At 50.0% G+C, this 143,676-nt stretch overlaps 3 protein-coding genes across 4 annotated transcripts in view; all 3 read right to left on the bottom strand.

Moving 5' to 3' along the window:
* Positions 1-31,935: 31,935 nt before the first annotated feature.
* Positions 31,936-108,912, bottom strand: TEDC1 (tubulin epsilon and delta complex 1; the record flags this gene model as incomplete). The annotated part of the gene is made up of 8 exons (XM_082002740.1): positions 31,936-32,295; positions 55,779-55,991; positions 58,905-58,991; positions 80,553-80,651; positions 86,909-87,079; positions 100,550-100,752; positions 107,710-107,788; positions 108,757-108,912. 8 exons carry the CDS (start codon positions 108,910-108,912, stop codon positions 31,936-31,938), a joined length of 1,368 nt encoding a protein of 455 aa, XP_081858866.1.
* A 9,788-nt stretch (positions 108,913-118,700) lies between these two features.
* CRIP1 (cysteine rich protein 1) lies at positions 118,701-121,991 on the bottom strand (the record flags this gene model as incomplete). The annotated part of the gene is made up of 4 exons (XM_082003198.1): positions 118,701-118,741; positions 118,874-118,931; positions 119,064-119,158; positions 121,952-121,991. 4 exons carry the CDS (start codon positions 121,989-121,991, stop codon positions 118,701-118,703), a joined length of 234 nt encoding a protein of 77 aa, XP_081859324.1.
* Positions 121,992-132,268: 10,277 nt separating this feature from the next.
* The window catches only part of CRIP2 (cysteine rich protein 2), a gene marked incomplete at both ends in the record, with an annotated part of 12,705 nt that continues 1,297 nt past the window's right edge, over positions 132,269-143,676 (bottom strand). Inside the window, 7 exons of one of the 2 annotated variants that reach the window (XM_082003196.1) lie at positions 132,269-132,336; positions 132,488-132,545; positions 132,833-132,927; positions 133,354-133,422; positions 133,600-133,740; positions 134,192-134,249; positions 135,258-135,352. In XM_082003196.1, the coding sequence (XP_081859322.1) occupies positions 132,269-132,336; positions 132,488-132,545; positions 132,833-132,927; positions 133,354-133,422; positions 133,600-133,740; positions 134,192-134,249; positions 135,258-135,352 (584 nt within the window). The remainder of the gene's footprint in view (positions 132,337-132,487; positions 132,546-132,832; positions 132,928-133,353; positions 133,423-133,599; positions 133,741-134,191; positions 134,250-135,257; positions 135,353-143,676) is intronic. The other variant, XM_082003197.1, reaches the window with a different exon arrangement.

Genomic DNA, 143,676 nt, shown 5'->3' with positions numbered 1-143,676 from the left:
AGCGGCGGTCGCGGGCGGGCTCCCAGGAAAGCTTTCATCTCTGACCCGGGCCTGGCCACGAGGCTCAGTGAGGAGGAAGACCACCCTTTCTGCCCTAGACGCGCAAGAGAAGGCTGCGGATACACGGGAGTGGGTCCGGTGGAGGCCACCAAGACGTTGAGGTGGACGGAGCACAGGGCAGGTGAGGAGAGGCCGAGAGCGCCGGGTCTGCGCCGAAGAGAAAGCTCGTGGGGCTGAGGCTGCCGTCCGCAGCCGCCTGCTAGCGGCCTTGTTGAGAGGAGAGGCGAACGCAACACGAAGAAACCCGGAGTAAAGCTTCCCGAGGAGCAGAGCCTGAAGGAAATGCAATCCCACCTTCCCCAGGTCTCTGCTCCCGTTCCCCTGCCCCTCCTGAACTAGCAGAGTGCCTCGCGTGCGTGTTTGCTTCCTCCGGGTGCAACCTCTTCCTCGTCACACCGCTCCCGGCAGCCACGAGATGGAGAGATGAGTTATGTCCGGCTTATGAAGTTGCCAGCTGGAGTTACAATGAACTGTACTTGTACCGTAGTCACGTGCCCGACCCCTTTTCCAACCGTGGCTCGGCTACAACTTCGCTAACGCAAAAACCGCTCGAAGGGTGGAAGCGGCGCTCCGTCCTGGTCAGGAATAAGAAGCTCACAGCTTCCAGCTGGTACTTGGGTGAGGTTAGTCCCAAAACCTCTCTTGGAGGACTATCCTTCTAAAAATATCACAGTCATGATTCAATGGGGCACCGATCATGCGGGCTTTTATTAATGATGGAGGACTGTGATGATCAGCCAGGTAGCGAATACAGCGTAATTCTTCCCAAGTGCAGCGCAGTTGTGGATGAAGACACTGTCAGGACGCAGAGGAATTATGAGTGCTCATGAGGAGTTTAATGCTGTGCACAAATGGACTGATGAGATCCTTGGACGAATAAAAAGGCAAAAGGTAAGCAGAGATACGGGCTGGTGTTGGCACTTACTGACTTGCCTACACATCTAAAAGCACACGTAAGAAAACCAGGAGAGCTCAGAGCAGGGTCATCTCTAAAAGCCACTTTACAGGGAGAAGCCTAATGGTCTCAATCCATTTAGTTTGTCCAAAGATTGAGATGGTTTGAACACAATTCTGTAAGAATCTATGTGAGGAGATTATACTTCCAGGCCTATTTATTTAAGGGCTTGTTTATGTACAGAGCTCTTAAATCTAGCAGGCAAAGCCATAAAAAAGATTAAGGACAGGATGCCCTAATGTTTTTATGCAGGGAGCGTAATTGACCCTCAGATGCCCCACCACAACTCCAGGCAAGCTGTTCCATCATGCAGCGTTTCAAAGCCGGGTTTCAATGGCTCTTTAAAGAGCCAGGGTGTAGCTGGAGGTAAAACCTCCCGCTAAGCCGGCTGGAGAAAGCAACGATGCTCTGTGGGGTCTGAGCAACGCCCGGCGCTGGGGGTCTCGGAGAAGGTGCCCTCCCAGGGAGCGAGCAGCGCCCAGGGACGGCTGGGGATGGGCAGCTCTGCCGGTGTCCCCGCGCCTTGCCGAGCCGAAGGAGCCCCCAGCCGAAGCGCTGGGGAGGAGGACAGTGGCCGGCCCGGCGGCAGCTGGTGGCCCGGGAGATGCAGCAGTTCGGGCCGCCCGCCCCTGCGTCCGCACGCAGCGCCGAGGGGGAGCGGGCTCGGCTCCTCTCCCCCTTCGCCGCCCGTTCCCTTTATTTTTCCCTGCCTTGTTGCTGGGTAACTCTGCCCAGCAGGAAGGACTCTGTTTTCAGAAGAACTCAGACCCAAAGCGTTTCTTCTTCAGATGTAAGAAATGATTAATCAGAAAATCTGCTTGCTCTTTTTTTGTTTAGATTTTTGAAATAACTGTAGCTGGTAGAGGGTAAAAAAAAAAGGCAATAGGCTTAAAAACTTTCAACTATAAACACGACCAGATCTTTTTGCTGCTCTTGGCTAACCTCACCTTAAAATTAAATCTGACTTTGAGGTTTCAAGGCTGTCACAAACGTGTACCGCTTTAGACAAGCAGAGCGTGAGCTGTTGATGTGCCATGCGGGGGGAGAGTCCTTGCCCTGTGTCGATGCACCGTCTCCCAGGCCACGGGCTGATTTTCCTCTCGAGGACAACCCGCTTCTGCTGCTACATCTGCAGTGTTTGCAAATGGCCAGAGGTTTCTCTACGTTGAGCACCAAGCCCTCCGCAAAGCCAGGGAAAGCTTCGATTTCTCGCTTCTTTCATGGCACAGAGCCTGCTCACAGGGGTTATCGCAGGCTTAAAGATAGCTCGAAAAATGGCTGTCAGGTAAGACCCCCCCCAAATACCTCCCAGTGCTTTCTTCTGAGAACAGGTCACCTCTCTGCAGGGATGGGTATGGGAGCCAGCAGCGCCTCTGCCTCGCATGCTGCCTTCGGGGACCTGGACCTTTCCTGGCAGATTTTTCTTTCCCAAGTGCAGATCAGATTAAAATGTTATCTCAATCTAAAATGCAATGGATTTCTCTTCTGGCTGCCACAGCCCACATCAGAAGTAGATATTATAGCACAACACAGCCTGCAAAACGCTAATCAGACACCTAACGGGAAATGCTTAGAATAATGAGCTGGAAAAAAAGATCTGAAATTCATTCCTGCTGGCAAAGGGGAAGCTGGAGGGAAGACAATTTGCTGTGGTCCAGGAAAGTGCTGTATTTCTCAAAAAGAGAGATGTGGAACAGTCCTAAGCCTATCATCTGAAAATTACTTAGCAGGCACTAAATCAGCTAAAATGCGCACGATGGGATTTTTCATAAAACAGTGCCTAGCTTTTATTTGTGTGTATAAATAAGAGTGTGTAGGGAAGACTGTATAAGTAAGAGCAAAGAATTCAGAAGTCACAGGGAAGCAGCTCTGCTCCTTAACCTGGGGAAGAGATGCCATGTCCGGGCTGTGATGGATTCACAGCGGTGGCTGCCCGGAGCTTTGGGGCAGGTCCTCCTCCTCTTTCTTCTGCCCTTAAGCTGCGCCCTGCCCTGACCGGCGCTCCTGCTGCCAGTCGTTGCCGTTGCGCTCGGGCTTCACCGTGGCGCTCATCGAAGAGCAGGCTGTTGATGGATTCCATCTCACTGATCTCATGCAGACTCTGGTGAGAAATACATAATACATGATCCTGGATTTAAACGTGGTGAGCTGAATTGCTGTTTCTTCCCCAGGACATTTTAAAACCCCTTTTTGGATCTGCGGGACCTTGGGTTGGATCAGGCATGGATGGATTTGCTGGCTTCCACCAGCTGCAGATAAATGTTTTCCCTGATGTCTGTAGGAGTACCTGCATTTTCCTGCCCACGTGATGCTCGGGCTTCGTCTTCTGCCTCCAAGGCCAGGCAGCATGGGAGTTATTGCACCTCCCCGCAGGAGGGAGAAACAGCGAAGGGGAACATGAATGACATCAATGCACATAACTCACCAAACCGTTTCATCTTGGTGCTGGTATTAGTGGCTCCCTGGTCGCAAACTCTGCTCAGAGGCTTTCCATGGGATGACTTCTCCTATGTATGCCAAACCTGGACTGCAACTGGCTCCAACAAATAAATGGATAAAAACTGGGTAAAATGAGAGGCAGCCTTTTTCTCAGTACTTAATGCTTAAAAGTGCTGAGTTTAGTCAGTGCCCACTGGCGGAGGAAGGATGGAGGCCAGGGGAGCCGGCGTTCCCTCTCCATCCACCCCGCTCCCCGGGCTGGGCTGGGGCAGGCGTGGGCTCCGGGCAGCACGGCTCAGTCCTCCCTTGGGATTTACTCCTCTGAGCAGCTGCCCTGGCTTTTTGCTGCCGTGCAATCATGCTTGATTAGTTCCTGGAAATATGGAGCAATATTTCCACTGCAATTTATTGCAGTCACCAAGACGTAAATTCAGGAGGAAGGGAACAACAGGATGCTGCAGGAAAAAGGTTATCAGAAGGCAGGGAAAAGAAAAAGAAACCCCTCTGTTTATTAGCTCAGAAAAGCTTATTGTAACTTAATGCTGCCGAGGAGCCGCGCCTGCCTGGAGAGTGTGCAAGGATGCTGCTGGGAGGCAGTCCTGAAGAAAAGAAACTGGATGGCAGAGCAGAAAATAGGGGAGCAGGACCGGCGGGGCGGAGCGGGCAGTGCTGAGAAAGGGCTGGCAGGAGAAGAGCTAATTGCACTTGGACTGGATTCAGCTCTTGCAGGACGCGTGGCCCCTTGCGCTCCCTCGGAGGGGGATCGAGAGGAGACGTACGTCTGAATATTGAAAAAATCAATGCTGCTGTTGGTCTTTAGAGAATTACTCCCCGGTGCTACGCGTCAGTATTGCATCAGAAAACGGAGCAAAACAGGGCAGGAGCTGAGGTTTGCTGCTGCGGCTCAGGGGTACGCAGCTGGGAGCGCGTGCCTCACCCCGAGGCGGCATCCCACCCAGGCAGCAGCGCGCTTCTCGTCGCAGAGCGGCGAGAGCAGCCCTTCAGCATGAGGAGGCGGCACTTCACCGGCGCTCGGTTATGATTCAAACCGAAACCAGCCTGTGGGTGGTTGCTGGGATCCTTGCCACTGGGAAAGAAGGTGGGGGGGAAGAAATTATTTCTTTACAAATGACCTTTTTCTCTTGAGTTTATCTTGATTCTCTTGTTCTTGATCAGCCAAAGAAGGCAAAACGAAAGGAAAATTCATTTAATTAAAACATGGCTGAAAAAAGAAAAGATAGTGGTCGGAAACAATGATATCCTAGTGTAAACATCCAACGCGTCTCACTTTGCAAGGCCAGGAGGTGATCGGTCCCCCTGCAATCCCTGTAAAAGCCCGAAAATGGAGAGTCATCTGAACGAGGGAACCCCAGGAACAGGCGAGCTTTGTGGGTGAGTCACGTCTGTGTGAGAGCCGAAAGCTGCTCGGGACGTCACGGGCACTTCATAGCTGTGCGTTTCCCCTGTGCCGGCCATCCCGCTGGGGGCCAGAAGAGCATTTCCATGTTCCAAACTCACCTTCTCCACGGGATCCAGCCAGGCAAGGCAAGGGCTGAGGTGTGTAGATTGCTTTGTGTCAACAGGCTTACACAATGAAAAACCATGGGGGCTTTGCTCTATAACATGCGCATGGGGGGGAAAAAAAACCCCTATGAATTTAAAGTTATTTGTAATTGAAGCCTTGAGGTCCTTCTGCCAGGCTGGATCTTTGGGCAGGTACAAGTGTGATGGACACGTTCCCTTGCTACTTCAGCCCCAGCAAAGGCCAGGGATGAGGAGTGCCGGGCAGGAGGGACGTGTCTGCGAGCAGCTCAGCAGTGTCCGTTCTCGGTGCAGGGTTGCAGTCGGATAAGGCGTGCAGGGGGAGAGGGATGTGAGGACGGAAACTGCTCCAGCCACCGAGGATACCTTCACGGAGCCTGCGGTAGCCTCCGGCGAGGCTCCCCGGCGCTGGGTGCGCAAAGCGGTAATCGCCCGGGGCGTGGGGTTTCTGATGGAGGCAGAATCTTTTCAGCCAACCGTCTTGATCGGCGAGGGGAGCGTACGGGGTCACACAGACCCTGCCGTAGAACTGAGCCTGGTGTTGCCGAGTCGGCAACTGGGGATGATTTTAACGGCGTGCTCGAGCCCTGCAAGAAGCTGCTCTGCTTCAGCCATGACGAGCCTTGATGTGGGTTTCTAACCCGGCCAGGCAGAACACCGCAGTGAGAAATGCGGTCTCGCCGGGAAGACGGCGTCAGAAGGAACAGGGCTGCCAGGCTGAGGAAGCCCGGGTGCTTCTGGTGCTGGGGTGGCTGGGCAGGGAAGGCGGCATGGCCGGCTTCCCCTGGGTTCGCCCTCGGCAGCGCGGGTGGCTCTGTGGCTGCAGCCAGAACTCCTTTATTGAGAGCTGAGCCCAGACCCTCTCTGAGAACGACCCAGCCTGCAGATAAGCCTCGTGCCGCGGTGAAGGGCCGAGGCTGATTTGCTAGCTTCCTCATAAATTTAGTAACTTAGAGTTAACAGGAGCAAATGGAGGCTCAAACCATAAACACGGGCATGCGGATGATGGGTCTCTCCTCCCTCTGCAGAAGCAGAAGTCTCTTGTGGCTGCAATGTTGCCTGAAATGAGGGGTTTTTTTCCATGTTTTAAAGGATTTGCATTTGGGGATGCTGCACTTGAGGAACCCTAAAACCAGCTCGGAGCCGCCCGTGCTGCCCCTCTGGCCCTCGGGGAGCTCGCAGGAAGCAAGGTCCGGCTCGGGCAGTGCCGGGAGGGTGCCCGGGGAGGGCTCCAGGGGTGTTCTCTGCTAAGGAACACACCAGCCCTGAAGTTAAGCGCACGCCAAATAATTCATAAGAAGAAATGCATTATTAAATAACTTCTTGTTATTACCATTCTAATTACACACCATTAGTTTCACATCTAAATGGTGCTGTAATATTCTTGCTGGTCTCAAATTTGAGGGTTTCAGCATGCCTGTGGGGTTGGAAAATAAAAGCAAAGCTGGGGGGATCCAGGGCAAGCATTTCAGGGGCAGGTCTGCAATTTCACCATTTGCTTTGCAGCAAAACAAAATAATTTCCAAAATCCCCTTTCCCCAAAGCCCAGGCAATTTCCAACCCCCCCATGACTGTGCTGCTTTCCTCTTACTGTACACAACTAAAATATATTTTGACAGGAGGGTCAGGCTGTAGGACAAGGATCTGTTTGTAGGAAACCAAACCTTGTCCAAAGAGTCTCGCGATGCCCGGGTGCTCGTCCAGAGCCCCGGGACTGTCTGCGATGCTTCGCCAGGCCCCGGGAGCTGTGTTTGCTGGGAGAGCTGCTTCGCTGGGACCTCTCCGGGCGGCTCCCTGTGGCGGGCTGTGGGCTTTGGCAGGTCTCCCAGCATCGCCGGGGTCTCCAAGGAGCGCTGCTAACGGGCTCCGCGCACATCCCTGTTGCTGAGAGAAGAAAGGATCATTCCAGGGAAATGGCAGTTTTGCCTGATTTGTGGGAGTTTCCGTGCGCTTTTATGGCAGCCTGTAAAATGGATCCTCTGTCTTAAAAGAAGTGGGCAGGTAACCTCAAGCTCAGCTGAGGTTTGCCTTGCACACCGGTGCCTGCTGGGGACCGCGGGAGGACCTGGGGGGAGGCTCCAAGCCATCAGCCCCATCCGGAGCATGTCACTGCTGCATTTGGACCAGCAGACTGAGCTATCTGGGGACTTTCCGGAAAAAGTGCCTGGGCAGGGTGGGGATGCTCCGTTCTCCTTAGGAGAGCGGGAGACAGCGACAACTCTATTTTCAGTTGAAGTTTCCAAGGCACTTGTTTACCAGCACTGCCAACAAAATCCGTTATCACATCAGCACGGCTGACAGCTCTGGCTGGAGCTGACTTTTCAGGGGAAGCACCTCAAGAGCGCTGGAGGCAGCGCCGGGGCGTTGCTGGAAGGATGCAGCGGCCGCGCGCACTCGCCCACCCCTGAAACCCATTAACCAGCACCAGAGCTCAGGGACCACGTTCTCAGGGACCCTCACTGGGACGAAACTGATCCCCACTGACTGGTGCCAGGGGGTCAGTGTGTCCCCTTGGGGTGCTGCCTGCGCTGGGAGCGGGACCCGGGCTCTCCCCACTGGAGAGCAGTCCCTGGCAGCTGGGTCCGTGCCAGCTAGTGGTGGGTTCTGTGTCTGGGGGCGGCTGGTGCCACGGGGGTACCAGCATCCCGGGTCAGCATCGCCCTCTGAGCCTGTCTTCATCAGCCAGAGCCAAACCTGCCGTGTTCGTACCTGACCTTTTCGCCACGCCTGGGATGTGCAAGGATGCAGGAGAGGCCGTCGCGGAGGCTGTGGTGGTACGTCTGCTGTGCTCCTCTCGGCTAGCTGTCGGGTACTGACCTTCCAGGTCGGGTTTGCCTGGGTGAATTTATTTATTGCACGCCCATCCTGCCGATTTCTCCCAGGCCCACGAGCCATTAATTGCTTCTCCCAAGCAGTGGCACAAGTGGCCGGTGTCCTCAGGAGGCACTGACCTGCTCTCGCGGAGCCCATTTGCAGCCACGTACGGTCTTGTCCTGTGCTCCAGCTGCCGGGACCCCCATCCTACACACCCCGTCTTTCCGCTGCTGTACCAAGGCCAGCCTGGGAGCCGGCGTGCTGCTGCCCCGGCAGCAGCCTGGGGCTTCCAGCCCTGGTCCGGCCGTGGGCTCCATCACGGCAGAGCTGCTGCGGATGCGCAGGGAGCCGGGGCACGTTTCTCCCTGCAGACCGGGAGATGAGCCAGGGGGGCTGCAAGGCCCCATCCAGTCCCATTTCAACAGCCCTTGGAGCGGCGTGAGGGAGGCAATTTGGGGATCGTCATGTGAAGTTTCCAGCCTCACCTCAGTCTCCCATCAATTTCCTGAAGTAATGAAGAGGTAATTAAATTTTGCACGGGAAGGGAAGCTTCACTGATGGCAATAGCATATTGACGCTCCCAATCTCATCAGGGGAAATGCTAGGCTCCAAATTAAATGCATTTACTGTTTCATGTACCCTTGCTTACAATCGTTGTAATGAATCTGGGAATTAATTGTTTGCCCATTTAAAACAAGTCCCCTCTTGCACTGTGCCATGCTCCCCTCCTCCCAGCCCCCCGTAATTTGATATTTCGGTTAGAAAACAAATTGGCATTCATTGGAAAATCAATCTTTTCATTGTTTAACTCTCATTTCTCTGGGGAATCTGTGGGAACGGAATTACATCCTCTGATATGAACCCTCTCTGAATGCCTAATTGCAGCTGGGGAGCAGAGAGGCTGCCCGCATCCCAGGAGCCGCCGGGACCCCGCGCCGGCAGCATCCGTGGTGCTGCCTAAGGAGGAGCGCGGCATCGATCCACGCCGGCAACATGCTCGCCAGGGACTTACACGTCCTCTTGCCAGAGGGTCCTTGGATCATCCCTTCTGCTCTTCTGACTAGCACAAGCTGGAGAATATCAACCCAATGAGCCCAGTAATAGAGTCTGTCATTTATTAGCTGGGATGAAATGGAAAGCGCTCGTTAAGGCAGGGGAGATGACAACGAGCAGTGCGAAGAAAAGCCTGAAGACACACCGTATTGTGTTTATTCAGGCTGCAGAGAGGAAGAACAAACAAAACATGTCTTTTCGCAGCAGTTTGAGAAGAGCCCGGATCCTGCGCTTCTGCGTCCCAACGTGCTCCTGCTGTGCTCGGCCTCGGGCCACCACAGTCCCCAGGGACGGGGGCTGGCGGGTCCCCAAGGTGCTGGCACAGCCTATGCCAGCTGTCCCCTCTGCTCAACCACAGAGCAGTACCCACCCTGGGGTACGTTTTCCTTGTAAAAGGGCACTTTCTAACCACGCCAGGCAGCTGGCCTGGCAATGATGCTTTTGCTTCCCGTGAAGACACTTGCTCCTGCAATAAACTGCTATTTTTGTGGGTAACATTGGTTGTCTTTTGCACTTACTGCAGGAAAATGAATAGCCACTTTTATGCAAAAAGGTTTTACTGTGATATCAGAAAGCGCTAATGAATATACCGAACGAAATTATATGATATCCCATGAGTCAAAACTCCCAGACAGAGATTTACAGCAAAATGAGTAGCAGGCAAAGATAAAAGCCCGCAACCAAAGCGGCTCATATAATTAATCAGGGACAATAAATTTCGGGAAAATTGAGCTGTCGGTCCTTTCCATCCAGACACCCAGCTCTATTTCAAAGCTAAATAACTTGCAGTTGCAAAGAGTTAACGCAGCAGATGACAGATAAAGCAACACGGCAAAAGCAGCCTGTGCATTTGCAAGGGAGCAGGTTCCCCCGGGCCAGCCGGTGCCGGCCAGCGAGCCCCCGGAGCATCCCCCGGGGGTCGGAGGGGCTCGCTGCCCACCTGCCAGAGGTGCAGACTCTGCCAGCAGCCTTCCCCCCGCAAAGGAAAGGTCCCATCGCTTGGGACAGCACGGCGTTTGTCCGTGAGCCGGGGGCACACCTTTGTCCCCCGGCTGGGCTGTCACTCCCTCGTGCGCTTTTCCTCCTCCCTTCCGTCTCCCTGTGCACAAATTAGCAACAAACACGTTCCAGGTTGTACTAATTAGTTGTCTGGAAGATTTCAAGGGACCGTTTGGGCGAGCACGTGCCGCCGCCGGGAGCTGGCTCTGGCAGGCTGCCTGCCCACCGACGCCTGGCAGCCGCCCCACAGCCACCCCGGGGGCACCCGCTGCCCACTGGTGTCCCCCGTGGGGCACCTGCCCAACACAGCGGGTCCAGCCCCTCTTCCTTACAGCCCCGGCAGGCCTCGAGGGAAAATTTAAGGTCCCCAAAATGGGGCGTACAAGGTGCGGTCGCGCTGCCAGCATCCTTCGGCACGGGGGGAGCGCCGGCTCCCCGTTGCCAGCCCACCCCTCGCCCGCTGCAGCTGCGGCGTGCGTTTGGCACGGGGGGCATCAGCGGCAGCGCCGGGGAAGACGGCGTGTTGCTCTCTGCGGCACCGTAATCGCATTCCCTCCCTTTTCTTATATTCTCACTTAGCAATACTATATGAGCCTCTTTGTCAGGCACATATTAGGAAACATTCTTCATTAAAAATTAAGGGCTATGGAAATAAAGTGACCTCTCCGAGGGCTTCAATTACCCCTTCAATTAAGGTAATCGTGTCTTCCTCAGGCCTCCATCACAGTGTTTGGGACTCTTCAGCAAAAATTTATGTATTTGTTACAGTTTAAGTATCCTTAGCCCTCAGCTCTTTCCAGTAATGAAAATATATAGCGCAAAACCCAGCAAATACAGAGTGAGCTGTGTGTAAAATATGTCGGCAATCCTCCCGGCCACCACAGCTCGGGGAGAAGTGGCAGCAACCCCCCTGCACCCTTGCAGGGCTGCAAAGCTGGTCCCGCGTTCGTTCCAGGCTCCGCGAGACCTCCGCAGGGCACGTACCGGTGGCAAGGATGCGGGCGACCACGGCAAAGAGTTGGGGCTAAAACTGGCTGAACTGGAACTGGTACCAGAGCAAGGCAGAAAGCCTTTCCTGGGAAAAAAATTACAGATTTATTATTATCACTGGCATTAAAGGTTGCTCGGAATTGGGGCAGAAAGGCAAAGACAGACTTTCTTTTTTTTTTTTCCCCCTGAAAAGTCTTCTTTTGTGTGCAAACTTTTTTTGGCAGGGAAGGGCTGCAGAGGCTGGAGACAGGCTCGGCTCGTTACATGTCAGGGGAGCCATCCCCAGCTATAAAGGGAGCGAGGCTGGGCCTGGGGCTCTCTCTGCCCCGGGGTTTGCCCAAGGCAGAGCCGGGACAGCGAGGCTTTACTTCACCTCTCGAGGTGCCATGGATGGGATGCAGGTGAACCCCAGCCCTCGTGGCCATGCCCCAGCGCCGCCGTGCGTTTCCATGTCAGCTGGTGGACCCAGCCAGGGCAGCCACTGTCAAAGGAGAGGAAACGATGTAAAAAAAGGAGGTAATTTGAGTCCTTCCTGCCCATCGCCAGCCTTGAAAGGGGCTAAGCATGTAGGCAGAGAAAAGCAGTCCGAAGGGACCAGGCTTGCTCTCCCCCTCGGCGCTGAGGAGCAGGTCCTTCCCGGGCTGCTCAGCACCGCAGAAGTCTGTACTGAAGATGCAATAGGAAAAAGAGCCTTGTAAGATGCCATTGGAATAAAGACAGACAAAAAGCAAATTTTTTTCTTGTCGGAAAGACACCAAGTCCTACACCTTGGGTGAGAAAGGGATGATTTAACAAGAAAAAGATGTCACTAAATCCCTGAGCTACAAATCACACTTCATGCAATCTTGCAGCAAAAATACTTAACATCCATCCTGCGCAGTATCAGTGCAGGAGCTCGTGTTGGGAATTGCAGCTGATCTAGGGTAAACGGGCAAACAGGGCCCGGCCGCTTGTTTTACAGTTCTAGGAGAATTATACAGCAGCCGGGAAATATTTCCTGCCCTGCTGTGTTAGTGGTTGGTGCCATGAAGACGGTGCAATTGGCATTAGATGAGCCTGAAAGCCTCAAGGATCATCTGCTGGGGGCACGCTGGGAGAAGGGTGTGGTAATAAAAACCTTTCGATTATTCATTCACACGGCATCAACAGGCAATTTAAGATTTTTTTTTTTTTTTTTTTTAATAGAAAAGTTCTGCTGAATTAAAGCAGAGATCAGCACCCGCTCCCAGCATCCTCCCTCCCGCGGGGTCTGGGCGGTGATGCTCTGGGGAAACCTCCACCGGGGATGTGGGTGACCACGGTGAGTGTCGGGCGAGTTTCCCAAAGGCTCAGGCGGCCGTTTCCTGATATAGAAACTGTTCAGCTGGTTGCAAGAGGATGCTGCAACGATTTATTCGCTGAAGAAGTGGTAATTGCTCAGGGAGTAGCGACCACAAGCTGCTGACAGCCCGTGCGAGCACACGGAGGGCAGCCCCAGCCAGGAATTCAGCTACGGGTGTTTCAGAAGGGCTCACATGCACCAGGGGAAATTACCAGCAACACCGACTGGGTGGAAAAACCAATAATTAAATGATTGTGAATGGAAAGCTTAAGAGCTCTTTAAGAAGCGTTAAAGAAACAGCGAAGGAAACAAATTTGCCAGAAGTTTAGCCTAACAGCTGTTAAAAATAGGAAAACAATAGGAAAACAAGGAAGGGAAAGATGTCTGTGCAGCAGGCGCTGCGAGAAGCACAGGAAATTGAGATGAGAGGCTAAAAGTGGTAAGAACATTTTCAGTGCTGGTAGAGATGCCACTGCGCCAAGGAGGAGAATTTAAACAGTTAGAAAAGAGAAAGCGGATCCTCCTGTGGGCTCGCAGTTCGGAAGGGGCAGGCAGGTGTGACTGGAAGAAGGAGCGCATGCATTTATACCGGCTGAAGGTGATGGATGCTCTCTCTTCTATTTGCACGAGAGAGGCATATTTTAAAATCGGCTGACCTACCTAGCTGCCTCCCCAGAGCCTGCACCCTGCCTGGGTGACCCCTGCCCCGCGCTTAGCGGCTGAACCGGACGGGAGCCGCCTTCCCCCGGCTGGAGAGCGGGAAAACGGGTAGAAACCGTGGGGCTGCAGACACCACGCAGGGACGGATGGCAATGGGGACTGTGCCCGAGCCACGGCGACGGCACCACGCTCCCGCTCCCTGCTGCCCACGGCGTTAGCAGGGCTGGCCTCCCGGCGGCACAGATGGCCGTGGTGGGAGCAGACGTGCGCCCGCCGCTCCCCGGTGCCCGCAGACCGGGCGGGAAGCGGCCAAAAGCGGCGCGTCCGGCCGGGAGCTGGGCAGACCGCCCCAGTGCCGGCTATGGCCTTGGCGTTGACTTGCTGGCCCGGAGCTCAACTTCTGCCTCAGGGGTAAGCGAGCGGAGGAGGCGCCGAGGTCTGCCGTGCCCTGCCGACGTCGGGCGCCGTAGCCCGCGTCCCCTGGGAAAGGGCAGCCGGCCGAGCGGAGCAGCAGCAGCCCTGCCTGGAGAGGAGCTGGTTTTCGGGGCGCTGCTCATCCGAGGGACGCCGCTGTTCCGGCGAGTGGCTGCTCAGTATTTCACTGCCCTTTTCCCCCGTGGAAGCTTCCTGGAAGAAAGTCTGTACTCGCACAGACACGCTCTGCCCTGCTCGAGGAGCGGACCCGCTGCCTAGCCGGGGCGCGGTTTGGAGAGCTGAGGACGTCGCCTCCTGACCGCAGCAGGGCCACCTCTTGGGTTGCCCGCTCTGCTGCTGGGCCAAAACGGCTCCATCGCGCCTTACTTTTGGTTTAAATCTGATCCCAAGGAGAGCAGCCGGGAGTTAACGAGTGGTGCTCGTTTCCCAAGCCCTGCCAGGGCCACAGCGGTGAAGGTGTAATTATCTCGAGCTGGACATTAACCTACATACAAGCCTGGTCTCGCTCCTTTTCATTCCCTTGTTTTTATTGATCCATTTTTTTGATTTGTTCTTGCTTCCCCTCTTTAAAGACTTCTAAATTTATGGCCAGCTCAAAGGGAGCACTGCTGGTGTAATGAAGAAATATAGCTGTTTGGTGCTGTAACTTTCCGGCTATTTTCTCGGGCCCTCATTACGTTTGTTTTCATCTGAACACCATTTCCGCGTAACTGTTGCAAACAATATTGTATTAGCCTTAATTTTGACCTTGCCACAATTTCTACCAGAAAATTGTTTTGGCTCGGAAACGGCCAGATTTACTCTTCAGGCCAATGGAAATAAGTCTGCAAGGCTGAAAAGAAGATGTCAAAAGCAGGCACTAAAGATCACTTTAAATGATAACAGTTGTACTTGAAGCAAAAATAATACACAAAGCTCTCATCTAGCAATTTTCATCCTTGGACAGCAAAGTGCTTTACAGCCGAGTTGACTGTCAGCAGCCCTGTTTTTAAAGGGGAGCAGAAATACGGCTTTTGCTTTCTTTGCCGTGTTTCGCTACCCAAGACCAGAATCTGAGACTCGCCAGCTCTCCAGGACGTGCCCGTGCCTGCCTGGCTGAGCAAAGACATTGGCAGCGACTGCCCCACAGGACCTGTGGGGCCGGTACCAAGGCCAGAAAGAGGTTTGCTCTTTCCCGATGAGCTGAAGCCTCCTTTTTCTTTTTTTTTTTTCTTCCTATTGAATGTAGAGAGTTGGCTCTAGTCTGAGGGGAGGTAACACAGCCGGTTGCCTTTTGTGCCCTCTCGGCTTGTCCTCATGCCGTGGAGGTGGCTGGAGCCAAGGTCTCCGTACCCCACCGAAACATCCTGGGTTATGTGGCCGTAGCTGGGGGGCTGAGCACCACGGCACGGTCTGAGCCAAACCTTGGCCTGGGACAGGGCACACCCAGGTGATGGTGCAAACACATCCTGCACGTCCCCAAACTCAGCAGAGCAGCTCTATGCGTAAAGAAGGTACAACCTGCACCGGCAAGTACCAGGACCGGCACGGACACCTGAGGCTGGTTGACCCCCGGGTTGGGCATCTCTCAGCTGCCATCATGTCTGAAGGCAAAACACTTCTCCCCGTACCGAACAGGGCAGCGGCAACCCGCTGAGGGGGGCTGAAGTACGAGTCAAAAAGGCAACCTCCCGCTCGCTGGGGCTTTGTTTTGCAGGGGCATGGGGCACTGTGGGGCATCCCGGCAGCTCCCCATGCAACACCCCAAGCAACACCCCAGAACCTTTCATGTCTGTGGGTGAATGTGGTTTGTCAATCAAGCCTTGGTGGCTCACATTAATAGTTCTGGAGAGCCTGTTTCTTGTCTCTTTGTCCCCGAGGATGAGGACTAATTGGGATAAAGCACTCACTGTGCAGGCTGAGATGAAGGAGCCGCTGCCGGGAGGTCTCCATTGCCCCAGGAGCGGCTGTTCTTCACCCCAGAAACGCCGGAGGCAAAACGCAGGTGCCTCTGAAGGTCCGATGCCTGGGGAAACGCTCTGAAGGTCTGATGCTGCCCGCTGGCTCCAGCTTCTGCATGTAAGTGCAGGGTCCCGTGGGGGTGGTGGGGACCCTCCTCACCCCACGGCTTGGCGAGGCGTGTAAAGCACCGACACCAAACGCCTGGCTGCCGGCTGGGGAGGCAAAGCTTGCGGTCTGCTGCGGGCCCCGCGGCTGCCGGGCACTTGCTGCCCGTTTCTGAGCTGAACTGTGTGCTCTTTTTAACCGAGTGGTTTTCCTAAGTGCTGCTGAAAGCTGGGTGGGTTTTTTCCTGAGCTGTCCGCCTGCGCCCTGCCACCCACCCACTGTTTGGTTTTTTTCACACCAGCCTTACACCCTTTCTACAGAGACAAAATACCCGCGCAAGCCCTGAGAGGCACCAGAAATTCCCACTGAAATAGCTGCAAAGGGTCTTCGTTTAATGCTGTCAGCTGGCCGAGAGGCGATGGTCCCACCTCTGGGCAGGCTCGTGCTGGGCTTTGCCTTTGCACCTCCCCACTGCCAGGGAAATGGCACCGCGGAGTTTGCTGCCGGGGGAAGCTCAGCCCGGAGATCGTTCCTGCAGGACGTTTAGCTGCAGCCATTAAGCCTTTAACATAACCACGGTTTGTACCTCTAAATGGCGATGCCGTCCCTGACCTACAGGCACGCACCCACCTGCCAGCTCACTGCTTGTTTAGCATTGAGGCTACAGCTGAACCACAAGCAGGCAGTTACACACTTGTTTGGCCATAAAATTCACTTAAGAAAAAAAAAAAAGCCCTACCCACAAGCAAAGCTATCCATCCTCGAAAAATAACCCCCCAGCTCGCGGTTTTCCCGCAACCCTGAGAGCCGTTCGTGGCTGGCTGCCTCTGCCCCGTTTTCTGCCGTCGAGGCCCCGTCGCCCGAGCCCACGGGGGACACAGAGACCCCCCACCCCACCGGCTCGGCCCCCTCCCTGCCGCTGCAGCAGAGTCCTGGCCCCGGCCCGCAGCCACGCCGCAGGGGGCACGGGGATGCGGAGGTGGGAGGCAAAAGCCCGTCGGCGCGCGGCGCTCTGCTCTCTCCGACGAGCAGAGAGCAGCCTGCCCAAACCGCTCCCCTTCCGACGCTTGCGACCGAGCTGCCGCACCAGGCTGCGCGCGGTCCCTCCGGCACGCTCGCAGGTGCTCACAGCGAGCATCAACCCTAGAGCTCGGCATGGACACGTGCTCCAGACCTTAACAGTGACGGGAGGCGTTGGACGGTGATAAAAAAGAGGAGGGCCAGCGTGGCTCACCTGCTGGGGAAGAAGATGATGGCGACCAGCATGGGCTCGTTTGCCAATGGAGGCTGCTGGCACGACTGCGCTGCAAGTCCCTTCCTCTGGCTCCTTGGGGTCTTCACCAGCAAGGAAAAGCCCAGGGGATGCCAGCAGAGCCCTTTGGAGCTGTGTGGTGGGCACGACGCCTCCCCAGGGGATGTACGGCTGCGGAGACCAGCCAGCTTCGCACCCCGTCTTACAACCAGGGTTCAGGACTCTCAGCTGTAAAGCAGAAAGAGCTTTTATTTTTGCCCAGCCAAGTTTAAACGAGCTGTCCTGCAGGGAAACAGATGCTTAGAAGTTACAGACAAACGCGGACAAAGTGGGATAGCCCCCAAAAGGCTGCTTTAAATAGAGACTTCATTTCATCCGGATGTCTTGTTCCAGAAAAATCTTATCTGCAAGTTTCAGGCCTGCCTGGGAAATCTTGCTGCCTCCCCAGGGAAAAGGATATTTAAAAAGGATTAAATCTGACAGTCTTATACCAAACGTGGATTTTTAAGACATAAGCAAAGATTCAAGAGGAAAAGGTTAGTGGGCTGTTGAAAATGCAACTGCATTTAGGCTAATAAAGCTTAATTTCTGGTCAGATATTAACAGACTGAATGCAATGAGCCGTGCTGACTGCCGGGCTCAGGTACCGGCGAAGGCAGGAAGATGCCGCGGTGGTGCCGGGGAGGGAGGGGAGCCCCAGCCCCCCTCAGCACAGGCTCCCGCCGGCCGCGTGTCCCCACCGGGCCACTCACCCCCGAACGCTTCTGAGGTCCTGGGTGAGCAGCAAGCATGTTTCAGGGGTGAACAACAGCAGGCTCACGAAAGCAGGCGTTAAGGACTTCCCAGAGTCGAGAAAAGTTTTCACCTGGATTTAAAGTGTATTAGACACCAAAGAGCCCACTTCTCCTAGGCAGGAGGTCTCACTCTTTCCCCCACCCCACCGGAAAATTCTTGCATCAGTTAGGGCTCAGATCACCCTACAGCTATGGAAGAACTCAAATCAATATCAAACACATCGGCTCCTTGGCCATTAAGGCTTGCTCCGATTAGATTCAGCTTCAAAATAGAGCAAGTAAAGTATAAAATCTGTTTCGCAAGCTCCCGTCTATATTTCTCCACAAATATTAAAATGACATTTCTGCCCACTGAAAACAGGACCTTGGAAAAGACTCTCCGGGTAGTTCATTTGCTGGAAAATTGACAGCCCAATTAATCTCGCAGCCTGTGACTTTTAAGCCAGGGCTGTCAGCGTAGGTGCTCTGGGATGCGAGCAAGAGAGTGGGTAAATATCACAAGATGCTCTGTCCCAGAGCAGAGACGTCAAGCCGCTCCGCGCTGCCTTGCGCCGTGCCCCGAGGACGGCGTCACCGCCCGGGCGCCCGAGGGCCGCCCCGAGCTCGGCTCCGCGCCCCTTACCCGGCCCTCCGCCGGCTGCCACCACCGAGCCCCTCGCAGAACGGCCCCGCGAGCGCTCGCGGCGGGCAGCCCCCCCGCGGCTCAGCCCTGCCGAACAAGCCCACCGAGCTGCCGGCCACGGCCCCCGCAGCCCTCCGAGGCCGGGTCTCCATCAGACGGCTGCCCCCGGCACGGAGCAGGCGCTGCGCCCGGTGCCGTGCCGGCCGGGCTTTAGGGAGCCGCGGGCAGGGGCGGGCGGGACGGCTTTGCAGGCAGCCGGACGCGTCTGCGCCCTCCCCGGGTACCAGCCACCCCGGCACTCCCCACGCAAACGGTCGGATCAGCCTTCCGGTCCATTTTAGAGCATTAATCACCTCGTTCCTATTATTATTGTTATTATTATCATCATCATCTTCTCTCCAGGTACAGAAACACCTCAGGCTATCAGGAGCTGTTGTGGCAACAGCTTAAATCCTGCACTTAGTCTTTGCCGGGCCAAAGGCCTCAGCTGGGTATCGGCTTCCTTGGCCCCGTCTCTGACGCGCCAAAAGACACAGCGGCGCTTTCATGCCGTTTTGTTCTTGCTGCTATCTCCTGATCTGCAGACTGAATGCATCACGCTGTCTCCTCCTAGCCTTCGTCCCGAGGCCGGATTAACGGGATTAACCTCCAGCTTGCCTTACGACGTTTCTCCCGAGAGCTGGCTTCAGCAACGCGCGGTGACGTCCCTCAGCATCCCGTGCTGCACCCCGACGGGCACCAGCATCCCCTCGCATCCCTCCCTGGCAGCCGTTTCCAGGCCAGAAGATGCCCCAGGAGGACGGGACGGTCCAAACCCCAAATATCCGCCCCCTCAACGGCACAAACACAGCCGAGGCAGGATTGCTGTGACCGGGGCCGTCTCAAGTGCCATCCAGAGCCTGGCAACCGGTGGGAGATGCCCGCTGCCCCCCTCCCCGCCCGCAGCCTGCTTCTAAATTCACCGGGAAACAGCGCAGCTCATTCCACTGCGGACCGAAAATTCCCACCGTGGCCCACGCCGCAAACGAGTTAGACCTCTGCGCTGCCCCTGACGCAGAGGGAAATTGCTTTTTGACTCTGCGCTAGCAAAAAGCAGCCGTGCATCACTTACCACTATCGAGTCCGTTTATAAAAACAAGCTTTTGCTCTGCTCTAATTGCTTCAAATGAAGCAATTGCATTATGCTCCCCCCCTTCATTGTACCTCGCCGACAGACGCTCTCCACCAGCTCGCTAAGGTTGCCCTCAACACGAATTAGATCTCAATGCCCAGGCGGTGGAAAAGGGGCTGCGCTGCCCGTCATCCCGTGCTGGGATGCGAACAGGCTCTCGCAGGCTTCCCGAAGCCCTAACGCAGGCTGGCAGCGCAGGACCAGGCTGGGCAGAGGCTTCCAGCTTCACCGGGGCGTTAATTTAGGAAAGAGAGAGCCCAGGCAGACCTTCTCTGGGAAGCAGGGATGCAGCCGTGCTCCTTTGCTCACTCTCGGCTCCTAACCCGGGCTTTTGATGCTGTTGCTGCAGCCTGAGGCTCAGCCTGGCTTTGCTCCCGTCCCAGAAGGTTTCCGGCTACCCAGGGGACACCCGCAGCCTTGCGTGGTGTCTGTGCTACCCCGGCACTTAGGGTGAAAAGCAGAATAAATAGCCTTATGTCGGCGGCACACTTTAAATATGGTACAGGTTAGGCCATAACTCGCCTGACCTTGTATTTCACGTCACTTCTAATGGCATTTGTCATTAACAAGCAGCTTGTCACGTCCCTCCGCTCCCGGGCTGCCTCCTGCAGGCATTGCCCCGCTTCCGTGGGCAATGTCACGGCTCTGGGTTCGTTCCCTCTCCTGCCACAATCCTCCCATGCCGCAGTCAGCAGCCAGCAAGGGACGCAGGACCGAAGGGACCGGGACCCTTCTGCGTCGGGACGGCCCTGCGCCACCACGTCCGAGCCAAGGAGCAGAGGGACTCGCAGCTTCTCCAGGGACAGCACCACGGGCGACGGAGCGGGAACGCCGCCTCCGAGCCGCCCCGGGCTTTGCTGCCGAAGAGCCGGGGCGCGGGGCCGCGGCACCGGCAGGGTCGGCACCGCTGGCGTGATGGCTCCCCATGCCACAGCTCCCCATGTGTGCACACGCGCACGCGCACACGCGCACACTCCTCCTGCCTGCCTCAGGAATCTGCCCATTGCCATGGAAACAGCGGTGACATCAGGCACCGCCAACGTTACTCCAATAACTAATTGCGTTGCGAACAGCGAGCCAAATGACTGAAACAACTCCCAGGCCCCGGAGATCCGTCCTTAACGTCCTCGGCAGGCGCCGAAACGTGCCCTTCGCCTGCAGGGATGCCGGGCCGGGCTGGACGGGGACAGCTGGGGACCCCCACCCCGGCTCAAACGCGGGGCACAGAGAGGCGGTTTGGGCTCCGACGCGCTTTCACTTTGAATCCTGATGTGCTGGGGCTCCTCGCAGCTGCCTCGCACCTCTGCAGGCCGCCGGGGCGGCACCTCGGGGCGGCCCTCGCAGCTGCAGCAAGGCTGGCGGCCCCAGCGCCGCAGGGCGCGCGGGAGGAGACGCTGCACGGCCGGCGCGGGAGCCCGCACACCCCGAGAGGGCGACCGCGGACGGGCGGCAACTGCCTCTGCAAAAACAGAGCCAGGCTGCCCCTGAAAAAACAGCCAGCCACCCCCCGACTTTGTTAAATTTAGCAATTTTCCCAAAACCTTTGAGGGCAGCCTGGGCACCCGCTACCCTGTCGGCGCAGCAGGGAGGAGCATCGTACCCGGAGCCATCCTGCGGCGCAGCGAGTGTCGGGGCCGCGGGACGCTGCTTATCCCTCGGTACGTAACGTCGGAGGTTTCATCAGACTTCAGAACAAGGGAAAACTCTGGGGAGAAAGCGCTGTGCCACAGCAGCTGATGTGAAAGGCAGTCAGGGGGTGAGATATTCAACTATTGTCCTTTTAAATCTCAGATACCATCAAAAGGGCCCCAGCCAGAGGCAACTCACGGGACAGGACGATGAAACCCTTGCTCTCAGCAGGCAGCGGCCGTGTGCAGGGCTGACTGCTTGCGGGCTCCTTTTCTCGGTAATCCGCCGCATCCTGGAGCCATCTGAAAAAAAACAGGCCAGCTCTGTTTCGTCTCTATAGTCGTTTATATATTTTAAATCCCTTCCTTAAGATAATACGATCACTTACTGCATCAGTGATTTATAACTCCTGGCTCCTTACAGCATCTTAGCTGTTTACAGCTCTGTATTATTTACTGCCTGACAGTGAAATAAGAAACGTTATGAAAATATGTTAAGGAATTATTTGGATGCCCCGGACGTGTTCACATCCCTCTAACGTATTTAACCCTCCATTGCCCAACCTGCAGGCAGGGCAGTGGAGGTCCCTTCCTGCCTGCAGCCCCCACCCACCGCACCCTCCCTCCAGGCCCTTGAGGACAGCAGGAGCAGCCGCTGCCTGTGCACAATCAAGTTAATTAGTGAAAGACACCGATTTCACCCTTGCGCCACTCTAGGAGGCACTAATTACAGCAGGAGGTAGATAGCACTAAGGCAGAGGCATTTCGCCCTGTGCCCGAGACCTCGGTGACATCCAGCCACTGGGGAGGATGGGTGGTGCGCCAGGATTTAGGAATTATCACAGCACATTCTCACAGGGCTCTGCGAACACCTTTGACAGAGCAGCTCTTACGCCGAAATCCCCATCCGACACAAAATGTTGGTCCCTCCTGGAATGAAGTCCTTTAAGCTAAGGACAGACCAGTCATTTTTTTCACTAACAAATAAAAATATATTCTTTCTCCTTCTTTTTTTTTTTTTTTTCTTTTCTACACAAAAGTGCGCTTTCCCACGCCGGACTGGTTTCCCCACGGGCTGCCGGGCGCTCGGGCTGCAGCCCAGGCGAACGGTTCTGCTACAGCCGAGGGTGGCGGGGAGCCTGCGTCAGCTCTTCCCCGTTAATAGACTCATTTAGGCAGCCGTCCCCCGCAGCGCCCATTAACACACATGAGAGAGTGCCCGGAGGTGAGAGCTTCACTAATCAAATGTGCTATTAAGATCCTAATCCATTTCATTAGCCTGTTTCATTTGACACTTAGTGAGGCTCAGAGGTGCTCTGTGCAATGGGGACGACCGCGCGTGGCCTGTCCTGTGGAAAAATAATCCTTTTCATTAGACTCGTCATTTCCTTTTACTCCTTTATTAGTTTATTTCTAAAGCCAAAGGGCACGGGGGACATGCGGCTCTGGCAGAGATGCCATGGATTTTCCCTTCGCGTGTGTGTCACCAGACCAGGAAGGATGCACAGACACCAGCAATATCCCCAAAAAATAATTAAAAAAAAAAAAAAAAGCCCTGAAAAATAGCCCACTCCATTATTTGATTACAGATTACTGGACCATATTTTGGGGATGTTAACTAGAAGTCCTGCCGCTGAGTGTTTTGGATGCTGACATGATTAAATACCTGAGCCCCATCTGAAATAATTTCTAATTCCTTTCTTCCTTTGATTGGTAGCCACGTGAGATGGTCTCAAAGGTCAGCAGAGAGATGGGGTGCGGAATTCCATACAGATACTTCAGGAGGCTGATAAACCACCAAGCTAAACTTGCACCAATGCAGTAGGCAGACAGGCTGACACCACTTCATTTTCAGTACAGATTCGGTATCATCTCTTCAAAACAAAGGAACATGACGATGCGTGACTCTGCCTGGGAACCGTACGCGACCGCGGGCATTTTGCACATAGGAAAAGGTCTTAAGTTACCAGGTAAGTGGGTCTTAAGTTATCAGATAAGCATTCCTAAATATGTGGGCTTCCCGCACCAAGACACACTTGAAACTGCATTAAATCTTCATACTATTAAAGACATATTTTATAAAATAATAACTTTGTGAATATAATATTAATCTCAAGGACTAGGTCGTGGCAGTTCTTCAGAAGGAGCGGAGGAGAATACCTACATCTCACCGCAATGCTCCCACCGAGCAGAGCTGAATGTTTCAACCGCAGGTTTAGCAGGCTCCTACCCGAAGGTAACCCTCTCCCTGGGTGCCTGAGGTTATTTGGGAGCAGCCCCACGTGCCAGCAAGCCTTCCAGGCCGTGCGCTGGCACCGAAACCTCCCGAGCTCAGCCCAGAGGCTCGCTGCCGTCCTCGCTGGGTCGGGCTGGTGGGGCAGAAGCAGGTGGATGCAGCCCTGGGGCACCCCGTACCACCCTCCCCTGGCCACGTAGCCCCACTGGCAGAGCCCCCAGGTCTGCCCGGCTTCACCCGGCTCAAGAACATATCCCCACCCTCGGTCCGGCACAGCGGCACGCGCCTCGGTTTCCATCCCCGAGCAACGCGCGAGAGGAGAGGAGCTACGGCCCGTCGGCCACCTTCGCTGGGGCTGCTCCTTGAGACGGGGAAGCGGGGAGAGCCCCCGACCCCCACCCAGAGGTGGCAGCGGAGGGAACGAGCGGCAGACGGAGCGTCTCTTACAGCAGGGCTCTTAGGGAGACCGAGGCCCTTTTGATAATTCATTAGCATACAGAGTCCCTGCAGCCAAAACAGCAAAATCCCTGTTTCTTCCTCTGTTCCTACCCATTTCTTTTGAAACAGACGAGTTCTGTGCAATTGATGCAAAAAAATTTTTAAAAAAACATCTTTGCCCTTAGAAATTCAATCCCATCTGCTCCCTCAGCACTGCCCGGGGCATTCGCCTCCCCTCCAAGCAGCCGGTGGAGGAAAGCCGGCTCCCACCCGTGCCCACCGGGACCCCCGGACTGCCGCGTCAGAGCGCTCCTGGGGGGACCCCCGGGAAGGCGGCTCCGCCGCAGGCACCGCGGCGCTCCGTAGGGTCCCTGCCGGCAAAACGGAGCTGAAAGCCGAGTGCCACGTTGCTCTGCTTGGGAAAATGGTGCGGAGGGAGGGGAGCAATGCGCAGCACTGCTGGCCAGTGGGGTGGCCGGGAGCGATGCACCCCAGGGCCAAGCACGTGTCCAAGCCGGGGCTCGTGTTTGAGAGCGGCAGCAGCACAGGCAGTGATGCTGAGCCACAGCTGAAACGGGAGGGAATACCCCACCAGCTCCTCAGGGCAGACTCTGCGCACCCCACGTTCATACTCACGGCACAACTGTGCCGAGCAGCGCCAGGGCAGCACCGGGAAACTTCAGCCCCAGGTTTTTTCTTTGAGTGTATGAGAGAGAGGTGTTTTTTTTAAAATGCACCATCATCTCCAAACGAAATTAAACACAGGGAAGCGAAAAATCCCCACTGAGCAATGAGACCATAAATCACCCTCTCCCACCTCCGCCGGCCGCAGAGGCTGGAGTGTGGCTGGTGGGCAGAGGCACGCTCTTGCAGAAAGCATGCTCTCCAACCCCCCGGGCTCTGCAATTGCCTCCCTGGGGAGTTTCAGACCCTGTGAGCCCACCCCGTTCCCATCCCCGTGGCGGCTCCCAGGGGAGCGGCGGAGCTGTGCACCCCGGCGGCTGCTACATCCCTGCAGCACCTTGGCAAGGATGGCAGCTTGGGGTGACGCCATCCCTCCCTGCTGCAGTCCTGCTCCCTCCTTCCCCACAGCACTTACAGCCTAAATTTTGGCCGTCCGACCTTCTGCGGCAATGCCGGTTTGCGGCTGTCCTGTGCCATGAGCCGCCGTCCCCCTGCCCGGCCACGGCGCCGGGAGGTGCAGACCCTGAGCGCGTCAATGAAAAGCTCTTCTGACTTAATGATATGAATTACAGCACGATATAAAGGCTTATTAAAAGCTGCTTCCTAGAACAAATGCTGCCCCCGTGGCTAATCAGCAGAATATTCCCTTCACTGAGAGGCAAAATTAATATCGTTGTTTGGCAGACGCAACGATGCCAAGTAAATAACTTGCAATTGAGCTTTATTGTTATGCTGCCTTTTGTTGCTGGTCTTGGCCTTGAGAGGGTGGCAATGAAAGAGGGAGAACACAAATGGAAACCTGAAAGAGCCTGAAATAAATGCGTGCCCTGAAACTGCGGAGAGCCGGGGATCAATAGGGGACGTCGCCACGCAGGGCGACAGTGCCCTGTCCCCCGTGGTGGTACCCAGCAGGCAGGGGCACGGGCAGCCTCGGCCAGGGCATCTCCCCCAGCCCCGCAGGCAGCCCGGACCCTCAGCTGTGGGCTTTACAGCGTATTTTCATTTTTCAAAGGGGTTTGTACAGAGAGAAGACACTGTATCAGCACCATGAAAGCTGCTGTTAATCGAGGGCGATAGCGTGGTCTCCTCGTGGGTGGTTAGCATTATAAAATACATATTAGCATTTTTAATATTAATCAGTATAAGCAAGAAAAATCCTTTAAAAAAAAAGCTAATTAGAAAGCCCATTTACTTAGAGGACCAGAATGAATTACTACTATGTCTGGGGCCACGAAGGGTTTGCACAGAGTGAATTTCCCCAGGCTCACAGCTCGTCCACACCTCACACGTCCGGGCTCTTCCCGCAGCCCACCCAGGACCCTCTCCTCCCAGCTCCGATCCGGGGCTAATCCCCTTCCAGGAGTCACAAGCCACCTCGTACCACAGGCAGGATGAGCTGCACTTCAGAGCTCACCGGCCGCTGCACGGCATGAACGGCGCAACCTGGAGAAGCCAAGTCCTTACGGGGGCCTGACGCTGTCGAGCGGTGGGGCTGGGCGCGCGCAAGGGGCAGCGGTGCCTGTGCCTACCGAAAACGCACGGGCTTTCCCCCGCCCTTCGCCCCGTGCCAGCCGGGGACGCAAGGGGACTGCAGCAGCAGGAGAATGGGGGCTGGGGGACCCCAACCTGGGTCAACAGGGATCCCTCATGTAAAAACATCCCAAGAAAATCTCTGCTTGCCCCCGTTCATGGCCAGACCCGCCATGCCCTGCATCCTCCCCCCAGGGCCGGGACCCGGCTGTTAGCACAGCCCTGGCACCCGCCGGTGGACAGCCCGGGGAAGCTGCAAATCCCACGCGAAAGACAAAAAGCAGGCGCAATTAAGCAAAATCTTGCTTCCTCGAGTGCCGGGGAAGATTTTGCCAGCTGAGCCATCGGAACAGGCGCAAATACCAACTTTTTACCTTGGATTTGCATTTGTAAGACAAAGGGCGTTCGGTGGCTCCTACAAGACAAGCCCAAGGGTAGGCAGGGTCCTGCCGCACCGGTTCACCCCCATATCCCGCTCCCTCCCGGCGCTCCGGTCGTGCTCCCCTGAGCCATTCAGCCCTTCCAGAGGTGCCGGAGCGGCCGTGGGCTGCTGCGAGGAAGAGGAGGCATCTTGCAGAACAACCGGGCTGCAGTAGTAAGGTCGGATGGGAGAAGGAGCGCGTTAGCGGGGGCTGAGCGCCCGCTTTGACAGCTACCCCCGCGAACTCCTTGTTTGTCTTTGAGGCAGCCAGCCACGCTAGAAAGCTAACGCTCAAACGTTTCTTAGCCCTCCTTAATGCTAAATGAAGGCACCAGCCGCCAAGAGAGCACAAGCTGTCGCCCAGCCCGGGCTGGGGCCGTGCCGCTCCTCTCCCTGCCTGCTGCCCCTCTCAGCCTCCGGAGCGCAGGGGGGTCCTTTCCCTGGTCAGCCGGGGGAGAGAGGTCAGCCCTCCGCCTCCCGCTTCAAAAGGGTGAAATAAGTGAGAGCCAAGGGGCAAGGAAAGGTGAAACTCGGGGTAACTTCGAGGCTTGCAGAGTGCCTGCGCTCCCTTTATCCGTGTTCAGTGTCTAGCTGGACCTGCACAAGGAGCGTTTCTTGGCGAGTAAAGGGCTCTCCAGGCCCGCAGAAGAAAGCAAGCCAGAAGGACTGGATGCAGACCCTAAGATTCATGCTGGGAAATAAGGTGGCACAGTTAACAGTGAAGGCACGCGGCCGCTACAGCCCCTGGGCTCAGCGGGGCACGGCCGCCTCGTCGCTGGGGTGATGGTGCGGGAGCGGCAGAGCGCTTCGGCTGCGCAAAGCTCGTCGGACGCAGGGGCCCGGGCCACGGGATGCCTGCCCAGACCCCGTGGGCCGCCTGCCCCCGTTTGCCTTGTCACCCCCTTCCCAGCAGCTGGGGAGCAAAACCCCTTGGAAAGGGATCTGGCCACGGCCCGGCGGCTGGGGCGCAGCCGGTACCGAGGGGCCGGGAGGATGGGAGGCTTTCCAGCCCGGAGGCTACAGGAGACCCGCCACAGGAGCGGCGGTACCGCAGGCTGCTTCGCGCAAGCCGTCAGCTCCCGGGGGCAGGTGAAAGACCGGAGGGTCTCGCTGCAAGCGGCTGAGGGGCAGAGCAGAGGCAGCGCGGCCGCCGGGCACGCGTTAACTCCCGGGGAGCCAACATGCGGCACGCTGCCGCACGCACCCGCTGCTACCAGCTCATCCTCCTGCTGCAGCTGGTGGAGGAATCCCACCGGGCACCCGAAACGCTCCAGGCTGGAAAGCACCACTCCCGGCAGCTCTTGTTTTTGAACACCGGTTGCAGCCCGTACTTACCAGCAGGCACAATGCTGTCAGGAGCGGTGACTGCAGATGCTTCGCTGGCTTTTGCAAAGTAAACCTCCTGTTTTGACTGCAAGCCGATTGATGCTCAGTTATTTGGGGAGGAATGTTTCTAGCTACGCAGTGCGAGTTACCAGAGTTATCAGCCAATCAAGTTTATGGCCAATTCCCTTTTCTTAGCGAGGTGTTTGGAAAGCCATCACAGTTACATCAGAGAAACGGGTTAACTGTGCTCTTCTGTAAACACCTCTGTGCCGGCCTGCCAGAAACTACACACACAGAAGTCCTGTTAAAGCTTCTCTTAAAGCTACGCTCGGAAGCAATCCATCACCAGAGAGACTGTGTGGTTTAAACACTGCAGCAGTAACCCAGCCTGTCTTCGGTGAAGCATTACCAGAGCATGAAGCAAAAGGCCACGTGCTCCCAGTGCCGCAAGAGCAGGGTTAGCTGCTACCGGGGCTTCCTATGGACAGGCTTTGCTGTGAGCTATCTCCAGGTGAACATCTGGGACAGTTCTTTCCTGCCTGACCCTTGCCAGGTGTGCCGCACAACCAGCTGCAGCATCTCTGGAGGGTGCTGATTTCACCTTGGTTTCCAGCTTTTCCAGCATGGACCATCACCTCTAATATGCTCCTGTCTTCCTGAGATCACTCAGAAACCCTGGATCCAAACCCAAATGAAACTAAGTCGCTTTAGGATGGACCAACAGGGAGAACTGCTGTAGCTGCTTGAAAAAAACCCCACAAAACAAAAAAAACCTTCCCTGTTGCCTAGTCCAGACATTAGGGCAGCATCACCACCAGCCTTCCCCCACCACTTGAGTTTAGCAACCAGTGGCACACAACATGCGACACCCTCTCTGCCAACTTCTCCAGCTGATACCCACCCTTCTCCCTTCAACTCCATCAACAATTTCAGGGCAGATTCCTGCTTTCACAAGGAAATGTACAGCCAGCGTGGTGATATGGCAAAGGACAAACCGCTTCACAGCTTGTATCTTTGCTTTTCAGCCTGTACTGGTTGTTTACAACACTCTCCAATTTCTGTGAAGTAATACTTAACATTTTCCGAGCATGCTTGAGCCCATGGATGAAATGTATCGCTTGAGTCATCTTCCGCCTGTCACGGCATCTGCCAGAGACCAACCACTCATTTGGTTGCCACGTGTCTCCCAGAGCAGCCATTCCCCCTTCTACAGCATCTTCGATTGCTGATGCGGGGCCAAGCCCAGTGACCCAAGAAAGTCATTGCAGCCTTTAAAACCAGTGGGCTATAACGGTGGGCGAGAGAAGCCAGCCTCAACAAGGAAAGGAGAACGCTTCAAATGCCACGGCAATGGTGTGAGGTGACAAACACCTATTTGTTCCTCTGTTATATTACATTAAGTGTGACTGTGGCTACCCAGTTCACTTTCCTGCCCTCACTGCGGCTTGTGTTAATCCAGGGATGATTTTCTTAAGCTTTTAAGTGGCGTCCATCATACAGCATCTCCCAGCAGTACTGGAGAGACAGCTGATGCCTCACCAAGGTCACAAGGACCAGAAAGCATCTGTATTTCAGACGCATCAGTATGCCTCAAAAGCAATCAAAAGCTGTGACCAGGCACCGAGGCATGACCACAGCTCAGTCCCTTTGCATCCAACTCCTGTGGAGGTGCTTTGATTTTTAAAAGGCAGCCTTCACAGGAAAACCACCCTCCAAAATTCGGTGCATGAGAGTGCCAAGCTCTTAAAGTACCTCCTGCATTGTGTTCTCTGCGCTGGTGCTGAGACGAGGGGCAAAGGAAAGAGGGGGGTGCGGGTATTGGTTTTAAAACCACTGCCAGCTCAAAATGCCCTGCTCACCTTCAACGGGGACCGCAGGATATCTGCTCTGGTTTAAACTGCTAATTGGTACCTGAAACAAAAGGCAGTAGGAAATCGGTGCCAGAAAATACGAACTGTACTTACCTGTGTACTTTGCACGAGGTGTCTGAAGCACGCAACGCCAGCGCGGCACTGCGGCTGGAAAGGCGATTTCTTTTAAGCTGCTTTCAGCTGTAGCCCCTCTCGACGTACACCAGGACAAGCAGCTCCAGCTCCAACCCACTGGCTCTCCTGACAGCTCCCCGAACGGCCCACCTCGGCACGGTGATTTGTGCCGTGCAGTAAATGCAGCTGCCGGCCATTCACTGTAGGCACTTTTACACTTCGCGCACACACACACACAGACACACTGTCTCTGACACACAGATGTCATTTTTACATTTCAGCGGACAGAAAAATAATTCTTCAGGGTCAAGCAGAGGAAGGGTGCTGCCAGTCATGGTCTCTGCTGAAACAGGATCCTTGGATGAACACTGAAGCACACTGCGCTAAGCGCTGCATGCTGGCAAATATTTGGTACTAGGAAATAAGTCATCCCATCAGTGGCTACTGCCAGTTTGAGCGGATGGCAGCATAATACATCGTGGCATTCAGCATTAAGCCAACCCTGATAAGCCACAGCAAGGCATGAGCTAGACCCGCACTTGAATCTGAGTGTTCTCACCATGCTCAAGAATATTTGTCTGTTCTTCTTTGTGGAAAATCTCAGGAGAACAAAGGATCTTTTGAGGGCAATGTTTTAAACCTAAATGCAATGCAATATGAAGAGTCCCTTGTATAAAAGCTGAAGGAGTATATAAAACCCTCAGAGACAGACTGGTGCTGCTACTCTCATTAGTTCTAGGATATACTGTTTCTTTCCCATTCATGAATAATTTTCTGTGAAACCTGTGTCTGAGTAAGTCCTCCTGTGCACTGAATTTCAGTAGCCCTGGAGCCAACACCCTCCCCAGGTTGTACCAGCCTGAAACACTTCAGTGCTTGCTACTCTGCACTTACTGAGGTGGTTTGAAAAGCAGAACAATGTGGATTGGCTTTTTAAGGCCAGGGCTACTCTTCCAGGAGCAGCAGCCTGGGGGCACCTGCCCCACAGATGGATCTTTCTAACCCACTGGGGTTTTCTGGTCCAGGACTATGTGTCAACCCTGGTGCCAGGTGCCAGCCGGCACGCTGGTTGGGACCGACAGCCTCAATTCTCCCGAGGGCTGTCCCGTCTGTGTAGGGCTGCCTGGAGTTGAGGTCTCTGCCTGAGAATTGCACTTCCCACCAGCCTTGCTCAAGCTTGGTCCTTAGAGAAGCCACTGGGTCCACACAGGGGAAAGGCTGTCTGAAACTTGGCCCATATTAAATGAGCTTGTATACTCCTGGCCTACCAGCAACGCTGCGTTCAACTGGGTGAAACCAGGGCAAACCAGCCCTCCACCTGTGGCTCTCCACCGACGTTTGCACTGCCACTGGCTCCTGCACAAACTGCATGAGCGCCAGTACGGGTGGTGCAGATGAGCATAAGAAGTTTGCTTGGTGCAGCAGAAACCAGGAGACCTGAATCTTGTCCGCCCACTCCCACCTGCACACTGACACCCTGCAGAGCAGTGACCGTACTGATGCCCGCAAAGAAGTCCTTAAAGGTTCCTCACGTTTGGCGGCTCAGTGAGCCAAGAGCGACTGGTAATCAGTGACGCCGTCAAGCTGGGGTAGTAGACAGAAATCCAGATTGAGGAAAGCTCATAGCAATTCACAAATGAAAAACAACCTGTTTTTTTTTTACATTTATTTATTCCTGAAAGTGTACAACTAGAATATAAAAATAATCCTTGGTGAAAGCAAAACAGAAAAGGGTAGGAAATGAATGCCAAGTGAAAAACATTTGCATGTTCATGGGGAAGAAGCCTGCAGAGACAGAGCCTGGAGAGTCCTCAAGCTTGGAACTTAAGGTCATATTTCTATTTTACAGAAATTTCCTATAGCAGATCCATAAGTTACCTCACTGTGACTCATAACTCGATGGAATGGGTTTCTAGTTTGTTCTCTTTGAGAACCCAATTACTTCAAGTGCATCACACCAGTAAATGAAATCAGTGTGCTGCTTTATTTATTATTAGGTGTTTGTTTTTCCTTATGGTGACTGCATTATAGCTGCCACAAATATGCAAATTAAAACAGCACACTGTCTTGAACATTTCCACTCAGATCTAAGCCTTGGTACTTTCCATGTTCTCCAATACCTGGATTTTTTCTAACGAACTTCCATTTGCTTGAAAATATTGAATGCAATTAGTACTTCAACACGCAGCCTCAGAGTATGCCATGCCTAGCAGCTGAGCACTGTAAAAGAGCCCAGTGCTTGGCAGAAGAACTAGAAATTTGAAAGATAAAAGGGAGATTTACATACACTCCCACCAAGGCCTGCTGCAGAATTTAATTGGCCAGGTTAGCAGTAAAGGGGCTGCAGAGCAAACCAGCAAGATTATGGCCCCAGTGCAAGCCACAAAGCAGTAACAAGTCATGATTCCCGGGATTAAAAATTAGAAATTACGTTTGGTTCCTCACCTCGCGCTCCCCCATGCCAAGCTGCACAATGTGTTCTGATCAAGTCAGTCTAGACATTCCTTTGCTCTTCTCAGGCCAGCTTTATCTCTTCAAGGGGAGACACAAATCACTCCATCCAACCCTGCTGCAATTTCATCCAGCCTCTGCCTGCACTCTTCCTGCAGCTGCTTCAGCTCTCTCTCCAGGCTGGCCTCTCTCATCTGCAGTTCTCTGATCACCTCTGTGGCACTGACAGCTGAAACAGGCTCCTTGGATGCAGACCTACCGAAGCCCATTTTGCTGGCAGGATGTTTGCTTCTAAACACCAGTCTGCACGAACCGTGCATTTTTTTGGGGGGGGAGGCACAAAGGTGTGTAAGATCTAGCAGTTTTAGTTCAACATCTTCCTGTATCTTTCTAGCAGTGGTGGAGAAACCCTCTGCCTGTAGTTGTTCCTCTCTCGTTTTCACCTGTAGAGAAAAGACAAAAAAAGGGAAAAAACCCCAAGAGTTTGGTAGATGTCTGTGAAAAAATCCTCATGCCAGGAAACAACAAAAAATGTCATGTTTGGACTAGGATGTACCAAAGAGAAGAGAGCCAACTGTGAGTGTAGACCTAAGCACGTGGCAGTGAAAACTGAATTAAGCTACCCCGTGCTTTCTATCAGGTAGCAGCTCAAGTGACCAAAAAGCTGCCTGTAGTAACTTGTTTGCAGATTCACAGCCTACCAGCCCCTCCACTGATGACTAATACACAATGCATGCTTCCCTCTCACCGAGGAGCAGGTGGTTTGACTTCAGAGCAAAACACAAGGAGCAAAAAGGGAGACTCAGCAGAGTGACCTTCATCACTATCATGCTTTAAGCCACCACGTTGTCATAACTGATTAATTGCCTCATGACTAACAGTATTAATTCCGTATTCATTCCATTTGCAAATGCTTTCTGTACTTGGCAATGCTAAAAAGTAGGGATGACAACTGTAAGCTAGAAATTCCTCAATTCTCATTATGGAATAACAAATAGGAAAAGGAAAATAATGGAGCAGAGACAAAAAAGTAGAGGCTAAGACCAAAACGAACACCAGGCAGCACACTTTCACTGAAGATAGGCCCAATAAAACAAAGGTTTTCTTGTGACAGAATCACAGTCTGGATGATAAAAGCAATTGTATATACTGGGATTTCTCCAAAGTATTTGATTTAATGTTCTCTAACAATTTGATTTGAAGAACTTGCAAAATGGTAATTGCCTTGCCAATTTTACTAGTGAATTAAACATGAATTTAGTGACTCATCTCAAAATGCAGTTGTCAGTGGGGAAACAACCATAAGAAGAGGTACCCTGCTACAGCCTTCATGGGAACAGTTCTTGGTCCTACAGCATTTTTCTGCTTCTGCTACAGCAACAAGCTGCCAGATCAACTCAGCCAAAAACCAGCAAAGTTTCAGAAAAGCGATGCAGCCTCTGCAACCTGCACAAATCCCAGAGCTCTCCTGGAACTTGTGTGCAGTTCTGCAGTTCATGCTTCAAAAAAAAAACACAGGGAAACAGACAGTAGGATTCAAAGGCAGGTCACAGCCCAGAAACAAGCCGTATAGTATGAAACTTCAAGAGCCCAAATTATTCCATTCATGGACACAGATACATAATTTGGTTTAGATCCTAAAAGAAGGTGGAAAAGTGGTGACAGACCAGACTTTGCTGACAAAGCTGTAAGAAGATCAAATGGATGAAAATTTGAGTTAGATATTCAGCATCAGAGTAAGACATTGTTTCCTACTGTGAGGATAATGAACCGTGAAATGCTTCATTGCAGCTCCCGCAATGAATCCTTTGGCCAAAGATCAGCTCAGGTCAAGCTCAGTGCTAATGATACCCCCTTCCAGCCTTGAAACTGCTCTGCAACGCCTCCCTTCCCTGCCCACGGGTGAAGCCGAACAACTCCTTGGGGTTTTAAATCTGCAGATCTGCATTAAGTTACTGGTATCTCACATACTAGGGCTTTGACAAGTTCCCTGTAAAGTCAGGGATATTTTGGCATCTCTCTGAAGCACCAGAGATCAGTCAGAACTCAAAGCAGCACCAGCTGCAAGGACAAGAGTCCTAAGCCCCCCCCAGCTTTGCCACTGTCAAGCTACAGCTGCTCAGCATCAAACCAGCTGCCATATCTGGAGGAAAAAAAATGGTTTTTCCGTAGATCAGTAGGGAGGGTTTCACTACTGAAACAAATTCAGAGGCTTATGACATAGAGGGGATCAGGTTATGTTCTATTATGGTGTAAAACACTGCAGGCATAAGGGCTGCAGTCACAGTTAAATTTCGCCACTGACACCAACTTTACCAGTGCTTCACTCACTTATCCCATGTCTTTCATCAGAGTATCTTCATGAGTTTTGCAGGCAAATAATTAATCCTCTTCATAGTCTCCTGATGCATTATTCTCCCTCCTCTGCCCCCACTCAAAAAAGATTAAGAAAATCAATCAAATCAGAAAAGGGGTAAATTTCTCTGACTTTTTCCTAACACGTTAAAGGCTTTATTGATGCAGAACCACCTGTTAAAGGAGACCTCTGTTAATTAAGGCATTTGAATAGAGGGTTGAAGTCAAGAGAAGTCTATCTTTGCCCTTGGTCCAAGAACCAAGGGTCCCTCTTCATCATAATCCCCAAGGAATCCCAGGACATCTCTTGCTGTTGGCTAAAAGAGTATCTGAGGTCCAGTTCTCTAACATCACTTTAGAAGAAACAAAACTGAAACAATAAATTCAATGTTATCTGGTCTCCTCACTGCCAATGAATAAATGGAAAATGATGTTTGCACAAAATGGATTCGACACTGGAATCCAGGATGGGAAAAATTTCCCATTACTTACAAAGAACAAAATCACTCGGCAAACAGAGCCCACAAAATGTTATTTATTTTTTGCATTAAACTCAGGCAGAATACTAGTAGGGCTGTATAAAAGCATTCCTAATGAAACATAGGTTTTCATACTCTCGACCAGCTAAAATTGGAGAATTTTATTATCCATTTTGCAAGGCACATGATGGAAGAGCATGCTCCTCTCAGCACTAAGTGCATTGAGTTCTAACTCATAGCAAGCAGGAATAGGAATTACTATACTGAGGCAGGAGCAGATGTAAAGACAACAGCCTTACAGTTAGGCAGTCAGGGAAGCAGAAGTATAACAAATTCTGACATCTGAGTATCAGAAGGGCACTGCAGATGTTATCTTCTGTAAAGAGGACGAATATTTCCTGGGACAGCATTAGATAAATTTAACAGGAGAAATTTCCAAAATAATGAATATGAAATAAGAGAACAAGTTTAGCAAAGCTCTATTTATGCTGTATCAGCACAATCTAGAGTTGGAATGCTAACTCGAGTTCTTTTTTGCACTGTTCTTCCGGGTAAGCTCTGCAACCATATGTACGTCCGCAAATACTCTTGTTGCTGTTTGTAGATTTCTATAGCTAAAAATCTCTGAGGTTACCTTCAAGTAAATTCTTTACTCTTCACATCCTGAATGCCTGTGAAATACTCAATAACCTCCTCCTCTATGGTTAATTGATGCTCTTTAACAGCTTGCTGTCTCCCATTAGTCAGCACACAATGATTATTCTACACTGCAAAACAATCTCAGCAGACCACTTTGTATTAAACAAACATATTGTAAAAGATTAAGAGCCTCAGCAATTTGTGCCTGCCCGTCCCTATCCCACAGCTCTGCCTTTCAGTCTCAATCTACCAGCTGGAAGCTGAATTCTCAATTAGGTATGTAGTGCTGTCTGACAACTGCTGCACATCCTCTCTGAATAAATACAACAACATGATAATCATCGTTTCCACTTCTACAGAACAAACTTCATCCCACAGGACCCGGTGCATTTTGAGAAAAGCAGTGTCAAACATAGAGGGAATCAGCTGATGAGGAATCAGCATCTTCAAACTGATGCACATCCCGCTCTGGGGCGAGTACTAACCTGGTTAGCTGTTCACAGCAGCACAACAGAGCAGTCACTCACAGACACGGTAACTGAGCCCACGAAGTGTGCTCTCCCTCTGCGCATTCCAGGGTCAACATACAGATTTCACAGTCCCAAGACCAAGTCCCATAAGCTAGCAGGAACCTCCCATGGCACCAAGTGTCCTCACCAGCCCTACGACGGCTGCAGATGGACAGATGCCATGAATGTACACCAAGGCAAGTACTCCTGATAGGTTCCTTCTAGCCCGTTGCCTCACCATGTCAGTGACCACTGTCTGGGACAGGATAGTGGCCAAACTGCCCTGAGGGCTCCTAGGTGGTTTCCTTTGAAATAACTTAAGTCTTCCAAAAGGCCACCATAGGTTTTCAAAAGGTATTAAAAACTAAAAGCTAAAAACTATTATAATTTTCATATTCTAAGGAGAAGCCAGCAAGCTAGGGTAGTTGCAGATAGGAGTATTGCATTTTACATCACAGACTGAAAAGGGACTGAAGTAACAGCCTGCCTGTGCTGCCCCTCCCAAGCCTGGCACAGTGCAAAGGGCTACGGTGTGCACAGACACTGCTGCCAGATTCACACGCAGCAATATGCAAAGGAATAAGCACTAGAACAAAACAGATCTCCTCAACATCAGCTGGAGGGTGGGCAGAGACAGGTGGCCTCTAGGTGCTGACATGGTGGAATTAAGCCAGGCAGGATATCCATCAGGTGTGGAAAGGATTTCCCATCTCCCCAGGGATAGCGCCATGACTGATGCTGTTTCCAAAACTGTTCAGGCAGAGGTCTGATTGAGGAAAATGGCCAAGCCAAAACAGAAAAGGGTGGGCCCAGTCCAGAGTGGGAAAGGGGCAGTGAGGGGAGGCACATCCAAAAAACAGGCTGAGCAGGCAGCTCAGCTCGGTCCCTGCCGTGGTGTATTAACTTAGGCACTGATGCACAGGAGAGACTTGAAGCCTGCAAACACCTACACACACGATTAACCTCCCCGGCACTTCCTCATCCCTACCTCCTCCAAAATGTCTTCCAGCCTAAGATACTGTCCTTTTCATTCAGACAGCTATCCCAGCTATTGTCAGTCCTGGGAATCTTCTAGCTTTGAATAAAATTTTACAGGGATGAGTTCAGTGGGCAAATCATGGAAAAGGTAACGTGTCACACATTTTAAATAAGCTGCCTTCCAGTTTCTTTGCATGCTCCACTGTTTTGAGGCCAGAACAGTAACATCCAGATTCACCTCCTCTGGAGGCATTTTAATTTGTCATGTGGACAGTCCCAATCTTTCAGTTGTGGAGGTCTACTTCTGTCAACTGCTTAGAAAACCTACACATGTAGCTCATTTGATCTCTCCTCGAAGAGGAGACCTTCCCGCCTGTTCTGGCTTAACCCGGCAGGCAGCCAAATACCACGCAGCCAAATACCACACAGCCATTCGCTGACTGCCCCCACAGTGGCATGGGGGAGAGAATAGTGGGGGAAAAAAAAGGACAGAAAAGGAAGGTAAAATGATGATTGATGAAGAAGAAAGAATATACAAAACAAGTGATGCACAATGCAGTTGTTCACCACCCCCTGACTGATACCCAGCCAGTCCCCGAGCAGGGGCCATCAGCCCTCAGCCAACTCCTCTCAATTTTATTCTTCAGCGTAACATCATAATATCCCTCGGGCCAGTTTGGGTCAGCTGTCCTGGCTGTGCCCCCTCCCACCTCCCTGTGCCCCCCAGCCTCCCCACGGCCAGGGCAGTATGAGAAGCTGGAAAGTCCCTGACATAGTGTAAGCACTGCTCAGCAGCAACTAAACCAGTAGTGTGTTATCAACATTATTCTCATCCTAAATCCAAAACGCAGCACTGTACCAGCTGCTAGGAAAACAATTAACTCTATCCCAGCCAAAACCAGGACACAGCCCTTCACAATTACTGCTGTGGTTTCCTCAGCTCCCCCACATTTGCCTGCATCTTGCTGGTAATGAGCTTCCCAGAGCTGTGTGTCTCATTCCATATGCGTCAGAAACATCCCTAAGAGGCTGATCTGTCTCAGAGTTTTAACAGCTCCCTAATGAAAAATGCAATAAAAATGATGCACATAATGGTTCTTTTTCTGCTGAAAAGCAAGCTGGATGTGAATTTACTCGGAGAGAATTTTACCGACAGGCAAGACATCCCAAAGAGATGCTAAGAGATCTAGATAACCACATCACATTATTTAAATGATTTTCAGTAATGACCTAACAAAAGTGACAATCTAATGCTGGAAGTCAACATTTTAGCTCATTAAAACTTCACATGGCAACCTGAAAGCCTCAGAAAGCAAACGAACGCTCTGCCTCTCAGTTACATATTTGAACGAAGCCACTAGCTAGAGATGAAGTTTAAAATGCAACAGCAATGAAAGGTCCAAACATCTACTTTGATGAGGGAGAGGAAGGGAGGCATAGGAGCATTCCCATTTTATGATCACGTTGTTGCCAGCTTCGAGGAAGGAAGAGCAAACCCAATTGTTGGCGCTCCTTTTAAAGTGGATGATAAAGACCAGAATCAGGTCATTATTTTTAAATCGCAATCTCTTCAAATTATTCTAGGAGTTTTGCAGAAATGGCTATAACAACAGTATTGTTCAAAAAAAAAAAAAAAACCAAATTGCCTGAGCATAAAAATGGCACATTTTCTGCCTCCAGTCCTATCTGTCCACTCCTCCTCTCTCATATTTCTCTTAAAAATAGGGAGAAGACCCCATATGCATACAGCATGAAATACAAATTATTCTTGCCATTCTGTACAGATACTACAAACTGCAATGACTGCCTTTGCCAGAAAACACAGTGTAACCTGCTTCTTTGTGCTCCAAGTCAAAGGAACAAACAGAAAAATCTCAGATCTTGTCTTTTCACGTTGGAGAGTGAAAGGAAATTAGGAAATATGTATGGATGCAATATCCAAGCCACTAAGTCATACTTTGTGTCACTTTGCTGTCAGGGCATAATCACCCAACACCTTTCATAAACTCTCTGAAAACACCAAACAGGATTTCACTTGCAGAATTTTTTATTCCTAAAGAAAGCTTATTTCCAAGCTTTATTTTAAAGCTATCACAGCTAAGATGGGCCCCTGTACCTGGGGAGTTAAAAAGGGTGAAGTGAAATGTTACACGCTTAGAGATATATGATTAATGAGGGGCCAGACTGCAGAAATAGAAAAGACCTGCCAGGCCAGCCAGTGCACTCACCTGCCTGGCTCCGAACGGCTCCCCAGCACATCACAATATCCCAAGTGTTCCCCTGGCTAGAAGAGCTGCCCACAGCTCTCAGTCTCCATGTATACTGAGCAGACTCTCATTCAACAGACAAGCATCAATTATAGATAAAGATCTATAAGTAAAAAATGAAAGTGCGATAAGCACGGAGGTACTGGCATCACTCAGAGGCTGCCGGCATGGACGCCGCGCAGAAGTCCTGGCAGCTGAGTGCTGGAAACCAGGCGTGGCACATTAAGACTAGTTTAGGAGTTTTCAATTTCCAGACTGGAATCCAGATCAGTCATGGGGCTGAACCTTGCAAAAACTTGTCTTTAATCAGTACAAGCCTGAATAACACTTTATAAATGATCATTATTTATACCTTTTGCTGTCTTACAGTTTACATCTAGTGTTTATTTCACCACCACCCCCTCCCACCCCCTGAGAAAAACCTTGCAGAACTACAATCCCAGATGCCGGTCTATCTGGGAAACAGAAGATAGAGAAGGATTTACAGACCACTTTTAAGAAAGTCCTCCTTGTCAGCACTGAAAAAACAGCACCAAGTACAAAAGGAAAGAGCGCAAAAGGAAATAATAAGCAAAAGTATCAATAACAATGAAGGGGGAAGAGCAGAGTCCACTAAAGCATAGCAGAAAGATCTGTAAGTATTAAATAAAAGTGGAATATAATAAAAATAGTCCCAGGGATCCCACAATTCCCACCCACAACCTCTTTGTGCTCCTACACAAGAATTTCCTGTCTATACAATAGGTATTCTGCACCTTACCGCACACAGAGCATCGCTGAAAAACATGCACCATGGTCTGTCTGTGAAAGAAGATGTGCAAGCAGAGTTCATCTCAAACATCCTCAGAGGTAGCAAGAACTGAACAAGCCAACACCATGTTTGTCACTGCTTTCTATACAGGACAGTTATGAATAACCCAAGTGTTTTGTGTGCTTGTGTGTTCCCAAAGGCATAAAAATAAAACCTTTTTCACACATAAGCAGGGTGAGGGCTTCACACTTCTTGAACAACAAACAAATAATAATTTGGCTAGGAGGCCAGTTCCTTTTAACAAAAATGTTTGGTTTTTTTTTTTCTGGAACCACCACAGTTAAGCATGTGACAAATGCTTTCCTTCCTTAGCTGTAGACAGTGACCCATTCAGCCTCAGAGAAGCAGAGAAAGGCATCATTTCAAGGGATGCTGTGAATGCGTAAGTGATGGAAAATGAAATCCTGCATCTCCTACTTCGGGGAAAAATTACAGATCCAGGGGGACAGGACCCTGCAGACCCTATGAAGTTCAAACATTTGCTGAACAGTGACTTCCAAGAAAACCAGACCCCCAACCTTCAGAAAAACATCTAAAGTCATTTGCGGCTTATACAAAAAAAACCCAACCATGAGTTAAAGCACAAGCAGTAACTGCAATCAGCTGTTCTGGAAACACTACAACACTGAGTAAGCAGGTGTTTACTATTAAAAAACCACCCTTACTCTAATTTCAAATTCATATCTTACAGTAACCTGCCCAAATGTAATTTCAAATCTCTAAGAAAGTCATAGAATTAGTACTGCAGCTCTATAAAACTTGTCTCATCGAATCAAGCTTCTTTGCTGTAAGCTTTCAAGGTTTTTAATTTTCTGCAGCAATTTCTACACACTGAAGAGTAACCAGTTAAAAACGCTGGAAACCATCATTTTCTATTTTAATAGCCGAACACTTCCCACACTGTCCTGCCTAAATGATGTTTCTTTCTTCTTGTGAGATCCTTGATTGTACACAAAAGAGACTTGATGTTCTTCTGAAATAGCCCATTTAATACCAATGCTCATGCATTTATGGATTTAAAGTCATAATAAACCATTTGATTAGTCTAACCTACCACAAAGCACAGGCTCCAGTATCTCACCTAGTAATTTCTGCAATGTTCTACTACATTTTGGTAAGCTACAAGGTCTCTTCTAGAAGCATATACTTCGGGTTTTTAAACACAGGCTCCAGCAGATCAAGAAACTACCCTATCACTGTGTTATCTCAGCAGTGAAATACATTTATGGTTAAAAATATGCCCCTTTTCAGCGAGTTCTGCCTCAGCCACTGGGTCGTCTTATACCATCTTTCATCTAAAGTCCTATACCCTCAAAACTCCGCTTCTGTCCAAGAACTTGGAGAACATGATCCAGCTATAACTTTGCCTTGGTTAAATTACACTTTCCTCACCTCTCAAAAAGACAGACTAAATAATTCCTTTATTACCCCTCCTTTAATCCTTTCCAACCTTTCGACCGTTTTCCAATTGTGATGGTGGTATAAGTGGGGCCAACACGTTTCATTAAGCTCTGAATTGTGTTCTGTAACGTATCTGTCATTTAATGACCAGCAGAAGATAGCAACACTTAGTTGCCAATAACCAAACACCTTTTCCATGACCCGTTACCATTACCTTCTATTCCATAAGGCCATGAAATGGAAAGGTTTGCACATATCCAAAACCTGATGCTGTAAGGCAAATCAAACTGGTTAGAGGTACGTGCATGGGTATTTCTTACTAAACCGAAACCCCAGCAACAGTAAGAAACGTGATTTCTTTTGACTTAACAATAATAACAGCTAAAGCAAAATTTCACCTTAATATAATCACTAATTTCTAACACTCCTTATTAGTTCAGCAAGAGGAAAAATTTTGGGCCTTTGGAATTGGTGGCGAATAAATGAAAGGGGTGATCCCAAAGTAATATTAATGGGGGCATTATTTGTACCATAAACTGTGAAGACATTTTAGAAGGGTTGTAAAGCTGAGCTATAGCAACTCACAGAAGATGTAATCGTACAAGCAGCTGCATTCCAAATTTTGCCCGGATTTGCAATTTCCTGCAATTAGAGAGGAATGCACGCATCTCCATCTTCTGCATTTTAAGCAAGACATTCACTATTCAAATGCTAGCTCCCAGCAAGCATTGTCATTCCAAATCAAACTGACAGGGAAGCCACAGAGAGGCAATGTACCTATTTTATCTAGGAATAGAAGGCCATCTTTTTATGGGGAGAGGAGTCCTCTGAGGAGAAACTAAAAATATAGTTTTAATACCAGGAACTCACATAGCTGCATCCAACGAGAACAGCTACCATGGTTTGGCATGGCACTGCTGCTGTGTGTCTTTTTTTTTTAATTATATACTGAATACTGTAAAGCGCTTTGTAAGCCTTCAGAAGAGAATTCATGCTGTTCTCCAGTGCTTTTAGGTAGTGAGGAAGCACAGTACTGGCAAGTTAGAAGTTAATTAAAGCATTTGAATGAGATAATTTCATAAAGAGAAGTGACCTGATCTTGTCTGAATGGATACCGTATTTTTGTTGGTTTTGTTTGGTTTGTTTGTTTGTTTTGCTTGGGGGGGCAGGGGGGAGAGGTTGCTTTGGGGTTTTTTTAAGATAATCAAATGGGTCTGTATTTAGACTTAGGTATCTAAATATCACATTGATAGGAGTCAGAAAAGTCCGTTTAGCTTAAGATAAAGGAAAAGGATAACAGATTAAGAAAATATGAAAAGAACATCATTAAGATTTTTCAGGGTCTTTACCAGTGTCGTGGTTTAGCCCCAGCTGGCAACTAAGCACCACGCAGCCGCTCACTCACTCCCCCTCCCGCAGTGGGATGGGGGAGAGAATTAGAAAAATACTCGTGGGTTGAGATAAACACAGTTTAATAGGACACAAAGAGAGAAAGAAACAACAATGATAACAACAATAATACCACCAACAAAGGAATGTACAAGAACTAGTGATGCCCAATACAGCAATTGCTCACCACCCGGCAATCAATAGCCCGTCCCCGAGCAGTGATTCCTGCCCCCCGGCCAACTCCAGTTTATGTACTGGGCATGACGTCGGATGGTAGGGAATATCCCTTTGGCCAGCCTGGGTCACTGTCCTGGCTGTGTCCCCTCCCAGCTCCCCGTGCCTCCCCAGCCTCCTTGCTAGCAGGCCAGCACAAGAAGCTGGACTGTCCTTGACTGCTCAGCAACAACCCAAAACATCAGCACATTATCAACAGTTTCTCATCCCGAATCCAAAACACAGCCTCACACTAGCTTCTGTGAAGAAAACCAGCTCTATCCCGGCTGAAACCAGGACAACCAGAAAAACGCAAAGTATACCTCCAAATACCAATACAAAACACAAAAGCACACGAGTGATAAGAGCATCACCTGTTTGCTGAGTCTACAAGTACCTACCACGCAGGAAAAGCAAAAGGGAAGTTAATACCCTTAGGCCTAAAAGCAACCAAACTCTGTGACTGCCGTGCAGGGAGCTTCTGTGAGCAAGCTTGCTTACAGTAAGGTCTTCACCCAGCTCTCCTCCTGCGATGGAGATGCACTGGATCCCTTGAAGAGATGCACAAAGAGGCAGTTGCTTCAAGGACAGCCTTTGGGTTGGATTGTTAAAGGACACACCTGAGGCAAAGAGCCCAGAACTAAGGTAGCTATGCTGAAAGCCCCATGAGAGACATCCCTCTTCCACAAAGCTACAAAAAAGTTTCCTGTTGTATGGATATTTTCTGAACTCTCTGTTCCAGAGTTTCTGGCATGAGTAGTTCGCTTTTGCAGTGGTTATCGTTGGAGGAGAACAACTGAACTCAAAAAAGAAAAAAAAAAGATGCGGGTAAAAAAATGTAATGTGATTATTCTATTATAGCAACTCTGCGGGCAGAACCAGCCAGGGACCAATCTTAAAACAACAAATGGTCTTTAAAGAAATCAGCAATTTCTGCATCAGCTCTGTTCAGCCTAAGAGGACGCCAGCAACACCAGCACAAGCATACAACAAGATGGCCAGAATCACTGTGCTCTGGAGCCAGGAGCTCATCTAAATCTCTTCAGCTACTTCCCAAGAAGATATGCAAGCTCACCACCTGGTTATGGTCTCAATGCTCTTGGGAAGGTGGGACAGCTTCAGGCAGGAGCATCAAACTTGCACATTCTTTACCATCGACTACAGGGAGACACAGCTCAGACTTCCCAAAGTTCCATATGCCACACAATTTTGAATGTGCACCACAGGGAATAAGAGATAAGCATCTATTTCTTTCTCCAAATTATAAATCTTCATCATTTTACAGTAATAAGAAAAAAAAATCCATTCTAACAGCTTGGCCTTTTATAATGCCTTTTATAACTACAGTTTTATCTCTAGACTTTGAAAAATCCTTGAATTCAATTAGAAGATCACACAAATTAATGTAGTAATAGGCACATACTGAAAATATATGATATGAAAACCAGAGTACATCAGTCTAAGTAACTTAGACACTTGCAAAAAGGCTGCAGTGCTACTTTGAAAAAGACCCTGACAACTACAAATTAGAAAAGAAGGCAACAGACAAGTATTGCTTCGTATAATAAATTGCTCAGTTATTTTTCAATTTGTTCTTCCAAACTTTTATCTTGGGCAGCAGAGACAAACACTGATGATATATCATCTCAGATCTAAGAGGCTTGGAGGGCCGCACTTCGTTTTAAGCAGGGCTTTATTGCTGTGCAACATGAAAGTAGCCACTAGAAACAGTCTTGCTTGTAACTTGCACTTCACTATATTATCCTGTGGTGGGAGAACAGGATGTGAAACAAATTCAAGCAATGTAGTCCCTGTATATAGAGCCAAAAAGAGGAACGATTATACAAACCACTCCTAAGTACACAGAAAGGTATTACCACCTAGTCTTTCAGATTTTCAGAAAAGGGTCTTTCTTATGCAAAAGTTACAAGGGGAAAAAATTAATGCTTTTAGGCAGTTTCTTCACTCCCAAACAAGAAACGTTTCATTCTGAAAACACTCCCTTGTCTCCTCCAGCAGCTTTGCATGATCGCTGCAGAACCTCCACCAGCACCTAGCTCTGCAGCTCTCCTCTGCTTTTGGGGTAGGCAGAAGCAGTGTATCCAGGGCAGCAAAGGTCCCTCCAGCAACCCAGCCTAACCGCAACGATGGCATGAGGCAAATGAACTTTAACTCCCATGTGGAGATTTGTCTACATCAAACATTTTCAGAGTTTCAGTGGAAAAGCAGACATTTCCTAAAGCCACTAACCTTAAAAGCCAGTTAGCAGTTTCTCTTACTAGCTCGGTTTTGCTGGTGAACAGCAGCTGTAGGTGAACGCGAAGCTGCTTAAACGGCCATCGTGACTCTCACGGCAGTCAGCGGCAGCCCTATGGCTAGCCTGGCAAAGGGAAAAACCAAACAGCTCGCAGGGTCTTGAGAGAGCTGATAAGATGAAGAGTTAAAAAGTAGTGAGTTCTGAGCTCAGAAGTGTACTAAAGCTTTATTTAGATGCATTTCTGGCTGGGAAGAAGCAGCTGTGACAATATTAAATTACAGATTTATGTCAGCTCTTCTACAAACATAAGGGACAGAGACACAGGAATGAGTTGGATACTTTTTTTCTCTTATGATCAAGTACCCTCAATTTCATGGCAGACGGCTGAGAGAGCAAGGCCAAGGTTTTAACAAAAAAAGAAACTTAGAAGTTAAGCTTTGAATGCAGGAATGCAAACAGTCCTTCCAAAAGCACTTCTATTAACTCACCTAAAAAGCAAGCAGTACTGAAAAGTATGCAACACTTGTAACTCCTGCTGGCAGAGGAGGAACCCATCCCGATGGTCTGCCCGAGCTGTAAAGCAAGGCAGAATCCTCCTAGAAGTTACTGTCCCCAAAATCACTCTCAAAGGTTCAGTAAAACACACTAGTACTGTTTCAGGTAGAGCTGCTCTAAAATACAGCCACTGGCTATGGTGTTTAATACAGCCTCTGTCAGCCTGAATTAGCCACGTCCCCAAGATACTGCCCTTGTGGAGGACAACATTTGTTGCAGGCTCATCACTTGCAGGAGTCTTGAAATCCAGCAACCCTGTGGTCACAGGTACCTCAAATCCCACCCATCAGCCTCCAAGCCTTCCACATTCAAAAGATAAAGGTGGTACTGGGACCTGCAATCTTCCACACCTTGCGCATCTGAGCCCTACAGGCATTCCTAGTCTTTGTCCATGTTTTATTGTGTGTTTTAAGTGTAGTACTTATGTTCTCACAGTTATTTCTTAAAAATGCACTAAAACATTTACAGTGGCTACAAAACACATTCTCTCATTTGAATGGATTTTTTTACAGTTTATTGTTAAATAAAGCTCATCTAAAATTTATTGGAGTATAATTCTTCAGCTGCATTTACTACATGTTTCATTGCCTTGGTCGGTATCCAACATCTTAGCAAATAATGCGAGTAAAATATTAACACTGGTTATTGATTATACTTTAACTGATCCTGTCACCTGAGCAAATGTTCTGCATTTTGGCAAAGGAAAGGCAAACAGCATCTTTTGGGAAGCAAAAACAACTTTCACCCATGTTTACTTCAAACCTCAGAGGTCTACACACAAAACAGGAGACAGCACTCCAGTTTTTAATGTTTCTCTCTTCCCCAAGGAGCTGGAGTCTTTTGGAATACATAAGCCCCATGAAAAATGTCAGTCTGGGTAATTTATTTCCAGTTACAGTTTTTGTGTGTTTGAAATCAGTTTGCTGATTTAGCAACTGGTACATAGAGACTCTGCCTCTCACACTTCAGCACTCATTCAGCAATCTGCACAGCAAGTTACATCTGCAGACGAAGAATAAATACTTATCTTTTTCATCTCTTTGTATGCTGCAAGCTTAACATTGACTATTCAAGTCTGACCACCTTGCCTGAGTTCTCAGAAGCGAGCAAGATTCTTTCAAAAATCTCCCAGCTCTACTTATCTGCAGTAACTTTCTGTGTGCATGCCAGCCTTAAACCAGGCTAACTAAGCAGCTTCAGGTCTAATGCAAATGTTAGATCCTGCTGTTAAGAAGAGAACCAATGCACAGAGATGGCTTCATTCCCCCCTCCAACACAAGAGAGCACACTGCCCTCCAGGAACAATCACTTGGATCTCCACTGCAGTCTCCACGGGCACTTCCCAAAAGCAAGCAGCCTCAGATCTCCTGCTAGGAATATTGATGAGTGACAAATAAACCAATGCAAGAAAATACATGAGCAAAAAGTGAATACAAACATTAGGATCTTACTTCCTACCGTTTACAGCAGCTCCATGCTTTCTAATAACCTAAATCTGCTAATACCATGGCAATTTCATCAGCAGCAAATTTAATCCTACATTTAACTAAATAAGAACTACACATAAACGCCATTAGCCTTGTCCCTTCTTGCCATCCTCCTGTCCATGTCCTCCACTGCTCCCTTTGATGGATGTTTCTGTTGATGTTTCTGGTTTTCCTCCTCCTACCCAGGCATCTGGGCCCAGCCAACCATACACTTCCAAAAGCTGCTCTTGTGGCCTTGCTAGATTTCTCTTTGCGTTAAAAACTCCACTGACAGCTGCTCAGTGCCCCAGATGGAGGTTTGCAAATACAAAGTGGAACACAGAAATGCTCTGGGACCGGGGAAAGGAATGTACTGACTGAGGATATAATGTCAGCACTGAACCATCCCCTACTACTGCTCCACTCCCTGCACCCCAGACAGCCTGGATAATGACTCGCTACACCAACATCCTCATATTAGCAGGAAGTCCAGAGAACTAGAATAAACAGCAGAAATAGCAAAGATGAAATCTGAACATGTTTGCTTTAAAAAAAAGATATTTTGACAAGCCTTCAGAGAGTTCTTCAGCAAGAGCTCAGCTGTCCCTTTGCCACAAGCCCTGAGTTTAAGGCAGCAGAAACATAAACCAGCCTCACATCGGTGAAGGAGGGAACACAGCAGGCCAGGAGCCAGTCCACTCACACAGTGGATAAAATAATGAGACTTCGTATTTCCCTCATCCGCATACATACAATGCATGTGCCTTTATTTTCACGCAGGTTACCTGCACACGCAGCACAGCCACCAAGCACTGGCAGTGGCTACTACGGTACGCACAGCCCCTCATCCCCACCTCCGATTCATTGTGAGGCTTACAGAAAAACTTTGGAAGTGCGCTTGTTTGAGTAGATAAAATTCAACTCAGTCTCAGTAAGAAAAAACAAACAAACAAACCCCAACCAAAACCAGAAGGATGTAGGACTATGTTTCAGCATCAACCTCTGGAGCTGCTTCCCTACTTCAAATAGTGAAGCCTTAAATCAAAGTGCATCAAAACCCAGTATTTGATAAATGTAAGATCCTTGGAAAAAAAAAATAACCTCCTTTTATTAGACTCTACAAAGTCTCCAGCAGTGTGCTGTGATGAGCTGGCGGTGACAAAAAGTCTGAGTGAATTCACAGGACTCTTCGTATAGAGGAAAAGCCTCTCTGCGTTTCAGTGCCTGCCATTCCCAGTTGATGGAGTATCCCAGGTCAATTCTGCCACCACCACTGACCACCCCTCTCCCCAGCAAGAAAAAACAAAACATTCCTCTCCCATACAGCCCCTCCCCAACATACTATGAATTCAAAGGGCATCTCTTCCAAAACAGGCAGCCGTGCATTCTCCTACCCCTACCAAAGCTGTGAGTGCAACTGTTTGGGGAGGTTGGGGGTTACTGAATGGAAGAGGAGGCGACTGATCAGGAGAAAAATACAGAAACAAAGACGAAATGCAGGTTTCAGTGTGCTCTTCCACTGTTGTTACGGAAGTCTGATATGGGCCAGGGATGACAACCTCTTAAGTCTTAACTCTTAGTACTTGGGCACAAACATGAGCCAAGCATGCAAGCACAGCCACCGGTATTTCTGGAGAGGACTCTAATATGGAGGGAGCATGTTCAAGCTCAGATTAATGGCTCTAAGTCTTTCCAGGCCGTGTGTCAGAGGCGTATGCATGAGCAAGCTCCATCCCATCATACTGCCATCTCAAAGAATTCTGGTTTGCTTTTAAATGCTAGCGAACACAGAGAATCCCAAGACACAATATCCCAAGTTTCAACAAAAGCTCAGTATGGTGTGAGCATTTATGTGATTAAAACTGAAATGATCATAATTCAGAGTCGAAATACTCTGCGTTCCAGCTTGTGGAAGCCAAATGTTTAAAACTGCCTGAAATCAAATCCCCCCCCCTCAAATAGAGGAGTAGAAAACATGAAATATTCAGAAATTAAAAAGCAAACAAACAGGTTCTCTTCCGGAATTACCAGTTTTCAGCTTTTACAGTTAAGTTTGTTTCCAAGAGGAAAAATATTTTTAAAGCTTAACCATTTCACCCAACTTTTTCCATCATTTACAAATCCCCAAAATGTCACCAAAGAAGTAATGATTATTTGCCCAGTACTGCATGGAGAACAGCAAATCTAGCAGTAAGAAAGCCCCGCATTCTGATCACACCTGTGTCGTAAGACTCTTCTCCTCCAAGATACTAAACACATTACTGCCTAGAGATGGATATCAGTTAAAAATGTCATATTAATCAGGGTTTCACAAACAGCCCACATCCCACAGCAACACTCAGATGTCTTCTAGTGAATGTCCCTGGAAGGGGAAATGGCTTCAGGGTCATTCCAAGCACATAACCAAAGAGCTGGGGGCAGGCAGAAACAAACAAAAGAACACAAGGAAACAGAGACAAACAAAAGAAAATAAGGAAAATAAAACTATTGATCTTAATTAACTACCAGAATCACAGTGCGCAAATGACCAAACTTGCAACAAATTGACACATTGTCCCTGAAATCACATCCTGAATAATAAGCAGTTGTGTTTAGTGGTACAAACCAGATATTGTGGCATAGCAATGACTTTAACACATCTGAAGTACCTCTACCTAGTTTTAAATAAATAAATTACAGATTTTCATATGCAAAACAGACTTCAACAGGTTTTCAAGCCCACTCCATGGTCTTAGAGCAGGTTCAACTCCTCTTCAGCCATCTCTGACTGGTATTTGCATAACCTGGTTTGTGCAAGATCTAAGGATAGAGACTTCACAGCTCACCAGAAAACCTACTCTAATGTTTCTCTGCCCTGAGCATTAGGAATTTTTTCCCTTAGTATCTAAATAGAATGTTATGATTAGCACACATTCCTGTCCCATTCACTGAGCACATGGGGGGAAAAAAAAAAAAGTAAAGATCTTTCCTCCACAGAAAACTCCTCCATATTCAAAGACTCCTATACCTCACCTTAGTCTTTCTGTTTTTAACATAAAGACCTTACATTCCAGACTTCTGATGATTCATTTTGCTTTTCTGTCTCTCCCCAATTTCTATCCTGAAACGTGATGCTCAAACTGGATGTAAAGAAAGAGCAACTGTACCTTGTTATATCAAAGCTCCATCTAACCCAGCACTGACTCCAATAGTCATCAATAGTAAACAGCTAGGGAATAAGTTTAGGAATAGACAAATATATATAACACAATACATCACTGGAAGATACAATTTCCTAAACTCCAGTAATTTGCAGCTGAAGGACTTTCTGACCAGAGAATATTTTTCATATTTCTCGCTTAACAATTATTTTTTTCCTCATTAATTTGTCCAGTAATTCCCTCTAGGTTCACCCATCATGAGAACCAGGGAGCATCAGAACAGTATAACACGTCTCCTCCGGCTCCTACCCCTCTTCACTCGCCTCTGCCAGGAGCTCTAAACTAGGTAAATTTCCTTTGCAGAGAAGCACTTTCACAACTTGGGCCATCATCACTTCCCCTCCCAGCTCACGCACATCTTTTTTCAGTTAGGTCTGCGACCAGAACTGCACACAACATTCCAGGAATATTTTAAGTTTTGCTTTCTTCTCCTTTCCTAACAATTCTTGGGATTCAGTTTTTGCCTTTTTGACCACCGACATTGCCACAGAACTATTGTTATAACCCTAAGAACTCATTCACTTGACAGAACACACACATGTAAAATTATGATTCTCCCTTCAGCTGCTTTTTGTTAGATTTACCTCCATCCACTTTTATCTGACATTTTACCACTTCACTACTCAGTACAAGGGCCCTCCACAAGCCTTTGCTGTTGTCCTTCAGATGTGCTGTCAGGGATTTAGTCTCATCTCAACCTGGACACCTCGCTATCCACCTCCTTTCGCAGAGCAGTCATTCACATGCTGAGCAGCAACGGGCCCGTGCGGCTCCACCGGTGACCGCCTCCGCAAACCGATCACAGCCGCCTCCTCTCTGCTTCCTGCTCTGCTGTTTGCTCAAGGGCAAGAGGAAAGACAGCCACGTGGGAGGTTTATTTTTGTTGCGAATCTTTTCAGGGACTTTATCAAATGCCATTTGTAAATGCAATTAAATAACGTCAATCCAACCTCCCTTGCCCACACGCTCCCTGGTCCCTTCAAAGAGCTCCAACAGATTTTAGATTCATGATTCTTCTCTGCAAAAACTGTGCTGTCTCTTCCCCAGTACAACACATTTCATCATGTGCCCTCAATTCTTCAGAACAGTTTCTACTCAGTTGCCTGGCACAGACATCAGGCTTACTGCTAACAACAGACATAATTACTCTGTGGATTATCGCATTTTTTGTGAAGTACAAGGTAGTGGACGAGAGCTATAATAAACTGTACTGTCCCTCAGCCGGGGATGCTTGTGGGAGCCAAGATAATTTCCAGATGTCTCAGTATCGCAAGATACAAAGTTAGAGATAATGACCACTTTAGCTACTGCTGTATCTTCTCTTTGTTTGACTAAAAAAGTAATACAGAAGGAAAGTTTTGATAAGCTTCTTTCTCCAGGGAAAAGACTGAAGGGGGCAGAAACATACAATTGATAGAGGAGCCTGCATTCAGCAAGCATCCTGACTGTGGGGAAGACAAGGCAGACTACAGGCAAAGTGTCACATAAGCAGCATGGGAAGGGCTGATATAAAGAGAATTGATGGAGAATCATCTGACCCCCAGCATTCCAAAAAATGCTGTCGTGTAGCATTACAAAACAATTCTGTTCCAGGGCATGTAGAAGAGAAGGCACTTGTGATAAACCACCCTTTTAACAACACACCAAGATGCACTCCATTTGTTTCCCACAGTCATAAACTCACATGACATTCACTGAATCTCAGAAACACTGGAACTTGACCAACTGTCATTCAAATCCAATTTGAATATTTCAAATTAAGAACTCATCAGTTAATCTTTTTGGACTTCATTTCCAAATTTAAGCATAAAAAATGCAGTGTAATTATTATATAACATTTATTGTATTTAACATAAGAAACAGGAAAAAAAAGGAGAGTTTATGACTTTTGGAAGAAGGGGCTCGGAAGGACTACAAGGATGTCGTAAGGTTATGCAGGGAGAAAATTAGAAGGGCCAAAGCCCAACTAGAACTTAATCTGGCTACTGCCATAAAAGACAATTAAAAATGTTTCTATAAATACATTAGCAACAAAAAGAGGTCTAAGGAGAATCTCCATCCTTTATTGGATATGGGGGGAAATACAGTGACAAAGGGTGAGGAAAAGGCTGAGGTACTTAATGCTGTCTTTGCCTCAGTCTTTAACAGTTGTTAAAGGTACCAGTTGTTCTCCAGGTACCCAGCCCTGAGATGGAAGACAGGAAGCAGAATACAGAATGAAGCTCCCATAATCCAAGGGGAAATGGTCTGGGACCTGCCACACCACTTAGACACACACAAGTCTATGGGGCTGGATGGGATCCACCCAAGGGTACAGAAGGAACTGCCAGAAGTGCACACCAAGGCACTTTCCATCATTTATCAACAGTCCTGGCTAACCAGGGAGGTCCCAGGTGACTAGTAGTTAGCAGATGTGACACCCATCTACAGGAAGGGCCGGAAGGAAGATCCAGGCAACTACAGGCCTGTCAGTCTGACCTCTGTGCCAGAGAAGGTTATGGAGCAGATCACGTTGAGTGCCATCATGTGGCACGTACAGGACAGCCAGGTGATCAGGCCCAGTCAGCATGGCTTTACGAAAGGCAGGTCCCGCTTGACTAACCTGATATCCTTCTATTACAAGGTAACCCACTTAGTGGATGAGGGAAAGGCTATGGATGTTGTCTACCTAGACTTTAATAAAGCCTTTGACACTGTTTCCCACAGCGTCCTCCTGGAGAAACTGGCTGCTCATGGCTTGGACAGGTGTACTCTTTGCTGGGTGAAAAACTGGACAGATGGCTGGTCCCATAGAGTGGTGGTGAATGGAGTTAAATCCAGTTGGCAGCCGGTCACAAGTGGTGTTCCCCAGGGCTCAGTACTGGGGCCAGTTCTGTTTAATACCTTTATCAATGATCTGGACGAGGGGATCGAGTGCACCCTCAGTAAGTTTGCAGATGACACCAAGTAGGGCAGAAATGTTGATCTGCTTGAGGGAAGGAAGGCTCTACAGTGGGATCCAGACAGGCTAGATTGATGGTCTGAGGTCAACTGTATCACATCCAACAAGGCTAAGTGCTGGGTCCTGCACTTCAGTCACAACAACCCCTTGCAATGCTACAGGCTTGGGGAGGACTGGCTGGAAAGCTGCCCAGAAGAAAAGAATGTGGAGATGTTGGTCAACAGCTGGCTGAATATGAGCTAGTGGTGTGCCCAGCCGGCCAAAAAGGCCAATAACATCCTGATCTGTATCAGGAATAGTGTGGCCAGCAGGAGTAGGGAAGTGATTGACCCCCTGCACTCAGCACTGGCGAGGCTGCACCTCAAATACTGTGTTCAGTTTTGGGTCTCTCACTACAAGAAAAACACTGAGGTGCTGCATTGTGTCCAAAGAGGAGCAATGAAGCTGGTGAAGGGTCTAGAGCACAAGTATTATGAGGAGCAGCTGAGGGAACTGGGGTGGTTTGGCCTGGAGAAAAGGAGGCTGAGAGGTGACCTTATCACTCTCTACATCTACCTGAAAGGAGGTTGTAGCGAGGTGGGTGTCAGTCTCTTCTTCCAAGTAACAAGTGATAGGATGAGAGGAAATGGCCTCAAGTTGCCCCACGGGAGGGTTAGATTGGGTATTAGGAAAACTTTCTTCACCAAAAGGGTTGTCAAGCACTGGAACAGGCTGCCCAGGGAAGTGGTTGAGTCACCATTCCTGGAGGTATTTAAAAAGATCTTAGGGACATGGTTTAGTGGTGGACTTGGCAGTACTATGTTAACCGTTAGACTCAGTGTCTTAAAGGTCTTTTCCAACCTAAACGATTCTATGATTCTATAATATTTAACAGCATATATATTGTTATATATAAGAGGAGTCAGAGCACATCTTGCTTTGGAAATCATACATTGGAAATTTTATTGTTAAAATTCAAGGTCTGAGTTGTCCTTCAACAGTCATGTCTGTTTTACCATAAAAATCAACCAAATCTGATGACACTGGAGACCTGCCTAGTCTGGTACCCCATCACTGACAGTGATCGACAGCAAGTGCCTAAAGAAGACTGTAAGACAAAGGCAAATACTTCCTCAGAAGATTCCCCCAGCCTGCAACGATTTGTATTCCCGCAACTTCCTAAGCCTGTAATTCATATCTGTATATTTAATAGTCCTTGATGGATTTCTTCTTCCAAAAATGTGTCCAGCTGATTCCAAATTCAGGTACACTGCTTATATCCACAGTACCCTGTGCGAAGAAGTTCCACATTCTGTGTGAAGCAGCAGCATCTTGTGCCTGTCTCTATCCAACTGCTCCTAACCAGTTCCTTATCCTTACAGTGGAAGAGGGAGTGATCAGCTCTCCACACACTTTTTCCATGCCAGATCCTTTTGTACTCTTGGGCAAATATCTCTTGATCTGACAACCTGCCACTTTTTCATTTTGTCAGCTGATCTATAATCCTGTCTACCAAAACTTCAATCTGAAAAAATAAAAACCCCAAACAAACCACAAAACAAAACCAACACCACAAAAAAAGGGAAAAAAAAAAACCTCTCCTGAGTTAACATAGACACTGAATAGTGATACAGCATTTTTGTTTCTTCTCTGTCTGCCCTGATTGTTTCTTTCTCTTTTTCTCCATCCACGGGTTTCATAGAGTCTCTGATATCCTTCTTTCCTCTTGACGCCTCAAAAAAATAACTAGTTTTTATGCCTGCATCTTCATCATATCTTCTCCTTGTGCCAGCCTGTTAATATTCAGATTCACTTTCTACATTTACATTAACAGCTCCTTTATTTATGCCCACCACCCTCCCCAGGGTGCTTCCCAGTGTCTCCCCACCCCTATGTCAGCAAATACCATGTACACTTCCTTCATATCACCTGCTTTACTCTGCAGCCAGCCTCCCACAGTCAGTCTGTTCTTCCACCAAATCTTGTGCATAGTCTCTTCTCTCACTTCACAGGTTTAAAATCCTTCTCATTCCTTCCCCCAATAGACATTTCAAAGACTACTAACTTGGGGAAAGATGACAAGCTGTGGCCTCTACCACCCTCCTTTCCCTGCAAATACCTTTTTTTTCTCACTATAACCACTACTGATGCTTTCAAGCTGCTGCCTCTATCCTCTCCAGGGGCTGCCATGATTTCCTCCTCTCCTCTGCAACCCCTATCCTTTGATGCCTTCCCTTCCAAAAAAGCACGCACTTTGTTTCAGCATGCTGCCTCTCTGGGACAGATGCCTACTCTGTGTTTGAAAGAGCACCTGGCATGCTGTGGGCATAAACAGACAAGTAACTGTAGATCTGACATCGAGACTGCTGCAAGATTGGCACAGAGCAGCAACAGGGAAGCTGCCCTAGGATGGGCTGTAGCAAGACAGCTGAAAAATACAGGATCTTAAAAATCACTAATGATCAAGAGTGCCACCCAAAGCCTTACCTTCTCACACCACGCAGCCCTTCGGTGAGTTACAAGCTCATGCAGTTGGTCACGTAGAGTCGTTAGATCTTTGGATAATCTGCCAATTTGCCCAGTCAGACTGTCAGCCCAGTGGCAGCACGAGGTCACCTTTGGCAGCCCACTTTTCTCTGCATGAGTGTCCTGGGACTTGCATATATTTCCCTCTTCAGCCATGTTATCTAACACAGTTTCCTAAGGGAAAAACAATAAAAGTTACTTTTCGGCCGGAGCTAAAATGCCCCTCTGCCCCATCTTCCTGGTAATTCATAACTAGGAATTCACTGCTGCCATCTCAGTATACAGTTGCTCCACAATTTCAGAGTTATTTTAAGAGACAAGCTCCTCAGTTTGCTGTAACATATTTCTAAGTTAACAGAAAACTTATGTTGCTAATCTAAGTTATTTTAGAAAGCACTGCATACTCTGAGCTACTCTCTATGCACTAAAGCATAAAGTAATACTCATGGAACAGAGACCATCAGTACTGCAGAAGCTCTAGATATGCTCCTTCCCCTCAAATTGAGGGGGGCAACAAAAAAAGCCACTTTATGGATTTTTGTAACAAAATGATGACCAGGATGGAGATACATGCTTACACTGTTCAGGAGAGCCCCATCTGCTATGTGGCACAGTAAGTTGTAACAACCCTGGGATCACCTGTGCCCATGTAAAACCGCACAAGTTGACGAACCCCAAGAGATCCCTGCTCCAGACTGGTCAGGAGCTCTGTCAGCTATGCTTGACCATGATCACCTAGCTGGTTCTCGAATTAATTCTGCAACTGCCTTTGGAGATAGCAATTGTTATTTGAAACACTCAAAAAAATACCAATTAACTTCAGAGTCCTTGAAATGCCTATACCTATACACCGTGGTGCAGAGATTATGTAGAAACACAGTTTTCAAGCCAGGGTAGCAGAGCGTAACTAAAGGACTCAGGCCACCACACTCAAAGAGTATTAAGTATTTATTTCCATATTGTTATCAAGATGACATTAAATAGGAGAGGCCATAATCTCTTTTAATGACATAATTTGCATTCAAAATTATCTTTAGAAACTGGAGAAGTAATTTGAAAACAGTGAAAGGAAATTCAGTTGTTGAGCAGCATGGTCTACACATGGGCAAGGAAAAACCAAACGTATAATTACTGGCTGAGCAGCAACACTGCTGGAAGAGATGTCAGAAAACCAAAAGTCACCAATGTCTTCCTCTTAAAGTCAAGTACTATTTTAGAAAGTATAAACACAAGTCTCCATGATAGAAAAGTGCTGACTATAACACTGACATACACGTGAGGCACTTGAAGTTAAACACAGACAAATGAAAGGAAAGTCCCATATGAGAGCAGCAACAACCATCAGAAGTTTGAAGGAATGGCCTACAAGGAGACACTAAGACAACCAGCTTTGTTTAGCCTAGCAATGGGGACTGGGAAGGCAGCGACAAGCTAACAGCCTCTACTTATAGAAAAGATTGCTATGAAGAGGATGGGAATATTTTTTTCCCTCCTCTTTCTCTCTCTTCTCTGCAGGTAGGTTAAAAATCCTGGTTTAATTCACAGCAAGAAATTTTTAGACTCATACAAGAAAAAACACTGTAAGATAGCTAAGAATGACAAAAGACACCCTACAAAACCTCCTTTCTGAGTCAGCATCAGCGTTGCAAATCAGCACAAAGCAGCACTGAGGCCAGCAGCTCATCCTGACCAAAGGCCCAGCTCATAACAACACAGACATGTTCTGGGCACCAACAGCTAACAAACTGTTAACTGAAATAAAAGAAAGCTTTTCTGGTTTGTGTGGGGTTTTTTGTGGCTGCTTGTTTGTTTTGGTTTTTTTACTTTGAAATTCATTAAATGACAGAATTTTAAAATAACATGACTGCAGTCACTCCAGTTGTTGTATTTACATCATGCTCTGTCATGCTCCTGCCCACAACCCTCAAGAAGAGCTGACAGTAGCTGTGCAAGAATCATCCCATTCATCAGATCAGCAATGAAAAACACAGATTAAGTGGAAAGAGAAAACTACTCTATCCTCAAGCACATCTCATTCCCATACATGCTACTGCACCAGGAACAACCACCATCATCAGCAAAACAAAAGAAAAAGGCAAATTTGCCATCCAGCCTGTTGAACAATTTAAAAAGATGTGCTGGTCAGGTTATTTGCAAGTATCTTGCAAGAGGCAAAGGTTTTGGTGGATACACTGAAATGCTGTAACGCAGTTGCATTTTGCCTATTTGGAGCCAGGCTTCTGCTAGTGTTGGTGCTTTCCAAACAACCATAAGATGGTAGAGATGTAAAGCAAAAAAACATTACATAACTAATGGCAATTCGAATGGCTCTGCATTGGAAGTACTGTTCAAGACAGGTGAGGTAATTTTACACTCCTTCGCCTTGCTTTTAGTATAGAACAAGGCATATGGGCAATTAACAGTCAGCTCACTGATTCTCAAAATTTTGTAAACTCATGTGACTAATATGGTGCTCTAAAGAATTATTTTCAGCAACTGTGAGTGGGCAAAAGTTGTAGAGAGAAGTGAGATAGATGGTACCGTTTACACTCGCTTGAGAAATTGTAAGATGCATAGAGAAAGGCTTATTGATTTTCTTATGATCATTCAACACAGTTCAAGGGGAAATTGGGAAATTTCAACACATTATTTGGCTGGGAAAAATGAAGTTGTTTTCAATAGCAGCTGCTTGCAAATTTAGTTGTTCTCAAGTCTGCAATAAAGCTTAGAGGCCCTCTTCTGAAAATCCATTTAATTTTAACAAAATGTACGAATGCTATGCTTAAAAAAAGAGAGATGAAGATCAGACATTTTCATTTGTGTTAACTGTACGAAATTCTGCCACTCTGCCCTGCAATTCCTTAGCTTAGCTTGTGGAGTCTTACACAAGAAAAACAGAGGGATGAAGGAGAACTAAGAAAACATTCCTTACTTTACCAAAGGCTTTTTTTCCCTTCTTCTCAAGTGCTGTTGAATAGTGAGCGGGTTTGCAGCATTTATTTTTGTGGGAAGGGGCCTTTTGAAGTGGTCAGCTATTTGTTAAGAGTCAAGAAAGCGTCACCCTTTGAAATTAGTTTGATTCGTTACCATCCACTGCCAATAAACTGGTTCCAGTTGCTTCCACTCCAGAAAGGCTTCTAGCTGCATGGTTTCACACTCCAGAAGCTGTAACAGCTAGAGAAAAGGAGACAAAGGAAAGAAAATCAGGTAACATTGGTCACTTGTGAACTTAAATGTCTGTTTGGTCTAAATTACAAAAAGAGTGTTAGTTGCACACAGGACAACAGCGGGTTACTTTACAAGAACATTGTAAAACCAGCTGTGGAAACATGATGTGAAACACTTTTCCCAGCATCACCGATTTATTCCTTACCCCAAATACACAAACACCCTCAGCTTTTACATACATAAATGCAAGTGAGCCCTCAAAACAATATGGAAAAAGAGCCATAATTCTGATATATTAAGGCCTAGATGCATGACCATCTTCAAATCTTCTACGCTTCTTGACTACCATAATAAGCTATGTTCCTCCAAGAATATTTTTTCATCTATCCATTCACTCACATTTATCAAGGCTGTAAGGTCTAAACACCTTCTCTTCCAGGCCATGCACAGTCTTCTCGCAGCTAAAACTTACACAGTTGGTCTTTGACTGCATCTTCTCATATACAATAGTAATGACCCCAACTGCAATATACCGGTACCTTCCCTAGTCCAACGTATCTTCTTCCCATTCTGCTCCCACACCTGCAGAACACTCAGAACTCCAGTATCTCCAGTCCTCTCTGCCTCCCCACCTCAGTCATCACATCATCCTCACATCATCCCATATTCAGATCACTCAAACTAAGATGATCTCTGATGCTCCAAAATAGAATGGAAAATCTTCCTCTAAAAATGTTATGTTTTTTATAAATTGTCTGGTCTGCTGCATAAGGAATCCTTCCCTTTACACGAGACCACTTGAAGGAGAGAGGTTCTATTCTAGCTGTACAAGTTTTTCATAAATATATACATAACACATGTGTATGAAGAAAGAGACATTCCAAGACTAAATATTTATATATCTGTAAAACAAAAGTTCTTGGAAAGAATGATAGACAGACAAATTAGATATAAATCTGAGCTTAGCAGCTTTAACAATTTCAGTACTGGCCACATATTTGAAATGAACAATTTTAACACCAATCTGACTCCAAGGGCAACTTTTTAAGATGACACACAAACAGTATATGGTCTTGAAGAGAATGATAAGGATGAGAAGAGTACCAGCTAAACTTGCCTTATATAGACAACTATCTTCTGCTAGCTCTGTTGGGTGTAGTTACTTACTATATAACATATAATTTAAGTAACTGCAAAGCATGAGTATGACTTTGCAATTTTATTCTGCAGATATAGCTTTAAGATAAATCAAAGAAAGGAACGCACTTTGCAAGAGTAACTGCTGGAAATTATGAGCAGTTTGCTCTAAAACACTGTTGGATCCAAAATACAATTATTACACATTTGTTCACACAACTGACACTTGGCATTACGCTTAATGACTCTGCTAGTTTCAAGCTCAGCTGGTATATGAAAGGTGGAAAAATGGGTTTCTGTCTCCTCTTTTCTTTTCTCCTTTTCTTTCCATAGGTATATGTGCAGCACAAATGGCTTACATTATGGGATCTGATGCTGGCAATAAAATCCAGCCAAAAAGTTGATTAAATATTCAGGCAACAGCTAAGTTACTTGATTTTAAAGTAGCTTCATAACGTGGTCATGAGCTGCATGAACATGTCTTGTGACAGCTAAAGAGGGCTGAAGGTTGAAATCGGGAGCTTTTCATTTTAAGCCTTCAGAAAAAAATCTTAGTAAAAACATAGTCATCATCTTTAGTTTTAGTCACACTAGAAGAGCTCCTGAATGTTAAAAAAGCCATATGCCACTTCCTTTCTCACCTCAACTGAAAGGATATCTTTCTGAAAATTCACCAAACATGTAAATTGCCTGTTGAAGTTAACCTTAATAACAATCAAAGCTTTCTGAGCAGTCTCCTAATCTCGAGATTTTCAGGATCTTTTGCATTTTGGGGTTTTTTTTGTTGTTGTTATTGCCTTTTTTTTTTATACTGCTCCATTAGTTATGCAAAACTTGAACAGCTCATTTGAAAGCATTCATCTGACTCACCTACTTAGTGCTTCCTCACCTCTCACTAAGGTATCACCACGCTCGGCAATATCAAGCCAGCAATTGTGTGCTAGATTGTTTCAGCCATAAATCAGTAATGGGATGACTACAGTGCTCATCCTAGGAGGACAGTTTTCAACCTAGCTGGAACGCACCGTGACAGCTTAGGCAGCCTGCAGTAGCCAACATTTGAGTTTCTGCCCCGAGGGACTGAAGGCACTGTTCCTGGATGCCAATATCCTCTGCCATCCTTTGTATGGGCTTTGCAAGACACTGATGTTATTGCAGCACAGAGAATAAAACAGAACACAATAAAAACTAATGTACTACAAATATCCTTGAGATACCTTAGCAAAAAACATAAAAACAAATAAACATTCAAGGTGGGGAGGGGACAATGGATTGTATGTCTGCATGCCATGAATTTAGTCAAAAGGACAGACTGCATATGACCCAGGGGTGACAGGCTTTCACCTAGACATACCTGCGCTTAGCAAATGAACAGCTATCTATGTCAGCCAGCTTCTTTCCCCCAACCTCATCCTTTACTCAAGTTTCTCATGAGCATTTATTGTTCTTTAACTAAACTATGCATTTTGTGACTTTGAGGTAATTTTCTTAGGTCATTCACCGCAGTTACACCACAGCTGGTATTCAGCGATATTTGCAACTGAGGAAACCAAAGCCCAAATTGTACCTCTGCATTTTCCTCAAATACAGTACCTTTTCTTATTAATTTAGTACCAACAACAGTTCACAGAGAGATGCTTTTACATGTGATGAGCAGTTCCACTTCTGCTGCTACATAAACATGCAAGACAAATTCACAAGCTGCAACTAAAGCTGCCTGCTCATTTTCATTGACCTAAGGACCCAGATGTTGTCGTGCCTCCTAATGAAACTTGAAGACTAACATCTGCAGAAGAGCATTAATTTTGTCTCATGAACAAAGTGAAGCAGCAAGTCAAAAATGTGCCTCACATGGATATCTAAATGATGCTTAGGGATAACATACGAAAATTGTCTTTCCCTCCATATAAAATTAAGACAATGAAAGACAAATTTCTTTCATCTTCTGGAGGAAGCTATTGCTTTAAAATACTTACACTGAGAGAAAAAGTAATGACAAATTCAAATTGCTAATCTCTCTGGAGAAGTAATTCCATAATGAATGCTGAGAGCAAACACTTTGCAGTAACAACTTCTCTAAACCATTGTAAAGAAACCATCACTGGTGCAAACAACTTGCAAGCAACAGCTCTGCTATAGAGGCTAAACTGTGCTTAACTGAGCTATCTCAGAGCAGGCTGCCAGGAAACCGCGCAGTGATGCAGAAGAATGCAAACTCTGTAAAGAACAAGCCTGGCTTCCTCTGACACGTGGCTCTGATCTCCAAAGCCAAACATCCCACATCCAACGCGACACACTGAACTCGGGAAACTTTGGAAACTTCAGCTGCAAAAGCCCTAGGCGAGAACATCTTTTAGGCGGCTTTGGATATTCAACAAGAGGCCAAAGTTGAGTCCCTTTGGTATCCACAAATCTAACTCACACCAAAATCATGATTTAAACATATTCGTAACTACTTTTTCTGTTGAGATATTAATCTTTTTCTATTATTATTTACTAGCATACTGCTAAATTCATTGATGCCTGCAGACTGTTACAGAAATCAATATTTAATAATTTGCAGCATAATGCATCCTTTTCATAAGGCTCAGTTCCAAAGAGCTTCCTGCAACAAGTATTTAATCTCTGATGCCCACAGATCATAATTCAACTACCATATCACTGGCAAAAGAATTTTTAATCAAGAATTGCTCTGCCTAAATATTCAGAAAATGATCCTATTGTTAGACAGACAAAAAACAGTCTCTCAGCAATAAATTATGTTTCTTGGCTCAGAGACAAAATACTGCTTGGTTCATCACCTATTCACGTATGACTGTAGATAAAAAACTTGTATTAAGCTCCAGATCACTGCAAACCTCACTCCAAATGCCAACAACTCAAGTATGACTCAAGGCTTGAGACAGGGTTATACAGGGTTGGCTTAGTATGAAAGCTTATATGGGGAAAGTATCAAGAGACTATTTCATACTTTTATTTCTTTAATAGGAAATTACTTTATTCAACTTGAATTTTGGTAATCTGAATACTACTTTTGAATATTTAAGAACTGGTGGGGAGAAGCAAAGCAGTGAAGTTCCTTCCAAAAAAATGCAAAGAAAGGGGTAAACACTCATTAAAAAGCTACACAATTTACATTACCAGAAGTAAACCATAACTGGGATTAAGGCTTTAGAGACCTAACCAAGCATCAGGTGAAATACAAAATTACAACACAGCTTCATCTCTGCTACCAATACAAAACTCCCATACAAAAAAAAAAAACCACAACAAACAAACTTTGACAAGTGAGACCCTCTCGGCAGGCAGGCTGTTACGTGGATGACATTTGGTTTAAAATAGCACACACTGCCCAAATTAAACGTTAGCAGAGCTAAGTTTTGGGACACCTCCATCAAAAAGCTGAGAAAATCTCGTTATCGTAAACATCCCAAGCTGGGACCAAAACACAACACTGTAGGTGGACACACTCAGTGCTCCATAATTCAGTTTCACATTGTGATTTCTTCAGAAGCAAAGCTGGTTTAAGACATTCCCATATATCCCTTGAAGGCTGAAGCAAAAATAAATAGGCCTTAAAACTAGAAAGTCACACTGGAGTAGTGTGAAGTACAAGCAGCTGAAGAGCAAAAACCAACAGACCGATAAGCAGCCTCTAGCCACAAGGCAAATAAAGATCTATTCAAGTCTTTGCTCTGCTTGTGAAATATCACTGAGGGTTGAGACAGAGCAGGAGAAACTGCAGCCCAGCCACCACATGGCAGGTGGATCAGAAAGGCTCCTGGATGACAGAAGTGGCTAAGAACTTCTCCCATCACCAGCTATGGACCCCACAGGGACCTTGACCAAAACACTAGCAGGGATGGGGAAGGGCCCTCCGTGGCTCCAGAAGCAGGTATTACCGCATCTGCTGAGCATCATCTCTTTTGGAATCACAATAGCACTTTTTATATTTTCCCCTGTGGTGAACACAGTAAGAGAAAACAGGACTTGGATCTTCTGCAGAAGATAAATAAAATACAAAACAGATAAATAAAATACAAAACAGAGCAGCTTTGGGTGGAGAAGTGTAATTCCAGATGCTTGAAAATGTGCAAAAACTCAAATACCTAAAAGAAAAGACATGACTTTTCCACTCGCCAGCACCAGTTTTGTACCGCCACAAGTCGAACTTCAGTCGAGCTATCTTGGTTTTACATTGCTGAGAGCAGGGAATCAAACCAATAGTTAAAAACTTAAGTGACAAAGATCATCATTATAAAACATAATTGCTATTTGTGGAGGGATTTAGAAAACAGCTGTTTAAAATGAAACTGAAAGAAAATGGAATTTAAAGCAAACAAAATGAGGCATTTGGCACATAAAAATTGTACTACAGCTTTCACATTGATAGGCAATGAACTGGGATGTACTAACAATGACATTCATTTGCGAGAAACAGACCAATGAATGGACCACTGTGCATTCTTCCCTGTGGAAATGGCATATATTAAAACAAGGAAAAAAGATCAGGAAAAAGACAACTGAAGTGCACGTTTTATATTTTAATAGCCAAGATCAAGATGAATGAGAATGGAAAAGGTAAACATTTTCTTCCCTAAAGGTACCACTGATTTTGGGTATCTAACTTGGCATACTTCAAGAGCCAGATTTTCAGGCTTTACCTTTACCTTTAGCTCAGTTAAAGCAAATCCAGTAGGTACCAAAAAAAAAAAAATCACAATTTACTTTAGAGAAATCTCAGCCAGAGGATTTCAAAGGAAAGTACCAAATTGTATCACAGTACTGCCTGACAGCTGTTTGTATTGTACTGCCAAACAGAACCCCCATGTAGCCGATGTCAAAAAAAGACCATTATTCATCTGCTTTTATTCAGACTGTTTCTGTACACAGAACAAAGCATTATCCATATTAATTTTTTCTCCCCCCTCCCCTGCCCATTTTCCTATATTTTTAGCAGACCACAAAAACATACATAGGAATCAACAGGAACAAGCAAATTCTAATTTGCTTTTCCAACTCATCTGAATTCAGAATGGATGCTACACTTCTGAACAGTACCAATATCCTGGTTTCTGTACATTTCCACGCTGGATGTTAGGGCACCATGAAGAAGTGCTAGTCATAGGAGGAGCATTTCCTTTCCTTTGTCTGTGTGTGTTATGACTACGAACTTCAGCAAGGGAACTAACCCTTTAGGTTTTACCCTCCCCTCCTTAATTATCCCATCCATCCTTGCCACCAGTTTATTATATCCACCTACTGTGTTCTTCCTTGACATCTTTACCCTGCATTTGGCAGTGAATAGACAAAACCACTATCTTTATACAAAGCCAAAGAAATGCCTTTTTTTTTCCTCAAATCAGCCTGTATTGCAAACACTTACTAAGTCAAGGGGTTGGCTTTTTTTCTTCCCTTAAGCTTTAGTACTTTCTCTTCAAAATAAAGGGCTATGTAGCACTAGTTCTGCACAAGTGATGTCTTACCCTCCTGCGGGGGCTTTTCCATAGGGGTTCATTTAATTCTCAACTGAGGACACCACAGGCTGCCAATCCCAAAGGTCATGTACAGCTCCCACGCCTCCTTTCCCTCCCCACCTGCTCCCTGCAAGAACAGGGGCTTGGGGGCTCAAGGGAACTGCCTTCCTGACGCAGACCTTCCCACAGGTGCCAGCCAGCTCCTTGCCACTTTCTTTGCCTACTGGCCTGTAAGAACCGTGTGGTCCTTAACCCAGGACTGGATGAACAGTGACATCCAGGGCTTCCCCAGTTCTGCTTCACGGGACAGCTCATCAGAGATGGAGCTGCATGGCTTTACCTGCGCTCCTGGGGCACCATCAGATGTACACCATGACTAGGACTGGCTTGCATAGCATCCACAGCAACAGAAATAACTTCTAAGCACTGAAAAAATATAATTGTTAAATAAAATCTAGCTTTAAAAATGTTAAATAAAATCTAAACCAGAAAAAGAAAACACGAAGAAGAACAGCTTCCATCATTGGAGGCCCAACAGCACACAGAATTATCACAGATGTTCATCTTAGTTAAACAATGAATTTTAAAAAGTTGTTTAATACACGGATTAGTCTAAGCTTGCCAACTTGATATGAATACCGTTTCTCCCAGGCTAGCTCTTCTTTGACAAGCCATCATAGCCTATCATGCATGCAGGTATTTTCATACTTTTTAAAATCTGCATTATTGACTAGAGAAACTACTAATTTAAAGTCTGCTACAGTCTCCCTTATGTCAGTTCATTTCTCTTGCTAGTCTCTTAACACAGTCCTTTAAATTAAGTGACAAACATATTTTAAAAGAACCACAAATCTGAAACCACTTGCAAAGCATGAATAACAGCTGATTTTATAACTCTATTTCCTCAGCTATTTAAAAAAAACCCAAAAATACCTGCCAGTAGAGCTGAGTTAATATTATGGGCCAATTGCACACAAAGTTTAATTTCACAAGTCTATAAAAAAAACTCTACCAGTCTCCTCCCAATCTGAGCTGCATTCTCCCCTCTAAACAACAGATTTCAGTTCAGTTCAGCTTTCCAGCAACAGTTCAGTTCTGACCAAAATCATTGCAATACATGAATTTAACTGTAGTTTGCTTCTTTAACTAGCATGAGGCTGGAGAATGCAGTGGTCTGTTGTGCTTGATTTTTGGGATGGGTTAGGTGTCTTTTTGATGCAGCAGTGGATGCAGGACAACAGAGGTCCCAGCAAGTGATCACAGGACCATCATAGCTCTGTGGCCCTTCAGCATCAGCCTTCATCAATAGCCATATTTTGGCACAAGAGAAGGGTGACAAGCCTGAAGTCACTTTTCTGTTAGAAGCTGATAAGTGGTTTCCCTTATGGATGAAATCAACAACAGTAATGACTCCACAAGCATATTACAAAGATGCTCTGCACTCTCCAGTAGCTACTGGTAGCTTCAAGGCACAATTCAAGAGATGAGTTATTTTTAAAGCTCCTCACCTTAACATTATTTTCCCTGAGATTAAATTTGTTCCTTCAGGGCCCAATACCCCAGTTAAGATCCACTAAGCTGGATCAATGAGACCCTTTCAGACTCCATCATCAAAGAAAGGCAGCAAGTAAGCAACTCTCACTCTGAAGTCTCCTACCAAGGAAGGTTAAGAGGCAGCATGACCAGGGTATTTTAATAGAATGTGGAGAGAAGACATACCTCTCACACCATACATGCCCCCACCTCAGCTGACTCAGCTGATAAATGGGAATTTCATCATTCAGCTTACAGACACCAGATTTTATGCTGGTACAATCTTTTCTGTAGTGCTGCACAGGACCACAGAGCCAGCCTGGCCTCCCCATGCTGGCCCAAAGCATCACATGAGCTGGGGCAGCTTGCTCCTACCACTGGATCTGTTAGCACTTCCACTAAAAAAATTATCCAATGCCAACTAATGACAAAGCACCTCAGCCTTGTCTCGCCACGTTATTAATGCCAGCTGCATTGTCTCAGATGGAATTATAATATGTCACTGTCATTGTCACTGTCACAGCATTCAAATTATGTTAAGTACAGCATAAAACAAGCAAAAGCACAAAAGCAGCAGCGGAATTCAGTATCATCCTATCAGTTTTTCTGTCACTGGCAATCACAACCAAGTGTTCCTATCAGTCAAGCCACATAGTGCAGTTCCTACTTCAGTACAATACATATCTACTGTGTTTCAGAGATAAGTCTCCTACGCCATAAGAAAGGAAGGTAAGACATTGCTGCTACACAGTCCAACAATTTATGGAGTCCATGATGAACCACTGCATCGTTTTTCAAGGACCAAGAACTCTACATGCTTGGTCAATAAAATGTACTAAGTAATAACTCATCCCCAAAAAATGGGTGATGGCAACTCCAGTACCGCAGCTCTATTAACTCTTTTTTTTTTGTATGGATAAGTTTAGCTGAAGGCAATATTAGTGACAAATTGCAGCTTGGGGAAATTTTCAGATCAAGGTAATAATGCCATGAGGTAGAATGATTTGCTTTAGTGTTGCTATATAATGCTGCCAGTTCTTCCAATGGGACACTAATTGCAGCCAGAGGCCACCTTACTTAAAAAATATCTAAAGAAATATTTTAGCACTAAAACTGTCTGCAGTAATAAAAAAAATAAAGCATCCTTCCCAAGAAGGGGCACTGGGAAAGTGGAATCAGGTACAGAGTTCAACAACTAAATTATTCACGGATGGGTGACAAGCTAGTGCTTGCCAGCTGAAGAAGCTGGTCTCATGCTAACACCATCAGCTGCCAAGCAGAACCACGTAGGTGGGAAGGGACCGCTGGACACCTCTAATCCAATCTCCTGCTGCAAGCAAGGTGCTCAGGGCTCTGTCCAGCAAGTCCTAATCAACAACCGACATGTCACCCCTGCTCCAGGATCTGGTTCCAGAGTTTCACCTCCCTCATGGCCATTTTTTCCCCTTGTATCTGGCCAGAATGTCTCATGTTCCAAGTATTGCCCCTTCTCCTGTCCCAGCGTACCTTTGAGAAGAGCTTGGCCTGTGCTCCAGCCCTGGCCATCTCAGTGGCCTTACTGGACTTGGTCCTGTATGCCACTGTCCTTGTGCTGGGGAGCCCAAACCGGACACCTAGCACCCAGTCTCACCAGAGACCAGCACTGAGCAGAGGGACAGGATCCTTCCCCTCGCCGTCCAGCTGCAATCCTGCTAACACAGCCCAGGACGCAGTCAGCCTTTGCTGCCTGGGCACACTGCTGGCTCCTGGGCAACTTCTTGTCCACCTCGACCCCCAGGAGTTGGTCATTTTTGCAAACCTGCTTATGAAGCAGTCAGCTCCCAGACTGTACCACTGCAAGGGGTTATTCCACCCCAGATGCAGGCCTTTGCACTAGCCTTTACTTAAGCTTCTTGAGACTACTCTGAGCTCATTTCTCCAGCCCGTCTCGGTCCCCTGAACAGCAGCGCTGCCCACCAGCATATTCACTAGTATGCCCAATTTGGTCTTGCCTGCACACTTGCTGGTGGTGTGCTCCATCCCACCATTCAAGCCTTAAGTAAGATGTTAAACAGTACTGGCCCAAAAGCTGGTCCCAGCGGGACACCACTACCAACCAGACACCAGTTTGAGTTCAGTGGCCCAAATAATTTTCCACTCACATTATCACCCACTTTATCCAGCCTGTCTCTAACTAACTTGGCTATAAGGATGTAAGGATTTTCCTTTAGTGATAAACACAGGCACATTCTCTGTCCTTATCTGCCTTTCTCAAAGCTCTTTAATTACATGTCTCTGCCACCTCCTGGGATGGGGTACTCCACACTGCTTTGAATGGGAACCACCAGCAGGATCTGAGGACTACAGAGGTGGAAAGCGCCTGTCCCAGAGCAGGCAGAACTGAACCAGTCAGTAACAGCAGGTATCAGATGAGCAGAAAACCATCTGATGCTGCAGACAGTTGCGGGGAAGGAGAAACAGGAGATTGTTTTGATCGTATTCATTCTTTGAGATTTAAAGCAGTTTAGCTCCTGCAGAGCCTTCTTTCTTTCTTTCTACAGCATGAGGAAGAGTCACTCCATATGTTTCTAGCCTCTCCAGCCAACCTAAATTAACTCTCCCACAGCTACCCATTCATTCCTTCTCCTCTCACCAACCCCGAACTTCCACCGACCTCCAGCTGCTTCCTGGCTGTGGATAGTCCTCATCCATCTTCCAGACAAGATCTGGAGGCCAAGCCCCATCGCTTCTGGAGGGGGAGTAAAACCTCCAGCAGCAGCACAACAGGGACAACCAGGGAAATTAGGAGAGGCATTCCTTACCCAAGACTACTGGTCCACTGTCTGCCCCAACAGGAGACCACACAAAGCATTCAAAGGGAAGTAATTTACGTTTAACTTCTTTTCAGCATCATCCCTTCTAAAATTGACTTGAATCTGCCTTAGAAATATCAGTATACATTATCTTGCACAATTTGATTGCTCTTGCTTCTACAGTGCCCAGCTGGCCAGAGCCTTTCACTTTAAGAAGGATCAGGAACCCAGCTATAAGTAGACACTGTCTAAAAGCAGCTTTGAAGCCATTTGACCTCTGTAATTCTTCCTGATTTTACACGGATGACAAGGGTTGCATCTGCTTTGCCTCATTTTTGCAAATGAGTACCTGATCCACTGTTTCCAACAGGTTTTAATAACTACTATATAAAACCATGTTTTATGTGATAAATGTCAGCAAATTAACTGAAAACCAATTGCCTACAGTATTTCGGAAGGAAAATGACACAACAGCCTACCTCCTCCTTCTGCAGAGTTGAATCATTAAAAAAAAGGCAGGAATAAAATTCTTTGTTCCTGCCACACAGCACGGGGTGGGCAGCACATGCTGTCATTGACAGTTTCTTTGCTTTCTTCGTGCTTATTCTTTCCTTGTGATCAAATGTGAGAAAGAAAAATGATCACCGAGAGGTTTTTTTATTTCATTTTTAAATTGTTTTTTCAGTAGCCACTCTCCTGCTCTACAGGAAATACATAACCACCAAATCACCCCATTTGTAAGACAGTATCCACTGCTGCTCCAGTAATTGTAAGGAGGGGTTCCCATACACACAGCCAGAAGAAACAAAATACAACAGCTTTCTCCAGTTTCAATAATCTTCAATGTACCAAGCTTCAAACCAGCAGAGCCTTCTCCTAGAATAACAACAATAAGTAGCAAGTACTCTGGAGTTTAAAGGTGATCTAGGCAGTCCCACTAAGAGGACAAAAACACTTTAATGTATTGTGCTGAACATCCTCATACACAAGGAAAACGTATGTTTCCCAGTACAGCTCATCCTGCCTGAAGGCTCTGAAACTCTACCCATCCCAGTGTAGCAGATTTCACTGTGCACAGCACCACGGCAGGCACTCTGCTCCTGGCATTACACCACCAAAGGGCTAAACTAGAGATATCTAGAGAGAAAAAAAATAAATCAACCAAAATAACCCATGGGGCTTTAAAGACAGTTCTTGCTCCATCATTCAGCTTACAGGGCACCAAGGGGAAAGCAGAAGTCTAGGACAGGGCAGGACTCTTGGACAGGGTCAGAAAGCCAGCTCAGACCAGCCAAGTATCACTGATGTGCTCCTGACCCTGCTCATCATACAGCAGCACAGAGGCTGTATTTTGTTTGAGCCTGCAGGAAATCTTCATATTAAATCCATCTTTACAGCCTCCACTCTTTCTTATTTGAACAGCCACCATCAGAAATCGAGTACTCTGGATCATTCGGCTCCCTTGAGCTTTCTTGTGTGAGCCCCCAGGCCTCCCGCATTTAGGTGCTGGAGCCCCATATATAATTCAATATGTTATCAGATCTGCTCTCCTCTGCAATATTAATGTCACCTCCCATGTTAATTCTCACCAATCTGACTACCATGCATGTAAAGTGTCTAAAGTAACTGTGGCTGGAACAACACCACAAAACATTAAGTAATTTAACAGAGGAAAAAAAACCAAACCACATATTGGCTTTGACTGGCAGTGTTGTTCAGAGCACATGGCAGTAAGTATGTTTTACACTTTTAAGGCACAATCCAGCAAGAGAACTGCTAAGGTTGGAAACCGAAGCATACAAAATGCCAGAATTCAAGCTGCCTAAACAACACTTATTTGACTATCCCATGTGTGTAAGGTCTAGAAGTACGTGACCAAAATATTTCCCTTCATAATCTGTCTCACCAAGGGCACAGAATGGCTGGTGCTCACCCCACAAACTATTCCTTTTCCTTTTTAAGTTGCATATTATTCTGCCTATTTTTCAGAGAGAAGTCTTGGACTTATTTGCCATACATCATTCAAATCCCATTCTGAAGACAGAATTTTTATCTTCCACATAAACAAGTTATCTTTCCTAATGACCCATGTGAGTTGAGATGATAGTATTATCGTCATTTTACAAGTGGGAAATGAAAGCAAAGAGATAAAAGTAAAATGTTTCTGTTTCTTTTGGATGCCTCAACTGAGACTTCTGAGACCAGATTTTCAGACAATTTAAAAATTACTATAAAGCACTTCATGAAAAAAATCTACCCAGCACAACTCAACAACTTGCAGAGATGCTTTAGGTAGTTTTCATTGAATTAGTCCCTGAGCCAACACAGCCGTGGCACACTGCCTCGGCTGATCAGCTCTGCTGGGAGAAAGCAGGGAGCTGGCCCAGGCTGGATTAACGCACACCACTCTACTGGCCCTAGGATCCTGCCGAATCCTTCAGCAGAGCAGAGTGCTGCAAGGACCTACGACACCATCTGGGGTTAAATCTGACATTACTAAGTGATGCTTCCTGCACTGCTGAAACTCTCAAGGGGCTCCAAGCAGAGGTCCCATCAAGTTCAGTGGCAGCTAGGAACACTCAGCATTTCCAGAAATCAGATCTCTGAGAATCAAACTGGACACACAAAAAATGTGAACATCCCATCGGCAGCCCACCATGGAAAGTCCAGTTCAAGTAACTTACGTACCCAAAGGCACCGAAGTATTGCATCTCTCCCGGACAAAGCTCTGCTGCCTTGGCTATTAAGGCTTACTTTCTCTTCCAATGATCCTCTCACTCTTACTAATTCTTCACCTTCATCAGCCTCTTTCTGCATCACAGCTCTGACTGAGAAACAAGGCATTCTGCTCTCTGAATAAGGCAATGGTTCTGGGATAAAATACCCTAATAAACATACTTTACACTGCAACATTGTATTCCAATTTAGATTATTAATATCTTTGGTGTTTTCAGAAAGAAACTTTTGAAGATTCTTCCTGCAGCCATCAGAGATACCCATTGCATTTCTGCAGGATCACAGCCTCTAGAGATACTAGATATGCTTCAGACTCTTGGGTCAATAGACTAACTAGCAGCAGTAGTAGGTTGTCCACTTGGGCCAGGGGAATGACATTTTCCTGCAAGTAGGGAATTTCTCAGAATCCCGCAAGGAACAAGACAGTGATTCAAGTCTTTAGACAGACTTGTCTTCCTCATTCACAGCTCCCTGTCCTAACTCTCCTCTCCAGTCTTGACCTTCCTGCCCATATTCAGCAACCTCCTGCCACAGCCCCTCTTCAATGTCTCATACTCTTTCCACACAGATAGTCTCAACTCTTTCACATCAGAGCCACCTTGCCTCCCCAATGCCCTCCTGCAGGCCTCTTATCTAGAGGTCTCCTAACTTCACTGAACAAGAGCCACAGCAAAGAGGCTCTTCACTGTCCATCCTATCCCTTTCCTCTGCCCATCCAGAGCCCTACTTCTGCTCCCAGCCTGCAGCTCCTAACATAGTCAGTCCATGTTCCCTGTGTTCTTCAACGAATAATGTTAGAATGGTTCAGCAAAAGCAAGTTAAAGACAGGAAGAGAGGAAAACCTGAATACTTTAAAAGGCAAAGCATTTGCTATTTTTATTCGAAGTGCTGTGGCAAGCATAATTATGCAAATTCAAAAAACTTGTCATTATTGACCTTTTCAAAACATGTGTGTCCATGGGTCTAACATACAATTCATTAGTGAATCCTGAAATTTATTAAAGGTCAGCAGTTCTAGAACTTCTTCTCATTTCATCATTAAAGAACTTATTTAAGAGGCACCCAGCAGCAACCATCAACAAAAACCAAACTTGCTTAAAAACAGGTAAAAATTTTGATGCATTGGGTTAGAAAAACCTGTACCTTTAAAAAGTTCTGTAAAAGGAAAAGAAAAAAATTGCTCTTGCTACAGAATCTATCACCTTACTTGCTGTTCTGAAAATTCAGCAATGCCAGAATCTAAAGATTCTGGTCATCTGAAGCCCTGTAAGCAGATTTAGTAAACAGTCAGGAGTCACTACTGATTTCAACTAAGTTTATTCTGGTAGTGTGTAGAGTAAGTCTAAAATCTCATTACGTTTAGATCCTTTGGGGCTTGGCTGTCTCTCCTGCCCCACTGCTCCAAGAATGGTGCCACAAACCTTTGTATTCCTTCAGGGAAGATTGTTCTCCACCACTCCGATCTCATTCACAGCAACACAGTCTCTCCTCACCTTTAAAATTGGTGCATGCCACAGTCTTTCTATGAAGAGCTGACACAGAGCCTGGCATAACACCTAGGAAAATGAATCTGCATGAAGATTTCTGTGGAGTCAAGACAGGCCAAGGAGGGATTTCAGACAGAACATGCATAGGAAAAAAAACAACAAAAAAACCCACTTCTTCACAAATAGTCACAAGCCCCGATGCAATTTGAACTTTATGCAGTATTATTTTTTATGCAGGGTCCACTTGAGAAATTAAGTATTTTTTTTCCTTTCAAGAAACTGAAACACAATGACAAAGAGGCAAAGCTGTCCTTAATTAGAACGGTAAGTTACAACATGAAATACTGATCTTGCTCCATGATAGAAATGACAGAATTATGGCTTTTACCAAGGGAATGAAGCAGTGAACATATAAAAAGCTGAGGGCCAGATCAAACAGAATTAGTTGCCAGAGCATCACAGAAGATAATGAAACTACAATTTATACCAATGAAGGCAGCTTGTCCTTGAAGCTCAAGGTAATTTTTTCAAAAAAAGAACAAATATTTTTTTCTGGAATTTGCATGCAGTACAAGCCTTCGTTTCCTGAATTAATATTCTACACAGCAGCAGCATGGACTATAGCACGAATGTGATTTTTTTCCATTGGCATCTACACTCTGAGAAATGTGTTGGTTCAACTGCTTCTTGTACAACAGATGGAAGGACATCATAAAATATGATGGTCCCCTAGCAGGCTCTTTGAAATTCAAATAAGGTTACATATCCTTCACCTCTACCATACAAGACCATAACAGGGTTGATGACAAAAATACTATATACTAGCACAGGTCTGCGTCAAAGCAGTAATGTGACACAGTGTCAAGCTTAGCAGCATGGTTTTAACTGTTTATTTTCATTTAGCGCCTGCCTGCAGTGTCTGTCACCACCAGGAACATTCCATGAAGTCCCAAACAACCAGCACAAGGACACCAAATATAGCCTGGTGCACAGCAGCTGGAATTATCCTGCTATAGTTACTCCATTTTCATCCAAGATGGTCAGCAACCTAGCATCCATTTCTGGAGAGAATGCAATACCATAGCAATTCTTCAGTAACCAGCTGAGTAACTTGTATTTGATAACGGGCTTCACTTTTGCTGCTCTGCTTTCACATACATTCCAGGAGGTGGTGCTGTCACACACAGAGAAATGGATCAAAACCACTGACATGGTGTTTGTGCACTGAATATGCTGGTTATCTTACAATTTAACATGCCTATGCAGATAAATACTCAGCAGATCAGGAGGAGTTTACGCAACAAGTGCACAAGCCCACATGCACATGATGCAAACTGAAGACTCAGATTTCATGCAAAGTTACTAGTAAATGCATGTTAAACATTTTTTAAATTAAAAGCCTATCAGTTCCTAGTGTTCCAAATCTGAATGTACTTGTTCTGAAAATAACAGAAGCTCCTTTGCTTTCCATGAATTCATACCATGGGCTATTACTCACCGAGAATAAACCTGTCACCCTGTGTCACCCATCTGTAACAGCCATCTGGGACAGATGTTTTAAATGGAAACTGCCATGAGATTTAGGGTCCACAATCAACTTATCTTACAGCTTGATCATTTACCCCTTGAATGTCCCAATAAGAAGTTATGGAGTCCCACCTGACTTAAGGAAGCAGTACACATAACGTACATTGGCTTCCTTCCATGATACATGAACAGTCCAGAAAGCAGATCAATGCTATGCCCGTACTGTCCTATCCCATCCCACCCAATCCCTGCTGCTTGGAGAGCTAAAGCTCACCTAATTTTTTTTAAGGGTGTGGAATTGACCATGGATTATGTATGCAAAGTCAGACAGACTATTTGTTTGCTCCTCTTTACTTGCTACCAAGGACCTTAGTTTCCTAAGCCAAATAAATTCCCTTTAAAAATCAACAAGTATAGATCAACTATAAGATCAACAAGTATAAACATTTTTCATAAAATTCTGAAACAAAATTATTAGCTATTCACATCCAAGTTCTGTGAATTTTTTTGCATGTCCATCTGGCAGACAGCTGCATTATTTATCTGCTGTCACACTCAGTAAGTTGATCTGCTGGCATTTAAAGGTTGTCATCTTTACTCATTACAATTTCAATGATCACTCCAGCACTGCCAGTATTGTACCAATGACCTGAGTTCTGACTACAACTTTTAATCTCTGCAAATCACAAAACCTGCAAGATTGAATTCCACATATAAAGCAATACACAAAGAGACAGAAGAAACCAAAGGACTAGGCTGCTTTGCTTCAAAGTTCATTGATCTCTATATGGTAACAATTTGATGAGAAAATTAATTTTATGATTCTGAAGTGCAACATACATTTTTTTAAGCTCAAGGTAAAACATCAGAACTGGTGACACTGCAATGCAGAATTAAGGTAAACAGGCTTCATAGACAAGAATGGGATTATATTATGCTCACAATGATGAGACACTACCCAGTTGGTTGCACATCACAACCACTGTCCTTACAGTTGCAAGAGGAATGTGACCACATCCTCAGAGATAGACCATACTGCCCTGTAAAGTTTGGGGCAGATGGTGCTTACCCTCAGCCACATATTCTGCATGCTCTCCCTAGCACGCTTTCAAACTATTTTGGCCGCAGTGCCAGAGACCAGAACTCCATTTCTGCCCTGAGATATTTCAGGCTGCCAAATAACAGCAGCCCCCCAGCCCCACACCAGTTGACTAGGGGTTTAAAACTGAACAGAACAAATACAGTTTGGAAAATGTACCAAAACACGAGACATTCAAGATGCTCTAGTGATACATGCAAGCAGTTTTAAAGAAAAGACACAATGAACATCCAAGCTCCCTCGCAATGCACAGGCTGTTGCACGCTGCCACGCTGTAATAGTCCCCCATTTGCACGCTCTACCATGACCTTTGCAGGCAAACGGCACCATAACCATCACCACTGACTGAGGCGCTTCTGCTGAGGAAATGACCACCAGCATATTTCTCATGCAACACTCTGCAAGCCAAGGAGTGCACAAAAAGACATGACAGCATCTTGGGAAAGAAAGGACATACATGTCGAGGTCAAGAGCCAGCATGAGTATGCACATGTACTTCAACTGGAAACTGAAGACCAGCTGAAATAGTATCACCTCCCATTCAGTCACACCCCTGGGCAGCACAGGAACTAAACACAGCGGTGACCTGTGACTCCCAGCCACACACACACACAGATAGATAACCCCAGCAAAAGTTGGAATTTTGATCATGCCTCACAGAGAAAAACCTAATTAAAACTATTACACTTGGAAACCTTCCAGCTCTATGAATCTGACAAAGACATTTATGATGATAAAAGAATAATAATGGCCAATAAAACCTCTGTACATAAAAGCACTAGAAGAGTTTTATAGTCAGAAATCCAAGGGAAGAACATTTTAAACACATTAACGTGCAACTTCTATAGAAAAGGAGTAGCATGACTTTTCCATTTCATAAACTGAAGTTTAACTTCACAGCTCTCTGTATCCTATCACACTTTTCCTGTCAGACTAAACATGTCTTGTTTTATTACAGGTCAGAGCAACTAATCTCGCGGGACATTTTTGATGAAAATGAACTCTAGGCTTCAATAAAACAGCCCAATGTCCTTTCTGTGATAGCTAACTTTTGACACTTCAATCCACTTTGCATTTCTATCCTTTGAAGGATTCCTGACATCAGAAGGAATTCGTAACACCATCCACCAACAGGGGTGCATTACAGTAAGACATATTGACATGCTTGCTCTTTTTATTGATCCATGCAGCAGGTTGTTATTTGAGGTAACATTAACAGAAATGTCACATTAAAGAAAAAAAATTATTTCACAGTTTTTGGAAAAAACATTTGTCAGAGTGCTGCCATCTGCACCAATATTTGAAAACCAAGCTATTTAAATATGCATAATTTACTTAATCTTATCAAGATACTTGAAAATTAGAGGCTTTTTATTACATTTTCCAAAGCATCATCACTTTGCATATCGAGTATTGTATCCATCTGGAAAACTGACACTTGAAACAGCCGTGCCTTTTCAAGTCCATACCACCTTGTTATATCAGGCTCTTCATACATACTGAACATATGATTTCTGGAAGCTGCTTTTGGGAAATAAGGGTAAGAGGAGACAAAACCTACAAAGACTGCTCAAATGATGACAATAAGAATTTAAAGTCTCTCAAAAATATGTATACTGAAGTTTTGTGGTGATTTCCTGCAATTTTTCCTGTTTATTTTAGAATCAGGCACAAAAGAACAGCTTAGAGGAACCTCTTTTCTTGAATAGGTTCGAGAGTTTAAGAGGTTAAGAATTTCACAGCTGATTATGCTGCCAAACAATTCCAATTTTGGACTAGCCTAAGTAGTAAGTGACAAAAGAAAAGAACTTCCAACACACATGCACTGGAGCTGTAGCCTGTTTGGGATTGCACCTGGTAGAGCCCAGCAACTGGAAATGGAGACTATGGCCACTCATGGTTGATTTGAGGAAAACGGTTTCTGCCACCCTGCCCCTGTCCCTCTCAGTGATCACCCTTATTCTGAACAGGTGTCCTGTTTCATGTATTTGCTGTTTAAGCCTGGGAAAGGTGGAATGAAGACTCCACAGATTTTAACTAAGCAACCTAGCTGCCCACTAAACCTTCTTGGCTATAAGACTTTACCTAACCACAATGTTTAAAATACAAAAAGATTGTTTCCATTTTATCCTGAGCCTCCACTGAACAGCACACCTGAAGCAGACATCCAGGAAAGGGAGCAGCATGCAAGAAAGAAAACTCCTGGAATGATTCATTAACAGCACAGTCAAAACCAAATAGGCTTTATTAGACTATCATTATGCTTTACTGTAACAGATCAGTGACATATTCAGTGGAAGGCCTTGGAAAAAAGTAGTTGCAAAGTCCTTCTAAACAGCCTGGAAGTTCCTAGGACCAGCCCACAAGACTTTTCTGGACATTTGCTAAGCTCTGGAAGATTATAAAGTACAGGCTTCAGAGGACTGGGCTGCTGTATATTCTGAGCTGCTGAGCAAACCATAGGAGGGGGACTGTGAAGCAGAAATGAAAAAGAAATCTCAAGCTGACTTAGCCATTTGCTCTAGAAAAACAATAATTCTCCAGGAAAATGTTCTAAACAGCTGAACCTTATCAAGCAGGCTGGATGTGAACTGTTCATCCAAGGAACACTGCAGTAATGAAAGATTAATGTGCACATTACTTTAGGGGGTTTGAACATAAGACTATCTCCCACCTTCAAATCTACTTTTCTGAATTTCTTTGTGTGCGGTATTTACAATGCCCACTTCTGTTCTTAAGGTAGCAGCAGAAAGAATATCTTCTTTGAGTAAACAGATTTGGACAGACTGCAGAAATTTGCCAAATATTGGTTTTGTTAGGGTTGAGCTTAAAATTTCAATCTTGTTTCAGTTTCACATAGAATGAAGTTTTACAAACTGATTTGTAAAACAAATGTATTATATTGTATTAAAGCAAGTGAACTGTACTACTTCAAATAAACTGAAACATCTATGATAACTGAGTATTTTGAGAGCAGCAGAAATATACACTTAAGGGTAAAACAGTACTAGGAAAAATGCTGTTGTCCTAGCAGATTCTGTCTGAACACATATGGAAACAATTTTTTTACAGTGAGGATGACTGAGCATAGAGCAAGTTGCCCAGAGAAGCTGTGCAGTCTCCATCCTTGGAGGTACTCAAAAGCCATCTGGACGTGGTCATGGGCAGCCTGCTCTAGGTGCGTGAGCAGGGCGGTTGGACCAGGTGACCTCCAGAGGTGCCTTCCCAACCTCAACCATTATGTGGTTCCAAAATATGTCTCAAAATAATAATTACTACCATCCAAAAAGGTAGTCAACTTGTGTAATTTCTGGAACTAAGAAATGCTAGCATCAGATGTGCTTTGGGTCTCCTTGGAGAGATGAGTCAGATCTCTCCATGTTCTCATTGAGAACCCACTCAGGCAAGGTCACAGGCAGACTGCCTGGCTTGGCCAGATGTGGTTACTGCTAGTATACAACAGCAGTCAGCCAACTGATCTAGAATGTCTTATTATACAAGCCTTTTCCTCAGTGATACTTTCAGTCAGATCTCTCCCCACTCCCTGTCTACCAGTTTTTACAAAACTTAGCCTAATACCTTTGTGTCTGTGTTCTTAGCAAACTGAAAGAAACCATTTGGTGGATACAAGTTACAAGTGACAAAAGCGACAACTCAATATATAAGCCCTTATTTCTTTTGGAGATCAAATTAAAAACATGTTACAAGGAGTGCAGTCTTCTACTGAACAATGTGTAAAGCATACTAAGCATCCAAGAATTGCAAAGGAGAATCATTACCTGCTTGTAGTTCTCTGGTTGTCTCACAAGATCTGTTTCTGTGACTGAAAAATGTCCAAGGATCTGGTCCATATGAGAGCCACTAGTGAATAAATGGATCTGGAACAGATTAAATTAAAAGTTGTCAGTACAAGGACCAGATCATTAACAACATCATTAGCTACCATCTAACAGCTGCATGGATTGGAATAGTGATGTGAACCAGTGGTTATAAGCCCACTCCCAATGGAGAAGTGCAAACGTTAATGACTACCACCAATACAATAGACCTTTAAGTAGCCTGCAGGAAATGATGATCACGCACCACAATCATCTCAAAGTGGTCCATCTGGTATTGTTACCAGAATCACATGCAGGAATTGCTCCTGCTGCCACCACAGTAAAACTGAAAGATTTCTCTCTTCATCCTGTCTTAAAAGTCTTTTCCTTACACTACACACGCTCTTGTGCATAGCATGGAAGGAAAAAACATTTACACAGATAGCAGAAGTCTTAACAGAGGTAAAGGATACCCTCAGCATAATTTTTGATATCTACCTTTGAAGCAGAAAATGCTACCTATTTACAGCAAGTTTCTCTTTTGCTGCAATATATTGTTGGCATTCACTTACTGGGACCTTGTCCCAGTTGCACTGGTGATGGTATCATCAATTACTTGATGAAGAAGCTTCCCAAGTTAGTCAAGGGAACAATAAAAAGCAATTCCTCCTATTCAGAGCTGATCCCTTTGTTACTGTAATAACTGCAGCTGCCAAAAAAGATAGCGGTGCACACTTGTCAGACAATCGCTCATATTTCATTAATATTTCTGCCAGAAGACAGAGAATGTTTCCTGCTTTTCTTCCTTTATTCTGATATAAACTTTATCATACACTTGGGTATTGACAACTATTTTAAAGTTGACAGGCACTGGGTAATTATCAACCCTTCCCTGAAACTTCAGAATATTTTAGCGTTTCTTTCCCAAAACTCACTTCTGGTGACAACCATCTGTCACATGTGCAGAGCTATGTGAGTTTAAAAATAAAAGAGCACCTCCCCACACAATGTTCTTCCTTTCTGCTTGCCACTCCTCTCCCTGCTGCATTCTTGCATAACTCTGGTTGCCAAACCTTTGGGCCTCCAGCACCAGGGACAAATTTCAGCCTCTCTTCAAAAGTATGTTGCAGCACCATCACTGGCTAAAGCCCAAAACCAATACTCTAAAGCTGTAACAACAGCAGAGTAAGGTGTTCCCCTGAGACCAGACTAGATAGATACTGGAATAATCCAGTATTTGCAACTGAAATAATCCAGTATTTGTGTTTTTACAATCTGTTATTGATAACCACAATATATGAAAGAAACAAGGCTTAAAGAGGGAAACAGTACCAAGCAGCAGGTGAGAGGATGAGAGACAGAGCATGTGTAGCTGCTGTGCGGCACTAGAATGGACTGAGGAAGCAGGTCTGATTTAACCTTACGCTAACCTTTGCGCAAGAGTACAGGCACAGCTCCCCATTGAGCACCACTTCTGGGGAGTTTCCAGTACCAATTCCTAAACACCCTTGAGCTTGTCTAATTCACCTAAGAGAAGATGAAAAGAGGGGTTGTTCATAGTTCACACAGACTTGCACGAGAGGAAAAACAACTATTGCATTAAAGAGTGTGCTATTGAGATCTAATGGCAAATTCACTTCAGGAAAAAACGAAGATTTTCAAACTAAGTATCTCAAAACAAAAAAAGATAATTAACCAATGTAGTAACTTACAGAGCAACGTGGCAGACTCTTCATGCCAAGATACAGATGTATTTAACAACTGCAGTTCAGCTCATTCATAAATTACTGACAATGAGGTAACCACCCAGCACCAGTCTCTGCCCTTTGTTATTCAGGGATTAAGACTTTGTCCTTGTTCCTTTCCTCTTCTACTGCAAGATCAGCTATATAGATATGACCAAGCCAATCCACTCTAATACACCTTATTTTACATTGTTTATCTTAGAGGAGGCACAAGAAGCGCTGCTCTGCGTTCGTATTGACAGAATACAACTCCTGCTCCTACAGTTTCCAAGCATATTACAACATTATTGTCATTTTACCATGATCTGATACTGCCAATTATGTTAAACTCTTCTCCTCTCATCAAGAATTACATTTAACATAGTTTTAGTCCTACTAACTTATATCAATAGTCCACCATCAGATGTTCACCTGCCTAACAAAATGCACCTCTGAACCCAATCTAACCTTTACCTATTTCAGGTGTGCCTTCTGTCCCAGTCTTTAGTAGATGGAGGACAGCTGAAAATACCCACCAGAATCAACCAGTTTTGCAGAAACTCACTTGTTCTGCTATTTCTTTTCATGTGCTGATTGTGGCATTTAACAGACCCGAAGAACAATGCCAGTTTTAAACTATACAGGTTCCTACCTGTTTTTCTGAACCTATACAAGGCTTCTCATTCATATTTCTTAAGGCAAAGTGGCAATTCAAAGCCTAACTAAGAACAGCTGGTCTCCCCTATGAATTCAAGAGGGATCAAAAGCCAGGCAGATAGATATTCCTCCGGCACATGACGGAAAGAGGAAAAAACAGAATAGAAGGAACCAAGAGGTGTGCCTTAATACAGTAATTTATCCTTCACGTTTCCATATATTTGAAGGTATATCAGGTAAATATGTACCACTGAGAATTTTGAGGGAATTATAATGGTATTACTGTATTATACTTTCAAAGCAGGCCAACCTGCCTATGTAGAGAAGCCATTATAATGTTATTCAACAGCTCATAGCCTCAGGCTGCAAAATTCCACAGCAGCAGAGAGGTTAAGATTTCCCCAAGGAAGTCTTCCTCCTACAGCAGGACCTGTCTGTCTGTAAGCTTCAACAAGCCTTCTGGGAGCTGAAGTCACTGAAAAGCAGCTCATCAGAAGAACTAGCAAAGAGGAATAGCCAGTCAGACCACCTAACAAGCAACTCCCAACACATGACCAGCTGTAGCTCCAGGGAGGCTTCCCTCTTCAGTAACCTATACCGGTTACTCCAGAACCTCATACCATCAACCTTAAATGGCTGTGAACAGGACAGAGTAGATAGGCCCCCCAGCAATGAGTTTCAGTTATCATTTGTATATTTTGGAGAAAGAACAGCCATTTATTTTTGCCTATTTCCCTCCTACTGCTCCTTTTCCCTTTCTCAGGCAGTACAGTACGATTTCATTACACCATGAGTCATCACTTCTAACCTGAAAGTACACATCCCCAATCACCCATGTGATTCAGAATTTTTTCACAAAATCTCAGAAACAGAAAAAACCTTTGGAGGTCTTTAGTCCTACCTCCTGCTCTAACAAGGACTTTGCCAACATCAGTTTGTTGCTTTGTGTATATGAATCTCGGAAACCTCCAAGGATGGAGACCATTCAGCATCTCTGGTGACCTGCTCCAATGCTGCCCATCATCCCAGAGAAGCTTTTTCCAGTATGCCTGAGCCCTCCAAGCTACAATCAGTGGCCCCTTCCCCTTTGTGTTCTGATACTGCTGAGAAGACCATGGATCCATCTTTGTAACTACCATCCTTGTAACTACCCATCAAATAGCTGAAGGCAGCTATTAGGTGATCTTTCCCTCAGCCTCCTCTCCATCCAGGCAAAGCCGCCCAACTTCCTCACCCTTTTCTTGGAAGTCATGCCCTACTTAGCTAGTCCTTGACTATCTTGGTAGCCTCTTGCTGTATCTTTGATGTACAGTTCTTATTTCCAGTAGCAATATCCATACTTAAAGTAGAGTGGAAAAGCAGCCATCTCCTGAATAAGAACGTATTTTCCAAGTGTGATGTGTTTTTCTCAGAAAGCCCCAAATAGAGAATATGGTATTTTAGAGCCTGTGTGAGTCACAGAATGAAATCTGTGGAAGTGTCGCCACTACTTGGCAAAAATTATAGCGCATGATCAGCAGTAAATAAGACTGTTCCAAGTTGAGATACATAACCTGTTAAGTTATTAAACAGAGCAAGTAAAAGCCATAATTATAATTTTGTAGAGAAAGCCCTCTGTAAATCTGTCAGCATAATTAAAAAACATAGCACTTACTAGCCTTTTGTACACTGTGTTTGTGGTTTATATGAGAAAAGCAGCAGCTCATATAGAGGTTTTATTGGGTCAGCTCAGTCTTCTAACACATAGCAGACTAGTTTAAAAGTTTTAAAATTTATGCAGTAGTAAAGCCAAAATTTCTCTATAAAGAGTCAGGAAATATCAATTATTGTTTCCTTACACAATTTAACAGCTGTGTATGTTATATTTTATGTTACTGTAGATGTTAACATTAATGTGGCACTGTAATGAAGTCCCTTCCAAAGTCACTTTTACCTTTCAATTTTCCTGCTTTTAATGCAGACAACAATATAAATCAGAGCACTAGACTTCAGGAGTTTTGTTCAGAGCTGTAATACAGTTGCACACACGTATTTGATCACGCATAATATCAGTGCGTGATCACATTGGAGGAGCTGGGCTCCAAGTTATCCTCCTATGTATGCATCTGCAGTGGCAGCCCTGTACATACACTGCAGAACATAGCCTGATCATAACCAGCACCGCTTATTGCTTTCAATTTAGTCCAGTGATGACTCTTGGAAAATGCAGTAATGGCAACTCTGTTTCTCTGCTCATCCAGTTTCTCATTCTCCCTCGTGCTTATTCTTCCAGATTCTGGAAATCATGGTCCAGGAAACTGTAGCATAACTAACCTGTATCTTATATTTGTCTGACTGTAACAGTCCTAACTTCAGCAAACATTTTTTTTTCCTTGGATAGACACAGGGGAAAAAAAAGTGCAAGTTTATTTCAAAGTACAATCCCCAAAGGAGGTCATCATCTCCCCTGTCACCAAGTTTAGCATGTTGCCCAGTCAGCACAGCTCTTCATCATTTCAATGCCTGATCTGAACCATTGAAAGTATTTCTGTTTGTACTCAAGGCCCAGGTTTGACCTGCTCTTAATTCTTCCTTGGTTTCATTAACTGCAAGCTGAGGTACTGAAGCTGCCTAATGATTTGTTACTGCCACGTACTACATAAATCAGAGCACTGATGATGAGTTATGGAGATATTTGCCTCACCTACTATAAAAATCAGCATACCTTAAATAGCTTATCAAGGGGACAAGATGCCAATCATTTCATTTGAGTTTTATAACACTAAGCCACCTGTCCCAATAGCCTCACTGTCTAATCTCAGTGCAAAAGCCAAGGACTGCACCTGCACTTACAGTGAATTGCTATCTTTGGTCCCAGATCAGGAAAGCACATTCACAGTGGGCAATGAGAAGCAAAAGGTTATTTTAGATGCTGCACATACAGCACTTGATCTTTCTCTAGGGCTGTCAATCAGACATCTTCCCTAGCAATCAATTCGTATAAAGAACAAAATGTAACCTCATTACAGTTTTCAGCATTGCTCTGTCAGACACAGGATTAAAACCAAGAGTCATCTTCATTCTAAACCCTCTTGTTCCAATTCTGACAACTTTCTGATTGTAACTGTTGTTCTTTGAGGAGAAATTTCTCAAAACTGTTCTTAGTCTCAAAAATGTTTTCTGTGAAGGTTCTTGGTACAACATCAAGTGGTTCCATAAATTACCTGCAGAGATATGAATGGAGAAAGGGGGCCTAGGGAAAACATTACTGAGTAACTTTCAGGACTATCTTAAGAACCATTTTTTTTTGTCTTTGCAGTCACCATCACTATCAACTTTAGGACTGCAGGCTGTTTCCATCCTAAGCATACATGATGGTCCAAGATGTCTGTGATTTTCAGACAGGCATATAAACATTATTCATAAATGGGAACAGAACTTGAATCTTAGCAATGTAGAGACCACTACTGACTCCTGACTTAAAAGCAAGTAGATTTTGAGTTGTGCTCAGATGTTCCCTAGTACTTCAGAAAGGGAAACTGCATTTTATTTTGCTGCTATTACTTTCAACATCCATGCTCAATATTTTGAATCCGCATTTTCAATGAACTTATAGCTCTGAATCACTACTCCTTGTCTGTGGGACCAGAATGCTCTATCTTGCTTCTACTTTCTGAGAAAAATGGAGACAGCCTATTGTTGCAGAAGTGACTAATGTGCCAACCTGCAAAAGAGACTTTTATACAACAATTACAACCTTATAAACACTGTACATACTTCATTTACTCATGGTTCTGCCCCAGTGGGGAAAGGTAGGGGTATTCATATTTACAGTAATTCACTCTTATCTACAGAAAATGCAGAACTAGCAAACAAGAATAATTTGTATATTTAGCCCTAGCTGACAAGGCTTTTAAATAATAAACAATGCCACAGTCAGTTAGAAGAATCATTTACCTTGTGCAAAAGTTTGCATTGCTCCTGCTGCTGAGCATGCAAACTCCGCCACTGGAACCTCAGCCTCCCATTTAACCACTGAAGGTATCGAACATCTACTTTGTCTTCTAGCCCATATTCAGGTGCTATTGCAGTTGTATCTTTCTGGCTGTTAGGCAGATCTTCTTCACACTAAAAGCAGAAGAGAATACCAAAATGTTTTAAGTTAGCTTCAACACTTTCAAATCATTCAGGAGTGAAGAACATACAAGGCAAATAGGGCAAAGAGGAGGAAAAAAAATCCCCAAAAAACAAAGTTCCAGCAGTAGAGAGAAATTGTAATCTTTTAGAACACAGGACTGAGAACAGCCGAAACAAGTACTGAAGACTGGAATAAATATCAGCTTCTCAGCTATGATGTGGTGAGCTGTCTCTTCTCCTGTCTCTCATTTTCTGTACCCAGAAATACACAGTGTTCCTGAGACAGCAAGCATGTTCTTTACCCAGACGGGGGAGGGGGGAAGGGGGGGAGATTAAAAAAAAATAAAATAAAATCACATTTTGTCTCGATTCGAGTAACTCAAAGAACATAAAAACCAGACTTAGCTCCTCCAGTGTCTTCCCAAAAGTGCTGCAGGCTGTATTCAGTGACCCATTTTGTAAATCAATGCCTTACATAGGGACAAAATTGTGGGCCTGTGCTTAGCCAGCTGTTTTCTTTTCTCCATCCAACATTTCCCTTCTTGCAGGATAGAGTAAAAGAAACAATCATCCAGCTGATACTGACCAGGAGTCTACAGAGGTACTCCCAGCTACAGCTGCACCACCTGTCTTGCCTTGTTTTGCCTTTCTCTAGAGTAATTTGGAAAGAACAGAGAAGCAAAGAGTTTCTTTTTGTTCATCTTGTCCCACTTTCCTTCTGCCGCAGAAAAGAAAAAAACCACACACCACCACCTTCATCTTCTGGATTAAATGTCTCCTTGGCTAATGGCATAAGGCAAGTAAGACATTTCTGTTGTATCTCTTTCCCAAGGAACATTGAGGAAATTCCACCTCCCCCAGCCTCTTGCACAAAGGAATCATTCACGTTTACGAACAGATCTCTCTCTCCATTTTCAGCTAAGACTCCTGCAGATTGCAAATTGAAAAGGGAGGAAGGCATAGGTTATATTACTTCTGATGCCAGTAACACCACTTAAAGTAAGGCTGAGCTGTCAACTTCATCCAGTCTATAGAAAGCACATACAATAAACACAATCCATAATTCCGAATCTTTTACTACAGCATATCAAAAGAAATAGGAATAACACAGAACTGTGAAGGCCTATTCTGAATGGGTGTTTGCCAGCTAAGAATGTGTCTCCCAGTTGTTGGATTCTCAAGACATTTCTTTAAGGTGGAAATTTACAAAGCCTACTTGAGACATGACTGCAAGAAAATACTTAAGCAGATATTTGGACCCACAGACCTTGATGGTATTTAAACATACGTGCTTCTCTGCTACACAGACTTCCACGTTCAATAAAATCTTATAAAGATTCATTTGGCAGACGCAGCTTGAATGTAATTTGGATCCGAAACTAAAAATGCAAACTGTAAAATGAGGAGAGTTTAATCTTGCCTTAAATGCAGATTTCAGCAGAAGTGTATCTATAACCATGATCAAATAACCCCCTAATGCTTGTTTTAACCTAAATATCACCTCAGTTGACAGGGCCTCTAATACAATGAGTGTTCATATTACTTATAAGCAGAAAAATCCTGTTCTGGTCACATAACAAAACATATCAAGATTACAGGTTTTTTTCCCTTTGCTCTGTGGCTCAGAAAAATGCATGCTATAAATCACAGGGGTGTGGGGATGGTAAAGGGCTTTCCCTTTTAAAGGCACACACTCATCCTTATTTAAAAAAAAAAAAAAAGGAGAGACAGTATCTCCTTTGTGCCAACTGCAACGTCACTCTTTTCCTTGGATGCCATCAGCCCCTTGCCCCTAAAGCAAAAGGCACTGTGTCCCAGGGCACTGCAGTCCGAGCCAAGTACCTTCAAGGTTCAGATTGTCTTGCCCGCATCTGGAGAGGCTTCTGGACTATGAAACCATACAGTTATGATTACCAAGTTATCCACAAACACAATGAGCCAAGCAATTGTGTATTAGTCACAACAGCAGAGAAAATGCATGTGTAAACAACATTAAAACACTTCACATATCAGCCAGAAAGCCACAAGGCTAAAGACAGACTTGGGATTCCCAGATTAAAATCTGCATTTTCCATAATTTACAGTTCAACTCCAACTTCTCTGGTTAGAGGTTTCAGAACAGCACAAATACTGTTCTCCTGGGGATTCATTTCAGGAAGGAATCACATTAGACTCGATTGCTTTGGCAGTACAGTGACAAACACCATGCAGAGCTAATTTTATTGTAGCAACCTGCCTTATTAATATTAAAATAAGGAAGCCAGCCAATGCATTTTTTAACAGGACCACTCTATTATTTATGTCACAAACTGCACAAAAAAATTACTTTTCCTATGAAATACTTAGCCTGGCATAAAGTAAACAAGATAAAAAAAAAATCTTGCACATTATACTGTGACCTCAATTTCTAGTCCCATCTTTACAATCTAAGGCTATTTACTGCTCTCCCAGTGGGAGAAAAATCACTAAAATACCAGCCCAAGCTAGAGCCTTTGCTTCAAATATCACTGTGAATTTATCTAATCTATGCAGCAATACGGGTACACACCTACATTCACTTCTAAGATACAGAAGCGCATATTATTTAGTCAAAGCCATAAAGAGAGCAGCCAAGGCAACCACCCAGGGCCCTCAATGGTCTCCCCAGACTTACAATGCTCCACACCAGCTCTGGAAGAGCTCCTTTCATAGCCACTTGCCAGAAAAGCTTTCTGCTTGTAAACTGTTTGCTGCAGTTATGTTTCTCTTTGATTCTGTTTCAGGGAAGGGAGGCGCAGGGACTCCAGCTACAGAATGGTGCCGCAGGCTTGCAGTACAAAAGCCACATCAGCACGTATCAATACCCTCGTTGTAGCATCAGAGTCTTTTCCCATTACACTGGTGTTACCAGAGCTAGTCTTGTCAAACTGGATGATGTGGACTCACCAGAGCACCTGTGTTTAGCATAACTTAATCAGAAGCTAGAACAAAGCCCCTCAAATCCACTCCTACTGTAACTCACCCCAAACGAGCTTTTCTGTCCTAAAAGCTCAAGGTACTGCTGTTAGAAGATTCCAATATCCATTTATTGGCAAGACTCAGAAAAGCCGCACAAGCCTGATGAAGGTGACATGCATATATTTTCATGAACCCTCTTCGAGCCAACTCCTGAACTACCACCCTCCCCAGACTTAGGCAGAACTTAAACCCAGGTCTCCTGTGGTAAAAGATCCAGGCAAATAACCAGCTAAGCCTCAGAATAAATACACGTTCCAGGACACCATGCCAACGACGGTAGCTCACAAACTACAAAACCTAATCTGCACTCATAAATACATCTCTGGCTTAGTCAGAGCTAAACACAGCTTATGTCCTAAGACCATACATTTAAAATTTTTTGCAAGGCAACCTAGAATTCAGTCTCCACCACCACAGGAGTTTTGCCCTCAACATTCCTCCCAGGCTATTTCAAGTCCAATTGTTACAAAAAAAGATGCCAGATCATTCTTCAAAATGTGTGCATGCACTTATAGTTAAGACAATGCAGCAAGTGCAGTAACAGCCAACACAGTCCTCATGGCACAAGTGCTCTGAGCAGACAAGACAGATTTACAAAGCACACTGAATTAAAAAAGCTACCAGATATAAAAGTACTTGGAGGAAAAGAATAAGGGGTGGGAGAAAGGAGGGTGTAAAAAGAGACATGGGGCTATATCAATTTTCATGCACATTCCATACATCTGAGCAAATAACTTGTATGCAACTTGCTTAGAGAGAAATTAAAGATTAAGACATTTCAACTTTTATAGCAGAAATAAAGCTTTTCTTGTTGGTTTGAAATACAAAGCAATTCCATGGTGTAGAAAATCAGAGAGCAGTTCTACCAACAGTAGATGGAGATAAACAAGTACTTCATCATTTAAATAGTTTAACAAAGAACAACATAAGCATCAATGGCTTTGTGGACATGTGAGAAGGGGGCATCTTTTGCACTACTTGCTCCATTTGAGAATTTTAGTGACCAGGTATGCAGCTGTCCTCGCTTTGTAGCTGTAATTTAATCCCAGCTGGCAACTAAGCACTACGCAGCCGCTCACTCGTTCCCCCGGTGGGATGGGTGAGAGAATTGGAAGAGTAAAGGTGAGGAAACGCACAGGTTGAGGTACGGTTGAACAGGTAAAGCAAAAACTGCGCACGCAAAGGAAGGAGTTCATTCACCACTTCCCATCAGCAGGAAGGTGTTCAGCCATCTCCAGGAAAGCAGGGCTCCATCACGCGTAACGGTTACTCGGGAAGACAAACGCCATCACTCTGAACGTCCCCCGCTTCCTCCTCCTTCCCTCAGCTTTATATGCTGAGCATGACGCCATATGGTCTGGAATGTCCCTCTGGTCAGTTGGGGTCAGCTGTCCCAGCTGTGTCCCATCCCAACTTCCCATGCACCCCCAGCCTGCTCACAGGTGGGGTGAGGAGCAGAAAAGGCCTTGGCTCTGTGTAAGCACTGCTCAGCAATAGCTAAAACATCCCTGTGTTATCAACACTGTTTCCAGCACAAATCCAAAACATAGCCCCATACTGCTATGAAGGAAATTAACTCTAGCCCAGCCAAAACCAGCACATCTGTTCATACACTTTGAATTAAACAAACTCAAAAAATTGTTTTGAAGCAAAATACCTTGCAGATTCAGTGGCAATCTTACAAAACGCCACAAGAAGTACTGCAAAGAAAACCCTTTGCTATACAACTTCATCACACTTCTACACTTTCTGTACTTTTCCAATTTATTTAAATATCTTAATGCTTATCAATTCTTACCTTCATAAACTTCCTACGCCCTGTACACACAAAGGCAGTGAAAAGGCCTGTGCTGCCTGCATTGCTGGACAAACAAGGCTCTGCCAGGGCTAGTTCCACAGGATATGCTCTTTTCTGACTAGGAGCTGCCACCTGTCGACAAGGGATGGATCCCAGCCGCCAGCTCATCCCCAGCGGACTGTGGCTTTTCCCCAGACATCTTCCAAATCCCTCCAAGGATCAGCTCTCTGCTTCCATATTTGGACAGCCAGCAAACAGCTTGCTGCTCTTCCTGTGGAGAAGCAACCCTATTGGAACATGGATAATGTGTTTAACCCATGGATACATGCATTAAGTCAACTCCCTGACATTAATCCTTGAGCAGAGCAAAATAAAGCACCTGCCAGTCGAAACCTTCAATGCATGCTCCCAGCCCACTACTCACTTGCACTTGCATTAATCTGGGTCTAGACAAAAACTATTTACTCGCAGGTACTACTCAAATCTTAACTACACTAAGCAAGCAGCCTGGTATCACAAAGATGGGAAGGAGCATATCTAGATCCCTCGCTGCAGGACTCAGGAAAGGCAAAGCAATCACATAAATCAAGCCAATAAAGTGCTTCTGCAGCTTTTACTGAGCGTGTGTTCCAAACCGCTCATAATTCAGACAATGGTTTTGATGTGACATAACATATGTTAACCTGTGTAATTACAGATCTTTAAACGGAGTATAATTTTTTTTTAAATTAAACACCATAGCCAGAAATAACAGTATCAGACATGCCTTCTTAATTAATACAGCCATATATCTATCTGCAGGAGGGGAAAACATGAAAAGGAACAGTTTGAACAGATGAACGCGAAAGGGACAACACTGTTTTCATTAACAGTACCATCAACAACACTAATTGGATTTCCTCCTAAATGAGGTAGGATCCAGATTAGACATATGCATGGAAAGATAGGTGGTGTAAGAACCCACTCCCACATGATGCATGTACCAATTAAATATCCAGATATTTGCACAGAAGAATGTCTTCCACAAACATAAGTGCTCACAATGTAGCGGTTATGATCATAGTATATTTTGCAATTAAAAAAAAATGTTAAATCCTGTGTTTCCACAAGGCCTTTTAGCTTTTAAATCTCAGTGCCTTTTGCAAAAATTGCTACTCACAACATCACTCCCAAGAGTTCACTCTTGGCAGAGTGAAAAAGAGAAGATGCTGAGCAAAGACAGAAAATGTGAACACAGCTCCTGCCCATTCCTGCCTTGTTCAAACAAGCCTGTCTGGCAGTAGCCACAGGCCTGAGGCACTAGAGCATGTCAGTCCCTTATCCCATCACTCCTCGCTTATTCAGGAGGTTACTTCAGAGCTCTGCAATACAGCAACTCTGCCTTTAAAAGAGCACAACAGCACTGCCTAATCTTTGGAGCTGCAAGGTTTTAAAATAGCATTTAAATCCCAAAGCTCACCACATCATGCATTCAGACAAAACACAGAAACCAAACATACTAAAACAAACATGTGGCAGGGTAGACCTTAACTCAGAGCACTGCATTTTGCAGGGCTCAAGAAATGCAAATTAGATAATGTCTTGCACTGCATTTCCTACGCCTGCAGCTGCGGCTCTGCTCGCCCATGTCCATTTTGCTTGTGGCAAGCTGCAGGACAGGGGGTAACCAGTGAAGAGAGAAAGATGCAGCACGCTATATCAGCAGCAAATCTGGAACAAGAGGCCAAAAGGAGAAGAAACAACAGTAACTGCTCTCCTGGAGAGGAGAGGCAGAGCTCTGCCATATGTAGCTGGCCTGCATTGCCCTTCCTTGCAAGCTCCTTTTGTCCTCCTGTGGAAAAAGTGCTTTATTTCAAAAGATTCTCCAATAAGAGTTAAACCCTGATCACTTGAAGTGGGTCACCAAAAGCAGAGGATGTTCTCATTTAAATCAAAAGGCCATAGAGCAAAGATAACTAGAAGGTACCAAAGGTACCGGCTGCTGCCCACCACTGGAGGGCAGGAGAGGAACGAAGACATCTTAAAATCATTCGGTTTCCCCAACAGACAAGAAAGTACACCGCATTTCAGCAAAGTACAGAGGACCAATGTGACCACGCTAAGCCTTCTTATTAGCACACCAGTCCTCATCTTCCTCTCCCCTCGTGAAAGCTCAATAACTTCAGTGCCTGTTGGTAGAACCCCACCCAGAACGCATCAGCTGCAATGTCAGGTTGAAGATATTTTGCGTTTATTTGAAATTCAGACATTACCAGAGAAACAGCAGATTCAATAAATTGTAAGCCTTTGTGATCATTTCAGACTCTTTTAGAGCATTTTACCTTGATGTGCTGTCTAAAAAAAAAAAATCCCACTCAAAATATATTCACTGTCAGGCAAAAAAAAACATTAACTACACATTTTCCAGTGCACCACAGGAAACTGTTTTTCAGTGGGAAAAAGGTTCCACAACAAGTCCGAAGCATAGAATTAAAAAAAAAAATCATAAGGAATAGCATGTACATATGCACACGCAGAACAACAGGGAGAAAATTTCAGCTAACACCTGTAACTTGTGCTTTAATACACACACACAAAAAAGGTGCATTTCAAGAGGCGAAACTGAAACGTGCTCCAGTTCTTGTATGGCAAAAACATATTCCTAATTTAATCACCTCTGACCACAAAATATGTTTAAGCCTACAGGCAATACCAGTAACTAAAGACAGAAACTACCACTTCAGGGTTCAACAGTTACCTATTCAGGAAGTGACTTTAAAAAGTACAAAAGGCAGAAAAGCCAAATTGAAGCATTTTTTTTCCCTTAATTTCTGGTAAAAGCCCTTACAGGGTGTGTAGCAGTGCAACAAGAGTGCCCTGTCAGCCACACAGGAGCCTAGTGAGCTGCAAAGGTCTGGCCCTGGTGCTACCCCAGCAGAGATGGCGTGGAGAGGGGTGCAGCACACACCAAACACAGCAGGTTGCCGCGGGCAGAGCGGCGCTGCTCGCTGGCACAAATGGGGTGAAATTCTGCAGGAGAAGTTTTAGGGATCCTGTGCCCTCTGTTTAGGTTTCAGGGACAGCTTTTAAAAAAAAAAGTGTTCCTTAGCAGCTATTGGATACAGCAACAATAGTAGCAAAAAAAAGGGGCAAAAAGATAAATGGTGAGAGTTACTAGGAAGACAGGAGGACAAAGAGAATAGAAGCGTAAGCACAGGGAATAAAGGAGGGAAATCAAAAACTGAAAGCTGACAGACTAATATAGCCCAGAAAGATCTGGAAAGTAATTATGCTTCTGAGTTAGAATAATAGGTTAATAAAATTCCCTCCTCTACCCCCACTGGAATAGGTGAAGAGGGGAAAAAAAGCCAGAAAATTTATATTTACTGACACTACTGCCAAAGGTTTCCTGGTTTTCTGCTTGGGGGGAACATCAAGCTTGGCTGCTACGTTAACACTTTCCTCTAATAACGTGGTTTATGGGACAGCAGTGACAGTCAAGATTTCTATAACATACAGGCACTTCAACAAGATTAGACCAAGCATAAGCCTTACACTATATTGGAAATAGCCAGTGAGCCAAATTAGACCGCAACAAACAAAAGATTAATCAAATTGCAAACCTAAGAGTCAGAAGGCATCTCTAGTTTCATTTTTCCCCACCAGAACTAATTAAACTGAGTTCACTTTGGCATGCTAGAGACACACGCATGAATTCCAACTATAACAGACATAATAGCTCTGTTTGTTGATTACTATAAATTCACAAAAGGGAAGGGGCATCCAATTTCACTCAGAGGGCAAGCAACAGGCAGAGGGAATTAGTGGAACGAAGAACCAGTGTTTGTACAACATATCCTGGTGATAATGAGGGATATAACATCACTACCCCCATCTAAAATATTGAACAGCCTCCACACATAATTAAATTATGGGGCACACATAGATTAATTCAGCTGTAGAAATAATACCAGTACAGGCAGTATTCCTCCCTGGAAACAGAAGGAATACATGCTCATAGAGTACTGCTATTATCTGCACAAGCCATCACAGAGTTGGAGAAAGCTGTGATGATATCACTAAAATTTAAAAAGCACAGCAAAAAAAAATGTAGTCAGATGCTGAATGTGCTCTCTGCTTCTCAGAGAAAGAGAATATGAGAACTCCCCAGGTCTGCCTTACGGGTTCAGTGAAGGACAGCATTTCACCTACAGGTTTTCAGATGTGTTTTGTACTCTAGGATTTTCATGTGTAAACAGGACTCAACAAATGGCAATGAGAATAATCTGTCTGTAAATGATCACCAAAGCAACGAAAGATGTTAAGACTGACATCACAGCAGTGCGTATTTAAGGTAGATATCCACAAGGGGTGTGAAAAGCCTTTGAAGACAACATCTATCAATTAATCGCCCAGTGCTTTAAGGCAGTAACAATGAGTGAGAATTCCCAAGTAGACACTTCAGTAAATCGATGTGAACCTCCAATTCAGATTTTACTTAAGTCTTTATAGATCTAATAGAATTAGTGATTAATTTTTCTAAAGAGTTGACCAATGCAGGGTTTGAACTTTCATTTACTGCCTCTGGAGTCACCAACCTGATGACAGATCAGCACATTAAATTCAGGGAATGGACTTGCACTACAGCAGCTGGGTACTGGAGTTTGATATTCACTATCCATCCACTCTTCCCTCTCCTGTTCCTCCTGCACAGCAACATGGATTCCAGTCTGCTCTTTTAACTGTCTCCTGCCTCAGTTTATCAACTTCACATACTGGAATACAGCCATGGGTGGAAGGCTAGAGGGCAGTGGCTCCTTCAAGCCCTGCTCCTTGGGGCAGCCTGCAGCAGGCATGCAGTACCCTGGCTCAGAAGACAGACTGCAGCACTGCCCTTCCAAAAAAAATGAGCTGGAGGCTACATGCGAAAAGGTGCCCTGAAGGATCTTCCTACATAATACACAAAAGCAGTCAAACAAGATCTTCCTACATAATACAACAAAAGCAGTCATCCTCAGCTACTAACCATACCTGTCCGTTACCAAACACTACCTCAAGATTATTTTTTTAATTACATTAACAACATTAAGCACTACCTACCACTTTCACCCTTTCATCACGCTTTCACCACTGTTTTGTTTATAATTTCAGGAATCACTTAACTTTTGATTCTGAAGATTTAAGTGGCTGTAAAATTAACTTGTGGAAGCCTTCTCCAGTTCAGGATCTTAAGATTATGAATGCCATGCAGTGGCTGAGCTCCACGTCCATCATGTTATGAAAACCCTTGTCCCTCTATAAATAACCAGCCTGAAATCCTTTAGAGCTGATGGAAGTGTTCAATTTGCAGGGGAAGAAAACTGTGTTGCTAAGGAACTGCAAAGAAGAAAAGGCCAGAGAGTGGTAATCTGAAATTAAATGAAAGGAATTAAATTGGCCCTTGATATGTTGAGTATTTGGCATATTATCAGCAATTTAGCAGTCTGTAGGCTTTGTTTCAAACTTAGGCTGAAAGAATAGTCAGAACATGATTGCACCCTTAATTTAGGGATTAGCTGCATTCTCTCTTCTTCATACAACAGACCCTGTCCACTTTTGTGGATTTCAGACAAAATTTTAAAAGCAAACCACATGAATATCAGTTTGAACTACAGCTATGCCTACAGTTCTTCAGACTCCATTTTTTTAGATGAAGACAAAGGGTAAGGATTTTCTTCACATTTATTCTCACTAGTAGACCAACAGGTGTGCTTTGCCAGTAAGTACTGGCTTTCATGCTTTGCTGATTTTGGCAAAGATCTCAGCAATGCACAAAACTAGATACTATTTCATGGATTTTTGTTGTGCCACATTTTCATTTCAGGAAAGTATTTTCAGTTGTTCATAATAATTTGGAAAAAAAAACCTCCATGTGGTAGAAGATTTTTCAAGCTCCTTCTCAGCCAAGAATTTCAGTTGTTTTAAAGAGCATTTCCTTTTCTTTTTTTATGAGACAGATCTTTCTCTAGTAAAGCTTTTTTCTTCTTCTACCTTTTTCTCTCAATTTGCTTAAATAGAAGAGAGTTACAACTGCAGAGACTACATCTCTGGCATGTTTAGCAACACCTTTACAATTTGTTACACATCTTCCAACACTTAGCTTAAGTATCACAAACGCCTGATATTTAACACTCCCAGAGTAAAAATTCCCATATTCCAATTTTTCAAGTTGTACTTTTAACTCACAAGATGTCAGTTATCAAACTGACAACCTCAACTTCTTTCTTTCTTACTGTAATTTTAGGGGCTATATTGTTGAACGCTGTCTGACTGATGAGTAGACTCTGCCACATGAAGGTATCCCATGAAAGAACTATCCAATAAAAATATATAACAACAACAAAACTATCACACTTTTATGCAGCAAGCAGGCTTTCACAAGTGGTTTACAAGGAACTGACTTACTAACCAAAATGAAGTGTGAGACCTACGTATCATTTTCTCCCCCACCATTACCTGCTTACATCTTTAACTGCATTCCTAGATCTTTGTTTGGTTGGGTCTTACTGGTTGAATTTATTGGTTTTGTAATGCCTTGTTGATCAAATAAAATATAAGACCTCTCCCTCAAAATTCTGTTTGTTTTAACTTTCTTGTGATATAGAATCACAAAACACACCAGTTATGCTATAACTACATTCTATCATTTTTTTTCTCCCGTGTGAACATCTGTTTTTATCAGAGCATGAAAACTTGCTAGATGAACACCATACAAGAAACCTTGCCATTAATATAATGAGCTTCACATACACAGGCTAACTCCAACTCTCAGTCTATAAAATTTTTGTCTGGCCTATTGAAAAAAAAAAATTCCAGATCTGTAAACCTTTCCAAACACTGTTTCAGACAGTTATTGGATAAAAACGTGAAATAAGTATTCCATGCTTTTTGAGAAACACAGGTAAAGCAGGTTAGAATTGCAGTGAAAGGCACAGCAATACATTTCTCAGAGAGTGTTATCTCTGTATGGCCTCTGTGTGGCCATAAGAGATAACATTGTACTACCATAGTTCTTTCACCTCTTTTTGGAAAAAGCAAAACTTAAGACCTTCAGAGAAAATAACAGAGATGCTGCCCCATTTCCTGAATTCACGTCACTGCTACACTTCACTCATAACTTTTGTAATAGAATTAAGGACACAAAAAATAATCTGCTACCACACAAGAAAAACAAGAAAAAGGTAGGAGAACTTTAAAGTAAAAAGTTCTCCAGTAGTGTGTTTTTTCTAAAGTCTCAAGGTGCCCTTCATATCACCGGAGGGCGGCACCACCACTCACACCCAGTGCCCCAAGCACTGCATCTTGTGCTCCTTCTTTTGTGCAGCAAACAATTGTAGTGTAGCAAGTTGTTTGTTTTCTAAAAAAAAAATGTTCATGTTGTTGTTACAAAGGTGACTCTTCCCTTTGAACTGTTTTCAATTTGTACAAGTGTTTTCCTTCTGAAAACACTTCACAGCTTCCCAAATTCTCACTTGCCTGCTTTGCCGACCCATAAAAATATTCTGGAAAAACAGGCAGCCTACAGTCTAGGGGAGCACATATATATGATCATGAAGATCACAAGGTCTTAGATATTACAAGATTATCAGCAGGTAAGGTTTCTGACCGACCATGTCCTTTGCCAAAAAATGAGACAATTCTGTGAGCCTGTCATTTTGAACCAGACTGACCAGTAATTAATGTCTGACTAGATGAAGATGTCTTAGAACAAACTCACAACCATGTAGAGAGGCCTCAGCCACACTAACGCATTGCACTGGTCAGTTTAAATTCAGCCTGTGTTATCTGTTGTGTCAAGAGCAGTTCATTTGCAACAAACAAGATCTAAACATGGAAAAAACATTGCGTTCTCTCCTGAGCTTCTCACTCTTATGCTCCAGAGCAACTGTCTATACAGTAACAGGTCTTAAATGGGGTCTTAAATGAAAGGAATGGATTTTTAAAGCAATCTTGCCAAACATTACTAGACTGTGGTTTTGGGTTTGTTGGATGGGGTTTTTTGGGGGAAGGGGAGTTGCCTTTTTTTTTTTTTAAATCACTTGTATTATATTGCAGCTAAAGCAGACAAACAGCTATCCTTAGCTTACTTCAGAGCAGTCTTTCTATGCATTAGCATCTTTTTATTGATGAAACACAACAACATACCCCATCATTCTCTCAAGGGGGCTACAAGGCCAGTAGTTACCCCAAGAGCAGCAGCTGCCATTCGAGACCTTGATGTTTTTAAAAAGCACTATTTGCCTTAGGATTCCTTGCTCTACCCAATGCCAAGTTTGCCTACACTGTAGAACCACCCATGCTGCAGTCTGGAAGCACAAAACTCAGAAGCACAGAGATCCAAGACATTCACTTACTTGCACTCCTCCACATTGGTCTCACCTATATTGGAAATAGAAATCAGGGAATTCAGGCAGGGATGAGAGTTTGAAAAAGAGAAGGAACCCAGATCACTTGCACACAGAAAGTTTAGAGAAGGGAAAGAAAAGAGGTTCCAGATGCTGGCCCCTTTAAGTTTTTTTAAAGCTGGAGTAAGGCACTTATATGTAAAGGTACCAAGATACCATGCATTACACACTAGTGATAACATGCCTGCTGTCACAGAACATTACTTATGGACAGATAAGATGGAAGGACACAAATATGCTCACCGTGCACACAGAGGTTTCATCCCCAGTCTTTACTCTGTTCCGAGCCAAAAGCTGCTCCAAGAGGTTGAGTCTGTGCAGCAGCCAAGAAAATGCCAGCAGCAGCTCCCGACTACCCGCTGAGCCGTCAGAGGGGAGCCGATAGAGTTCTGGCCTGCCATAGCCATGGTACCACAACGCTGATTTTACAAACCTAATTTGGATATCTGAAAAGAAGAAAACAATTAAGAATAACACACTGCACTACTCAATGCATTTATACATTCAGTTCCAGAAACTGCTGCCTCCTCTGAGAGCAAGATTTTTAATCAAGCCCAAGATTAGTGGAGGACAGTGAGACTACAATCTTTATCAACAACTGAAAAAGGACAAGAGGTAAAGGGTAAAAGCCTTCCTTATGCTGCCCCATTCTGATCTACAGGAACTACTGCTAAGGAAAAAGAAGAAATTCAAAGTTGAGACCAAGGCCAGTAATAGCCTCTTGGAGATTAACAAAGGCCAAAAAGGTAAATAGCCACCCCCGCTATAACAGGACTCCAGTTCACCTATTCATTTTTTATGAGCCACCAAGCATGCTATGAATTAGTAAACAACACTGAGTCACTTTACTCCTGAATGAAACTGGAATTCAGAGATAGGAGTTTCACAGCCTGGTGCAAATCTCTGAGCACCAGTGAGCAGGCAGAGATAATGCAGCACATCACACTGCATACCAGACCACATGGACTATTTAATTCTCAGGAATGCTCTGATCCTGATTCCTTCACACCAGCAAATCTTACCTGACAGCTACAAGACAGGCACTACAGAACTGTAAAATACTGCGGAAACACAGAGAAAATTATTATTAAAGTTCTGACCAGTAAGGCTCAGCTCTGTACTAAGTCAAAACTACAAAAAAGAACATAATGAGGGGCACAATGATAAACAATACATACTGGGGAAGAACCAACAGTTGTTGTAAAACAAATCCCTGCTCAAAAAGCTACTAGAGTTCTCCAAAGGCAACAAAAAGCAAGTGATTAACGAAGATTCAACCAATGCAAGACATTTAGACTTCCCAGTGGGATTCAACTGGCACAAAGAAACTAAGCCACTGCAGTGGAGGGAGAGGGAAGGTCCTTGAATCAATGGCAAGTGCCTAGCAGACAAGAACCAGGGGGTAGGTTTCACGAGGGCTCTGTGCTAAACAGTGCTGTTCAACCAACTCAAAATGACACACAGACAATGTGACAGTGACAAGAAAATTTGGTGCTGATGTGATATTACTCAGTACTACAGGATTGCAGAACCTAGTGACTCCAAGCTTTAAAATGACAAATTTAAAAAAAACAATTTTTAATTTAATAAAGAATTTTTAAAAAGATAAAATTCTTTTTAGAAAAAATGAAAAATTATGCACACAAGGGAAAAAACAATGCTAACTTTACTGACATGGCAACAGGCTTGGAGCTGACCACTAGACTCAGGAACACAATCTTAGATTGTAAGATTTTTCATTACAATATCACACTTGGTTGTCATACGCATCCAAAAGCAAATTGAATGTGAGAAACCTAGAAAGGAAACAGAACACAGGGAGCAACATTATATTGTTGTCTATATAAACTGTGACCCCACATCTCAAATTCACAGTATTTTTATTTCTTCCATCCTAAAAACGCTACAGAAGACTTGGAAAAAAACAAAGAGAAACGATAAGTACAATCACAAGTACAGAACAGCTTCATTGTAAGAAATGACAACGTAGGCCAAGACGACGACTAAGAATGGAGATGACAAAACTCTTTAAAACCATAAGTGCTGTGGAATGAGTAAATAGGAAATAATTGGTTTGCACAACATTCAATACAAGAACTGTGAGCCACCAAACAAAGTTAGCAAGCATGCGAGTCAAAACAAGTTAAAGAGATGTTCTTCAGGCATACAGCAAAGCTCTGAAATTTCTGGCCATGGGACTGTGACTATGGACACAGAGTTACAAAGGCTCAGGGAGGAACTGGATTTACAGAACAGGAGTTCATGGAAGCTTATGAAACGCAAAGATGCCCTCTCTGGTTTGGGAAGTCTGAAATGTAAATTACTGGAGGCTGAAAGAACACTTCCCTGAAAGCATCCTTCTGTACTTGCTCTTTCCCTTCCCCTCAGCTGCCACAACTGGATGAAGCTAGAGGAACCTTCAGCTTGATCCAGTTTAGGCATTCTTACAAAGTAAGGAAGAAAGCCGCCCCCCTTTGCCAGTGTTATGCTTCACTATCTCCGTGGGGGTTCATAGAAGAGGTACACACTCACATACACAAAAATAGCAGCAAGTACAAACCTCACACAATCAGGGATTGTCATTGCTGTCCTTAATTAACATACCGACTCATCACATTACATACTCATTTGCCTGCTCCTTCCCACTTGTGGTAAAAACATCCCTTAGCACTGACACGTATCATAATCTTTCTTTGTCTGGCATTGACTGCTGAAGCTCAAAAAACACATAATGACCAACTTCAAAACAAAAGAACAAGAAAAAATACTGTTGCTCTCAAAAGGAATTTGTTAATCACAGTGAGAAGTGGTTGATTTTAGCATTTTGCAAATCAAGTTGAGTCTTATCCACCAAAAGTAATACAAAGCGAAGACACGGGGAGGAGCTATAAGCTGACCTACGCTAGTAACCCTATAGCAGCAGTACAGGAGAGTTCCAGCTCTGCTGAGGCTGGAAGGAGCTGGTAGTCCATAAAAAGTCACCAAGCCCTTTGCGCCTTGACAAACCAGAGGAAGGTATATTGTTTGCACTGTTTGACCAATGTCAGGATTTAGGGAAACAAGAGTGCGGATCCCCAAGGGGACGCCTACTTTCAGAGTGTTCCTTAGTCCAAATACAGAGATGGAACTATTATACAGATTACTACACATCTTCAGCAGTGGAAGCGGGAATACACAATTGGCCACGTGAAAGCTACAAAATAATTCCTGACAAAGACATTAACAATGACTGAAGAACAAAAAACAAGATCAGGAGCATGACTAAGCATGTGACACAATGGTGCAGAGCTACTAATTTTTTGCAGTAGTGTTTTGCGTAGCAGAGCTTCTGCAGAGACACAACAGTTGGACAAATGGTTTTAAACCTTGCTTGTTTCTGCATTACAGAGAAAAAGGAAACCAAAACACCTAAATCACTCTGTCTGCTCTTTTTGCAGAGCCTGTGAATGTAAAAACAAGCAGCTTCCCTTCACACTGCTAAGGTGGCGGAAATGCCTATGGTTTGCTAAAAACCTTGCTGTAGGGATGCACTCCAATCACTCATGCACAGGGGGAGCACTCAGATATTAGAGATTTCATTTTGACCACTCTTGAACATTCTTACATGAGCTAGGTTTTCATGTTGCCCTTTCCTTTTCTTTGTGTATTTGTCAAGAAAGGAACTGCCATAACAGGTAAAGGTAGAAATACTCCAGACAGAAGGAATACCAGTACCTACTTTCCTTCTTTTTCAAAGCAAACAATCATCACATGCTGCCATCTGCAGTTCATGGAGCTCCCCAAGAAATCACATATCAAAGAGAAGGAATAGAGAGCAAGCCAGGTGTTTTTTTTTTCCTTTATCACCATTTCCCTGCTCTGATGTACCACCTGGGACCAGATCCACCAAGGCAACCGGTCACCTGAATCTCTGTGTTGCTCCAGGCCTTTATCTCCCCCTGCAACAATTTGCCCTCACATGAGAAGGTACTATTGGTGTGAGTATCAGGCAAGGATTACAGGTGAGCGGTCAAAGCATGGATCTGGAACTGGGGCTCAAAGAGCCTTTCCATGACCTTAGAGAAGTCACTTAGTTTTCCTCATCTCTGCAGTGCTCTGCTTACAAGGAAATGGTGCTCAGAAAAATGGCAATATAGGCTACAGAAGTACCCAAAACCAATGATGGATTCCTCAAAAATGTGCAGCCCAGAGAGAAAAACCATCACTCAGCAGATAACACCAGCCACTCAACACTCTCCGACAACATCTTCTTACGGCATTTCTTTAGGATTAGGCAATTTATAGAGAAAGTCCTATACAGTCCTACCAACTAATCCCCTTCTGCATGCACTTTATTTATAAGAGTACATTCAGCAAGTAAGACCAAGCTGTGGATGAACCTCAGGGTTCAGCTCTCTTAAAACTATACTCAGACTGTGCTCTTACGAATCTTGTAGAGTATTTTCAGTGAATTACAGCATGATATTCAAATAAGGGTTATGCATTAGCCTGGGAGGCTAAGATGTAAAGGAACTAAATCAAGTACAAGAACAGACACAGATACATTACTTCATGCACTCAGGCAAGAAACACCTGCATAGGTAGTGGCATTATGGGAAACTACTGCTGCAGAAGAACATTTTCGGCTTCATTTGTCAAATAAACAAACATATATTGCAGCTCCAGACCTCTTTCCCATACTATAAAAAATGAGTGGTGACTCCAGAAAAGAAACATTTCCTCCAACTACCTAAATGCATATTGCACCACTACCTGGTGTGGCGGTTAGGATGTTAACCCAGTCCACCTGTGAAGGAAGGGCAGCATGAAACCACTAATCATGACTTCATCAGTAAGGTTATGCCTGGGGTACCATTACACAACTTACTTTGTCAGTGACGTACAAGTCAAGAGACCTGTTGTTCTGACATGTTTAAGAGGCTGGCGTGTACTAACGGCTTCCCACCAAAGTTTACAGCAAGTGATTTTTACCATGTGAAGAAAAAATTCTTCCAAACTGAGAAACCAAGAGAGCCATTTGCAGAATTCTATAACCACTGACTGTCAGGCTTCAGTGGGGTTTTTGGTTTCTTTGTGCAAGAATGCAATAGTCCCTACATTTTAAAACATCAAACTGTGGGGATTTTTTTTTTTTTTACATGTGATTTTTCAAATACTTTGTCTTCTGCTAACTAGGCAATAAAATACATCAATACTTAAAAACATGATGCAGAAAGTTTTTCTAAATAAAAATCACATCACAACCATAACAAGGGAATAACTAGTAGCTGCTCTATTCAAAGCAAATTTTCAACTCTAAAATTCACCTATATAACAAAAGCAGATCAAAAACTGACTAATGAAAACTACTAATTCAAAGCAAAAATACATACCAGGCTGCAACTTCAAAAGTCACTTGATGAAAGTACTTCCTAGATTTAGTAAAAGTTTTCTGGAAAAATCTGTCCTTTTCCATGGGCAAAATCTCTAAGAGCATTCTGTCCTTGCAACGCACTGCTTTCTTCTAAGCACCTCACAACTGCAAATGCCTCAGCATCTGGAACGCAGCCCTTGAAATGTAGGTCTCGCTCTAGAGTAGTGAGAACCACCGTGACCCCAACAACACACACAGACTACACGCCAAAGCTCAGCGTTTCCTTTGGAAAAAACTTCTAGCCTAAAAAAAGAAAGAGTAAAACACCATTTGAGTATGGGGTCTCTTTTCCAGAAAGCTGTTCCTATGCCTATGCACACAGTAGCTCTCATATTGAAGGAGTCTTCACAGCCTTCCACTGGGATCTGGCAACTGCTGCCCTCCTTGTTTTAGCTAAGATAATTAAGAGGCTGTACAAGAACAGCAAAGAAAGGAAATCCTGATCCATGGACTGAAGCACTAGACATTGATTAGAGGAAACAGTTTCAATTCTTTGTGGTGCTACAGGATCCTGTGCAAACCTGAGAAAGTTATTTAGTGCCTATGCCCAAGGCTTCCACTTCATTTCCATAAAATAAATACATGAAAGACCGTAAGTGCTCCAGAGCAGGGACAGAGAAGAAAAGCAGTAAAATATTGTGTTCATAGCAGACAACTCATTCATTTGGCCAAGCAAAGGTAATTAGTGTAATCTGAAAAACTGTACAGCTATCCAACCTAAGTTTCAGCTTTAATCACAGAGTTGAGACTAAACAAGTTTCTTAAAAATCAGCTTAGCAGTTCTGAGCAAAACCACACATTCCCACCTCACAATCTACCGGCAGAGGCTGGGTTTGCTCTCTCTAGAGCCAGCAACCTGCCACACGCACATGGAAATCCTGTCTGCAAATGCTACAAGCAATTAGTATGGGAGCAGCCAGGATTCAATGAGGCTGAACTTTTGCAGGACCACCTCAACAAAGCTGCAGGAGACAGACAATAAATTGAGTTACCATACACAGCAGATTGTGGGTGAGGAGAAAAGCAAAAACAGCCAAATGAAAAATAGCAGTCCTGTGAGTAACACAGAACCATGCTGATTTCCTGCTGAGCTACCAGCAAAACTATGCTGGTTTTGCTCCACACTCCTGGAGATATATCGTCCACAATGCTTCGCCTTTTTTAACTCCATTCAGAGCCATCAGATTCCCAGCTCTTCAGGGGCTAAAACAATGTTGTTTAGGGTTTTTTTTTTTTGCTTTCAACAGCAAAAGTTGATTTTAAGTGATTTTGGTCTGAGGAGATCTCTATCCATCACAGACAATCCCATTCTCAAAAATTCCTTTGACAACAAAAGGGCTCTACTCAGACATCTTGCAAGAGAGAAGTCTGAGGAGTAGTACCGTACTTGGAATAACATATATTTAAGAAGTAAATAGTGCTCTGTCATTGTGAGAAGCCAACATGCATTCAGCTTCTCTCTGGAATAGCAGCCCTGTGCATAGAGATATTCACGGTCCCTCTAAAATATTCACACACTTTCCTTTTTGTTTTGTCTAGAAATTCAATCCAAAACAGTGTCCTTAAGGTTCATGTGCTATCATTTATGGCCCTGATATAGGACTTGATAGAACATTAACCACAGAATCGTGTATCATATGTGGAATGGGGAAAGAAGGAATCAAAGGAAAAACAAATCTATTTCTGTAATTAACTTCGCAGATGCTGAGAATGCATAAGATCATTGCAGAGATTTACCTGCAGTAAAACAGCAAAGGGAAGCAAGAGTCCCTAGCAGACACAAGAACGCCCCAGTTTCCTGGACAAAACAAGCCAAAGAGGAGTAAACCTGCCCGCACAGCTGTGATGCAACAGTAAGTTGGTGGCACAGGTATTCAAATGGAGCACTCCTGACAGGGAGCAAGGAACCAAAGAAAAGGTGCTACAAAACCAGTCCCAGTACTTTCCTGGGACAGACAGAAATCACAGTCAGACAGACTGACTAGGTTACCTATGGCATCAGACTCTGTCCACTCGCCCCCGTGGATTTGTTTCAGAAGAATGTAGAGCAGCCTCCAGAAATCCAGGCTCTGCAAAGGAAAGAGAGAGGAAGGAGATCAGCAGGCAAAATATCTGCCATATATTTCATCTTAATTAGGCAATTAAACCCATATCTGAGCATCAGTTGTTACATGGAAGAGAACAGCTGCAACCTGCCAACACTGTCCAGTCAGGCAGCTTCACGTATTACCTGTCTTATGAACACTGCCTACAGTAAGGTGCACTTAGAAAGAGAAGGGCTACTAAATGCTGGCTGTACAGCAAGACCCAGCACTTCTACTTTGAGGCACAGGAGCATGGCTTCCAAAATACCTGCTCCAATATAACCACATATGGCACAGCTCACCCGTTGTGAAACAAGTGCTTGAAGACACTGAAAAGATCTGACGATGATAAAGTCAAAAACTCACAAAGAAGAGGCAGCACACAATGAGATAGAACTGGAAATCATTTCTTGGCCACACAAGGACAGCACACTGACAAACCGAAACAGTGATTCTTACAATTGGAATTTCAGTCAAGACTCGTAAAATGGTTAAAACAGCTAGCTGAGCAAGCGGAGCAGCCTCTGTGTGAGCTGGAGGCCCCACAAGCATCGCCCTGTAAAGCCCTGAAGCAGAAAGACCCAAGCCGGTGTACAATAAAGGGACGCAAACCTCAGGTGACACTAGAAAGGTGTTGCAGACCACAGTGAAATAACAAACTTTAAGTTAAAACCGCCAGAAAATAACGCCCTTGCAAGAGCAGCGAGTTTGCAGGTAGTCACACAACACGGTGCCGGCTGAGGCCCACACAGAAATCTCCCCACCCAGGCCCTGGCCCAGCCCCACTTGGGTGTCCCCGTAACCCTCCACTCGGGACGGGGCCACAGAGATGCCTCGCCCCGAGCGCCTGTCCCTGTCGCTGTGCCCCCGCCGGGGGACGCGGAGGAAGGGGAGGGTCGCTAGGCAGCACCGGGGCCGCCGGCGAAGGGCGTCCCAGGGCGGCCCGCGCTCACCGCCTGCGGCCGGTCGAACCTGGCGCGGCGGAGGGTGTCGGGGGCAGGCCGGGCGCGGGGCGGGAGGGCCCGGCACAGCGCCCCGACGGCGCCCGGCAGCGCCCGGCCCCGCTGCTGCTCCTGCTGCTGCCGCCTCATCTCGCACTGCCGCCTCATCTCGCGCCGCCGCCCTCACCGCTTCCCGCCCTCTGGCGGCGTGCGGCGGGCGCATGCGCAGTGCGGCCGGGCGGCCCCGCCCTTCCGCTGAGCCCGCCCGCTGCGGCGCCCCCTGGCCTCTGGGAGGAAGTACTGCAGCGCCGGCCCCTGCGCCGCGTGGGGGCGACACGCGTGGGCCGCGTCCCGAGGTGGGGTGCGCTGGAGCGGTGCGGCGCCGCCCGGCCGGGCGTCACCCGGCCTTTCTCCCTGGCGTCTGCTCTTTCCATTATTTATTCTGCCTGCGCTCATGCCTTAGGGCAGAGAACTCGCTTCTTGTCTCCTCTGTAAGTGACCCACAGCCGAGTGGGAAGCACCCAGGGCACCACACACGTGCAGGTCACCTCTTGCTGCCCACGCAAGGCTGGGCAGGCTCACTCTGAGCCACGGCCGCCTCTCCTGCCCAGCCAAAACCCCCGAGTGAGCCCTGCAAGCTTCCCCCACCCTTCCTGGCTGAAGGAGTTACCAGAAAACCCCGCTTTGGCTTTTCTCAAGACAGGGCTGCTGCTGTCAGACCGAGGGAGAGCACGCGCGTTTGGCAGCAGGGGAGCGGCTCCAATCCCCAGCTTCCCACCTTCCTCTCGGTTCCACGAGGTGTGACGCAGGCAGCTCGGGTCCCCAGGCTCTTAATATAAGTCTAAGCTCTTAATAGAAGCAGTCCCAGCGATTAATCCTTGGGGGGGCGGAGAAACGGTTCTACCATTTGGGAGATGGCCTGAGTCACCGAGATGAAAAGTCCACTCTTGGCTGGAGTTTACATGGCCGAAACCCGGCCCCGAGACAGATTCCCGCCGCAGGCCTTACAGAGGGACCGCAACCGGTGTGTGCCGGGGCACTGGTCTGCTCCGCCAGCACAGCGGGGATCCTGCCCGTGCCTATACATAAGACTTGCTCGAATCCCCCACTGACTGTTTCTCAGCCAATTACCCAGTTCATAACCCATTTAACGTGCTATCTATGGATCTAGTGTGATGGGGTTTTTTTCCCCCAGTATCTGAACACCATGAAATAACATGTGAAATTCCTTCCAGCTATGGAATGGCCTCTTGCAGCCAAACGGCTGCTTGCAATGAGGAAAAAAATCGCGTTGGTCCGACGAGACCTTCAGGAAAGCCCACTTGCTAACGTGAACTGCGTTTGCACTCTTTCCCTCCGGCTGCTGCCTCTCCTGCCTCCCACCCCTGTGCCGGGGAGCGCGGCCCTTTCCGACGCCGAGCACTGCATTAGTGCTCTCCCAGTCCTGCGGATCCTGGCTACTGCTCCAGCCAGCCCTGAAAGGACCCCTGGGTGAGTTATCCAGGCTTAAAGATTTTTAAAATATCTTCTCTAGCAGCTGTTGTATCACATCCTCCTTCGCTCCTAATGGCCTGGAAAGCATTTTCCTTATCCCTGATCCAGCTCTAGCTCAGCAATCTCTATCCACCTCTTCAGTCTCCTTCCTAACAGGTTTGGCATCTCCATACGGTTACTTGCCTTTGGTTCCCAATAGCCCATGAAGTCCTTTTCTATTTCCCAGAGCCTTATCGGACCTGGATAATCCTGTGCTGTCTTTGGCATCCTTCTCGGCTTTCCATACCTTGCTGCTATCGGGCGCTGCCTGGTCCCTCCATGACACATTGCTTGTCTATTTTCCCATCCCCGCTGCAGTCTCCAGGCAGGAGGACCTTCAGCTGGAGCCAATTTCCTGTGTTTTCATGACCATTCCATAAACCCTGCTCAAAGCCATCCCTGTCCCCACACACATTCCTGTCTAGGCCTTTCCTCCCCGGGGCAGCTGCCTGCTTTGCCACTGCCCAGACAAGGGCTCTCCTGCAGCACCCAGTGCACGCATGGGTGGGTGGTCCTGCCCATCACCCCCTCTCTGGGCTCCTGTCCCCCAGCCAACGCAGCAGTCCCCTGGCCAGCGAGCACCATCGCCCGGCACGGGAGCCGCAGGCTGGGCTGCATGCCATCCCAGCATGCCGAGAGCCCCCGTGCCACCTCTCCATCCCGCTGGCCAGAGCAGCCCCACAGCGCCACAGAGCCAGGCTGGCTGCCCTCCCGGCCAGCAGCCCCTGGTCCTCGCCCCACGGCTCCCCCGGCACACAGCCCCGTGGGCGCAGCTGACACAAGGCGCCTGGCGCTGCGGAGGGTTGGCATCTGGCCACGGGCAAGTCGGACGCCAAGCGGCAAATCCCAGCCTCTCCGGCGCGGCGCAGCGGGGGCTTGGTCCCGGCACATGAGGCCCCACTTATCTGCTCTGCCGGCTGCCTGGGCAGTTTTCCCAGGGTGGGAGAAGCCGATGGGGAGACAATGGTTTCCTGCTGCAGAGATGGACCTTGTGCTGTGGGCGGACGAAGGAGGTGATGGTGTGACGGGCCCGGCATGCTGTCCCAGCAGGGATGCAGAGCCCCTGCCCGCTGCATCCCAGCCACCCTCACCTCCCCTGTCCCGAGCCCCAGCCACATGGGGACTGACGTGCAAATGAGTAATGACTGGCTGACATCAGCACACCACTCTGATGTCACCATGTGTACTTCGTGTCACAGGAGACCAGAGGAAGCCCCCAAGAGCCTGGCTCGACCTGCCTGGCTGCTCCTCCAGCCCCCCAGCTCTGCCCTGGCACCGAGGCGGTTTCAGGAGGAGCAGGGCTGCAGGTTGCCCCAGCAGCGGAGCAGCCGTGGGGACCTCAACAGGAAGGGAAGGTCCAGGCAGGCACTGAGAGGCCAGGGATGCTCCTCCCGCGGAGAGATCACCGGGCTTCGCCCTCTCTCGGTTCCCGGGGCTCGTGCGATGCCGCGCAGCCGCACAGGCGGCCGTTTTCGGCGCGGTGTGTCAGCTGGGGTCATTTCCGCCCCGGGTGACTCAGCCGGGGCCGAGAGCGCCTGTTTGCGCCCGCGCCATGGCAACCCGCCGCCGCAGACGGCCCCACTGTTTATGGCCGTTGCCAGAGATGACGGCCGCGTCCCATTGCCTCATGCAGATTGTATGCGATAACGGCAATCTCTGCTCGCTCCGGCAGCAGCACGGCTTCCTGCTGCCACCTCAGCCCAGCCCTGCCAAGGGGAAGGTGTGAGCTCTCCTCCTGGGAAAACAACCTCTTTGCACTTTTTTTTTATTATTTTTGTTGTTAATGCTTTTATCCCCATGAAGGCATGGGCAGGAGCCAGCCTGTCTCCCAGCCAGGCTCCTGGGCCGTGCACGGGCGCTTCCCACGCTCCGCCGCCAGCTCGGGCCAGCCGGAGCTCCTCTCCTCGCTCCTCTGCTCCCCGCAGCAGCAGCGGCGGCTGAGCGGACACCAGAGCAGGGCGCAGCTGCTCCCCTTGCCTGTGCGAGGGAGGCTTTGGGTGGCCATAGCATTCCACAGCCTGAGCAGATCAGGCGGGCTGCACCACTGCCTACTGCAAACGTTTCCAGCTCCTTCCGAATGCCCTCCCGGCTCTGTTATACACGCACTCTCTCTCTCTCCCCTCACCGGGATGCCGGGTTAAGCCAAGCGGGAGGAGGCAGGGTCTGGCAGCCAGGGAGAGCACCGTGCCGGCAGGCAGGAGCAGAGCGGCGCAGGGGCTGCGACCGCCGGCTGCCTGCGTAGCGGGGCAGGTCTGCAGCGATGCTCGGCCCCGCACCACCTGGGGAAGGCTCAGGGGTCACAGCTCCCACCGGGCACGGAGCAGCCCCGGCATCTGCTGCTGCTCAGCCGTTGTGGGCTCGTGTCTCCACCAGCTGAGCAGCCCTCCCTGGCTGGGGAGAGGATGGAGCCTTCCAGGCTGGCCACCCTGGGATCTCTGCTGTAGTCCAGCCGTCGGCGCGCTCAGAGCAGCCAGCTCAGGTTGCAAATAAGCATCTCCTTGCCAGAGAGCAATGAGCTGCCGCCCAGCACCGTCCTCACCCGTGGGTGCAAGGGGTGCTGATATTGCCGGCATGGCTAGCACACGTTCAGCACGCTGAGTCGCATCACGTAACAGTCACAGATCACTGCATCCCCGAGAATGTAACAGCTACACAGATGGTCTAGTGCAGGTTTTCCTGGACACGGTCAATAGACCTGTCTGAGGGCTGTAGTGCCAAAATTCAAGGTCAGCTCCCGCCAGCTGGATGCTTAAGATAGGCGTTGGCGTTTCAGGCCAGTCCTCTGATGCAGGGGCTGCGCTTTCAGTATGGTAAGTGAATTGGAAAGGATTAGAAAAAAAAGATCTGAGATCTCGCAATTCTCTGTTCTCAGGAGTTTCACCCTTTCCTTTTTACTTAAATAGCCAAGCTGACTTTCCTCTGCACGGAGGGAAACCCTCTGCCCTCTTCTCCCCTGGGCCTTTAATACAAGGCTCGCCAGAGAAAGACAGAGGCTTTGGTGGGAAGCTCTTATACCCTTCCCCCTTGGAAACTCTCTATTTCCTTGAAAATAACACAAGAGGTGTGAAAGTAAAACGCAACTCTAGTGCCTGATGCCAACTTTTCTTCTCGGGCTCCTTGCTGGGGAAAGCCACCCAGGACCTGGCAAATGTCCCCAGGGCTCTTCGCACCCCGCTCCCTCCCAACACTGGATCATCGGCACAGGGGACAGGGTGGTGGTGGAACAGCCCATCCCCTCCTCTCCTTGCTCCGTGATTAGAGTGCAGTCTCCGGTACCACGATTCATGGTCTCGTCCACTTCTCATTACGCCCCTGGCCATCTCCCTTACCCAGAGCCCCTCTGCCTTCAGTATCTTCAGCTTCAGTATTTGCTGGGGATGTTGTTCCCCATCGGGAATGAGGTTTCACCCTCTCTTTGCTAACTCTGCAAAGCTGTTTCCGCTGGTGGGATGGGGCTTCCCCAACCCGCTGCTTTGCAGGGCCGGGCCGGGAAGTCCTGGCTCGCCACGCAAGCGTGCAGAGCTCCCACTGCCCGACATCAGCTGCACCATCCCCCTTACCAGTGCCTGGACAAGAAGGCAGATTTCTGAGGTGTTAGGAGATGGGCAGACACTTTCTCGACCTAAAAGATAACAGAACTCTTTGAGCTTAACACAAATCAGCCTTAAAAATACCCGAAGAGGTGGTGAGCTGGGTACCACCCCGTTACAGACCGGCTTCGTCCCCACGAGCCCCGCGCAGCGGAGAGCAGGAACCCTGCAGCCGCAGCCCCTGTGCCGCACTCCCCCGGCCCTGCCTGCACCCTGCCTGTCCCTGAAGGGGGCACAGCTGTACCTGCAGAAGCGCACCGGCACGGAAACGAACCACTCGCCACCCCACGGCAGGTGCCTGGCCCCACCCGTGCTGCAGGGGCTCCCGTGTCCCCGCGGGACTGGAGCCTGTAGGGATTAGACACAAAATCACCGCGCCAGAGGTGTCACATCAGTGTCCCCACCCCAGCTGGCTGGGGAGGGTCGGTGGCCCCGCCGGCGTCCCAGTGAGGCAGCGCTGAATGAGCCCCCCTGGCTCCCCAGCACGTGCTAGCCCAGATGTGAGCTGCAGCTGGCTCCCGCAGCCACGCTGGCAGGACACGGCCGCTGCTTTCGCGAAGGACGGCCCTAGGGAGCCATGCTGAGGGCAGCACCCTGCTGCAAGGCTTCCAGCCTAAGCCGTCCCCCTTGCCAGCTGTGGGCTCAGGCACACATCTGTCCCCTGCTTCGGATTAAGGTCCCGTCTGTGCTGGGAGGAAGACACAGGGCCAGGTGACACACAACAGCCCCTCCTGCCCACACTCTGCTTCCACTGGGGGCTGAAGCAATGCCTCTTCTAGATCAGCTGAAGGACCCCCCAGCCCTTTTTCTGCCCCCCTCTCCTTTTTTTCTTCCGTACAGAAAGCCGCAGAGCTGGGGTGGGGAACGGCAGCAGTTTAGTTTCTGAACCCATTCTGTTTCCTGTCCTTTGCCAAAACCTCTTCTGGTTCCCTACCCAGGGCGTTGGGGCTCGCCCACACTCAGCTGCCAGGGGAACGGGCGATGCTGTTTGTTTTTTTTGTCACAGTGATGAAGTGTTTATAGCAACCATCACTCTGCAATCCACAAACTTCACTGATCTCAGCCCAAGCTTCCGAAAGAACGGCAGAGGAAGCACAGCCCCTTCCTCGGGGATCGGCAATGGTGGTGTTTCGGGTCACTGACGCAGGGAACCTTTGTGCTGGGCATCATCACCATGCTGGAGAACACCCGACATCTTTTTTGCTGTCCCAGATGGGCACCTCGGGGCTGGGGCCGTGCCCTGACCTGCAATGGCAGTGATATCCCTGTAGCTGCTGGCTACTGACCCCATGGGATGCGGGGGCTGCCAGCCACCTCCCGAGGGTCTGCTCTCTGCCTGGAGTGGTGGGAGCAGCTAGCAGCGCACATCAAGCCAGCGTCCCTCAGCTGCTCCCCCAAAAATCTGAGATTTGCCCTGAGCATCCTGCTCTCACCGTCTCCCCTGTTGCAGGAGCAGCATAGCCAGGGCATCGCCGCACTGGGAGGGAAGGGACCGTCCCTGCCCGTCCCCAGCTCCCGACAGGGCTCAGAGACGAGAGCATCGCAGACGAGCTGCGCCGGAAGCCACGCTGCTGCCTGTCTGCGCAGCTCGCGCTCCAGGACACGGAGATTTACTGTTCAATGGAGAAAAGATTATGTCTGCTGACAGCCCACCTCCCCGGCGTGCCGGCCGCTGCTGAGCCTCGCTGCACATCGGAGGGGAGCGCCTGGCCCGGGTGCGGACTTTCTATCCAAATGTGATACAGCTGTTTCTGCTTCCTCTCCAAAGACTGAAGCAAGTTTTAAAAAAAAACAATTTATCATGTATTTTCTTTGACCAAGGCTCCTTGTGGATGTGACCTGCTCCTGAACTGCCCAACCTCATGGCATCAAGGCTGGAGCAGGCAGAGAGCGTGACTTGTACAAGCACAGCACTGGGAGGGGAGTATCCTGACAGCAAGTCCTGGGGCTAAACACCATCCCCGTGGGAATGCCTGTTGCAGGGTGGGCAGAGCAATAGGACACTCAGAAGGAGCTTTATGGGAACCGATACCCAAGGGCTTGTCCCCAGGGCTTGCTTGAGGGGACCCCAGTTTTTAACCCCCCCAGGCACAGTGCAGAGCGAGGCAGCTGCAGGATCGGGTGTAGCTCCTTTGCAGGCTTCCTGAGGCCGTGCAGACCTTGCACAGTTCCTTCGTCCCTCCATGCAGCCAGAGCAGGCAGAGCCGTCCCCAGCCATCACGCCTACATCGCGAATCTGCGGCACAGACCTAAGCACGCAGCAGCCCGGCAGCACACTGCAAATGGCGGCACCGTTTTCGGCCACTGCCCACCGAAAGGTCTTTCAGCTGGAGGGCTGGGTGGCCCCAGCCTCTCCCCAAGCAGCACTTGCTTTTCCATACTTCTCGCTGGTTCCCTGCTCACCCCTTCTAGCCTGGCCCCTTGCACCTGGAATTACCTGATGCTGAAATGTTTTGGTGCAGGGGCCAGTTGGGAAAGACCAGGATCCCACTTCATGGGCCCCATTCCCAGCTGGACATACTTATGCAAGCCCAGAGGATGACGAGGCTTGTGTTTGCCGTTATTTTTAATGCTGAGGGTAAACACTATCTCACTGGCATGCTCCAGGCTGCTGAGATTGTATCACTAGTTTGCTTTGAAGCCCAGTTCGCAGAGGAAAGCCACGTCCCCAGTGCCCCAGGGGCGGGCTGGGTGCCAGCGGCGGTGCAGAGCGGGACCGTGTCTCGCTGGCCAGGAACCGTGGGTGCTGGCACCCCTGGGAGGCTGCTGGCAAGGGCAGCGGGCAGGGGGCCCTACAAGCCCTGGCTGGCTAGCTGGGAGGCTTGGTGGTGGCCAAACAGCAAGAGCCGGGGTTTGCCTTCGACACAGACGCCTGTGCCTGTTGTGGTAACCGGGGAGGAGGCGAGGCAGCGCCGGCTGCTCGAGTTGGTCCCGCTGAAGTGTTCTTAGTGGGTGCAGAGCCTTTCGGCATCAAGCACGCAGGAAGTTTTAAGATGCTTATCAGATCGGGCTGCTTTTGACACCAAGGATTTTGACATTAGACATGTACCTCTGACCCCTGAGGGTTTTGGCCAAGCCCCAGGAAGGCTGATGTGACAGTAAGATGCAGAGCAGTCTCTAAGGAAATGCATGCTGAAACCATAGACAAAAATACCCGAGAGTGTCATGAAGTGTATCTGAATATGTAAATAGGGTGGGTTCAGGTTAGGGAGAGACATGGTTAAGAAACCATTTTAGAAACATCCCTCAAGTCAAACATATTTTACATCTGTCAGTGCTGTTCTTCCAGTGGGGCAAAGAGGTTGAACCACGAAAGAGCAAAGCGCTTGCGAGCCAGCTCTGGCTTTGTAATCCTGCACCTTTGCTTTCCCTACGGAGGCTGGCTCTGCCTCGCCGGTAGCCTCCGCCTCAGTTGGCCTTTCCATATGGTGGCTCAGAGCGAAAGCGGCTTTTCTGGTTTTCCAGCCGTGACCGTCAGCCGCGTCCCAGCGAGACACCTCCCTGCCCCAGCCGCGGGCTGTGAAGAGCCACCTCAGATCCGGGAGCATCCCCACGGGCATGGCCTTCCAGCAGGCACTGCCAGGGGCTGCGGCATGGCCAGGAGGCTGCCGAGTGCCAGCGAAACTGCGGGTCAGTGCCCTCAGACCCTTCTCCGGCAGCACTGCGTGCCTCTGCTTTAACCCCGTGGCAGCCGCAGGCAACAAGAGGCGGCTCGTGGCGGGAGCCACCATGCTCCAGGCTTCTGCAAATGTCATGGCACAGACGCAGCGAGACCGTGGGTGGGGTAGGACCTTCCCCCTCGAGCCCAGGAAGACCACATCCCCAGGGACGCAGCGGCACGACACCCACCCCCCCTTCCCATGGGGCGCGCTCGGCCCCGGTGCCTGCAGCACCTGGGGCTGCTCTTGCCCCGCGCGGCTCGGGCAGCCCCTGGGTTGGGCAGCCATGGGCAGGAGCAAAAGCGCACGGAGCCATCGCATGGGGTGGGGCTCGATCCAGAGGCTACGTGGGGTCCTTAAGCAAGTGGCAAGCGCTTCGCAAACGAGTCCCGCGGGGTCCCCCTTACAGACAGCACAGCCGCTATATGGGGGAAGCATCTTTCGGTCTGGGTTTATTAGAGACTGAGAATACAACCGTGGGCCCAGCCACGAGAGCTGGGTGCCAAAAGCAGGGCTGGGTTTTGGCTGGAAGGGTGCAGTCTCCTCCCCAAGCAGCCTTCAGTGATAGTGGCCAAATTTCCTATCTGGCAGGGCGTCCCAACGCCCCCACCCCGGCCGCACTCCATCTGGAGCAGAGCCCCTCTCCACCAGCCCCAGCCTCGGTTACTTATTGCTTTTAACGTGCTAGTCTAGTACAGAGTGAATTAAAAACAAAAATGCATGTCTGTCGCGGTGCGTTTGTGCTGTCTTCGGGCTGCGCTGGGAACCCTGGCCGTCAGACCTGGAGAGGGATGGAAGAGAGGGGCAGATGAAGTCAAGCTGGGCTGGGAGCGGAGACGTCCTAGGGACAACGGTGCTTCGGGACAGACCCCATCTTTGCCGACAGGCCACAAAGAGAAGCCTTTGGCGTGGGCTGCCAGAGCTCTTAGTTGTGGTGCTGCCAGCACCATAACTAAGCGGGTGCCGACAGTCACTTGGGGCTGGTGGAGAGGAGGAGCTGGCGCCCAGCAGATCGCTCCCGAGCACCGGTGCGAGGGCTGGGAGTCACAGCCAGCCCGGAGCGATGCCGCACCGCGCCTGCCTTCCACGCTTGCCGCGGGGGGACAGCCCTGGCCAGCCCGTGCAGCCGGAGGCAGGAGGGTAGCTCCGAGGGAAGGCACCACTAACCTGAGGTTTACTTGAACGTGTGGCTCTCGGCTCCTCCCCGGCCAAACCCTGAAAGAGAACCCGAGCGGGGTCAGCACTGCCGCGGGACGGCGAGCCCACCGAGGGACGCACCTCACTGGGAGACAGGAGCCCGCAGCCCCCTTCCCCGCCCTCCCACAACCCCAGCCACAGCAACACTACCTTTGGGCCCGAACAAGGCGGCATAGCAGGGGTGGTTGCAGTACGGCTTGCCATCGTGCTGAGGGAGAAAGAAAGAGCATCAGCCCCAACCATCCCCGACAGCCCTTCAGCTCCACCTCTGCCCACCCCTCCCGCCCTCCCGCAGCCCCTAGCTGCAGGGGACAGGGACCTCCTGGGCAGCAAACCTCACCTCTGCGTGGCCTCCAGACGTCAGGGTCTTGTTACACTTCTCGCATCTCAAGCAGGGACGGTGCCAGTCCTTCCCCAGAGAAGTCACCTTCTCGGCTGCCACGGAAAGGAGGTGGGTTAGTTGAGGCACTGAACGGGCGCAACAGGTCAGTTTTGGCAGGTTGGCCTCCCTGCCACCAACCCTAGGGAGGGCACTTTTGGGTATTTTCTCAAGTCTATTTGTCCGGGACAGAGGGCACCATGTTTCAAACCCAGGTGCTCGCTGTGCACAGACATCACCGTGCGCATCCAGGCACCTGGACCTGAAACCACCCAGGGTGAACGCCGCCACATCCATGCAGATGGACCAACTTCTATCCATCTTCCAAAAATTTGGGGACCTCCCCCCTTCCAACATCAGCCTGCAAAGGGGATTAATTTCTCCCTGGCCAGCTGAAGCCCCAAGCGATCACGAGAGTCGGCAATGGTGAAGGGGGGACGCTGGTGAAGCCATGGCCATGCCCTGCCCCAACACAAACCTGTCCCCTCCCGCCGCTGGCACTCTGGCCACAGCTCTGATTTTGCACACACATTGGCAAACCAGAGCGGAGCTGGAGCTTGGCCGGGGTTCAGGCGGCCGCAGAGGGGACAACGTGCTGTTTGTTGGGGCCAGGACATGTTTATGGAGAACGGGGTGGCTTTTAATTGCGGCACAGTGGGGGAGGAGGGTATTTTCTGCAGACGCGTGTGCTCTTCATATTGGCAGCTGCGCCCCTGGGGATTTATTAAGTGATAAAGCAGAGCTTTCCACAGGAGCCCAGAGCCAGGTCTGAGCCCTCTCCCCATGCCTGCAAAAGGAGGTCGAGCAAGGGGACCGAGCCGCTGCTGGCAGCGCGTGCCCGGGGGGGCCCTCGGCAGCCTGCAGCTCTTCTCCTTTGGGGTCCAAATATGCCCACAACAGCTTATGCAAGGAGCAAGCCGGCGGCTGCAGAGGTGGGAGCGGGGGCAGTGCCCAAATGTCACAAGGCTGCCCCGCTGCCATCCCCCAGCGGCACAAAGAGCCTCCTGTGCCTGCAGCCCGGCGGGGGCCGCAGCCTCCTCCCCCCGGGCAGCCCCAGGAGCCCGAGCCTGGCCTGTGGCTTCCCATTACAGGGTTTCTGGAAGGAGCTCAGCCTCCTGATCTCTTGCACAAGCATTTGCACCAGCACCCGGGCAGGAGCTCTGCCAAGGCTCGCTGCAGCGCAGCCCCCCCGGCTCTCGGCCACGCAGGCGAGATTCCCCCGGAAAGCTGGCGGTGGCCCTGCAAACCTCATCCCCAATCCTCTCGGCATCAAGTCCTCCTCACCCTGAGGAGACAATTTGGCAGAAAGCAGCCCAAGGCACACCCAAGCAGGGCCACCAGGCTCCGAGAGCCCCACGGTGCCCCGGAGCAGGGCTTGCTCTGCCTCCTCAGCCCGTGCTCCTTATCTGCAGGCACAGAAATCAGGCAGCAAGCTCGGTCCTTCAGCAGCTTTTGAATCCTCCTCAGCCTCTGCATCAACAGAGACATTTCGTAAGCGCAGCCTGATAAGCGTGGGGCCAAACCGCTCCTTGGTCAAACGGACCCGTCCCGGCGCCTCCGTGGCCGCACCTGTGGGCACGGCAAACCCAGCTCGGCCGGACTGGGATCGAAGCAGATCCACAGGGAAAGGCAGATGCTGACACCAGCACCTTGGTAGCTGTTGGTATCAAGCCACGTGAGTGCCCCAGGACCCTCAGTCACAGGAGGGAGCCACAAACTGTATCGTGCCAAAACCCCACTTCAAAGCCTGGCTGCAATTGGCAAGTTCAAGTTTAGGCAAAGCAATGTTCCCCAACTGCAGGAGCCATGTCCCCCGCAGCCATCCAGGCAGCGCCCACGCCAGCCCCACACCTCCCCGGGGTGGGCATCGCTAACAGACACGGCTCTTTGGCAGGGAGAGCAGCTCCTGTGTTTGAGCCTCCAAATTCTTTGGCAGAGCACAAGCAGAAATTGGGGCACACACACAAGCAGAGCATAAGGCAGAGAGAGCAGAAGTCAGTGGCGGCACTTGGGTCCCAGATCTCTGGTAAATTAAAAAGCAGGGAGTGTGTATAAGCTGCTCCACACCCCTTCAAGTTCAGCTAAACCAGGGAGGTGGGGAGGTCTGGCAGCCGGAGCCTGCCTGTTCCAGGAGCTGCTGCTGGTGGGGCGAGACGCTCAAACTCCCCCAAATACCCTCAAGCAGGACAGCGGGACCACAGCACCAGAAGGGGCACAAGCCTGGAGTTTCGGGGCCCCACTTTGGAGAGAGAACGTCTGCCTGAAGCCCAGCGGCAGACAGCAGCCAAGCAAGACTTGTGGCTAGCCTGCAACAGCGGCTTAAAAATAACACCCCAGGACTGTCATCTCACTGTGCTAAACCACACAGGACAACATGTGGGCAACCCACTGACCCAGGATTTGCCCTTAGGAAGGTGCGTGCTTGCTTGCCCGCCCAGGCTTTCAGAGCAGAGGGCCTTTGGGCTCCCAACCGAGCAGCCTCCAGGGCTGGCTCAGCTGCCTGCCTCGGCGCGGGGCTGCGGGCAATGCTGGGAAGCCAACGGGGCTGAGCTCCCACGCTGTGCCGTGGCCCCGTCTGCAGGATGGGGGTACCCACTGCAGCCCACACCCTGCAACGAGGCACCAACTTGGGTGGATTGACAGGGTCACCCACCCGGGGAACCCTGGGGACCCAGAGCGCAGGGTTGCACAACTTTGGGGCACCCCAAGAATTTGCAGTGATGGGGCGCACAACATCGGGGCACCCGGGACCCGCGGCGCTGGGGTGCACAGGGACCCGTAAACAGCGGGGTGCCCCGGGGTGCAGCATCGGGGCGGAGGCGGCCGGGGAGGGAGCAGGACGCCCTTACCGAAGTAGACCTCCTTCTGGCAGCGGGGGCACTTGGGCATGGCCTCGGCTGGGCTGGGCTCGGCTCGGCTGGGCCCGGGGCGCCGCTCGCACCGGCTGTGGGATGCTCCGCGCCGGCCCCGCCGGAGTCACTGCCCGGCCGCCCCGCCCCGCCCCGCCCAGATGTGCGGCCCCGCCCGCAGCTGGAGGCACGCGCCCCGGGCACAGCCCTGCGGGGCCTCCCGGGGCGGGGCCCCGCACCCCCTGCAGTCCGTCCACTCGCACCCCCGGCACCCCTTTCACCCTTTGCACCCCCGTGCCTTTGGCGTCCTGCAGCCCTACGCCAATTGCACCCTTGCACCCCGCACCCCTTGCACCCCTACAGCCCACTACGCCCCGCGCACCCCCGCAGCCCTGTCCCCTCCGCACCCCGTGTCGCTGCCCCCGGGCTCCCTGCCTGCTCCCTGCCCACGCTTGTGCTGCGCAGGTGGCCGAGAGCCTCGCTCTGAGTGGGGCTGGAGGTGTGATTGGCATGTGTCAATCAGTCAACCACGCTCCCAGATAAGGATTCGTGGGGTGCTGACCCCCCCTCCCCCTCAGAGCACAGAGCTGTTTCTCCCACGGGAGTGTAAAAGTCGACCGTTGGGCAGCAAGTCCTGCCCGTGGGGAAGTCTGGGGTACGAGAGGAAGCAGGAGGGGGCCGCAGGGCTGTGACCCCCTCTTGCAGAACCTGGGGAATGACGTGGGTGCGGTACGCGGCTCCGCTCACCGCAGAGAGCCGGCCCATCTGCGTCGCTGACTGTTGCCATTTTCTGAGGAGCGAGGACTTGCTGTTCTTTTGCGCTTGGCGGCGAAGGAAATGAAAAGCCTATCCAAAGGTCTGTTTTGTATGAAACAATCCTCCCCAGGGCACGTCGCTGTGCTGCAAAGGTCGTGAAGGCTTGTGAAACCCAGCACCAGGACGCCTAGTGTCTGCCTCCCAAAATGCAGGGCACCCCTCGCCCTCCCGCCAGCACAAACAGGGCCCTTGTTGACACCGGACCCCACCCGTGGGTGCAGGAGGAGAGCAGCGAGCTGCGCCTGGAGGCGCAGTTCACGGTTCAGCTGGGATCGCTTTATCACCCAGCCTGGCTCCAGCCTGCCACCCTCCCCAGCGGGAGCCCTCGTTCCGCTGACGCTCCCCGCTGCTGCCCGTGGTCCCAGGCTCAGCCCACCCGCTGGCAGCCCCACGGAAGGCTGGGGTGCACCTCCGGCACGCTGCGGTCAGCCCCCCACGCTGGCAGGGACACCGCTGGGAAGCCCGCTCCCGGCTGAGGCGTGAGTCACGCTGAGGCAGCGTCTTACAGCGTGGGAGGAGAGAGGTGTCCTGCAGGGACTGCTGCCTCCACCCTGCCGCCTCACCGTCCTTCCCGCCCCGAGGCACCACGCACATGGAAGCACCGTATTTCAGCCATGCCGCATCCCCCTGCACCGAGCTGCAGCGCCCCGTGCGCGCCCGGCTGCGTTGCTGGGGCCAGGACCCCCTCCCTGCACCACACAGGGTGCAGCTGGCACCCTGATGAAATATGGGGGACCTCTCGGGTGGCCCTGCTTCCCCTCCCACATGGTGCTAGGCTGCTTGGAGGCCACCAGCCGGCTAGGACAGCCGTCTTCAGCTGCGCTCCCTTTTAAGGCAGGTTTTGTGCCGGCGGGCAGCTGAAAAGTGGCCTCTCGCAGGTCTCCTCCGGCTGGCCCAGCCCTGCGGCCGGTCCCCACGGGCCACTCAGCCTGCGGCAGGAACGCTGCTGTCCCGGCCAGGGCAGGGCCCGCGCCCCAGCGCAGCACCGCAGGCCCACTGACCCGGCTGAAGCAGAGCCCAGCCGCCCCCTCCCCTCGGCTCCCCCGCGCACTCGGGCTGTTCACACAACCGAGCGGGCACAAAGCCGGCGGCAGCTCTCACAAAGCAAGTGCCGCCGGGCTGCGGGCTGCTCTCTGCCAGCCCTGCCACACGGGGCCTTACGCCTGGAGCCGCCCCCCCAGCCCCCTGATTTATCTGGCCAGCCCCGCTGCGGGGATGCGCGCCCCTCGGGCCGCCCCCAGCCTGCTTCACCAAGGCGCGAGCCGGAGCACGCTGTCAGCGCGTGGTGCGCCGTGCAAACCTACGGGAATTAGGGCGAGCCGATACCGGGGTGAAGGTTGCCACGGGTCAGCAGCCCCAGTTTCTACGCCCTGCCAGGGCTGTGCACGCATCCTGCTGATCGCCGCTGCCCGGCTCGCATCCCATCGATCGGTGGGCACGCACGCAAAGCTGTCTAGCGGAGGGCCCCCAGCGGCGAGGGAGGGAGGGCTGCAGGCGCTCCCGGAGCACCTCGGGAGCCCGCGGGATGCGGCCTCTTGCTCATTTTACAGGGAGCAAGGCCATAAACAGTCTTAATGCCGGTGTGTGAAACCCATCGGCGCGCCGTGGCGGGGCAGTAAACCGAGCCCTCACCGGCCGGTGCTGGAGGGAAGCTGGCTGGAAATGCTGCGGCAGCCTGAAGTGTGGGGTCACCGCTCACTCCGCCGTCCAGGGCCCCCCCGGGAGCCAAAACCATGCCGCAACTCCCTGCGAGCCGTTCCGGAACGGCAGCGAGCAGCGGCCAGCTCATCCCTCTGCAGCGGGACGCAGCCCGCGGCGCCGTGCCCACAGATGCGGGCGGGCTCTGGTGCTGGGCAGGGACGGCTCCAGGGAGCAGCGGGAGGGCGGCGGGGGTTTGGTGTCTGCAGCAAAGCCAGGTCCCAGCCTGCGCACCGCTTCAAAGCAAGGTTCATATCCTGCCAGGGAAACCACCCAGCCAACGCCAGGGGAGAAGAGCCTCCTCAGCAAACCACCACATTATCTTATCTGGAGACCTTGTTCCAGCTAATTTAACCATCAGAGCAGAGGACGCCTCGGCTGTCTGTGCCCTCTGAGACCCGTCTGTGGGCGAGGTTCCATCCCGGAGCACCAGGCGCCAGCGCTCCCCAACGGCATAGCAACGGCGCCCGGAAAAACCTGGGCTGTCCCATCGGTTTCTTCGGGTGGTGGTGTTATGGCCAGGGTCCCCTCCCTGGTCCTTTAGCGAGCACCTGCAAGGGCCAGCACCAGCTTCCCCCGGTCCATCTGCGGCATATTTGGTGCAAGCTCCTCACAGCCCCCAAGGACCCCCCTCAAGAGTTCCCCAAGCTTTTGGGGTAAGGTTGCAAGGCAAGAGCTCCCAGGCACACCGGCGCTGCGGGCACACGCTGCCTGCCCAAACATCCCCCTCCAGCAATTTGGCCCCTGGTGATTACCGGAGTAATGCCTGGAAAAGTCGCAGGCGTTTTAGCAGGCAGAGCGGGTCACATAAGCCGATTTGGGTTTGTTTTGCTAACACGGCAAGAAAAAAACAGCTATTTCCGCCGAGCAAACCGGCCCATCTGCCAGGGCAGGGGCTCCCGGCTCCCCTCCCGCCCCACCTCTCTGGAGCAGGGCAGGGGCTCCCACGCGTCCCACCTCACGGCCCCCCAAGCACGCTTGCCCATCGGGCGAGCCAGCGCGCTGGTGAAGGCACAACCCGGGGGCTGGAGGGCAGCGGTGGGCTGCAGGCACGGCCGGCGCTTCCCCAGCGCTCGCTCCACCGCGAGTCCTGCAAAAACTCCCTCCCCGGCCGTATTTCAGCCCACACTTGCGCAAGTCGAGGGCCCGCTCAGCCAAGACGATTTGTTGTAAAATATGCTCTGCCCAGCCCAGCACGGGACTCTAATTTGACAAGAAAATTATAGGGTGGCTCAAAATAAGCCCAGCAGAGACTGGGGGGAGCTGCCAGAGGCATGATCCCATCAAAAGGCCCGCGAGATGCCGGCACCGCGGCGCTGTGAAGCGGCACGGGGTACCCCGCGGCGGGGGGCCGGCGCGCACCCCCCGCCCACTCGCCTTCAGTCACCTCCGGATTTGCACGCGGCTAATCCCATTACCGGCCGGCTGGGAAAACAACAGCATGAAGGCGGCTGTCAGGGCAAATTACACCGTCAGGAAAAACTCTGGGGTACATCTTCATAAAGCTGACAGGCGGCCGGCGGCTGGGGGAATTGGGAACAGGACGGCAGCGGGAAAAGACCCGAGTGGGGCTGCCTGCCCCTGCCACAGCGTGGGAGCGGGGTGCTTGGGGAAGGGACCCCGAAAGGGCCACCCTGGAGGATGCTGGCGGGGGAGCCCAGCACAGCCACCAGCACACTGCCACTGGTGCTCGTAAAGGTTTGAGACTGCAAAACGCGCTTGCTGCCGTGCCAAAATGGGTGCTCGCTGCCCTCCTGGACGTGGTACAGAGTCCGTCCCGCCATGGGCACGGGCAATCACATGGCTGCTTCCAGCAGGAACTGAAAGCGTTTCCAGCCCGGTTAAGGCAGCTGGCTGCCTGCAGCAGTCACTCGTCAGGTCAGCTCTCAGCCTTAAGAGCCAGGGCGTCAATTATTATCACGCGGTTAATATTACATCGTGCGAGCAATAACAAACACAGGAGCCCCGGGGCCAGCTCCCGGGCCGGCGAGGCGCTGCCGCTCAGCAGAGGGACGCGGTGGGGACGGGGTGAGCCCTGCCGCGCGGGCTGCCCGTGCAGGGCCGCGTGGGGATGCGCTGGGGATTTCCATCCGTGCGACAGAAGAGCGTGGCAGCCCTCGCCCGCCTCTCCAACCCCTCCAAGTCCCAGCTACATGGAAAATCTCCTCCAATTTCATCCAGGCACTGCTACCCCAGTCTCCCTGCATACAGTCTGGCCAAAATCTCCGCTGCCATCTGCTCTTTCCTACAGGCTTTCCACTAGCGGCAATCCAAGGAAACCTCCTGGCTAACTCCTGCCGGGGGAGGGTTTGGTGCGTTTCCCTGGCACAGCCCTGGCTGTTTCTGTTGTGGCTATCGCATGCAGCCAGGATCGGCGAGGAAGCAAACGCCCGCTGCTTTGGGAAGCTGCCCGGCGCCCGTGAGGCATCGCCTCTGCCTGCCGGGGAGATGCTCACCCGTGCTGGGCGCTGGTGGGGAGCGTGGGCAGCACTCAGGGGCTGCTCGCAGGGGACCAGTGCCAGCGACCACCTCCCCAGCCCTGCCCTGGGCGCTCGCCCGTTGGCACCGTTTGCCCCGGGCTGGGCGCAGGCTGTTGACGCCACTCTCTTTATTCCTGGTTAAAAATTTACTGGGGGCGAGGCAGAAGCGAAGGGGCACAGAAGTGTTTGCTTTCTCTGTCAGCACGCCGCTTGGCGTGGTCATGCCATGGCAGCGGCACAGAGAGGGGAGCGGCCTGCCAACCCTCTTTGGGATATAGCTGCTCCATTCTGCCTTATCAGAGAAACGCAGGGGGTCAGGCCAGAGTGAGAGCAGCCGTGGGTTTGCACGCCGATCAGCAGCGTGCACACCCCTCCATCCCCCCCAGCACAGGTATTCCTGCCCCACCAAGTGGCCCCAGAGCAGTCCAGGAGCCCCCCGAGCTCCCCGGGTGGTCCCTGGCTGCTCACCCCACCTGGAAACCAATTGGGGATATAAGGCTGCTGCAGGGCCCAGCCTACGTGCCGGGGGGAAATTCCCCCCCAGATGCCCCCAGGCAGCAACGGGCTGGGGAGCCACCCAGGGGTGGGAGCCAGCACCTCCCTCGCCAGCGCCGTGGCCGGGGTCTGCACCAGCAGCTCGCCCTGCGCCACAGCCCGGTGCGCTGCACTGCAGGGGGATTCGCAGCCCGAATCCTCCTCTGCTTGCTTTCATGCCGTTCCTCCTCCTTCATCCCTGCCTGCTCTCCTACACCCTCTCCAGTATTTACACCCCTTCCTTTAACCTCCCGCTGGGGCCAAACCAAAGCCCGGCCAAGCCAGGGAGAGCAGCACCGCTGGCTTCAGGGAGCACCGCAGCCGGCTCTTGGCTCGCATGGAAGCAAGCTGTGCTTACTGGGTCGCTTTTAATATCCCATCTTAAATCACTTCTTCCAGCACTTCATTCCTTTTGGCTTCTATTTATTGAATTCCTAGCAAATGCTTTAAATCTGTCTTCCTTCCCTGCCCAGCTGTGCTGCTCCAGCCCCGGCACGTCGGAGCCGTGCTGCCAGCCACAGCCAGTGCCGTTTTGGGCATCCCTTCACAGCACAAGCATTGCATGCCCCTTCCCTGCGTGGAGTAGCTCAGACACCGTGGGACGGGGCTGCCCTTGTCATTCCTACCCCCGCCGAGTCCCTCCCTGGTGTTTTCGGTGCGGGCAGCCTGCCGTGCCCTCCGGGACCAGCCTTTGTACATTCACTGGTCCCTTTTCCGGGTCACTAACGACAGCGCGCACGGTGCAGCCCTGTTTCTGATGGCACGGGCACCCTCGGCTTTCTGCTGAGAAACACCACTAGGTGACAATCCTGCTCCTCCCGCAGCTCAGGGGTACCCCAGCCGGCACCCGTCGCCGGGCTGCTCCCAAACCAGCTTGATCCCATCGTGGCAGCGGGCGGGATCCTTGCTCTGCGCCCAGCGAGGAGCTGCATGGCGCGGCTCCCTGCTGAGCTCCGCTGGCTCCCAGGGAAGCTGCGAGCCAGCAAGGGTAATTGCCCGGGACAAGTTCACAGGGCTTGGGGGATTTCCAAGCAAAGCTGCATCCACTTTGTTCTCTATTTTCCTCTGTACCCTGGAGAGCGTGTCTGTAATCACCAGAGCCCTCCAACTTTTTTATCCCACTAGCAAGCCCGAGCTGAAAAAAAATAAAAATACTTGACATCCCCGAGGGGAAGGATGTTTTCTAAGCCTCAAGTAAAGGGGCATTTTCAGCTCTCATGGGTCTCCCAGAAATAAGTACAAAAATGCACCAAGAATTAGAGGCCAGAGCTGCCTTTGCTGCTTGAGCAAAGTGCTGCTCCGCTGCATCAGTGCCCACGGTGCCCCAGCCCCTACACCCTGGACATCCCCACCCCTCGGCACGCACACGGATACCCCCACGTGGGATCCCAAAGCCCTACTACAGCCTTCAGCTTCCTGCTGTCAACACCCACCCTGTGGGTACCTGCTGTACCTGGGGGCCACCTTCTGCCACGAGAGGTGCCGAGCTCCCCCCACTATATTGGGGTGAGGGGACAACAAAGAGGCATCACCCACCTGGAGCCTGAGCAGCTGAGTTCTCCCCTTCGGAGCAGCTGGAGGCTGTGATGGACGCCGTCTTCCCGACATCCCCTTGCACAGCAGAGCTGAATTTTATCTATTTTTAATTTGACCACATTGCCGCAGTAAAACTCTCATGCGGAAAAGAAAATGTAAGCAAAAAAAGAAAGGAGGGGGAAAAAAAATAAAGCCAGCCCCAAACCAAAATAAAATCCTGCATTTGATGACTGCCGCTGGCGAGCGGGCAGCAGCCGGCGTGCTGTGCCTGCCCTGCCCCATATCCCTTCGCACCCTAACCAGGTACCAGCCACCAGAGCACCCCCTCCCATCGCTGCCACCCCCAAACTGCCTTCCTCCCTACCTCAAGACCACTGGCATAAATAGCCCGCAGGAGCCCCGCATCAGCTCCTTCCCAGCCCACCACACTCTCTGTCTCAGGGGAAGCCCCCCTGCAGCGAGCATCCCGCCCGGAGGTGCTGGGGAAGGAACCTGCTGCTTGGCCCTGCATCGAGGGGTCAGGGCCGCTGCCCACGGTGAGGATGCTGTTGGGGCTGCCGGGCCAGGCTGGGTGCACAGCGTGGGGCCAGGGGGGTGCTGGGGAGGGCAAAACCCCCCAGAGCTGCAGGCAGGATGGTGGGGAGGAAAACTCGCCTGCGCAATCCATCGGGAAACTCCCTGCTGCAGGGGATGCTACAGCCTTGCAAAAAGGCTGGCTGATTAAGCTCATTAATTAATGATGATAATAAGGGTTGCAATGAGGGCTGGATTTGTGCCGAGGGCTTCAACAGCAGCTGTGCTGGGTCCCGGGCAGGCGGTGGGGACCCCCCACCCCAGCACAGCTTCTGCAGCATGGTGCAAACTTGGCAAAGTTTGGCTACAAGGGCCCGGCTCTGTGCCGCGCGTCAGGGAAGGAGCCGGCAGAGCGACACCGCTCCGGTTTACGCAGCAGCCTTGGCCCCTAAAGCATCGCTGGGGTCAAGTCTCTATAGAAACCCTGCCAAAACACGGGCACACAGCCTGTTCCCCGGCCCAGGAACCGTGCTGTCGAGCCCTCTGTGCCTGGGAAAAGGCTGCGTGCCGCTGGGATCGCTGCCGGGAGAGGGAAAAACAGCGGTTCCCGCGCCCGCTGCTCTGCCAGCTGTCGGAGCCCGGGGGATGCCACCGTGGCCAAATGCTCCCCGCGGGCGTGATGCACGGGCAGAGCCAGCATTCCTGGTTCGCGGTGCCCGCTGCTTCCCAGCCGTACCCAGGCGAGGGAGCAAGGCCGGGGGCTGTGGCCGGCACCCACCCACCCCTCTCCTGCAGGGTGATGGAGCAGCTCCAGGGCTGAGGATGCTACAAGGATGCGAGGCATCGCAGTGGGCACCAGGTCCCTGCTTTCCCCAGCAAAGGGGGCCGGCGGGGTACCTGCGTCCCCGGGGGGCACAGCCAGCCAGCAGCCCAACGGGCTCGTGCAAGAACCTGCCCGAGGGGACGAGCCGGAGCAGCGGTTCCCAGAGCCGGTGTTTGCCTTGGCAGCCTCCGTGCCTTGCTTTCCAGACGCCGGGCTCCTGGTGGGAATAGCTGGGTGTCTCAAAGCAGGTCTGGAAGCAGAGCTGGTGTCTGGCCGGGGACATGGCAGCTCCCAGGGGTTGGGAGAGGGGGTGGCCCTCGTCCCCACGCTGCATTCCTGCCCCGCTGCCGCCGGGCTGGGCGTCCCTACCGGCAGCCCCGCTGGCGCTGCACCGGCTCAGCAAGCCCAGGCTGTGGGGAGCAGCGTCCCCGGCTGCATTACATCCCTCCGTTACTTTTCCTCCTTGCAAAGCTGGGGAGGATCCCATCCCATCCCATCTCAACCCATCCCATCCCATCCGCAGGGCCAGCACAGCCTCCCACAAGCCCACGCTGCTCCCAGCCCAGGGAGCGGCCATGGCTTGTGCTGCACCGAGAGCAGCGCTGGCCCAGGTAGCTCTGGCTCAGCTGGGGTTGAGCTGCTCTGTCTTGCCCCAGGAGGAGCCAGCTGGGGCAGGACCATAGCGGCACGGTCCCCATACCGTCCCAGGACCGGAGGGATGCTGTGCAGCGCGCACAGCTTCCCCCGCTCCGCCCACAGCTGAGTCGCACAATGCATCTCTCAAAACCTTTATTTTCAGCAAATAACAAAAATCAGCCCTGCAGCGGCCCCGAAAGCCTGGAGGGAGCAGGGTGCTGGCACCCCAGGGCTCGCCGCCCCGGCGGGTCCCCTGCACCAGCCCCCTCCCCGGCCTTCTGGGCAGCAGCGGTGGTGGGCGTGCGTGAGGGGGGTGGGTGAGACTGGGGGGCACGTGTCACTCTCCAAAGTGAGGGGCACATTTACATCTGCTTATAAATAAACAACAACAACGAGAAACCTCTGGCTCTGGGAAGCAGGCGGGTGTCAGGCCACCGAGCCGCCAGCCCAATGCGCTCTGCCCTGCGAATGCGGGGAGCAGCCCACTCCCCCAGGGCTGCAGCCGCCGGGTGCCCCCCCGGCAGGGGCTCTGCCGCCGCGAGGGGCCAGGCTGGTGGGGCCACCAGCCCAGAGCGGCCGGCAGAGCAGGGCAGGCACCCGCCCGGGTGCGCGTACAGGGATACCCGGGGGGCGCGAGGATGGGGACGCGGGGAGGTGCCAGACCCTGCAACCCCAACGCTGGCTGGGGTCGGCTGCGGGCATCGCAGAGAGCGAGAGCCAGGGCATGGAGCCCACGATGGGCCAGGAGAAGGGCAGGGCCACCAGCCAGGCCAGAGCCCTCAGGGGACCCGCACATCCCCAGTGGTGTGCTGAGGAACAGGGCTGGGTGCTCCGGCCACCAGACCCTGTCCCCAAGCACCACGGGACGCCTGCCCGGCTCCATCACCCCCCGTGTGTTGGGCAGCGGGGACCACCCTCGCGGTGGGACTCCTGCCACCGCCTTCCCCCCGCTCTCGAGTGCCACCAGCCGCCCCCCACACCCGGTGACATCCCTGCCCCACTGCCTCCCGCAGCTGGGGGGGCGAGCAGCAGGGCTGGGGAGGGCAGAGCGCATTGGGAGCGACCAGAGACACCTTCTACCTTTGCCTTTAAACACCGAAGCTTATATTAGAGACTACGATATATGACCCGGGGGGCAAGGGTGTCCTGCCCGGAGTAGAGACAGCAGAGAGAGCGCAGCTCTGTGGCCAGCCTGGCGAGGGTCTGCTCTGGCTCTGGCTGCGAGCAGGAGGTTAGTACGGGGGCACAGAGCGGGCGGGTGGGCGGGCAGCGGGATGCCGTCTAGGGCTGGTTCTTCGCCTCGGGGTCTTTGTCATAAATGTAGCTTCCCACAGCTCCGGTGTTGACGCCTGCACGGGGAGAGATGCAGGAGGGTGAGGACTTTGGCAGGAAGGTGGTCTGCTCCAGGGAGATGTCCCCGCTGGGTGGTGGCACGAGCACGGAGAACAGCAGCCCGGGCAGGGCGCGTGCCCCCGGCCCTGTGTGCCCCCAGGCACTCACCCTTTGGCCCGAAGAGGATCCCGTAGCAGGGCTTGTGGCAGTACGGCTGTCCATCGTGCTGGGCAGGGCAGAGAGACAAGCATGTCACCCAGGGTGCGGGGGGAAAGGCCGGGCCCCAGGACACGTCCCGCCGGCTGGGCACCTCTCCTGCTCTGCTCACCCCCTGCAGGCACCCGCACCCCAGCACCCCCAGTGCTCCCCAGGGCTGTGGGAGCCCTGCCAGCGCTGCCCCGCTCTCTTCTGCCCAACCGGTGTGGCACGGCACGGCTCGGCTCGGCCAGGGGATGCCCTGCTGGCATCCCCCACGGGCACTGCCCAGGGCTGTGGGGCCTGGGACATCCTCACCTCGGCGTGGCCCCCCGGGGTCAGCGTCTTGCTGCAGCGCTCGCAGCGTAGGCAGGGACGGTGCCAGTCCTTCCCCAGCGAAGTCACCTTCTCAGCTGGACCAGGGACAAGGAGGGAGGGTCATGCTGGCCCCCCTGCACACATGCCGAGGCAGAGGAAGCCCTGTGGGGACATTGCCTCTGCACGCAAAATCCCGTACCCAGCAGCCCAGTGCACCTCCCGCGTCTCTCCCACCCCTCTGCTGCCTCGCAGGCGACAGAGGTTGGCCAAGGACAGGTACTAAGCCCATGCCACCCACCTGGCAGGTGACAGCAAGGGACACGATGCAGATGAAGCCCTGCACCCAGGAGACCCTCCAAGAGGACCCACCCCTGCAGGCTGCTCAGGCGCATCCCTCCGTGCCCCCCAACCCCATCTCTGAGCCAAACCCCCCTCCCAGCCCCTCTGTGTGTCCCAGGGGTCCTGCACGGAGACCAAGTGCCACCCCGGGGCACGCACCCACTGCCTGCTCACCACCTTACCAAAGTAGACTCTCTTGCCGCAGCGCGGGCACATGTTGGGCTCCCCGGTGAAGGTGGTGACGCTGGAGGCTGGAAAGAGAGATGGAACGGGCATGGGAAACGGGGGGACGTCTCAGCCAGCACACACGGCTGCGGGGGACCCCAGGCACATACCCTGCACCCCACACCATCACCGAACGCAGCGGCTCCAGACCGGCTGAGCACCAGGGCGGAGGGCCAGGCTGCCCATCCTGCCCTACCCCTCACCTTTGCTGGGTCCCTTGGGAGCTGTGGCGTTCACCTTCCTCTCCTCCACCTTCACCGGGTGCTCGATGGGCCCCGGAGCGGTCTGACCCTCGATCTGCGGCTTCTCATAGATGTAGGACCCGGCGCCGCCGATGTTCACCCCTGCAGTGGGGCAGAGAGAGCCTGCGGTGGCCTGGCAGCGTTCAGGGTCTCCATGCTCCCCCCAGCCCCCGCCTCACCTCCCCCAGCCCCACTGAGCCACGGGACCACCATGGACACGGCTGTGCCTCAGCCCCAGCTTGCCTTCCCCTGACCCAGGCTTGCTCCAGCCACATCTGGGATAGGAGAGCGACTCCACCTTCTGTTTGAATGGGAATTTATTTTTTGAATATAAAAAAACCCAAAAAACAGCTGTCAGGACGGATCCCTCCCTCCAGCAGCTCTCCTCTCCCTCTGCACCAGGGGACGGCAGGGTTGGGAATGAAAAGTGCTGGCTTGATGCTCAGCCCATGCTAGCCTGGGGTGCTTTCGGGGCCACAGTGGGGATGGGGGGACCTGGCCCCTCCTGCAGCCCTGGGCACAGCCACCCAGGCATGGGGGAGCACGGACGTACCTTTGGGGCCAAACAGCGTGGCGTAGCAGGGCTTGTGGCAGAAGGGCTTCCCATCGTGCTGGGGAGAGAGAGGAGCGTTAGGATGCCAAGGGGTGACCACGGTTCCCTCGGGATCGCTGTCATCCCCACTGGTGTTCAGAGACCACCACGGCCATGCCCACACCCCAAAATGCACCCAGCCTGCAGGTCTGCCCGCAACAGCCTAACCCGACCCGAGCGCGCAAGGATTTCGCCTGCATCAAACGCTCCGGCTGTTGGGCGCGTGCCGCGCCGCGCCGCGGGGCTGGAGCACCCGAGCCCTGCGGCAGTTCAGCCGAGAGGCATCCCCAAGCCGCAGCCCGGCAGCGTGCCACCGGGACCCGGCAAGGCGTGCCACCGGGAGCCGGCACGGCGTCACTTTGCCCGCTAAGCATCCTGCGCGGCGTCAGGCCGTTATTAGACACACAGAGCACCGTGGCTTCCGCCCAGCTGCGCCTCCCCCTCGCCCTGGCCCGAGATCAGAGCCGCCGCGCGGGCGCTGGCCCCGGCCCAGCCGCTATCGGCCGCGCTATCGGCGGGGGCGATTATCACAGGAAGGCACGAAGCGGGCGATAAGCCCCGGAGCTCCCCGTGGCCGTTTCTCACTGGCCAGCAGAAACCAAGTCCAAGAGAAAAACAAGAGCCTTTGAGGCTGGGGCAGGCGGCCGGTGGGACTGCCACACATGGTCTGGTGTGGAAAACCCACTGGGACACCATCCTCAGGCATGAACCCACCCGGATGCCACTGGCCACGGTGGCATCGTGCTCCAGTGCAAGCACCAGGGCACTGAAAGCACCGGTGCTGAGCCAGCATCGCCACGGCAACCTGCGCATCCCTGATTTTCGGTGGTTTTAATCGCACTCCGGCACAGGTCCACTGGTCACAGCAGCATTTGAAGCCATGGGATGCAGGGCATCCACACGGCATCGGGCGGCTGCCCCAGCCCGATTCCTGGGAATCCCAGTCCCTGGGGTGCTGGGGAGCCCACCAGACCCCCCCTGCATGGCAGCACAGCTCCCACACCCCGTCCGCCCCAGCGGCTCTTACCTCGGCGTGCCCACCCGGGGTCAGGGTCTTGTTGCAGCGCTCACACTTCAGGCAGAACTTGTGCCAGTCCTTGCCCAGGGATGACACCTTCTCGGCTGCAGGGAACGCGAGAGAGGGGTGAGCGACTGCCCAGCACCTGCTAAAGCCCCTGGGGAAGCCAGCCTCCGGGCACCCCGGGGTGCTGCGCTCGAGGGGGGCTGCTCATTGGCACACTGTGCAAATCGGCCACGCTGCTGGGACCGCTCTGCTGCAGCCCGCAGGGTCCCCAGGGCCGTTCAGGCCACGGGCACGGGCCCCCCCAGCGCCGGCTCTGCCCTTGCACTGACGCCTTTTCCCACACATCAGCGCAGCAGCAGTGGCGTTTTCCTTTCTACGCCCTGCGCCTATTTTTACCCACCACGTTACCCGGACTGACCCTGCTCCCATTCAAATATTTGGTGTTACCATGCCCACCCCACCCGCTCATCATGCCTCCCCCACGCACACCCAGCCTCTCAGGCTCCCCGGGGAGCCCCGGCCGCGGTTCCAAGCCCTGGACCGGCGCTGCGCCCGGTGCTGCTCCCAGGACATCCGCCTCCTCCAGCCGGGAGGATGGGACGGCAGACAGCCTCCGTTGTCACCAAGGATGGACGTTTAGTCCTGGAAAACACCCGTTTCTTGGGCATGCGGTTGCTCTCCCCTCACTCCCAGCCTGGGAGCGTGTGCGACGTGCAGACGGGTATGTGAGCACCATCCCTGCATCGCCCCGCAGTGCCACGAACCTGCAGAGCAACTCGCCGCCGGCGACAAAAACAGTTTCAAAGCATCAGTGGGCAAATTCAGGGAAGGAAAATGCTTTGAGACCTATCACACGAATGCACGTCCTCCGGCTGGTGCTGAGCTGTACGGCTCCAGGAGCTCCCTGGGATGTAGCACAGGCTGTCAGTCCTCGTCCTGCATCCCCAGCCTCGTGCCATCCCCCCTCCCTCCCAGCTCCTGGGGGGCCGGGTGCTGCCCCGTGCCCCCCACCAATTCCCGTTCGCCCTCCCTCTCCCCCGCACATGTGTGGAGACAGCTGGAAAACAGCGTGATCCCGTTAAAGCCACCGTAAAACTAAATCAGAAGAGCCAAATAAAATATTTAACAAGCAAATAAAAGCGCAACCGGAGCCCGGCCCTGGTCTACAAGATGACCTCCTCCGCAGCGGCGAGCTTCCCAGCCCTTTTTCCCCCGAGGACCTCAGCAAATGTCACCTGTTTGCATCAGGTCGAGATGGGGGTCAAGAGCTCCCCGAGGGCAGGTCCTGGCTTCCAGAGCCACCCTCCTCCCAAGGCAAACAGCTGCGTCCGGGGCACGCCGCAGCGCCAAGATAAGCCGGAACAACTGCCATGACCACCCAAAAAATCAGCCCTGGTGCAAAGCGGGGTGGCTGAGGAGGGCTGCATGCGGGGGCAGAGCCGGAGCCATGGCATCGGGGTGCAGGGGAGAGCCCCGAGAGCACGGCCAAGCACGGCCTTGGGGGACCAGCATCAGCTGGAGGCAGCTGGGAACTGACCTCCCGGTGATGCCACGCGTGAGCTCAGGCTGTTGGACCAAACCCCGGGCGGGAGCAGGGTGAAGGGGTGCCCCGCTGCAGCCGGGGGTCTGTGCCTGCCCGCACAAAGCGGCCAGGGAAAACCCCTGCTGGCCCCCGAGCCCGGGGGCGTGGGAGGGCTCGTGCTTCCCCAGCCCCTCGCAGCAGGCAGCACGCGGGAAAGGGACCAGGGCCGGACCCTGCCCTCCCCTTCCTCTGCAGCCCTCGGCCACCCCTGGGGCAGAGGACCAGCCCCAGGGCACACAGCCCCCAGCCCCCCCAGCGCTCCCAAAAGTGAGGGGGACGCAGAGGTTCCCGCTCCCCGCTGCCTGCATCCCCCCAGCCCCCCCCAGCAGGAACGGCTGCCTCCCCAGGGCGACCAGGAGGGAAATGGAGCGTGATGGGCCGAAAGCCGAGCCAGGGACTCGGGGCCAAAGAGCCGCTCGGTTTTGTCACAGCAGACGCACAGCCAGGCCAGGCCGCGCTTCGGCTGCGCCACCCCCGGCTCCCCCCACCGCCCCGGCCCCGGGTACAAAGCGAGGAGGAAACTCCCAGCGGATGTTTTCCGGAGGCCATTGCAATTACAGCTGGCCACAGCCCACACCAGCTCCTTCCTGCCCCCGCGCGACGAGGTGCCCCCCTCATCGTCCCCCGCTCCGTAATATCTCAGGCAGCTGTAAATCCCCGCGGCTCCCTGGTGAGCGCACCCCCCGCCAAGGCACCCCCGGGCCACGCAGAGCAAGAGGGACCCCGCCGGCACCCGCAGCCCCGGCAGGGGACGGGGACGGGGCAGGAGGGAGGAGGTGGCCTGGGGCACCGTCCTGCTCGCGGGACGCGGGGACAGCCCGGGAACCGTGGGGGCTGCCCCTCGCCCGTGGGTGGACATTCCGCGCAGAGGTCGGTCAGGCATCCTCTGGCTGCGAACACGGGCTGCCGGGGGCCGCGGCAGGGGCCGGCGCAGCCGGGACGGCTTTCCAGGCGGCATTGTTCGCGCCGAGCAGAGGAAGCGGCTGGGAGCCACTCCAGCCCATTCCCCGGGCAGCGGCGTCCCGCCCGTGGCCGCGCTGCCCCATAAATCACTGCGGGGGGAAAGCACCAGCGCCCGAATTTCCTGTCACCCGGCCACATCTCCACCATTGCATCAGCTCCGGAGGAGCAGTCTCTGGCCACGTCCTCCCGCCGCGGCAGAGACCTCCAGGCAGCTGCTGGGGGGACCCCCCGCTCTGCACCCCCCAGCTCCAGGGCGGCACCCCACCACCCACACCACCGCAAGAGTGGCCTGGGGCGAAGCAGCGCCCGGGCTCCGTCCAGCGCTGCGCAGGGAGCGCGGGATGGCACGGGGCTCCGGCGCAGGCTTCGCTCAGCCAGACTCACCCGGCACCGGCACCCAGCCTCCGCCACCAAGCACCGTGCCCTGCCACGCCGAGGCACGCCGGGAAGGGACGGGCCAGCACCCGCGTCCCCTCAGCATCACGCCGAGCGCACGCACGTCCTGGCCCGCTTGCCGGATACCCCGCACCTACACACCCAGCCCGTGGCAAGATGCCCCCCTCAAGCCTGCCAAATTTAAAGCAGCCGTACCCGGGGAGGGCAGAGTTAAGGGTACTGCAGGAATTTGGCCTCTGCCGGATGTGCGTGACTCGGGGTTTGCCTGCCCTGGGTTACCCGCCTCGCCGTGGGTGGGCACCGGGTGCCCTCGATAATAAGCCTCTCCCCCCGGGGAAATGCCCCCCGGAGCAGAGATGGAGGCACCCATGGCCGGCCGCAGGCCGTAGCCGTGGGGTGGATTTGTGCTGCGGGGGTGCAGCCCACGCCCACGAGGGACACCACCACACCGGGGGAAATCGGAGGCCAGGAGTAGGAAGGCGTCCAAGGAGGCTGCCGAGGCAGCCGGCTCCCCGCCGCCCTGCCGCAGCCCCACCCTGGAGACAGCGCGGCTCATCCCTTAATTACCTGCCGTGCCCGGGCGAGGCAGCTGGCGCGGGCCAGAGGCGGGTGCATCTTTTCGGGACGGGAAGGGAGCATCCCCCCTCCCAGCCTCAGCGCCGGGGGCCACGCCGAGCTGGCTCAGGGCCCTCGCACAGGTATTTCCACAGCCGGACGTCAGCGCCGCTTCCAGCCGGGGGCTTATTCGGCAGAAGCAACCGTAGCTGCAGCCGTGCCTCTGCAAAGGGCTGGGCTGTGCCCCATCCCTCCCACTGCAGCCCTGGGAGGACGCGGGGAAGGGCTGACAAAGCCCAGCCTGGCGATAAAGATGCCGAATCCCCCCAGGGACCCGGTGACGGGTATCCCTGGAGGAGAGGGATGCTGTCAGACCGACCGCAGATGCGCCTCAAAGCGGTCGCAGACACAAAGGAATGAATAAGGGCGATGAGCGCAGGGAAAGGAGCCTGGTAAATGCCTGGAAAGGAAACCGGGAGCAGCCGGCAGCCTCGTCCCCTCCCCAGCACCTCACAGCGTGGCCGGGAGATGGAGAAGGCAGAGGAATGGCTTCAGGATTTCCTGCCATACCGTGCCGGGCCGTGCCGCCAGCCGAGGTGCCTCGCCAGTGCCCTGGGAAGGGCCCGCGCTGCCCTCCCACGTCCCCCACCCCGTCCCCCCCTGCCCTCCTCGGCACGGCCAGGCAGCTCCTCTCCCCGCCACACAGCTGGTGCTGACGGTTGCCCCACGCTGTGATTTTGTGGCCAAGACGTATATATTTAGCTCCCCCGCAGCAAGGCGAGGCGAGCCCTCCGGCCCCGAGCCGCTCGCTTGCTGGGCTCCCTCCAACTGCGCAACAAAGCCAGCTCCGTACGGCCTCGCCGGGAGCGCAGCGGGGGGTGGAAGGAGGAATACCCCAGGCGGGGGGTCCCGCTTCCCAGGGCCTCGCTTCCAGCCGAGCGGAGCGGCGAGGTCTTCCCCCGGACCCGAGCCCCCACGCAGCCGAGCCGCTCGGGCGCAAGCCAGGGTCGTTTGATTCCCAGCCGCAGCCCTAACGCACGCATGGCTCCCGTCCACGCCGCCGCTCCCCGCCTCTCTGCCGACAGAACCTGACCTACTGCAGGCATTTTCCTGGCCGTGAGCCTTCAACCTCCCGCTCTGGTTCACGGGGCCAGGGCAGCCTCCAGCAAGTCCCTCTCCATTTTCCACAGGGCTGCTGTACTTCATCAAGCAGTGTCCGCATGGGATACGTCCCTCCGCCTCGGAGCCCAGGCAGCTCACCCGTGGCTGTGCCGGGAGAGGATCAGCGGCATTTCTTGCCAGGCGTTGGCTTCTGCCAGGGCTGAGCCCAAGAAACCAGCCGCTTTCTGGCTGCGGCGCAGACCCACGCGCGAGGCGCTGCTGGCAGGACCCCCGGCCAGCGGCAGCAATCCCCAGGCAGCCAGCAGCCCCCCTCTCGCCCCGCCGCACGGCGAGGGGCAGAGCGGCCGGCAGAGAGCTGGGGCACGGGCAGGCACACGAGCAAAACCCCTCCCCGGGCAACTGCTGGTCCGGAGCACGGTGCTCCTCCTGCACGCTGAGAAACCATCTCTGGCGGGCAGCGCCAGGAGGATGGGACTATCTCCTGGCCTGTGTCAGCGAGAGCGGGACTCAGAGACGTGCTGGAGCAGCCAAGCCTGTCTAAGTGCCCCTCCAGCCCCATGGCTCCTCGCCTCCCCACCCTGCTGGCTCCCTGCGGCTGTGGGGCACAGCCAGCTCCAACCAGGCGCTGGCCCAGGGCTGTGGGCGACTCAGTGCGAACAGAGACGGCAGCGGGAGAGGATGCTCGGGGCCTCCCTGGGGGCCACAGACCGGCGCTCCCCACCGGCAAGTGCACGGCAGGCTGGTGGGAGAGCTCTCCCCACCCACGTGCCAGGACCCGTCCCCCACCGTCACCTTCAGGGCCTCCCAGCCCGCTGGCAGGAGCGACGGGCACCAGCACCCCACCACAGCCCGGGCACACGCTCCGGGCTCCCTGTCTGATTGCAACATGGCAGTGACAGATTTTCCATTACCTCTCGCTTGGGCGTTCCTGCTCCGCCTTTCCTTGCCTTTCCTTGCCAGTCCCATCACCTCACCTCTCCCCATCGCTCTGCTCCTGCCAGGGACGGGGAGGGAGGACAGGAACACCGGGAGCTCTGCCCGAGACCTGCCTGGGACCTGAGACGGGGGTGCAGCGCTCCACAAACCAGGCACCGAACCGAGTCAGTTGGGACCAGCCTGCAGAGAGCTGCCTGCCAGCCCCAAGCCTCTGGCACCCACGGCCCCGGGAGCAGGCTGGCGGTGCAGGGAGAGCAGGGCACCCAGGCCAGCCAGCACACGCCCCGGGCACAACCCCGGCGCGCACATCCACGCAGATCCCCGCGTCCCACGGCAGCTGAGCCCCAGCTCCCTGCGCAGGATGGAGCTGCCCGCGAACACGCGCACGAGGCGCTGGCACCGCACCGTGCAGGAGCCCCAGCGGCTCCAGCAAAGCCACAGTGCGCAAGAGCAACGGGGGCCGAGACCTCACACCGTCCCCGCCCGCCCTCCCACGGATAATTTTCTATAGCTCATGCTATTTTCCTGAGGGAAAAGCTAATGCTAATCAGCCCGTCCTTCAGCTTCCCACAGAGGCGTCAACCCCCGGCAGGGCCCTGCGCGGGGAGCAGAAAACTGGCGCATCCTTAGTTACCGTTCCACAAGGTCCACGCACGCTGCAAGAGCAGCCGCCCCGAGACGTCGGAGCGGGCAGTTACCCAAGGAGCCCGGCTGGCCTTCGCGCTGGCAAGGCAGGGGCCGTGCCGACGCTGACATGCCAACGGCTACGCCGGCCGCGCTTGAAGAGCTGCTTCCTTTGTTAGGGATGGCTGTAATCGAAATAAAGCCCCCCTGCCTCTCCTGCCCGGCCGCTGGCGGGCCACCGTCTCCCAACAGCCAGTGCCCGGAGCCAAGGACAGCGGTTACTTATTAATTGCAGAGCGGCTTCTGCAGCTTGGATTTCTGCAGGGCTGACCTGCCGGCACAGCGCTCTGCCGGGAGAGCACCCCACACCTCGCTGCACCCCACACCTCGCTGCACCCCACGCCTCGCTGCCGCCCTCTCCTCTGGCACGCTCGGGACATCAGCGTGACAGCGGGGCCACCCATCTGCCGGGGACCCCTCCAAGCACACTAGGCTTGGACCCTCCCTGCTTCCCAGCTGGATGTGTCCATGACCTTAGTCCCGCTCTGGCACCCCACCAGCAAACCGTCCCCAGAGAGCAGCTTTGCTGCTCTGGCTGCAGACGCAGCCAGGACAAGCCCCAGGGCTACCGGGTGACTCCCATGTGCTTTTAGGACGCCCCTTCCCGAACAAACAGCGCAGCAGCCTCCCGCCAGCCCTCGGCATGAGCAGAGAGCTCCGCAAAAGCCACCCACCAGCAGACCCCGCTGCACGTGTGCTTGTCGCATCCCTGGGGCTTTTGCCTGCCTCGCGCTTGGGATGGGAAAACAGGAAACCCCCCGCCGCCGCGGTCCCCCGCAGTTCCCTGGGAAGAGAGGACGGGAGGCGGAAAGGCCTGGCCAGGGCTCCCGGCGACCCTGCAAAACTCATTTAAGGCTAGCGATGCAAAAGGGAGCTGGGGAAATGTGCGGCTGTTTGGCTTCAGGCAACTCTGGTCCCTCGGGCGCTTCCTGCCAGTAGAGATAACCCAGCCCCAGCCCCAGCCCCAGCCCGCAGCCACCTGCCCGCGCGGGATGGGAACCGGCCCCGGCAGCTGCCGGCAGCGCTGCTCCTCCAGTTAAACATTCACTTCATCCCTCCAACCTCCCCAAATCAGGAAAGAGGAAAGTTAGCCCCAGCCGCTCCTGGAAACAATGTCCCAGACCTCAGCCTGCTTTAAAAAAAAAAAAAAAAAAAGAAAAAAAAGCCAGAAAACTATTTTTGTATTTCCCTGTGCTTTTTAAAGGAAAAAAGCTCATTCTGTAGCTCAGGAAACGCCCACATCCTCCTGACTGCACAGGGAGGAACCCGCTGGATTTTTCCAGGGAGCATGAAGCAACAGGCGTGCTGGAAATGAGTTTTCCATCGGTACCCACGATTGCTGGCGTTGGTCAGCCGCTCGGGCACTGCGCGGGGCCGGGAACGGGACACGGTGGCATTTCTCACACATGACCCACGGCTGCAATCCCAGGCATTCGAGAAGTTAGAGTTGCCAGCGTTCATTCACCAGAGGCGAGGAGCGCTCCCGAACAAGCGGGGCTTTATGAATCACCTCCCCGTTAAGCTTCGGGCCAGCCGAGGAATTCACAAGCGCTACCAGAACCCGGGCGCAGCGCTCCCATCGCCTTCCCACCGAACTACGCGGTCCCTCGGGAGGAAACCCCAGGACTCGCGTCCCGGAAAGATGGCTCAGAGGCTGCATCCAGTTTCTATGCATTAAATAAACGGACCCGGGTTTATTCTGCTGGAGCCTGGGCGGTTCCTCAAGGAAAAGCTCAAGGTGTCAGCAAGGACATGCTCCAGCCTATCTCAGCTCCAAGCACAGAGAAGTTTTTGGCTCGCTCCCGTTTCAACTCACCCTCCGGCCTCTCTTAGGGGCAGCGGGGGCCGCGCGGTCCCTGTGGGGAGATGTGTGATGGGGGCTGCCGCTCCCCCGCTGCCGGGCACCTGCCTCCTCCCTGCCTGCAGGGCGGCTGGGGGTGTGGGGTACGGCACTGCTCCCCCCAGACCACATCCCCGAGAGACCCACAAGTCACCCAGCACATGGGGAGAGAGGAGCGACTCTGACCCCGGGCCAGTGCCCAGCTGGCTGGACGGACGCGCTATTTTCTGCTTAAAAAGGAAAAGATTCACACAAGGAAAGACATCCAAGGGGCCGAGCCCTTCCCACCCCCACGCAAATAGGTTTATTTAAAGGAGGAAGACAGCAAATTCCTATTTCTCTGT

The sequence above is a fragment of the Phaethon aethereus genome (assembly GCF_964289735.1).
Source record: "Phaethon aethereus genome assembly, chromosome: 8".
Classification (NCBI taxonomy): domain Eukaryota; kingdom Metazoa; phylum Chordata; class Aves; order Phaethontiformes; family Phaethontidae; genus Phaethon; species Phaethon aethereus.
This window is presented reverse-complemented; position numbering and strand designations above follow the sequence as displayed.